Genomic DNA, 144,179 nt, shown 5'->3' with positions numbered 1-144,179 from the left:
AGGTAAATGGTGGGAACCTGAGAAGATCGTTCTGAGTGAACTACCCAGAAGCACCAAGACACACATGGTATACACTCACTCATATAGACATATAATATAAACCAACTAAAATCTGAAAACCTAAAGAAACTAATCAAGAGGGAGGAGTCTGGCTAAAATGCTCAATCTCCATGCTGAAAGCAAAGAGGATGGACATCAGAAGAAGGAGAAAACAGGGAACATGTTAGGAGCCTGCCACAGCAGGCCTCTGAAAGGCTCTGCCCTGGAGACTATCAAAACAGATGCTAAGATTTATGGCCAACTGTTGGGCAGAGTACATGTACTCTACTGAAAAATGAGGGAAATAGTAATATCTAGAGAGGCCAGGCACTCCACAAAGAGAACAACAGAACCAAAAAATCTGTGCACAGGTGTCTTTCAAGAGACTCATACTCTAATCACGTACCATGCATTGGGATAACCTAGAACCCTGAACATATGTAGCCCATGGCAATTCAGTATCCAAGTGGATTCCATAATAATGGGAACATGCACTGCCTCTGACATGATGTGATTGACCTGCTCTTGGATAACTTCACCCTTTTGAGGGAGCAGGCTTACCAGGTCAATGAGAAAGACGATGAAGCCACTACTGAATGGATCAGAAAGACTAGGATCAGAAGGAAGGAGAGGAAGACCTCCCTTATCAGTGGAGGGGGCATGGACAAGTGGGGTGGGGAAATGGTACTGGAGGGGAGAGGTGTTATGGGGGTCTCAAAAGTGAATAAAGTGTAAATGATAAAAATTAAAACAAAAAAAATAAATCTTTTTGGAGTTATATTATAGGAGGCATACTGTTTTGTTGATATGGCAATGAAAGTGATCAAAAAGATGGAGTCTCTGTATCTTGGTATCAGTCACTTTGTATCTTTGTTTTTGTTGGTCTTGGTCTCTCTATTTCTGAATGTGTCTCTCAAGCTCTCTCTCTCTGTCACTTTCAGGCTCCCTTTCTCTGACTGCCACTTGTGGTTCAGTATGAAAAGCTTTCGGTTCTGCTTAAGGACTAAAACAAGATGACTGCTTGCTAAAGTGACATCCTGGATGGTCTCTGTGAAAATATAAGCAAGGTCCCAATTGAATGCCTTATGTTCAAAGAGATTCCTTGGACAGAGAGCATTTTTCCAGTAAATATTTTCATGACAGAGGACATATCTGTGCATTTAACAAATTATAATGGAATCTGTGATAATGTAAAAGTCTCATGTCAAGGACATGTGATGTTGATAATGACCACTGGAGAGGGGAGCCAAGATGGCAGCACCGGAAAAACAGCGTATCTGAGAAGCAGGACAGCACTTTCCCTGCAGAGACCAGGAGACTGAACTCGGGGCCCTGAAACTACATCGAATGTGTTTCCCAGGTGAGGGGAGGCTCCCACAGCGTGGGAATCGGTCGGGTCCACTCATGGCTACCCAGCCAGATCCTGGAAGAAATTCCAGGTAACGCAGGCTTTGGGTCTCCTGGCTGGAACCGCAAGCGGGCATGTCTCAGCCAATTTCCCAGGCTGATCTGTGGGCACAAGGGTACCTGAGACTGGGAGTCCCAGTCACCGGGGTCCCCACAGGGAAGCAGGGTTGCAGGTCTGATCGCAGGTCACCCAGTCTTTCCCCGGAAAGTCTCTGCCACCATCTAAGCTGGGCTCCTGCTGCGCGCAGAGAGCTTTGTGCTCAGCTCAGTGGTACAAACAAGCTGTGCGCCCCAGTACAACAAGGACTGGAAACCCCTGTCCAGAGAGGACCCCGACAGAGAAGGAAGAAACCGTGCTTTTGGGGTCACCTATGGAAAGTCTAGCAGACTGAAGATTGCAAACAGACAGAACTGAGTGCCCCAAGACACCAGAGCAGTAGTCACCCACCACAGATTACCACAGCTGATCAATAAATTAGCAACAAGAAACCCAGAAGGAGGGCAGCTGTCTCCAGGACTTCTCCCGGACCACAGTTACCACCCAGGTCTCTATGCCTGAGGTGAGCTGTAGCAACTCCTGAAAAACACCAGACATCCAGGGACTATACCCAAAAAGCTTGGAAGGCTTCCTTGAGGAAAAACCATCTTCCTGCCAAAGGGATTCTGTCTACTACAAGAGTCCAGGAACAACCAGAAACTAAATTCAAACAACTAAGATAGCCCAATGGGTAGAGTACAGCGTAAAATTTCAACCAACAAAAGCCAGAGCATTATGGCATCTCCAGAACCCAGTTATCTGGGGGCAAATAGCCCTAGACACCCCAGCATAAATGAAATTCAAGGAGACGACATAACATCTATGCTCAAGACAATGGTAACAGAGGAAACACATAAAATACGAAAAGAAATAGAAGAAGCTGAAGCCAAACGGTATGTGGCCTTTAAAGAGGAAATGCTTAAATCACTGAATGAAATAAAAGAAAGAGTGGATTGTTCAAACAAACAGCTGAAGGAATTGATGGAAAAACATGACAATACAGTCAGACAGGGGAAAGAAACCAACAAAATAGCTCAAGACCTGAGGATAGAATTGGAAAAATTAAAAAGAACACAAATGGAAGAAATTGTGGAGAGAAAGAACTTAAGTAAGAAAGCAGGAACTACAGAGGTTAGCATAACCAATAGGCTACAAGAAAAGGAAGAAAGAATCTCAGGTGTGGAAGATACAATGGAAGAAATAGATGGATCTGTCAAAGAAAATGATAAATCTAAAAAATTCCTGACACAGACCATCCAAGATATTCAAGACAACATAAAAAGACAAAACCTAAGAATAATAGGAATAGAGGAAAAAGAAGATTCCCTGCACCAAGGCCCAGAAAATATTTTCAACAAAATCATTGAAAAAAATTTCCCCAACTTAAAGGAGAGGCCAATAAGAATACAAGAGGCCTATAGAACACCCAATAAATTAGACAAGAAAAGAAAATCCTCCCGCCACATAACAATCAAAACAGCAAGTATACAGAACAAAGAAAAAATACTAAAAGCTGCAAGAGAAAAAGGCCAAGTAGCATATAATGGCAAACCCATTAGAATCACACCTGACTTTTCAACAAAGACTATGAAAGCCAGAAGGGCCTGGACAGATATCATGCAGACCCTAAGAGAACACAGATTTCAGCCCAGGCCAACATCAAATTCAAAGGATCTAACAGCCACTGGTCATTAATCTCTCTCAATATCAATGGACTTAATTCTCCAATAAAAAGACACAGACTAACAGAATGGAGGCGTAAACAAAACCCAGCAATCTGTTGTATATGAGAAACACACCTAAGTCACAAAGATAGACATTACCTGAGGGTAAAGGGATGGAAGACAGCTTTTCAAGCAAATGGACGCAAGAAGCAAGCAAGAGTAGCCATTCTAATATCTGATAAAATATTCTTTTAACCAAAATTAATCAAAAGAGATGGGGAAGGACGCTTCATACTCATCAAGCTGTAGCCAAACAGTTTTATGGCCTTTAGAAAGGAAATGCTTAAAGCACTGAATGAAATAAAAGAAACAGAGTTGAAGGAACTAAAAGAAAAACAGGAAAGTACAATCAGACAGGTGAAGGAAGTAAACAAAACAACTCAAGACCTGAAGATAGAATTGAAAAAATTAAAGAAAACACAAATGGAGGAAATAATAGAGAAGAAGAACCTAGGGAAGAAAACAGGAACTACAGAGATAAGCATAACCAACAGATTACAAAAGATGGAAGAAAGAATCTCAGGTGTAGAAGATACAATGGAAGAAATCGATGTATTTGTCAAAGGAAATGTTAAATACAAAAAAATTCCTGACACAGACCGTCCAAGCAATCCAAGACAATATGAAAAGACAAAATGTAAGAATAATAGGTAAGAGGAAAAAGAAGACTCCCTTCTCCAAGGCCCAGAAAATATTCACAACAAAATCATTGAAGAAAATTTCCCCAAGTTAAAGGAGAGGCCAATTAGAATACATGAGGCCTACAGAACACCCAACAAATTTGACCAGAAAAGAATATCCTCCTGCCACATGATAATCAAAACAGCAAGTAAACAGAACAAAGAAAAAAATACTAAAAGTTGCAAGGGAAAAAGGCCAAGTGACATATAATGGCAAACCCATTAGAACCACACCTGACTTTTCAACAGAGACTATGAAAGCCAGAAGGGCCTGGAAAGATATGATGCAGACCCTAAAAGAACACAGATGTCATCACAGGCTACTATACCCCACAAAACTCTCAGTCCTCATAGACAGAGAAAACAAGATATTCAATGACAAAAACAAATTTCAACAATACCTACAAACAAATCCAGCATTACAAAAGTCACTGGAAGGAAAAATACAACCCCCCAAAATTAGCTACATTCAAGAAAACGCAGGAAATAAATAACCCCACTACAGTAAAACAAAAAGCAACCAAGCACACAACCTGATGACCACAGCCATCATCAAAATCAAGGGATCTAACAGCCACTGGTCATTAATCTCTCTCAACATCAATTGACTCAACTCTCCAATAAAAATACACATATTAAGAGAATGGATAGGTAAACAAAACCCAGCAATCTGTTGCAAACAAGAAACACACCTAAGACACAAAGATAGACATTACCTGAGGGTAAAGGGTTGGAAAATAACTTTCCAAGCAAACGGACCCAAGAAGAAAGCAGGAGTAGCCATTCTAATATCTATTAAAATAGTCTTTCAAACAAAATCAATAAAAAGAGATGAGGAAAGACACTTCATACTCATCAAATGGTAATTCCACCAGGAATACATCACAATCCTGAACATCTATGCCCTAAATACAAGAACACCCAAATTTGTTAAAAAAAGCATTGATAAAATTTAAACCACATATAGATCCCCACACATTAATAGTGGGAGACTTCAACACCCCACTCTCAACAGAGGAGAGGTCAACAAAACAGAAATTAAACAAAGAAACAATGCCTCTGACAGAGGTCATGAATCAAATGGACCTAACAGACATTTCCAGAACTTTATACCCAAACACAAAAGAATTTGCCTTCTTCTCAGCACCTCATGGAACCTTCTGCAAAATAGACTACATAGTTTGTCACAAAGCAATCCTCAACAGATACAAGAAGATTGATATAATCCCTTGTATCCTGTCTGATCACCATGGAATAAATTTGGACTTCAACAACAACAGAAATAGCAAAAAGCCTACACACACATGGAAACTGAAAAACTTGTTGCTAAATAACAGCTGGGTCAGGGAAGAAATAAAGAATTAAATTAAAGTCTTTCTAGAAATCAATAAAAATGAAGACACAACATACCCAAACTTGTGGGACACAATGAAAGCACTGCTAAGAGGAAAGTTCATAGCACTAAGTGTGTTCAAGAAGAAATTCGAGACAGCTCATTCAAGCAACTTAATGACTCACTTTAACACCCTAGAAAAAGAAGCAGACACACCAAGAATGAGTAGACAGCTGGAAATACTCAAACTCAAGGCTGAAATTAATCAATTAGAAACAAATAAAACAATTCAAAGAATCAATGAAACCAAGAGCTGTTTTTTTGAGAAACTCAACAAGATCGAGAAATCCTTAGCCAAGCTAACTAAGAGGCAGAGAGACACCACCCAAATCAACAAAATCAGAAATGAAAAGGGGGACAAAACTACAGACGCTGAGGAAATCCAAACAATCATTAGGACTTACTTCAAAAGTCTATATGCCACAAAAATTTGAAAATCTTAAACAAATTGACAATTTTCTCTATTGATTTGACTTACCAAAGCTGAATCAGGACCAGGTAAATCAACTAAATAGTCCTATATCCCCCAAAGAAATAGAAGCGGTCATCAAAAGTCTCCCATCCAAAAAAGCCCAGGACCAGATGGCTTCAGCGCAGAATTCTACCAGACCTTCAAAGAAGAGTTAACACCAATTCTCTTCAAACTATTCCACAAAATAGAAACAGAAGGAACATTACCAAACTCATTCTATGAAGCCACAATCACCTTGGTACCTAAACCTCACAAAGACTCAACAAAGAAAGAGAATTTCAGGCCAATCTCCCTTATGAACATTGATGCAAAAATACTTAACAAAATACTTGCAAATTAAAATGTGTAGATGAAACTAAGACCTTTGACCTATGTGTCATTAAAACTAAACATTTACCAACTGCTGTATTATGGCAAGATGGACCCTTATTGTGGGTTCATCCCAATGCTTCTCCTGCAAAAATTATTGAATGGTATCCAGATGCAGTTGCTCAACTTGCACTTCATGGGTTAAAAGCAGCCATTACATACATTGAAAAGGAGCCAAAGTCCTTAATAGTGCCTTATACAGATCATCAAGTTCAGGTATTGACTGCTACCTCTGATACTTGGGCGGTGCTATTTACCTCCTTTAGTGGTTTGATTGATAATCATTATCCTCGACACCCTGTTTTGCAATTTGCTTTAACTCAAGAGGTAGTCTTCCTGCATGTAACATCCCAGAAACCACTTTGGGATGGACTGGTAGTATATACAGATGGGTTAAAAACAGGAGTAGGAGCTTATGTGGTTAATAATAAAGTTGTTTCTAAACAATATCATAAAACCTCACCCCAAATTGTGGAATGTCTAGTGGTATTAAAAGTTTTGAAAAAAATTTTTGGGTCCTTTAAACATTGTTTCAGATTCCTGTTATGTGGTTAATGCAACAAATATTTTGGAGGCTGCTGGGTTAACTAAAGCATCTAGCAAGCTTGCAAAAATTTTTCAAAGGATTCAGTTTGCCTTAATTACCAGAAGATCCCCTGTTTTTATTACACATATTAGGGCTCATTCCGGTCTACCGGGGCCCATGTCCCATGGAAATGACCTGGCAGATCGAGCCACAAAGATGATTACATTTGCCCTCCTTTCAAATTTAAAATTGGCTAAGGAGTTTCATAAAAAATTTCATGTTACAGCTGAGACATTGCATCATCGATTTGGCATAACTAGAAAAGAAGCTGGAGATATTGTTACCCAATGTCAAAATTGCTGTCAGTTTTTACCTGTGCCTCATGTTGGGATTAATCCCAGAGAAATCCGTCCACTACAGATGTGGCAAATGGATGTTACTCACATTTCATCTTTTGGCAAACTTCAATATTTGCATGTTTCCATTGATACTTGCTCTGGAGTTATGTTTGCTTCTCCCCTGATTGGAGAAAAGGCAGCCCATGTTATTCAACATTGCTTGAAGGCATGGAGTGCCTGGAAAAAGCCCAAAATTCTAAAAACTGACAATGGGCCAGCCTATGCTTCTCAAAAATTTGGACAGTTTTGTCATCAAATGGGAGTGACCCGCCTAACGGGTTTCCCATATAACCCTCAGGGACAAGGCATTATTAAACGTGCTCATCGCACTCTAAAATCCTACTTAATAAAACAAAAAGGGGGAGTCGAGGAGGCTCTGCCCTCAGTGCCACGAGTGACTGTTTCCTTGGCACTCTTTACTCTCAATTTTTTAAATTTGGACAGTCAGGGCCACTTGGCGGCTGATCGCCACTGCTTAGAGCCTGATAGGCCTAAGGAAATGGTCAAATGGAAGGATGTCTTGACTGGTCAGTGGAAAGGCCCGGATCCTATTTTAATAAGATCCAGGGGAGCTGTCTGTGTTTTCCCACAGGAAGAAAACAATCCATTCTAGGTACCGGAGCGCCTCACGCGAAAGCTCGTGGCAGCTGAAGATGATCCTCCAAATATACCAGCAACTAATTCCAGTTCTTGCTTGGATCCTTCTAAATTGGGTTCCTAGTATTGTGGGGGTACAACGTTGGGCCATTTTGTCTGCATTTCCGAAGCCTATGCCAGTCAGACATAATTCATTGACTTTCCCAAAATTCTTCTCATCCAATAAAGATTTAGGCCTGCCTTATTTGCCTTATGATGAGACTGAGGCATCATTAGGGGAAAGCCATGACTTTCCAGAAGCTGGATCCCTTTGCTTTCAAATCGAGGATTCCGTAGGAGATTGTATTTGGTTTACCTAAAGGATTCTTGGGTGATTTGGTTATAAGGATTGGGATTTGGAAGTTATGTCCCAAAAGGAAAGGGGTAGTAAGGACGCCATCGATATCTATTATACCTTTTTGCATAAGGTCACCTGGATAAACGGTTCCTTTTTAGGACCAAATTTTTTAGATATAGATAGACCTCTTCAACCTAGGGTGGCCCGTTCATGTGCATAGGAGGATGATGGGTCCATCCCTCCATGGTCCTACTGCCAGTCACGCTTTACTCGATGGGCTGACAAAAATAAAACCTTTTCCTTTTCCCCAAATATGTTGATGGATCCTACACAAAGTATGGTAATGAAAAAGGGGCTCTTTATACAACATCAAGATATGGCCCCTTTTTATAAATTGATACTTTGTGGGATAAATGGTAGTTGTATGGACCTCAATCCTCTGGGATTCATTAGTGATGGTACTGTAGGGAAATCGATCGTCATGGGTGCCCTAAATGGTACTGCGTTAAAAAAAAAAAAGGTTATGGAAATGGTGAATGTGACAAGGCAGATTACCCATTGGAATAGAACCATTACAAATCAGACGACTTTTCCACCTAGTCCTGTCTGTGTTTATCCTCCTTTTTTATTTGTTTTATCAAATAATACTTTTAGAAATTGTACCAATGAGACATGCTGGATGTCGCAATGTTGGAATGCCAGGCGTTACACTCGTGCCCTGGTTGTTAGAGTCCCGCAGTGGATCCCAATCCCTGTGGAGGCTCCATTCACCCTCTCCCTGTTTAGACAGAAGAGAGATTTTGGCATCACCGCAGCCATTGTTACTGCCATCGCTGTCAGTGCAGCTGCTGCCACTGGAGCCAGCTTGGCAATGGCAAATTCAGTCCAAACAAGCACAACAGTAAATCAATTGTCAGCAGGTATGGCTGAAGCCATGAACCTTCATGTATCTGCTAGCGTACAATTAAAAGGTGGATTGATGATTCTTAACCAGCGTCTGGATCTTATGAAAGAAAGAATAGATATTTTATTTCAATTGGCTCAATTAGGATGTGAGAGAAAAATAGGAGCACTCTGTATTTCCAGTGTACAATATGAAAATCTTACCCGAGCCGCTAATTTGTCCAGAAAATTATCCTTATATCTTGCAGGAAACTGGTCAGAAAAATTTGAAAAAACGCTTAAAGAGCTAAGGGCGGCGGTGGTGACCATTAATTCTACTCGAGTGGATTTATCGCTCACAGATGGGTTATTATCCTGGGCTTCTTCCGCCTTTTCTTATTTTAAGGAATGGGTGGGCGTTGGAATGTTTGGTGCAGCCCTATGTTGTGGCTTAGTGTTCTTACTTTGGTTGGTCTGCAAGCTCAAAGCCCAACAACAACATGACAAGGTCGCGATCGCGCAAGCACTTGTGGCCTTGAAACAAGGATCATCTCCCAAAATTTGGTTATCCATGTTAAAAAATTAAAACAGACTTTGACACTCAGTCGATGCACCTCAGGGGTTTTACCCATTGCACTGAGTCGATGAGCGATCCAAGTCACAATGTTGCCTTTGCCTAAGCGGCTGCGGTACCAAGATAAGAGAATGACAGCCCTTGCACTCCCTGGAATTTTATTCCATTGCATGGGAATGGGTGTCACCTCCATTTTTATTCTTCTCCCTTATCCCCTGCACCCAGAGGACTTGTCTCCATTGCACCTGGTGGGTAAGGGCGTAATCTAAAGCTCTTGATCGCTTACTCCCCCAAGAAGGAGTTTGCTTGATCGAGCTTAGGGCTTTCTTGTGCCATGCTTACAAGGCTTTGAGGCAGTTTTCATTCATTAAAACAAAAAGGGGGAGATTTGGAGAGCTGGGAGAGTGCAATCGCCATTATGAGATGGCGCCGACATCTGGCCCTGGCCCTAATGAACAAACAATAGACCACGTCTGCAAGTTGCAAAAGCGGGCCAAGCCACTGTCCAGCCTGGGGGCATTACTGCCCAGTCCGGAGTGTTGGAAACAGGAACTATCATCTCTGTGTTGTGTGCTTTCAGCTCAACAATTCCACATTGAGGAATGTAGGGTTGCCTATCCTGTCTCTCAATTAGGCTGTACTCTGGGCCCTTTTAATAAATGGCTCCTTAAACTCTTACTTGTTTCACCTGTTGTATAACATCATTCTACATCTAAGCTAATCAGCACATGAGAGAATCTTGAGGTTTCTATGGAGATAAGCAACAAACTTTCCTCAGTGTGCACTATCTCTGTTTCTGTACACACTTCACTCATTCTTGTGTAACCCAACAAGAATTTATCTCATCCCTTTATCCAGATCCTACACCTTTACTCCTGTTTACCTCTGTAAAAATGTCAGGTAGAAAATAAATCTTTGATGTTTATTTAATTGGACAGCTTCCTAAGTAGGGAAGCTTTAAAGTGATGTGAAATTAAGGAGAATGTACCTAATGACAGGATGGTCTCCTACTGTGCTACTGGATCTAAATTTTGTAGGTTGTGAATTTGAACTGGCATACTGACTAAATGTACCTTCACCTTGCTAATATTATTGGCTGGCAGCATTTATGGTTCCCTGGGGTATTGAGTCTTTAAAAGAAGGAAAAGAGAAGGTAATCTGACAGTCCAGGCCCCTAGTCTAACATGGTCCACCTGGAAGAGGGAATATATATAGGGGACAGAAACAGGAAGACAGAGACAAGGCAGATTCTTGATCAAGTCTCAGTTTACTGAAGGTGAAAATAACACTTATAAAGCAAACAGTACAAGTAAAATTCTTTTCACAGTAACAACACGTCTGTGCCACCAGACAAGGCATCCAATAATTCACTCAAGGTTATACCCGTTTTGTTCTCTGGTTCCCAAGATTACAGAGAGCTTGCTACCTACTTCTCAGGCTCAGAACACCCCACATGCAGAGACTGCCAAGGACTGTCTCTGAGTCATGGAACTTAGGTAAGACCCTCAGCTGCCATGGTCAGGAGGCAGAATTCTAATTACCAGACTCCTTCAGTTCCCCCTTCTTTGTTTTATGGAGAGCCTATTTTAGGTTTGAGAAGTGTGCATTTTTCCTTACTTGTCATCAAAGTCTAGGATGGAAGTTTTTCCCAATCCTCTGTATTTGTTTGGAAAAAACACAATTTTACTCTTACATATCATTGACTTACTTCCATTTTAAATGGGGTTGTTTTACACCTTTAATTTAAATTCATGAAATTGCATTTGCATTCACTGAAGTTGTTGAAGAAGGCACTGTAACACACAAGGAAGGCAGGCACAGTCCAGCATACACATACCCACCATGCTCACAAGTGTCTGTCCAAACTTAAGCACAGAGTCAAAGGATGGAATGAGCTTCCTGAGGATAGTGAATATATCCCAGGCTGTATTGGCCAATGCTAACCTGGGTTTCTTGGCAGATTCTATGTCATGGATCTTATTTCTCATAACATGTCCAATGAGAAGTTTTTGCTAGACCAACACCAGCAAGATGATTCTGAACCTGAGTCCAATTAAATTCTGTTACTTCATACCAAGAATTAGAAACCTTAACAGGAATCATATCAAAAGCATTTTGTTTAACAACTAATACTGGAAGAGCATTATTATCAGCACTAACACAATTAGTAAGATTGCAATATATACATTCAATTGAATAGGTATCATTGTTCTTAAAATGTCTTATTACAATGTTTCCAATTAGCAGTCAACAAGGAGGATTAACACATACCAAAACAGGAGTATACTTGATTAATTTAGCAAAGCTACTTGCAGTCCCAGAGAGAATGCCTATATATCTCAATGCAGACCCAAATTTCCAAACATAGGTTTGCCAGTTTTTTTCTTTTTGAAGTCCTTCAAAGTCCAGCCCTAACAGCTTTTCTAAAACAAAGGAATTTTGACTGCCTTTACCAGTAACCAACTTCTTAATACTCTTAAGATAGACCAGTCAAGTCCACAACTGTAAATGTAGTGTCATTGTCCCAGTAGATGGTGGGCGTTTCCAAGATACATCTTGTCCAAGGAACCATCTGTCAAGAACAAGTGCTTTGATCCCCTTTCTCACTGGGTGGGTAACTCATTGGAGATGTAAGACTGTCATTATTAACTCTCATAGGTAGGGACAATGATATCATTCATTGTTCCACTTTGCCTGGTTACAAAGGAAGGCTTGAGCTGCCACACTAATTTTAGAGTAGTAGGCATTCCAACCTATGACCTGGACATGGGAGACTGGTAAGCTGTCCTAATGAATACTCTCTCTGGTAAAATAAAGAGGGTGACCTCTTTCTATTCCTGAAAATTAAGAGTCTGTTTACTTGTATTCCTTCAAAAGCTAGAAAACCCAGAAACCTAGGGTTGTTGACATAAACAAGGACTTCTGGATCATCCCAGGAATCTAAATGTAGTAGAGGTGGATTAGGAACATACAACGATCCAACACTCATCTTGACCAAGGGTGTCTTCATTGACATCATTATCATTGTCAGGAGAAAACTCCTCATCTACTTGTCTCACCAGACATTCCAGTAGCCATTGAGCTGCATCATTTTCCTGCGAAAAAACACATACAAATCCTCATCCCCATATGAGTACAGATTTATATTTGCAAATAAATCTTATTCTAGTGGGCATGCTCTAGCATGCCTTGTCCTTGAGGATTGTAAAGTATTTTAGTAACATGAGAAACTCGAATCTATTAACAAAACCTTTTAAAAAAGTTGCTAGTATATCCTGTTCCATTGTCATTTTACAGTTGATTAGGAACTGCTAGACCATTAAAATCCTATAGACAATGTGTAATTACATACTTTGCAGCTTTTCCTGGTTGGCAAAAAATAAATCCAGAATGGGTACATCGCATAAACATTGCATAAATGATGTACATATTTTGTTTAAAAAGACAAACACGGTATATACTCATTTATATAGACCTATAAGATATGATAAACATAATGAAAGCTGTACACCTAAAAAAGATAATCAGAGAGTGGACATGGGGTAAGATAATCAATCCTCGTTTAGAAAGACAGATGGGATGTGCATTGAATGTGTGACAGGAGTCTACTGAGAGCATCTGAAAGACTCTAACAAGCAGTGTTGTCAAAGCACAGACTCATGACCAAACCTTTGGCAGAGTACAGGGAATCATAAGAAAGAAGGGGAGTTAGTTTGATGGGGAAAGGATAGGAGCTCCACAAGGACCAAATGTACCTGGGCACAGGGTCTTTTCTGAGACTGAAATTCAACCAAGGACCATGTATGGATATAACCTAAAACCTCCGCTCAGATGTAGCCTGTGGTAGCTCAGTAACCAATTGGTTTCCCAAAGTGAGGGAAACAAGGACTATTTCTAACAGGAACTCAATGACTGGCTCTTTGGCCCCTATCCTCCAAAGGAAGAGGAGTCCTGTTAGGCCACAGAGGAGGGCTTTGCAGCCAGTCCCAAAGATACCTGATAAAACAGGGTCAGATGAATAGGGAGGAGGTCCCCCCATCAGTAGACTTGGAAAGGGGTACGGTGGAGATGAGGGAGGCAGGGAGGGACTGAGAGGGAATCAGGGAGCAGGGATACAGAGTTAATAAAATGTAACTGATAAGAAAAAAAAATAAAATTCAAAAAAAAGAAAAAGAAATAAATAATAAAAAAAATAAATTCTAGTATAGGAGTAATATCCATTCACCAAATCTAATTTGTACCCAATCCTTTAGGACTGACTCACAAATGAGGAACAGGCTGAAATTGAGGACAAGTATGACAAGCCTTGACTATACTATGGGTCTGTTCCCTAGTCAATCTATATTTAAGTCTCAAGGTTTGACTATTAAGATGATGCATATTATGGGCATCCTCGGCTCTTCTTAACTGTGAACAATTTATTTTGGTGACTTCATCTGCCAATGCATATCCTTTAGACAGGGGTCCTGGCAAATTATAGTGAGCTCTCAAATGTCCTATAAAAAGGGGATTTTTTTTGTATCAAATTTTGAATTTGTAAAACTAAAATTCAACCAGGATAAGATGTCTGAATTTGACCTGCAGTCTCATTTGACTGAGACTGAGCTACATTTGCAATATCTGTAAAAACATTCAAAGACTGATTATTAAAACATTGAAGTGGGCAATAGTTAGAGCTGGAGAGGACAGGAACCCCACTAGGAGAGTAACAAAACCAGAAAATTTGAACACAGGAAACTTCCCAGAGACTCATACTACAACTGAAGACTATTCATGGAGGTAATAGAACCCCTGCACAGATGTAGCACATTATAGTACAGTGTCCAAGTGGGTTACATAGTAATGGGAAGAGGGACTGCCTCTGACATAATCTGCTTGGCCTGCTCTTTGATCACCTCCCCCTGAGGGCAGAGCTGCCTTACCAGGCCATAGAAGATGACAATGCAGCCATTCCTGATGTGATCTGATAGACTAAGATCAGAAGGAATGAGAAGAGGACCTCCACTATCAATAGACTTGGGGTGGGACATGGGTGAAGTAGGGGAAGGGAGGTTGGGATTAGGAGGGGAGGAGAGAGGGGCTTATGCGGAGATACAAAGTGAATAAAATGTAATTAATTAAAAAAAACTTTGAAACACAGCCAATACTGCAGATAATTCTGTAATTTGTACAGATATATTAGACACTTGACAAGATATTTCTTTTATTAGCATAGGCAGCAACTCTAGATAATGAGCCATCAAAGTATTAAATACCATTAAAATATCAGCAATTGGGCTAACTTTTGTTTCAAATAAAAAATCTATAGATTACACCTATAAAAACTGAATTAATTTTTTTTCTATGCCTCCACGGGTTGGACTTTATCATAATAAGCTTATATTTGTTAAAATGCCATATTTATGAGATCTCAGACAAGTCTGAGGGCCAGCATATTTGATTTACTCTTTGTCTACTTTTATCAGCTATATAACATCCTATAAAACATAATGTTATAATCTCAATTTTAGCATATTTTTTAAATGTTTGCTGTAGAACCAAATTTTAGGTACATCCTTATAGGCAAACTTTAATGTTTACCCATTTTAAATTTAACCTAAAAAGAAAAAAAACTAAACAAAGAGACTAAGTAAAACTCAATCTTGTACTCAACTGTAATCTTTAGCATAACTTTAAATCTGCTCGTTTTAAAGTAAAATCTAATCAATAGTTGTAATTAAACATAATTTATAAAGTGGCTAGCAAATCTTATTAATCCTATCATATTTTATTAAATCTTAACAGCAAAAAATTAAAGGTGAAGTTTTATTTAGCATTAAACAGAGATCTAAACTTAGACTGTAGCCCTAATCAAAAATGCACTATTCTGGCCATACCAAATCTATAGGCCAGAAAGAAGCAACATTAAATCATTTATTTACGTACTGGCAGCCAGGCATATATTTTGTATAATGGTTAACAATGATCTGAATATAACCGTGCACAACCGTGGGCTAACATGGAACTATTCCTTCTTTTCGTGTAAAAGAGCATAAGCAAATATTTTGCATTGAAGGCTCTCCAGCTTTTTAAATGAAGAACAACATATTTTTAGTTATTTTTACATGATATATTGTAATAACTGCAATTTTTGTTTAATTGTCTTAAACAGCATGGCTTGGTTTTACTTTGTAAACTTACTGAAATAAATACCAAGAATTTTTTATTTCCAAAGGGTTGAGACACTGTTTTAAGTTTTTTGTTAGTCTGCCCAAGGGTTCCTATTTTTAAAATACCGATAACTTTTAAAATGTTTTATAACTTTTAAAATGTTATATAGCATTGATATCATAATGCCATTGGGATTTCATGACACAAATGTTATATCATAATACTATTTGATATCCTAATACCATTATGATTTTATAACAGCATTTAGATGTCATACTATTGTGATGTCTAATATTATGTGATATCATAAAACAATTGTGATGTCATAATACTATTGTGATATAATATTGTTGTGACATTATGAGTGCATTGTGATGATTTAATAGTATTTTTAGGTCATAATGCCATTGTGATGTCAAAATTCCATTTTGATGTCATACCACAATTATGTTGGAATAGCATTATGATGTCATAATAGCATTGTGAAGTCAACAAACCTTTGTGAAATCATATTACCATTGGATGTCATACCATTTTGCTGTCATAATAGCATTGTGATGTCATAGTTATATTATTATATTATGATTTTGATGTTCTTATTCCATTGTGATAGCATACCACATGATGTCATATTAGCATTGTGATGTCATAATTCCATTGTGATGTCATACTATCATTATGATGTCAAAATACCATTGTGATATTATAATAGCATTTTGAGGTCATAATGAAATTGTGATCTCAAAGTTCCATTGTGATGTTATAAGACAATCATGTTGTAAAAGCATTTTGGTGTCATAATAACATTGTGATGTCATATTATCATTGTGGTGTTATTTCACTATTGTGATGACATCATAGCCTTGTGATGTCATAATTCCTTCATGATGTCATATCTTATATTATGATTTTGATGTTCTAATTTCATTGTGATAGCATACCACATGATGTCATAATAGCATTGTGATGTCATAATTCCATTGTGATGTCATAGTATCATTTTGATGTCAAAATGCCATTTTGATATAATAGCATTGTGAGGGTATAATGTCATTGTGATGTCAAAATTCCATTGTGATGTCATGATAGCATTTTTGAAGCCATTATACCATTTTGATTTGAGCATAGCATAGTGTTAGGGTTAGGTTTACAATTAGGGTTAGAGATTTGGGTTTAGACATTTATTTGGGCTTTTGTTTCTGCCCTGTTTGACAGGGGATGGACATTTTTGCCTTTTAAATATATAAAGTATAATTTTTGAGTTTTTAGTACTTAACTAGGCTGGTGAGTATTTTACGAGCTGTAAGCATCCTGTGTCTATCTTCATTAGGCATGACCAATATTTATCCCCCCTGAAAATATCTCATGTTGAAAGGATAAGTCAGCTTCGAGGGCAGTGTGACATGTTAATTTAGTCAGCATATAAAAGTTTTTTTTTTCTATTGACACGGCAGGTGTGCATTGTGATATCATACTGTTGTGAAGTCTTTTTTTTTTCAATGCAGTTTATTCAGGAACCTTGAACAATCCTCGGACCCTGGGGAAAGCCAGCCTACAGCTGGGTAGCCACCCCAGGTGTGCCACGTGGGCAATGCAGATAGGTCCACATACATGGAAGCAAGCCAGATCCTCAGCCTTAGCCAAAACATGATCATTCAGGCCTTTACAGCCATTGAAGCAGGACATTCTCCCCAAGCCTGGTTGGATACCATAAAAAGCTAAAATGTTATGCTCAGGATTTGAGGCTAAGCACTGCACTCAGGGTCAGCCGCTTTCGACCCAGAGAAGAGCATGTCTGGTTGCATGCGGGTTGATGCCCCAGGTCCCGCCTCTGAGAAAAAGGTATCAGACGGGTCTGATGCTCTTTGGGTGGATGACACCTAAATGAACATCGGTACAAAGTCCCAATTTATTTCTAATATCAGAGATCAGACCTCTACTCTTGCCTGATGCGTCTAAAACAAAAAGGGGGAACTGTAGAGAGCTGCGGAATGCTATGCCTTAAAGATGGAGCTGGTTTCCACCTTCCACCTTCCCGATGGTGAGTGCTCTCTGTTGTGAAGTCTTAATAGCATTTTGATGTCATAATTTCATTGTGATATCATACCACAATCATGCTGTAATGTTATAATAGTATGGTGATATCATAATACAATTGTAAAATCATAATACCATAGTGATGTCATAATAGCATTGTAATGTCATAATAGTATTGTAAAGATCTAACACCATTGTGATAGCATAAAAGCATTGCAATCTCATCAAGGCATTGACATGTCTAAATATCATTTGTAAAATGACATTATTGTCAAGTCATAATAGCAGTGAAATGTCAAAATTCCCTTGTGATGTCATAACACACAATTGATCTCCTGAGAGTATTATGAGGTCATGATAAAATTGTGATGTCATAATACCATTGGGTGGTCTTGTCACAATTTTTATGTCATAGCATTGTGATGCCCTTATAACATTTTGATGAAATAATCACTTGGGGATGTCATCATAGCATTGTGATATCATCATAGCATTTTGATGTCATCATAACATTGTAATGTTCAAATATCATTGTGAAGTCATACCTTTGTCAAGCCATAATATCATTGTGATGTCATAATATCATATTCAGGTCGCAACCCTTTATCATGTCTTAATAGCACTGTGATGTCACAATAGCATTGTGATGTCATAATATCACAGTGATGTCAAAATACCATTGTTATGTCATACCATAATCATGACGTAATAGCATTTTGATGTGATAGCACCATTGGATGTCATGATGAAGTTTCATGTACTGACAAAGTTTGATGTCCTGATGAAGTTTGATGCCCTGATATCATTTTGATGTCATAATACATTTTGATGTTATTAAAGCATTACAAAGTAATTCCATTGTGATATCACAATAGCATTATGATGTCATCATAACTTTATGCAGTCATAATTCTATTGTGATATCATAGTAGCATTGCAATGTCATAATTGCATTGTGAAGTCATAACAGCATTGTGATAGCATAATAGCATTGTGATGACATCAGAGCATTATGATTTGATAATAACATTGTGAAATCATAATACCATTGGGTGGTCATAAAATTGTGATGACAAAATACCTTTGCTATGTAATAATAGTTTTATGAATTCATACCATTGTGATGTCATAATAGCATTGTGAATTCAAATAGCATTGTGATGTCATAATTGTGTATGGAAGTCATAAACCTATTGTGATGTCCTCATCACATTGTGATATCATCATAGCATTGTGATGTCCGAATACCATTCTGAAGTCATCTGGTTGTAAAGTCATAATAGCATTGTGATGTCATAATAGAATTGTAATGTCATGATATTATTATGATGTTATGATAGCTCTGTAATGTTATAATATCATTGCTGTGTCATAATATAATTGGGATGTCATTACACCCTTTTGATGTCATCATAGCATTGTGATATACTAATACAATTTTGATGTCATAATGCCATTGTGAAGTCTTAGAACTGTGAAGTCATAATAGAATTTTGATGTCAAAATTCTATTGTAATTACATACAACAGTAATGTCGCAATACCATTGTGATATCATAATAGCATGGCGATGTCATAATACCATTGTGAAGTCATCATAGCACTGTGAACTCTTAAAACAATTGTGATGTCATAGCAGAATATTGATATCATAAAACAGTCATAAGAGCATTGTGATATGTTCATAAGAGCATTGTGACATATTAATATCAATCTGATGTTCAAATTCCTTTCTTAAGTCATACCACAATCATGTCGTAATAACATTGTGATGTTTTAATAGCATTGTGACAACAAAATACCATTGTTCTGACATAGTGGCATTGTAATATCATAATAACATTGTTATGTAATAATAGCATTGAAATGTCCTAATATCATTGTAAAGTCATACCATTGTAAAATCATAATAGCATTGTAATCTCACAATTCCATTGTGAGAAAATAAAAAATTCATGTTGTGATAACATTGTGATGTCAAAATACCATTGTGATGTCATAACACAATCATGTCTTAATAGCATTATTATGTCATTATATCATTGGAATATCATGATGGATTTTGATGTCATAATGCAATTGTGATGTCATCACACCATTGTGATGACATAACACCACAGTGATTTCATAATAGCATTGCAATGTCAATATAGCATTAAGATGTCATATCATTCTGAAGTCCTAAAAGTATTGTGATGTCATAATAGCATTGTGAATTCATAACACCATTGTGTTGTCATAACAGCATTTTAATGTCATAATAGGATTCAAGAGGTTATACCATTGCCATGTCATATTAGCTTTGTGATGTCATAATAGCATCATGATATCATAATTGCATTGTGATGTTCTAATACCATTGCGATGACATAACATCATTGTGAAATCATAAAAGCATTGCAATGTAATAATATCATTGGGATATCATAATAAATTTTGATGTCTTCATTCTATTGTGATGACATAATAGCATTGTGATGTTATAATAGCATTTAAATGTCATGCCTTTGTGATGTTATAATACCTTTTTGTAGTCATAATAGCATTGCAATATCATAATAGCATGGTGATGTCATAATAATATTATGATGTTATAATAGCTTTGCAATGTCATAATAACATTTTGATGTCTTCATAGCATTTTTATGGTCATAAAAGCATTGTCATAATACCATAGTAATATCATAATAGACTTGTGATGTCATCATAGCATTTTGATGTCCTAATATCATTTTGAAGTAAAACATTTGTGAATGCATAATAGAATTTTGATGACAACATTTCATTGTAATAACATACCACAATCATGTCATAATGCCATTGTGATGTCATAATGTCATGGTGATATCATAATACCATTGTAATGTCATAATAGCATATGATGTCATAATAGCATTGTGAAGTCATAACACCATTTTGATAACATAATAATATTGTGACAATATCATAGCATTGAGATGTCCTCATATCTTTGTAAAGTCATATCATTGTGAGGTCATTATAGCATTGTAATATCATAATTCCATTGTGATGTGTTACCACAATCATGTTGTAATAGCATTGTGATATCCTAATATTACTGGGATGTCATGATGAATTTTGATTGTCATGATATCATTGTGATGTTATCATAACAATGTGATGTCATATCATTGTGATGTCATAATAACATTTCAATTTCATAACTATTATTTTACAATAGCATTGTGAAATCATAACACTACTGTGATGTAATAAGAGAATTGTGATGTCATAAAGATATCATGATGTTGTATCATTATGATATTATAGCATTGAAATGTCATACCATTGCCAAGTCTTAATAGCACTGTGATGTTATAAAAGCATTTGGATGTCATGATGAATTTTGTGTCTTGATGCCATTGAGATATCTTAATGACATTTTGATGGCATCATAGAATTGTGATTTCATAATACCACTGTGATGTTATAACAGCAATATGATGTCATATACCATTTCGATATCAAAATTACATTGTGATATCATACCAAAATCATTTATTTATACCATTGGGGTATGATTATGAATTTTGATGTCATAATGCCATTGTGATATCAAAATAGCATTTTGATGTTATCATAGCATTGTGATGTCATAACAACATTATGCTTTCATAACAGCATTGTGATGTCATATCATGGTGATGTTACAATAATATAATGATGTCATAGTAGCTTTGTGATATCATAATACCATTGTGATGTCATAATACCATTTTGATGTCTAAATATTATTTTGAGGTCATATTAGCATTGTGATGTCCAAATACGCTTTTGATATGATAACAGCTTTGTTATTTCATCATAGCACTGTGATGTCCTAAAACCATTGTGAATCTTCCAGTTGTTAAGTCATCATAACAGTGTGATGTATTAATAGCATTATGATTTCATAATATAATTGTGATGTAAAATAGCATTGTAATGTCTTAATAGCATTGTGAAGTCAAAACACCATTGTGATACATAATAGCATTGTGATGTCATCATAGGTTTCTGATGTCATAATACCATTGTGAATGAAATGATTGTATTGTGATGTCTTCTTAACATTGAGATGTCCTAATATGATTTTAAAGTCATACGTTTGTGAAGTCATAATAGCATCGTATTGTCAAAATTCCATTGTGATATCGTAACCCAAGCATGTCATAATAGCATTGCTATATCATAATAACATATTGATCTCTTAAACCCATTGTGATGTCATAATAGCCTATTGATATAATAATGTGATTGTGATGTCATATTACCCATTTGATGTCATCATAGCATTTGGATGAAAAATTTTGAAATCATGATACCATTCTGATGTCAAGAAACCATTGTAAAATCAACATAGCACAACCTACCATTGTGATGTCATAACACCACTGTGAAAACATAATAGGATTGTGATGTCATAATAGCATTGCATTGTCATAAATAGCATTGTAATGTTATCATAGCATTGTGAGGAAATAACACCATTGTGATGTCATTATCTTAGCTAAATCATACTCCTTTAGAGAAATATTCCAATTTCCTCCAAAGGAGATTGTCAGTCCTGTTATTTAGTCCTTGGAAGCTGCTGGGACTTTAATCATTGTACTGAATGACAAACTAGGTTCTTATAGCTTAGAAGTCCTTCCATCTTCCTCTACTTCCTGATAATTTGAATTGCAATGTCCCGTGAATCTCGACTATTTGTTGTTTAATCCCCAGTGAGGAAAAGTCTGGAAAGTGTTAGGAGTTATGGCTTTGTTAGATATTATAATTCCTATTAGAGTTATGTTACGGGTGCTTTGAGGTTGATATGCCAATGAAACTGACCAGACAGAATGGAGTCTCTGTCTCTCAGTCTCTGTCACTTTATATCTTTGTTTCTGTTGGTCTAGGTCTCTCTATTTCTGAATCTGTCTCTCTAGCTCTTTCTCTCTTTGTTTCCTTCTCTCAGCCTTCCACCTGTTGTTCAGTATGATAAGTTCTCAATTCTGCTGAAGGCTACAACAAGAACAATGCTAGCTGATGTGACATCAGGGATGGACTTTGTAAAAATATAAGCAAGAACCCATTTAAACAATTTTTGTTCAAAGATTTGCCTTCATAAGGCAGCATTTGTACCATAAGTAATTCACTGACTGAGGACATAACTGTGTATTAAACAAATAATAATTGAATCTGTGATACTGTGAAAGTCACATGTCAAAGACAAGTGACTTTATTAATGACCACTTGAAAGAAATTTGTGGCACTTCTCCTGAACTAAGACTTTTGGACACAGGATCTTTGAGTTGTGTGTTTTCATCTGCCCAGATTGATGCATGTAGGGCTGCTCAGCCTTTCTATCAAGTATGCTGTCCACTTGGCCCTTTTAATAACTGGCTCATGAAACCCTTACTGGATTTCACCTGTTTCATGACATAATTCTGCCTATCAGCCAATCAGCACCTGAAAGATTCTTGAGGTTTCCATGGAGATGAGTAAACAAACTTTCTTCACTGTCTAGTATCTCTGATCCTGTGCACAGCTGACTTTTTCTTGTGAATCCCAACAAACCTTTATCTCATCCCTTTATCCAGATCTCACACCCTATTCCCATTTACCTCTGTGACAATGCCAGGTAGAAAATTAAACATTCATATTTATTTAATTAGCTTCTTATGTAGGGAAGCTTCAAAGTAATGTGTGATTAAGGGGAATGGAAGAAATGACAACGTTGTCATCAACTGTGGTCTTGGTTCTGAAATTTCCTAATATGTGACTTTGAACTGAGCAGTTATTTGTATCCTCACTAAATGTACCTTCACATTCTTATTGATATAATAGGCTGGCAGGGTCTAGGGTTTCCTGGGGTATTGAGTCTTTAAGAGCACAGAAAAGAGAAGGAAATCAGACAATTTCTGGGACTTGTTTGGCTGAAAGAGTAAATGATCAGTGAGTGTTAAAGGAGAACTGAGGGACAATAAACTATTTAACAGCTGGTGCTTTTCCACACTAGTGTTGCTTACCCTCTATGGGCAGAGTTGCCTTTGCTGACTGGCTGGATAGGCAAGTGTGTCCTACTCAGTGGTCAGTGAGGAAACCTCATAGTCCTGGGGTTTTAATTTTAAAATGTTCCCTTAGAGCTTATAAATGCTTCCCTGTTAAAGGCCTAGAGTACAAGAGAAGGTGTGTTTCCTACTGTTTTCCTCCACATAAACCCTCTAAACCTAGTGGTAGGGCCAGGACTGCTAGTTCAGTGGTGTTACCTGAGCTCATGGGGTCTGAGTTAGCTGGGTAACCACTAGTTCATGACTGGGATTCTCTGCTACATAATGAGTTTTTGGAAAGCATGCCTTAGAAAGTCATACTCTGCCCTCTTTAGAGGCTCTTTTTCATGTTAAAAGTCATTTTAACATGCTGTCAAAAGACATTTTAAAATTGTCAGCATAGTATGTTTATTGATTATGTGACAATTTCATATAATATACATTTTCTTTTCCCGGTTCAAAGTCCTACTCATGTGTCACACTAAATTATTTTTTTCTTTAAAATACATCAATAGAAGTATGTGTTGTTCATCTATTCACTGGACCATGATCACAGTCTCTGTGCCTAGTCCCTTAAAGAAAACTGAGTTTGTCCTTACCACACGATTCTACCACCCCTAGAAGAAGCCATCAGTCTTGAAGTGCACTATAGTTCATCACCTTGATCACAGTTTTTGTTATGTATTTATTTATTATAATTTGTTCACTTTGTATCCTCTCTCCTGTCCCCACCCCTTCTGCTTCAGCAGGCAAAACCATCCTCCTTCTACCACTCTATCCTTTCTCTAGTTGCCTAATAAGTGAGGACCTCCTCCTCCTTCTATCTGAACCTAGATTATCAGGACCACCAAATATCTCTGCATCATCTACCTCTGTGGCCTGATTCTCAGGGCATTGTTCTCCTTGTGTCCTCAGGTCCCTCTACTTATGACACTCTTTCTGCCTCCTCTCCTGCAGTCTTCCTGAACCTTTGATGGGAGTTTTATAGGAAATCCCATGCAGAGCTGGGTATTTTAAGGTCACTCTCATCATAATATCAGACTGTGGGAGGTATGCAATCCCATTTGATGCAGAAGGAAGCATCTCTGTGGATGCAAGAACATGGCACTGATTTATCTTTTGAGAGCAGAGAGCAACATATTTTAATAACAACAGCCTGGGTTTCTTGAAAATTTCCATATATTGCCCTGGCCTTACAACTCAATTAATTGCCACCTAATCCCTCTAGTGGAAGACTGGTTTGGTCACAATAGATGGCATATTGGAAATTTATCCCCTACTATTAGAAAAAATAGTATCCTGAAATCTATGGTATACATTTCTAATAAGTGAACGTATACCATATTTGTATTTCTACATCTTAGTTACTTCACCAAGGATGATTTTTCCTGGTTCCATTTATTTGCCTGAAAGTATCATGATGTCATTTTCTTACCTGAATAATACTCCATTAGAGAAATAATCCACCTTTTTTCCAAAGGAGATTGTCAGTCCTGTTCTTTACAACTTCTAAGTTGCTGGGACTTTAATCATTGTATTGAATTACAAACTGTCAGGATAACTATGTTCTTTTAGCCTAAAAGTCTCTGAATCTTCTTCCACTTCCTGTTGATTTGAGTTGCAATGTCCCCTGGAAGCTAATGTATGTACATTAGTTCACAGTGCGGAAATGTCTGGGAAAAGTTAGATGGTATGCCCGTGTAAGATAATGTTATTCCTATTGGACTTATATATACAATGGTGTGCTTGGAGGTTGATATGCCAATGAAAGTCACCAGACACAATGGAGTCTCTGTCTCTCAGTCTCTGTCACTTCATATATTTGTTTCTGTAGGACTCGGTCTCTCTATTTCTGAATCTGTCTCTCTAGCTCTTTCTCTTTCTGCCTGCCTTTTGTGGTTCAATATAAAAAGGTCTCAGATCTGCTGAAGGACTACAGCTAGATGACTGCTTGCTGACATGACATCATGAGTGGTCTCTGTCAAAATATAAGCAAGGTCACAATTAAATGTTTTTTGTACAAAGAGTTACATGTAGGGCTTCTCAGCCTTTCTTTCAAGCAGGCTACCCACTTGGCCCTTTTAATAAATGGCTCCTGAAACTCTTACTGGCTTTCACCGGTTTCATGACATCATTCTCCTTCTCAGCCAATCAGCACCTGAGAGAATCTTGAGGTATTTATGTAGATGAGCAAACAAACTCTCCAAAGTATCCTGTGTCTTTGATCCTGTGCAAATGGGACTTTTTCTAGTAAAAATCAGCAAGCATTTATCTCATACTTTTTTCAGATCCCACATATTTATTCCTGTTTACCTCTGTGACAATGAAGATTTAATGTTTAATTGGCCAGCTTACTAAACTTCAAAGTAATGTGGGATTAAGGGAAATATACCCAATGCCAAGGTTGCCTCCTACTGTGGTTTTGGATCTGAAATTTCCTAGGTTGTGACATTGAACTGAGCAGTTACTCACTTCCTGACTAAATGTACTTTCACATTCTTAATGATATAATAGGCTGGCACTGTCTAGGGTTCCCTGGGGTACTGAGTCTTTAAGAGTAGAGAAAAGAGGGGGATGCCAGACAATTCCTGAGACTGGTTTGTTTGAAAAAGAGAAAGAATGGAGAGTATAAATGAAGAAGTGATAGGCAATAAACATTTGAACTGATGGTGCTCCTAGTAAGTGAATACATGCTATTTTCTGTCTGCATTTTAGTTACTTCACCCAGGATAATTTTTCCTGGTTCCATCCATTTGCCTGAAAATATAATGATGTCATTTTCTTCATTGAATAATATTCTATTATGGAAATATTCCACATTATTTTTCCAAGGAGATTGTCAGGTCTGTTCTTTAGAACTTGGAAGTTGCTGGGAATTTAATCATTGTATTGAATCACAACTATGAGGATATCTATAAGGCTAGAAGGATATCTTCAAGGCCAGAAGTCCCTCCAACATCTTACACTTCCTGGTGAGTTTAACTGCAATATCTCTTAGAAGCCCATCTATTTACATGTGGAGTCTCCAGTGAGGAAATGTCTGGGAAGGGTTAGGAGTTATGGCATTGTTAGATAATATAATTCCTTTTGTTTCCCTTATTTCTTTTTCAGCCCTTTTGTCTTTTCTATGAAGGAGGGCTACTGATTTTTTTCAGTTAATTTTGTATCCAGCCACTATGCTGAAGTTGTTTATCAGCTGTAGGTTTTCCCTGGTAGAGTTTTATGGGGTAAATCAGGTATACCATCATATCATATGCAACTATTGATAATTTGACTTCTTCCTTTCTGATTTCTATCCTCTTTGTCTCCTTCAATTGCCTTATTGCTCTAGCAAGGACTTCCAGAACTATGTTGAAGAGATATGGAAACAGCTGGCAGCCTTGCCTTGTCTCTGATTTCAGTGGGATTATTTTAAGTTTCTCTACATTTAGTTTGATGTTGGTTATAGGCTTTCCGTATATGGCCTTTACTATATTTAGATATGTGGCTTTTATCCCTGATTTCTCCAATGCTTTAAGCATGAATGGATGTTGGATTTTGCCAAATGCTTTTTCAACATCTAAGGAGATTATCAAGTGTTTTTTTTTTTCTTTTAGTTTGTTAATATAGTGCATCACATTTAAGGATTTCCACATATTGAACTACTTTTGCATACCTGGGATGAAGCCTACTTGGACACAGTGGATGATATCTTTGTTGTGTCCTTGTATTCAGTCAAAGACATAAAGTACCTTGGTGTGACCCTAACCAAACAAGTCAAAGACTTGTATGAAAAAAATTTCAAGTCTCTGAAGAAAGAATTAGAAGAAGATATAAGAAGATGGAAAAATCTCCCATGCTCATGTCTTGGCAGGATTAACAATGTAAAAATGACCACTTTACCAAAAGCTATCTAAAGATTCAATGCAATTCATATCACAATACCAACACAATTTTTTACAGACCTTAAAAAAATTCTCAACTTCTTATCAAAAAACAAGAAACCTAGAATTGCTAAACTAATATTCTACAATAAAAGATCTCATAGAGGTATCACCATCCCTGATCTCAAGCTGTACTATAGAGCAACATTAATGAAAACTGCATGGTACTGGCAGAAACATAATGGTGGATCATTGGAACTGAATAGAATACCCCAAAATAAACCCACACATTCATGGACACATGAGTTTTGACAAAGATGCCAAAACCATACAATGGGAAAAAAAGATAACATTTTCAACAATTGGTGCTGGTCTAACTGAATGTCTACATGTAGAGAAATGCAAGTAGATCCATACTTATTAGCCTGAAGAAAACTAAAGTCCAAGTGGATCAAAGACCTAAACATAAAACCAGACACATTAAATCAGTTAGAATAAAATGTGGGGAAGAGTCTTGAACTCATTGGCACATGAGACAACTTCCTGAACAGAACACCAACAGCACCAGCTCTAAAAGCAAATAGGACCTCAAAGCACACCCTCCTATAATAAAAATCCAAAAGGAATTACATTATCTAACTAGGCCATACCTCTTAACCCTTCTCAGACATTGCCTCACTGCCACAACTTTACTCCTGTTTACCTCCAGACAATGTCAGGTAGGAAATGAAATATTTTGTTTATGTAATTTGAAGTAGGATGGGATTCAAAATGATGTGGGATTAAGGGGACTGTATGGAATGACAAGTTTGTCTAGTTCTGAAATTTTCTGCGTTATAACTTTGAACTGAGCAGTTATTTCTGTACTCACTAAAGGTACATTATTATTGATATAATAGGCAGGCAGGGTCTAGGGTTCCCTGGGATATAGAGTCTTTAGAGCAGGAAAAAGAGAATGAACCCTCACAATTCTTGGGACTGTTTTGGCTGAAACAGAAATATTAGTGACTGTAAAAGAGAACTGAGGGGCAATACAGTATTTAACAACTGGTGCTGTTCAACACTAGTGTTGGTTAACTTCCATGACCACTGTTTCTTTGCTTGACCTGGCTGGATCGACAGGTTTGTCCTACTAAGTAGTCAGTGAGGAACCCTCCTATTCCTGGGATTTAAAGTTAAAATGTGCCTTCAGGACAGAGAAATGGATCCCTGTCATATGCCAGCGACACAAAAGAAACTGTGTTTCCTTCTCTTGTCCTCCAGACATTCTAAACATGCAAGTAGTGCCAGGGCTGCTTCTTCAGAGGTGTCACCTGAGCTCAGGGGATCTGAGGTAGCTGGGTAACCACTAGTTGATGGCTAGAATTCTCTGCTACATAATGAGTTCCTGGAAAGCATGCCTTATAAAGTCAAACTCTGCCCTCTTTTAGTGGAATCTTTTCTCCATGTTAAAAGTCATTGTAAAAATTGCCAACATATTACTTTTATTGGTTATGTGGGAATATTACATAATATAATTACACTCCTTTTCCATTGGGTAGGTTCAAATTCTTAAACATGTATGACTCTATTTTTTTTCTTTAAAATAAAACGATTGCAGTAAATGTTGTTTGTATACTCATTGGAACATGACCAGAGTCTCAGTGACAAGTCTCTTAAAAAAAAAAAAACAAAAAAAACAAAAACAGAGCTCATCCTTGCCCCACTCTTGTCACCACCCCAAGAAGAAGCCATCAATCCTGAAGAGCTCTATACATCATCCCTTGATCACAGTTTTTCTCATGTATTTATTTATTATGATTTGTTCTTTTTGTATTCCCTCTACTGCTCCCTCCCTCTTCTCCTTCTAGTCCCACCCAACCTCCTTCCTATGTGCCTATGCCTTTTCTTTAGTTCCTTTTCTTTAGATAGGTGTGTTCCTCCTCCATCTTCTATCTGACCCTAGCCTATCAGGTCTCATGAAGGCTGGCTGCATCCTTTCTCAGGGCATTGTTTTTTTTTTTTATTTATTTATTTTTTTTATCAGTTACATTTTATTAACTCTGTATCCCAGCCATGTCCCAATCCCTCATTTCCTCCCAGTCCCTCCCTCCCTCCCTCCCTCATCTCCACCGTGCCCCTTTCCAAGTCCACTGATAGGGGGGACCTCCTCCCCATTCATCTGATCCTGTTTTATCAGGTATCTTCAGGACTGGCTGCAAAGCCCTCCTCTGTGGCCTAACAGGACTGCTCCTCCCTTCGGGGGTGGGGAGACCAAAGAGCCAGTCATTGAGTTCCTGTTAGAAATAGTCCCTGTTCCCCTCACTAATTGGTTACGGAGCTACCACAGGCTACATCTGAGTGGAGGTTCTAGGTTATATCCATTCATGGTCCTTGGTTGAATGTCAGTCTCAGAAAAGACCCTGTGCCCAGATATATTTGGTCCTTGTGGAGCTCCTATCCTTTCCCCATCAGACTAACTCCCCTTCTTTCTTATGATTCCTCAGGGCATTGTTATCCTTGTGTCCTCAATTCCCTCTACATATGGCACTCTTTCTGACTCCTCTCCTGCAGGCTTCACAAAGCTGAGAGGACTGGGAATTTCATAGGGAAATTGCATTTAGAGCTGACTAAGGACAGATGTCTGCATTTAACAAAAAATAATGGATTCTGTGATAATTTGAAAGTCAAATGACTTTATAAATGACCATTTGAAAAAATATGTGACACTTTTCCTAAACTAAGAGTTTTGGACCCAGAAACTGTCATTTCTGGCTTGTGTACTTTCAGCTACCTAGATTGTGGGGCTACTCAGCCTTTCTCTGAAGCAGGCTGTCAACTTGGGCCTTTTAATAACTGGCTCCTGAAACTCTTACTGGCTTTTACCTGTTTCATGACATTATTTTCCCTCTCATCCTATCAGCACCTGAGAGAATCTTGAGGTTTCCATAGAAATGAGGAAACAAACTTTCCTCATTGTTTAGTATCTCTGATCCTGTGCATACTTCACTGTTTTTTTTTTGTGATACCTAACAAGGCTTTATCTCATTCCTTTATCCAGATCTCACACCTTTACTCCTGTTTAACTCCTTTACAAACTCAGGTAGGAAATGAAACTTTAATCCTTATTTAATTCTATAGCTTCCTAAGTAGGGAAGCTTCAAAGTTATTTGGGATTAAGGAAAATGTACAGAATGACAAAGTGGTCATGTACTGTTGTCTTGGATCTGATAATTTCTAGGTTGTATTTTGAACTGAGCAGTTACTGGCGTACTGATTAAATGTATCTTCACATTCTTATTAATATAATAGGCTGGCAGGGTCTAGGGTTCCCTGGGGTATTGATTATTTAAGAGCAGGAAAAAGAGAAGGAAACTAGATAATTCCTGGTTTGGCTGAAATAGAGAAAGATCTGTCTGTAAAAACAAAACTGAAGGGTAAGATATTATGACAGTGCTACTATTCTACACTATGTTGACAACCCTCTATGAGCAGGTTTGCCTTGGCTGACATGGCTGGATGGGCAGCTGTATCCTACTCAGTGATCAGTGAACAAGTTTCCTGGTTCTGGAGTTCACAGTTAAAACTGGGACAGAAAAATGAGTTGGTGTTATATGCCTAGGATACAAGAACAGCTGTATTACCTGCTGTGGTCCTCCAACAAACCCTGTAAATGTAGTGTTACTGCCAGGACTGCTTGTTCAGAGGTACCAACTGAGCTCGTGGCATCTGATATGGCTGTGTAACCACTTGTTCATGGCAAGGACTCTGCTACATAATGAGTTCCTGGAAAGCATTCCTTGCAAAGTCAAACTCTGCCCTCATGTAGTGGAATAATTTCTCCATGTTATAAGTCATTGTAGAAGTTGTCAACATATTATTTTTTATTGATTTGTGGGAATTTCATATTACATATATTATACCCCTTTACCATGGCTTCCAGGTTCAAATTCCTACCTATGTGTCAAACTAATTTAAAACAAAAACATTAATTGAAGTGTTGTTCATATATTCATTAGATCATGATCAGAGTCTCAGTTCCAAGTCCCTTAAAAAAAACTGAGTTCATCCATGACCTGCCCTAGCACCCCCCCCAAGAAGAGGCTATCATTCCTGAAGAGCTCTAAACACCATCACCTTGATTAGAGTTTTCTTATGTATTTATTTGTTATGATTTGGTCACTTTGCCTTCCTCTTCTTCCATTCACACCCCATCCTCCTTCTTCTATCTCTATGAACTTTTTCTAGTTCCCTGAGAGGGCAGGTCCTCATCACACTTCTATCTGACCCTAGCTTCTCAGGTCTCATCAAGGCTGTTGCATCAGCTTCCTTTGCGGCCTGATTCTCAGGACATTGTTCTTGTGTCCTCTATTCCCTCTACTTATGACTCTCTTCCTGCCTCCTCTCCTGCATGCTTAGCAGAGAACTGAGGGAAGGTAGAAATTCATAGGAAGATCCCATTTAAACCAGGGTGTTTTAAGGTCTCTCTGCATAATATTGGACTGTAGGTCTTCATATGCAATCCCATTTGATGCAGAAGAAGGCATTTTTGTAGAATCAAGAACAAGGCAGTGATCTATCAGTTGAGGGAAGAGATAAACTTATTTTAGTAATAACAGCCTGGGTTGCTTGAAAATTTTCATAGTATGCCCTGGCCCAACCACTCAATTAACTGACATCCATTTACCATACTGGAAGATTGGTTTGGACACAATAGATGGCCTAATGGAATCCTCCACTATTAGGAGACCTCCTAATAAGTGAATACATGTAATATTTATCTTTTGGCAAAGTAGTTACTTCAACCAGGGTGATTTTTCCTGGTTCCATCATTTGCCTGAAAATATCTTGTTGTCATTTTCTTAGCTGAATAATACTCCATATGGAAATACTGAACTTTTTCCCAGAAGGAAATTGTCAGGCCTGTTCTTTAGTCTTTGGAATTTGCTGGGATTTTAATCGTTGTCCCAGCAAATTGAATGACAAAATTTCAGGATAACAAAGTTCTTTTACCGTAGAATTCTCTTCATCATCTTCTGCTTCCTGGTGATTTGATTTGAAATGTCCCTTCCAAGCCTATCTATTCATATGTGAAGTCCGCAGTGAGGAAATGACTTTTTAGGGTTAGGACTTATGGCCATGTTAGATAATATAATTCCTTTTGTTTACCTATTTTTTCTCAGCCCTTTGGTCTTTTGAATACAGGGGGGTTACTGAATTTTTGAGTTACTTTTGTATCCAGCCAATTTGTTGAAAGTGTTTATCAGCTGTAGGAGTTCCCTGGTAGAATTTTTGGGGTCACTCAGGTAAACTATCATATCACCTGCAAGTAGCAATATTTTAATTTCTTACTTTCTAATTTGTGTCCACTAGATCTCCTTCAATTGTTTTATTGCTCTAGCAAGAATTTACAGAAATATGTTGAAGAGATATGGAGGAGTGGGCAGGCTTCCTTGTATCTGATTTCAGTGGGATTGCTTTAAGTTTCTCTCCTTTTAGTTTGATATTATATATAGGCTTGCTGTGTATTGCCTTTACTATATTTAGATATGTGTCTTCTATCCCTGATCTCTCCAATACTTAAACATGAACGGAAGTTGAATTTTGTCTAATGCTTTTTCAGCATCTAAGGAGATTATATGTTTTTTTTTTCTTTCATATTTTGAGTATGGTCAGTTATATTGATGGATTTCCATATATTGAACCACCCTTGCATAGCTGGGATGAATCATTCTAAGTCATAGTGGATGATATCTTTGATGTGTTCTTGTATTCAGTCAAAGGCATAAAGTACCTTGGTGTGAACATAAGCATGCAAGTCAATGATTTGTATTAAAAAAAATTTCAAGTCTCTGAAGAAAGAATTTGAAGAAGATGTCAGGAGATGGAAGGCTCTCCCATGCTCATAGCTTGGCAGGCTTAACATAGTAAAAATGGCCATCTTAGAGAATGCAGTCTACAGAGTCAATGCAATTCCCATTAAGTTACCAACGCAATTCTTTGCAGAACTTGAAAGAAAAATTCTCAAGTTACGTGGAAAAACAAGAAACACAGAATTACTAAAACCATCCTCTACAAATAAAGATCTTCTGTAAGTATCTCCATCCCTGATCTCTTGCTGTACTATAGAGTAACAGCAATAAAAACTGCATTGTACTGGCATAGAAACAGAATGGTGAATCAATCTAACCAAATGGAAGACCAGAAATAAACCTACACAATTATGGACACCTGAGTTTTGACAAAATACCAAAACCATACAATAGGAAAAAGAAAGCATCTTCAACAAATGGTGCTGGTCTAACTGGATGTTTACCTGTAGAAAAATAAAAACAGATCCAAATTTATCACCATGCACAAAACTAAAGTCCAAGTGAATCAAAGACCTCAACATAAAACCAGTTACATTAAATCGGTTAGAAGAAAAAGTGGAGGAAAGCCTTAAACTCATTGGCACAGGAGACAACTTCCTGAACAGAATACTAACAACATAAGCTCTACGAGCAACAATCAGTAAATGGAACCTTGGGAAACTTAAAAAGCTTGTGTAAAGCCAAAGATAATGTCATCCAAACAAAGTGAATGCCAACAGATTGGGCAAGTCTTCACTATGCCTCTATGTGAGGGCTTATCCAGGATATATAAAGAACTAAAGAAGATGATAGACAACAAATCATGTAATCCAATTAAAAATCAGGAACAGCACTAAACAGAGAATTCTCGATATAGGAATATTGAATGGCAGAGAAAAACTTAAAGAAATGCTGGATGTCATTAGCCATCAGGTAAATGCAAATCAAAATGACCCTGAGATTTTACCTTACACCCATCAGAGTGGCCAAAATGAAAAACTCAAGTGACAACACATGCTGGAGAGATTGTGGACAAAGGAGAACACTCCTTCACTGCTGGTGGGAATGTAAAATTTACAACCACTCTGGAAATCAATCTTGCACTTTTTCAGACAACTAGGAATAGTGCTTCCTCAGGATTAGCTATCCAGCTCTAGCCATATATCCAAAAGAGGCTCAAGTACATAATAAGGACTTTTGTTCAACCATATTTGTAGCAGCTTTATTTGTAATAGCCAGAACCTGGAAACAACCCAGATGCCCTCCCATCCTCAACTTAAAAATGGATATGGAAATTGTGGTACAATGGAACATTACTCAGCAATAAAAAAACAAGGAAATCATAAAATTTGCAGGTAAATGGTTGGAACTGGAAAATATCACCCTGTGTGAGCTATTCCAGAAGCAGAAAAACACATGGTATATACTCAACCAACAGACATATAATATAAGATAAACCTACTTAAACCTGTAAAACATAAATAAACCAATCAAGAGAGAGGACTCTTTCTAAAAGGCTCAATCCTCATCCCAAAAGGCAAAGAGGATCAGAAGGAGAAAACAGGGAACAAATTAGGAGCCTGCCACAGAGGGCCTCTGAAAGGCTCTGCCCTGTAGACTATCAAAGCAGATACTAAGACTTACAGAGAACTGTTGGGCAAAGTGCATGGGATCTAGTGAATGAATGGGGGAAATAGTAAGATCTGGAGAGGACAGGAGTGCCACAAGAAGAGCAATGGAACCAAAAATTCTGAGCACTGGGCTTTTTTCCTGAAACTCATACTCCAGCCAAGTATCATGCATGGAGATATCTTAGCACCACTGCACAGACATGGCAGGTCAGTGTCCAAGGGGCTTCCAGACTAATGGGAACAGTGACTGCCTCAGACATGAAGTGATTAACCTGTTCTTTGATTGCCTCCCCCTCATAGGTGAGCACCCTTACCATGTACAGAGGAAGACAATGCAGCCACTCCTGATTAGATCTGATAGACAGCATCAGAAGGAAGGAGAGGTACTCCCCTTTCAGTGGACTTGGGAAAGGGCATGTGTGGAGAAGAGGGAGAGAATGTCTGATTGGAAGGGGGGATACAAAGTGAATAAAGAGTAATTAATTAATAAAAATTAAAATTAAAAATATAATTCCTTTTGGAGTTATATTATAGGAGGTGTGCTTTGAGGTTGATATGCCAATGAAACTGACAAGATAGAATGGAGTCTCTGTCTCTCAGTCTCTGTCACTTTATATCTTTTTGTTTCTTTTAGTCTGTCACTCTATTTCTGAATCTGTCTCTCTAGCTCTTTCTTGCTCTGTCTCTCTCTCTCTCTCTGTGTGTCTCTCTCTCTACCTGTGGCTTATGATTCAGTATGCAAAACTCTGAGTTCTGCTGAAGGGCTACAACAAGAGGACTAATTGCTGATATGACATCCTGGATGATCTCTGTAACAATATGAGCAGGGTCCTAATTAAACATTTTTGTTCAAAAATTTGCCTTGGTCAAGATGTGTTTTCCCAGGAAGTAATTCACTGACTGAGGACATATCTGTGCATTTAACAAAAAGTGATGGAATATGTGATAATGTGATATCCAAGTACTTTATTAGTGATCACTTGAAAGAAATATGTGACATTTTTGCTGAACTAATGTCACAGGACACAGGAACTGTCATTTCTGGGTTGTGTGCTTTCAGCTGCTAAGTTTGAGTCATGTGGGGCTGCTCAGCTTTTTTATCAAGCAGGCTGTCCACTTGGCCCTTTTAATAACTGGTTCTGGAAACTCTTATTGGCTTTCACCTGTTTCATGAAATCATTCTTCCTCCCAGCCAATCAGCACCTGAGAGAATTTGAAGTTTCCATAGAGATGAGTAAACAAACTTTCCTCAGTGTCCAGTATATCTGATCCTGTGCATACTTCACTGTTTCTTGTGAAACCCAACAAGCCTTTATCTCATCCCTTTTTCCAGATCACACAGTTTTGATCCTGTTTACCTCTGTGACAATATCAGGTAGGAAATGAAACTTAACTATTTATTGAACTGGAAATTCAAAGTGATATCGGATTAAGGGGAATGTACCTAACGACAAGGTGTACTACTGTGGTCTTGGATATGAAATTTCCTAGTGTGACTTTCAACTGAGCTGTTACTTTTGTACTCACTAAATGTACATTCATATTCTTATTGATATAATAGGAGGGCAGGGCCTAGCATTCCCTGGAGTATGGAGTCTTTAAGAACAGGGAAAAGAGAAGGAAACTAGATAATTCCTGGTACTGTTTTGGTTGAAACAGAGAAAGATTGATGTACGTAAAAGGATAACTGAAGGGTAGTAAAATATTTGACAGCTGGTGCTCTTCCACACTAGTTTTGGCAACTCTGAATGAGCAGGTTTGCCTTGACTGACATGGCTGGATTGGCAACTGTCTCCTACACCATGGTCAGTGAGGAACCCTCTTGGTCCTTAGATTTACCATTAAAACTGGACCTTCAGAACAAAGAAATGGGTTGTGTTATATGACTAGGACAGGAGCAGCTGTGTTACCTGCTATGTTCTTCCAGACAAACACTCTAAATGTGGCCTTAGTGCAGGACTGCTTGTTTAGAGTCAAACTCTGTCCTCCTTTAGCAGAAATCCTTTCTCCATGATAAAATCACGGTAAAAGTTGTCAACACATTATTTTTATTGTTTATGTGAAAATTTCATATTATATACATTATCCTCTTTTGTCAATTCTCCCAGGTTTAAATTCCTACCCATGTGTTAATTTTTTTAAATACATTAGTAAAGTATGTGTTGTTCATATATTCATTGGAACATGATCAGATTCTCAATGCCAAGTCCCTGAAAGAAAACTGAAGTCATCCTTGCAGCATTGTGACACCACCACCAAGAAGAAGCCATCAGTCCTGAAGTGCTATATACATCATCACCTTGATCAATGTCTTTCTTATGTATTTATGAAGATTTGTTCACCTTGTATCCCCACTGTTGCCACCTCCCCCTCCATCTACTGCTTCAAGTCCCATTCATTCTCCTTGTTCTACTCCTATGCCCTTTCTCTAGTTCCCTGATAGGGGAGGTCCTCTTCTGCCTTCTATCCTATCCTAGCTTAATAGGTCTCATCAAGTCTAGCTGCATCATCTTCCTCCAGCCTGATTCCCAGGGCATTTTTCTACTTGTGTCCTTATTTCCTTCCAATTAAAAGACTCTTCTGCCTCCTCTCCTACAGACTTACCTAGGCTCTGAGGGGAAGCAGAATTTCATAATGAAATCACATTTAGACCTGGTTGTTTTAAGGTCTCTTTCTGTATAATATCAGACTGTGGGTATCTTTATGCATTCCCATTTAATGTAGACAGAGGCATCTTTGTGGATACAAGAATATGACACTGATCTATCAGTTGAGGGAAGGGAGCAACTAAAAATTTTCTTAGTAGGCCCTGGCCCAACAACTCAATTAACTGACACCCCCCATCCTAGTGGAACATTGGTTTCATAACAATTAATGGCCCATTAGAACTTTATCCCCCACTGTTAGAAGACCTTCTAGTGAGTGAATAAATAAAAAATTTGTCTTTCTACATTTCAGTTACTTCACATAGGATGATTTTTCCTGATTCCATTCATTTGCTTGAAAATATCATGTTGTCATTTTTTTTAGCAGAATGATGCTCCATTTTGGGAATATTCCACATTTTCCCCAAAAGAGATTGTCAGTCCTATTCTTTAGTTCTTGGAAGTTGCTGTGAGTTTAATCATTCTATTGAATAACAAATTTTCAGAATAACTACACTATTTTAGCCTAGAAAGTCCTTCATCTTCTAATACTTCCTGGTGATTTGAATTGCAATGTCCCCTTTAAGCTCATCTATTTATACATTCAGTCCCCAGTGTGAAAATGTCTGGGAAGTGTTAGGATATATGACCTTGTTAGATAATATAATTCCTATTGGAGTTATATTGTAGGAGGGTGTTCTTTGAGTTTGATATATTAATGAAAGTGAACAGACAGAATGGAGTCTCTGTCTTTTGGTCTAGGTCAATTCAAATATTTGTTTCTGTATGTCTCAGTCTCTATATTTCTGAATCTGTCTCTCTAGCCCCTTTTCTCTCTGCCTACTGTTTGTGGTTCAGTATAAAAAGCTCTCAGTTCTTCTGTAGAATTACAGCAAGATGATTGCTTGCTTACATGACATCATGGATGGTCTCTGTAAAAATATAAGCAAGGTCCCAATTAAAGGCTTTTTGTACAAAGTTTTGCCTTGTTAAGGGGGTGTTTTTCCAGTATGTAATTCACTGAGGATATAACTGTGCATTTAACAAATAATAATGGAATTTGTGATAATATGAAACTCACAAATCAAGGACAGGTGACTTATAAATGACCACTTGAAAGAAATATGTGACACTTTTCCTGAAATAAGAGTCTTAGACAAGGAACTGTCATCTCAGGCTTGTGTGCTTTAGCTGCCCAGATTGAGAAATATAGGGCTGAACAACCTTTCTCTCCAGCAGGCTGTCCTCTTGGCACTTTTAATAACTGGCTCCTGAAACTCTTACTGGCTTTCATCTATTTCATGACATCATTCTCTTTCTCAGCCAATCTGCACTTGAGAAAATCTTGATGTTTCCATGAGATGAATAAACAAACATTCCTCAGGATTTTTGATTCTGTGCATACGTGACTTTTTCTTGTGCAAACCAACAAGTCTTTATCTGATCCTTTTATCCAGATCCAGTATCTTTACTCCTGTTTATGTCTATGAAAATGTTAGGTAGAAAATGAAAATTTAATGTTTAATTGTACACCGTCCTAAGTATGGAACCTTCAAAGTGATGTGGAAATAAGGGGAAAGTACTGAATGACAATGTGGTCTCCTACTGTAGTCTTGGTTCTAAAATTTCTTAGGTTGTGACTTTGAACTGAGCAGTTATCATGAACTCACTAAATGTAACTTCACATTCTTATTGATATAATATGCCAGCAGAGTCTAGGGTTCCTGGAGTATTGAGTCTTTAGGAGCATGGAAAAGGGAAGGAGACAAGAAAATTCCTGAGACTGGTTTGACTGAAAGAAAAAAAAAAAGAAGAATGTTTAGCATAAAATGAGAACTGAGGGGGAATAAACTATTTGACAGATGGTGCTCTTAATAAGTGAATACATACCATATTTTCCATATGCAATTTAGTTTCTTCAACCAGGATGATTTTTCCTGGTTCCATCCATTTGCCTGAAAATATAATGAAGTCATTTCCGTAGCTGAATCTCCATTATGGAAATATTCCACATTTTTTTCCAAAGGAGGCTGTCAGGCCTGTTCTTCAGTCTTTGGAAGGTGTTGTACCTTTAATAATTTTATTGAATAACAAACTATCTAGATAACTATATTCTTTTAGCCTAAAAGTCTCTCCATCTTCTTCCACTTCCTGGTGATTTGAATTGCAATGTCCCCTTTCAACCCATCTATTTACATGTGGAATACAGTGAGGAAATGTCTGGGAAGGGTTAGGAATTATGGCATTGTTAGATAATATAATTCCTTTTGTCTTCATAATTTCTTTTTCAGGCTTTTTATCTTTTGTATACAGGAGGGATACTGATATTTTTGAGTTAATGTTGTATCTAGCCACTTAGCTGAAGTTGTTTATCAGCTGTATGATATCCCTGGTAGAATTTTTGATGTCATGTAGTTATACTATCATATCATCTGCAAATAGCAATAGTTTGACTTCTTTTTTTCTGATTTCTAGCCCCTTATTCTCCATCAATTTTCTGATAGCTCCAGCAAGAACTTCCAGAATTCTGTTGAAGATATATGGAGAAAGTTTGCAACCTTGCTTTGTTCCTGATTTCAGTGGGATGACTAAGTTTCTCTCCTTTAAATTTGAGGTTGCCTATAGGCTTGCTCTATGTTGCCTTTACTATGTTTTGATATATGCCTTGTATCCCTAATCTGTCCAATACTTTAAACATGAATGGAGGTTGGAGTTCATCAAATGCTTTTAAAGCATCTAAGTAGAATATCATGTTTACTTTTTCTTTCTTTCAGTTTGTTAATATGGTGGAATACATTGATAGATTTCTGTATATTGAACCACCCGTGCATACCTTGGATGAAGCTTACTTGGTCATAGAGGATGATGTCTTTGTTGTGTTCTTGTATTCAGTCAAAGACATAAAGTAACTTGGTGTGACCATATGCAAGCAAGTAAAGACCTGTATGATGAAAAATTCAAGTCTCTGAAAAAAAGAATTAGAAAAAGATGACAGAAGATGGAAAGCTATCCCATGCTCATGGCCTGGCAGGCTTAACATCATAAAAATGGCCATCTTACCAAAACGAAGCTACAGATTCAATGAAATTCCCATCAAATTACCAACACAATTCTTGACAGAAAGAAAAATTCTCATCTTAATATGGAATAACAAGAAACCCAGAATTGCTGAAACAATCCTCTACAAGAAAAGATCTTCCGGAGATATCTCCAACCCTGATCTCAAGTTATACTATCGAACAACAGGAATAAAAAATGCATGGTCCTGGCATTTAATCAGAATGGTGGATCTATGGAACCAAATAAAAGACCCAGAATTAAACCCACACACTTCTGGACAACTGAGTTTTGACATAGATGCCAAAACCATACAATGGAAAAAAAAGATAGCATCTTCAACAAATGGTTCTGGTCTAATTGGATCTGTACATATAGAAAAATGCAAAAATATCCATATTAATCACCCTGCACAAAGCTAGAGTACAAGTGGATCAAAGACCTCAACAGAAATTCAGTTACATTACATAGGATAGAAGAAAAAGTGGTGAAGAGTCTTGAACTCATTGGCACAGGAGAAAACTTCCTGAAGAGAAAACCAACAGCACAGGCTCTAAGAAAGACAATCATTGAATGGGTCCTCATGAAACTGAAAAGCTTCTTTAAGCATAGGACACTATCATCAAAATAAAATGTCTGCCTACAGATTGGGAAAGAATCTTCACCAAGCCTCTATGGGACAGAGGGCTAATATCCAGTATATATAAATAACTAAAGAAGTTGAAAATCAAGAAATCAAGTAATCCAATTTAAAAATGGGAACAGAACTAATCAGAAAATTCTCAATACAAGAACATCGAATGGCAGAGAAACACTTGAAATCTCAATGTCATTAGCCATCAGGGAAATGCAAATCAAAAGAAGCCTGATTTTACCTTACACCCATCAGAATGGGCAAAATCAAAAATCAAGTTACAGCACATGCTGGAGAGGATATGGTTAAAGAGGAACCCTCCTCCATTTCTTGTGAGAATATAAACTTGTACAACCACTCTACAAATAAATCTGGCGCTTTCTTGGACAACTAGGAATAGTGCTTCCTCAAGATTCATCTGTACCACTCCTAGGCTACATACAAAAGAGGCTCAAATACACAATAAGGACACATGCACAACCATGTTTGCAGCAGCTTTATTTGTAATAGCCAAAATCTGGAATCAACACAGATGACCCACAACTGAAAAATGGATACAGAAATTATAGTACATCTACACAATGGAATATTACTCAGCAATAAAAAAAAGGAAATCATGAAATTTGTAGGTAAATGATTGGAACTGGAAAAGATCACCCTGAGTAGGCTCTCCCAGAAGCAGAAAGACACAGGGTATATAGACATATAGTCATACAATACAGGATAAACCTACTAAAATCTGTACACTTCTAGAAACTAATCAAGAGGGATGACTGGCTAAAATGTTCAATCCCCATTCTGAAAGTCAAAGAGGATGGACATCAGAAGAAGGAGAGAACAGGGAAAAAGTTAGGAGCCTGCCACCGAGGGCATCTGAAAGGCTGACTATCAAAGCAGTTGCTGAGAACTCATGGCCAACTATTGGGCAAAGTATATGGATTCTAATGAAAGAAGTGGGAAATAATAAGGTCTGGAGAGGACAGGAGCTCCACAAGGAGAGCAACAGAACCAAAAAATCTGAGGTCAGGGGTCTTTCCTGAGACTCATACTCCAACCAAGAACCATGCATGCAGATAACATAGAACTTCTACCCTGCACAGGTGTGGCCCATGGCAGTTCAGTGCCCAAATGGGTTCCATATTAATGGGAACAGGGACAGCCTCTGACATGAAGTGATTGGCCTGCCCTTTGATCTCCGCATCATGATGTTGGAGCAGGCTTACCAGGGTAAAGATGAAGACAATGCAGCCACTTCAAATGAGATCTCATAGAGTAGGATTAGAAGTAAGGAGAAGTCCTCCCCTATTAGTGGTTTGGGGAGAAGCATGCATGGAGAAGAGGAAAGGAAGGTGGGAAGGGGAAGGAATAAATGATGGGTTAATGGGGAGAGACAAAGTGAATAAAGTGTAAATAATAAAAATTAAAGTGAAAAAATATTAAAAAAATAATTCCTTTTGGAGTTATATTATAGGAGGTTTTGCTTGTAGGTTGATATGCCAATGAAAGTGACCAGACAGAATGGAGTCTCTCTCTCTAAGTATAGGGAACTTTGTATCTTTGCTTCTGTTGGTCTTGTTCTCTCTATTTCTGAATTCATCTCTCTCTATCTCTTTCTCTTTCTGTCTCTCTCAGTCTCCATCTCTCGGCCTGCCACTTGTGGTTCAGAATGAAAAGCTCTCAGTTTTGCTGAAGGATAACAACAAGGTGACTGCTTGATGACATGACATCCTGGATGGTAATCTGTAAAAATATGAGCCAGGTCCCAATTAAAAAATTGGAGAGATCAGGGATACAAGGTATATATCTAAACATAGTAAAGGCGATATAAAGCAAGCCTATAGCCAACATCAAACTGAATGGAGAGAAACTTAAAGCAATCCCACTAAAATCAGGGACAAGAAAAGGCTGCCCAGTCTCTCCATATCTCTTCAAAATTGTTCTGGAAGTCCTTCCTAGAGCAATAAGACAGTTGAAGGAGATCAATGGGATACAAATTGGAAAGGAAGAAGTCAAATGAAATCACTGTTTGCCGATGATATGATAGTATATGTGAGTGACAACCAAAACTTTACCAGGGAATGCCTACAATGGATATAACCTTCAGCAAAGTGGCTGGATACAAAATTAACTTAAAAAAAATCAGTAGCCCTCCTGTATACAAAAGACAAAGGAGCTGAGATAGAAATTAGGGAAACAATGCTCTTCAAAATAGCTACAAATGACATAAACTATGTTGGAGTAACCCTAACAAAGGAAGTCAAAGACTTGTATGAAAAAAATTTCAGGTCTCTGAAAAAAGAATTAGAAGAAGATGTCAGAAGATGGAAAGATCTCCCATGCTCATGGCTTGGCAGGATTAACATAGTAAAAAATGGCCATCTTACCAAAAGCAATGTACAGATTCAATGAAATTCCCATCAAATTAGCAACACAATTCTTTACAGATATTAAAAAGAAAAATTCTCAACTTCGTATGGAATAACTAGAAACCCAGAATTGCTAAAACAATCCTCTACAATAAAAGATCTTCTGGAGGTATCTTCATCCCTGACCTTAAGTTCTACTGTAGAGCAACAGTTATAAAAACTGCATGGTACTGGCATAGAAACAGAATGGTGGATCAATGGAACCAAACAGAGACCCAGAAATAAACCCACACACTTATGGACACATGATCTTTGACAAAGACGCCAAAACCATACAATGGAAAAAAGATAGCATCTTCAACAAATGGCACCGGTCAAACTTGATGGGTACTTGTAGAAAAATGAAAATAGATCCATACTTGTCACCCTGCACAAAACTGAAGTCCAAGTGGATCAAAGACCTCAACATAAAACCAGACACATTAAATCAGTTAGAAAAAAAAAAAGTGGGGAATACCCTAGAACTCATAGGTACAGGAGAAAACTTCCTGAACAGAACACTAACAGCACAGGCTCTAAGAGCAACAATCAATAAATGGGACCACATGAAACTGAAAAGCTTCTGCAAATCAAAGGACACCACCTTCAAAACAAAACAACTGCCTACAGATTGGGAAAGAATCTTCACCAACCCTTTATCTGACAGAGGTCTCATATCCAGTATATATAAAGAACTAAAAAAGCTGAAAAGCAGCAAACCAAGTAATCCCCTTAAAAAATGGGGAACAGAGCTAAACAGAGGAATCTCTATAGAGGAATATCTAATGGCAGAGAAGCACTTAAAGAAATGCTCAACCTCATTAGCCATTAGGGAAATGAAAATCAAAACAACCCTGAGATTTCACCTTACACCCATCAGAATGGCCAAGATACAAAACTTAAGTGACAACACATGTTTGAGAGGTTGTGGAGAAAGGGGAACCCTCCTCCACTGCTGTTGGGAATGTAAACTTGTACAACCACTCTGTAAATCAATCTGTTGCTTTCTCAAACAACTATGAGTAGCGCTTCCTCAAGATCCAGCCATACCACTCCTAGGCATATATTAAAAAGAGGCTCAAGTACACAAAAAGGACATTTGCTCAACCATGTTTGTACCAGCTTTATTTGTAATAGCCAAAAGCTGGAAACAGCCCAGATACCCCTCAACTGAAGAATGGATGGAGAAATTTTGGTACATCTATACAATGGAGTATTACTCAGCAATGAAAAATAAGGAAATCATGAAATTTGCATGTAAATGGTGGGACCAGCAAAGGATCATCCTGAGTGAGTTGTCCCAGAAGCAAAAAGACACACACGGTATATACTCACTCATATAGACATACAACATAGGACAAACCCACTAAAACCTGTGCATCTAAAGAAACAAAGCAAGAGAGAGGACCCTAACTAAAACAGTCAATCCCCATCATGAAAGGCAAAGAGGATGGACATAAGAAGAAGAAGAAAACAGGAAACAACCTAGGAACCTTCTACAGAGGGCTTCTGAAAGCCAGGAGAAGAAAACAGGAAACAAACTAGGAACCTACCACAGAGGGCCTCTGAAAGCCCCTGCCCTACAGACTATCAAAGCAGATGCTGAGCCTGATGGGCAACTGTTGGGCAGAGTAAATGGAATTTTATGCAAAAAATGGGAAATAGTAAGAGCTGGAGAGGACTGGGTCTCCACAAGGAGAGCAACAGAACAAGAAAATTTGAACACAGGGAACATCCCAGAGACTCATACTCCAACCGAGAACTATTCATGGAGATAACCTAGAACCCCTGCAGAGATGTAGCCCATGGCAGTTCAGTGTCCAATGGGTTACATAGTAATGGGAAGAGGGACGGCCTCTGACATAATCTGCTTGGCCTGCTCTTTGATTACCTCCCCCTGAGGGAGGAGCAGCCTTACCATGTCACAGAAGATGACAATGCAGCCACTCCTGATGAGAATTGATGGACTAAGATCAGAAAGTAGGAGCGGAGTACCTCCCCTCTCTGTGGACTTGGTGAGGGGCACGCATGTAGAAAGGGGAGGGAAGGTGGGATTGGGAAAGGAGGATGGAGGGACTCTTGGGGGGATACAAAATAAATAAAGTGTAATTAATAAAAGTTAAATAAAAAAGATTCAAAATGACAAAATTTCTTTAATGTTACCATGTAAATTCTTTTGTATAAATAATAGAATTTATGTCCTTTTGATCTAAAGGTTGGATTCACATACATTTTAGGTTTATGTAAAGAGAGATAATGTCACACTGCTCTGAAAACTGCCTTATCGTTTTAAACATAAGGCATTTTCTCAGGGGAAAAATGTTGGTCATGCCTAGATAAAAGAGTTAAAGATGGCAAAGTACATGCCAACCTAGTTTCGTCCTAAAAATTCAAAATTTATGTTCCTATATTTAAAAAACAAAACTGTCCTTCCCATTTCAAAAAGGTGGTAAGCCAAAGCCAATGTAAAAATCCAGGTGCAAGATGCTTAGGATATACTTAAATACTAAGTATAAATAATTTATATACTAATGCTAAGCGAGTTTATATAAAATTTGGCTATAAATGCATAAATGTCCATCCAGTATAAAAAAATGGCAAGCCAAAAATAGCCACTATCAATATAATGTCCAGGTACAAGATGGCTAAGTTATACTTAAATGCTAAAGGAAGAGGGAGTTTATATAAAGAAGTTTGCCTATAAAGGCATAACTACCCATTCTTTCTCTCCATATATAGACAGACAGACAGACAGATAGGTAGATACATAGATACATACATACATACATACATACATAGATACATAATAGATATATAGATACATAGATATATACCTATGGTATGCTTATATTCTAAATTAAAAAGGAGTTTTTATAAAGTTAACTTAAAACATGCATTTTCTATTTCTCAATTCAACCATGTTGTTTCCCTAATGGGAGTTTTCTCTAGGGAAATAGGTAGCAACTTAGCCTAATACCACAGGCATCAAGAGTACGAAAAGATATTTTAATCCATGCAGGCTTGTTTTGATGATAATTATTGTATGTTCGATAACAATGGTAACTTATATTGCTAATCCCTTTACATGGGAACAACTCTAAAACTGACTGAGACATAAAAATGTGTCTCCAGCCAAAACTTCAACAATACTTGGGCAATAAATTCTTGACTATAATATCCTCAAAATGTATTGTGCTAACTTTTTTTTTTCAAAGCAATTTATTCAGGAACCTTGAGCAATCATCTGACCCTGGGTAAAGCCAGCCCACTTTAAATAGCCTCTGGGTAGCCAACCTCAGCAGGCCACGTGGGCAATGCAGATAGGTCCACATACATGGAAGCAAGCCAGATCCTCAGCCTTAGCCAAATGTGGAGTTGTATGTGAGAGAGAGCACTCACCATTGGGAAGGTGGAAGGCGGAAATCAACTCCATCTTTCAGGCGCGGCATTACGCAGCTCTCTACAGTTCCCCCTTTTTGTTTTGGACGCATCAGGCAAGCGTAGAGGTCTGATCTCTGATATTAGAAATAAATTGGGACTTTGTACTGATGTTCATTTAGGTGTCATCCACCCAAAGAGCATCAGACCCGTCTGATACCTTTTTCTCAGAGGCGGGACCTGGGGCATCAATCCGCATGCAATCAGACATGCTCTTCTCTGGGTCCAAAGCGGCTGACCCTGAGTGCAGTGCTTAGCCTCGCATCCTGAGCGTAACATTTTGGCTTTTTATGGTAGCCAACCATGCTTGGGGAGACTGTCCTGTTTCAATGGCTGTAAAGGCCTGAATGGTCATGGCTGCATTACGCTGTTGTGAGACTCTAATCTTGCATATATACCACAGGCAAACCAAGGTGACCAACACCAGAAGGCCTGCTAACGCTCCCATGCCCGCCCATTCCTTCAGATGATTCATGGCTACAGCAATCCATGATGATAATCCTGTGGCTAGTCCTGCGTCCACTTTGGTAGAATTTACCATGACAATGGCCACCCTCAGCTGCTCCATCGTAGTATCGAATTCTCCAGTCCAATTACCTAAAATATAGCTCGACAATTGTTTAGACAGATTTGCAGCACAGGGAAAATTCTCATGTTGTATGCTAGTGACTCAAAGTCCAGCATACTTTCATTGACAGCCAAGTTGAGCAATTTGCCATAGGGTATCAATTTGCTCCTGCACGAGGTCAGTCCTCTGATTGAACACCCTCAAACCTCCTTTTAGTTGAGCATTAATTCCTTTTTGTACATCTAAGGCATGAGCTACATTGGCTAAAAGGTTATTCAGGGTCTGAGCAGTCTGCCCAGTATGACTCATGGCTAATGCCGTGGTGGTAGCTCCAACTGCCGCCAATGAGATGGCAGTAACAATGGCAGCTGTGATTCCAAGATCCCCTTTCTGTCTGAAGAGAGTCATAGCGTGAGGGCATCAACGGGCACAGGCACCCAGCGAGGCATGCGATTAACGAGCTAGTAAATTTACTAGCATTCCAGCATTGGGCAAAATAGCAAGTATCATTACCACAATTACTTGGCTCTATCTGGCTAATAATGAATAAAAATGGGGGATATAAACAAACAGGTGTGGGCTTATAGGAAATATTACGAGAAGCCTTAACCCCTTCGTTGGAACATCCTGCATCAGTTCTAGAACTAGCAGTGGTGGTGTCTGAGGTCTGAGTAGGTTCAGGAGACCATTGCCCCCAGGGGCGAGACGTGCTCCATGTAAATTGACTAACTCCATGTTTTCCTCCACTTTTGAAAATTATTTAAGGTTCTTAAATTATTTTTTCCCTTTTTTTTTTAAATTTTTCATTAATTACACTTTATTCATTCTGCATCCCCCCATAAGCCCCTCCCTCCCCGCCCAATACCACCCTCCCTCCTCCCTCTGCATGCATGCCACTCCCCAAGTCCACTGATAGGGGAGGTTCTCCTCTCCTTTCTGATCTTAGTCCATCAGTTCACATCAAAAGTGGCTGCATTGTCCTCTACTATGGCCTGGTAAGGCTGCTCCCCCTTAGGAGGAGGTGACTAAAGAGCAGGCCAGTCAGTTCATGTCAGAGGCCGTCTCTCTTCACATTACTATGTAACTCAATTTGACTCTGAACTGCGCTGGGCTACATCTGTGCAGGGGTTCTGGGTTATCTCTATGAATAGTCCTTGGTTGGCTTATGAGTCTCTGGGAAGTTCCCTGTATTCAAATTTTCTTGTTCTGTTGCTCTCCTTGTGGAGACCCTGTCCTCTCCACCTCTTACTGTTTCCCAGTTCTTACATAAAAATCCATTCACTCTGCCCAACAGTTGCCCATCAGGCTCAGCATCTGCTTTGATAGTCTGTAGGGCAGAGGCTTTCAGAGGCCCTCTGTGGTAGGTTCCTAGGTTGTTTCCTGTTTTCTTCTTCTTCTGATGTTCATCCTCTTTGCCTTTCCGGATGGGGATTGAACATTTTAGTTAGGGTCCTTTCTCTTGCTTAGTTTCTTTAGATGCACAGGTTTTAGTGGGTTTGTCCTATGTTGTATGTCTATATGAGTGAGTATATACCGTGTGTGTCCTTAATGGCTAGTGAGGTTGAGCATTTCTTTAAGTGCTTCTCTGCAATTTGGTATTCCTCTACAGAGAATTCTCTGTTTAGCTCTGTTCCCCATTTTTTAAGTGGGTTACTTGGTTTGCTGCTTTTCAGCTTCTTTAGTTCTTTATTTATACTTGATATGAGTCCTCTGTCAGATAAAGGGTTGGTGAAGATTCTTTCCCAATTTGTAGGAGGTCGCTTTGTTTTGATGGTGGTGTCTTTGCTTTGCAGAAGCTTTTCAGTTTCATGAAGTCCCATTTATTGATTGTTGCTCTTAGAGCCTGTGCTGTTGGAGTTCTGTTCAGGAAGTTTTCCCCTGTACCAATGAGTTCTAGGGTATTCCCCACTTTTATTTCAAGCCGATTTATTGTGTCTGGTTTTATGTTGAGGTCTTTGATCCACTTTGACTTCAGTTTCGTGCAGGGTGGTAAGTGTGGATCTATTTTCATTTTTCTACATGTAGACATCCAGTTGGACCAGCACCATTTGTTGAAGATGCTATCTTTTTTCCATTGTATGGTTTTGGCGTCTTTGTCAAAGATCATGTGTCCATAAGTGTGTGGGTTTATTTCTGGGTCTCTGTTTGGTTCCATTGATCCACCATTCTGTTTCTATGCCAGTACCATGCAGTTTTTAAAACTGTTGCTCTACAGTACAACTTAAGATCAGGGATGAAGATACCTCCAGAAGATCTTTTATTGTAGAGGACTGTTTTCGCAATTCTGGGTTTCTTGGTATTCCATCTGAGGTTGAGAATTTTTCTTTCCAGGTCTGTAAAGAATTGTGTTGGTAATTTGATTGGCATTGCATTGAATCTGTAGATTGCTTTTGGTAAGATGGCCATTTTTACTATGTTAATCCTACCAAGCCATGAGCATGGGAGATCTTTCCATCTTCTCATATCTTCTTCTAGTTCTTTCTTCAGAGATTTGAAATTTTTTTCATACAAGTCTTTGACTTCCTTGGTTAGGGTTACCTTATGTCATTTCTTGCTATTGTGAAGGGTGTTGTTTCCCTAATTCCTTTCTAGGCCCTTTTGTCTTTTGTATACAGGAGTGCTACTGATTTTTTTGAGTTAATTTTGTATCCGGCCACTTTGCGAGTATTTTGTTGAGTATTTTTGCATCAATGTTCATAAGGGAGATTGGCCTGAAATTCTCTTTCTTTGTTGAGTCTTTGTGAGGTTTAGGTACCAAGGTGACTGTGGCTTCATAGAATGAGTTTGGTAATGTTCCTTCTGTTTCTATTTTGTGGAATAGTTTGAAGAGAATTGGTGTTAGCTCTTCTTTGAATGTCTGGTAGAATTCTGCGCTGAAACCACCTGGTCCTGGGCTTTTTTGGATGGGAGACTTTTGATGACTGCTTCTATTTCCTTGGGGGATATAGGACTATTTAATTGATTTACCTGGTCCTGATTTAGCTTTTGTAAGTGGAATCGATCAAGAAAATTGTCCATTTCATTAAAATTTTCAAATTTTGTTGCGTATAGACTTTTGAAGTAAGTCCTAATGATTGCTTGGATTTCCTCAGTGTCTGTAGTTATGTCCCCCTTTTCATTTCTGATTTTGTTGATTTGGATGGTGTCTCACTGCCTTTTAGTTAGCTTGGCTAAGGGTTTGTCTATATTGTTGATTTTGTCAAAGAACCAGCTCTTGGTTTCATTGATTCTTTGAATTGTTTTATTTGTTTCTAATTGATTGATTTCAGCCCTGAGTTTGATTATTTCCAGCCGTCTGCTCCTTCTTGGTGTGTCTGCTTCTTCTTTTTCTAGGGTTTTTAAGTGAGACATTAAGTTGCTTGAATGCGCTGTCTCAAATTTCTTCTTGAAGGCACTTAGTGCTATGAACTTTCTTCTTAGCACAGCTTTCATTGTGTCCCACAAGTTTGGGTATGTTGTGTCTTCATTTTCATTGAGTTCTAGGAAGATTTTAATTTCTTTCTTTATTTCTTCCCTGACCCAGCTGTCTTTTAGTAGCAAGTTGTTCAGTTTCCATATATGTGTAGGCTTTTTGTTATTTCTGTTGTTACTGAGGTCCAGCTTTATTCCATGGTGATCAGACAGGATACAAGGGATTATTTCAATCTTCCTGTATTTGTTGAGGCTTGCTTTGTGACCAACTATGTGGTCTATTTTGGAGAAGGTTCCATGAGGTGCTGAGAAGAAGGTAAATTCTTTTGTGTTTCGGTGCAAGGTTCTGTAAATGTCTGTTAGGTTCATTTGATTCATGACCTCTGTTAGAGATATTGTTTCTTTGTTTAATTTCTGTTTAGTTGACCTGTCCTTTGTTGAGAGTGGGGTGTTGAAGTCTCCCACTATTAGTGTGTGGGGATCTATATGTGGTTTAAGTTTTATCAATGTTTCTTTCACAAATGTGGGTGCCCTTGTATTTGGGGCATAGATGTTCAGGATTGTGATGTCTTCTTGGTGGAATTTTCCCTTGATGAGTATGAAGTGTCCTTCCCCATCTCTTTTGATTAATTTTGGTTGAAAGTCTATTTTATCAGATATTAGAATGGCTACTCCTGCTTGCTTCTCGGGTCCATTTCCTTGAAAAGCCCTCTTCCAACTAGGTGTGTTTCTTGTATACAACAGATTGCTGGGTTTTGTTTACGCATCCCTTCTGTTAGTCTGTGTCTTTTTATTGGAGAATTAAGTCCATTGATATTGAGAGAGCTTAATGACCAGTGGCTGTTAAATCCTTTGACTTTGATGTTGGCTGTGGTAATACGGTTGTGTGCTTGGTTGCTTTTTGTTTTACTGAAGTGAGGTTATTTATTTCCTGTGTTTTCTTGAATGTAGCTAGCTTTCTTGGGTTGTATTTTCCCTTCCAGTGTCTTCTGTAATGCTGGATTTGTTTGTAGGCATTGTTGGAATTTGTTTTTGTCAATGAATATCTTGTTTTCTCCGTCTACGAGGACTGAGAGTTTTGCAGGGTATAGTAGCCTGGGCTGACATCTGTGTTCTCTTAGGGTCTGCATGATATCAGTCCAGGCCCTTCTGACTTTCATAGTCTCTGTTGAAAAGTCAGGTCTGATTCTAATGGGTTTGCCATTATATGTTACTTGGCCTTTTTCTCTTGCAGCTTTTAGTATTTTTTCTTTGTTCTGTATACTTACAGTTTTGATTATTATGTGGCGGGAGGATTTTCTTTTCTTGTCTAATTTATTGGGTGTTCTATAGGCCTCTTGTATTCTTATTGGCCTCTCCTTTAAGTTGGGGAAATTTTCTTCAATGATTTTGTTGAAAATATTTTCTGGGCCTTGGTGCAGGGAATCTTCTTTTTCCTCTATTCCTATTATTCTTAGGTTTTGTCTTTTTATATTGTCTTGAATTTCTTGAACGGTCTGTGTCAGGAATTTTTTAGATTTATCATTTTCTTTGACAGATACACCTATTTCTTCCATTGTATCTTCCACACCTGAGATTCTTTCTTCCATATCTTGTAGCCTATTGGTTATGCTAACCTCTGTAGTTCCTGCTTTCTTCCCTAAGTTCTTTCTCTCCACAATTTCTTCCATTTGTGTTTTTTTTTTTAATTTTTCCAATTCTATCTTCAGGTCTTGAGCTATTTTGTTGGTTTCCTTCCCCTGTCTGACTGTATTTTCATGTTTTTCCGTCAATTCCTTCAGCTGTTTGTTTGAACAATCTACTCTTTCTTTTATTTCATTCAGTGATTTAAGCATTTCCTCTCTAAAGGTCACATACTTTTTGGCTTCAGCTTCTTCTATTTCTTTTCGTATTTTATTTGTTTCCTCTGTTATCATCTTCTTGAGCATAGATGTTAGGTCGTCTCCTTGAATTTCATTTATGCTGGGGTGTCTAGGGCTATTTGCCCCTGGATAACTGGGTTCTGGAGATGCCATAATGCTCTGGCTTTTGTTCGTTGAACTTTTATGCTGTCCTCTACCCATTGGGCTATCTTAGTTGTTTGAATTTAGTTTCTGGTTGTTCCTGGACTGTTGTAGTGGAGAGAATCCCTTTGGCAGGAAGATGGTTTTTCCTCAAGGAAGCCTTCCCAGCTTTTTGGGTATGGTCCCTGGATGTCTGTTGTTTTTCAGGAGTTGCTACAGCTCACCTCAGACCTAGAGAGCTGGGTGGTAACTGTGGTCCTGATTAGTCAAGAGGGCTCTCCTCTCACCGGGAGAAGTTCTGGGGGCAGCTGCCCTCCTTCTGGGTTTCTTGCTGTAAATTTAGTGATCAGCTGCGGTAATCTGTGGCGGGTGAGTACTACTCTGGTGTCTCTGGGCACTCAGTTCTGTCTGTTTGCAATCTGCAGTCTGCTAGACTTTCCCTAGGTGACCCCAGCAGCACCGTTTCTTCCTTCTCTGTGGGGTCCTCTCTGGACAGGGGTTCCCAGTCCCTGTTGTACTGGGGCGCACAGCTTGTCTGTACAGCTGAGCTGAGCACAAAGCTCTCTGTGCGTGGCTGGAGCTCGGCTGTGATGGTGGCAGAGACTTTCCGGGGAGAGACTGGGTGACCTGCAATCAGACCCGCAACCCTGCTTCCCCGTGGGGTCCCCCCGCAACTGGGACTCCCAGTTTCAGGTACCCTTGTGCCCACGGATCAGCCTGGGAAATTGGCTGGGACCCGCCTGCTTGCGGCTCCAGCCCGGAGACCTAAAGCCTGCATTACCCGGGATGTCTTCCGGGTTCTGTCTGGGTAGCCGTGAGTAGACCGGACCGATTCCCCCACTGTGGGAGCCTCCCCTCACCTGGGAAACACGATCGATGTAGTTTCAGGGCCCCGAGTTCAGTCTCCTGGTCTCTGCATGGAAAGTGCTGTCCTGCTGCTCAGACACACTGTTTTCCCGGCGCCGCCATCTTGGCTCCCCCCTTGTGCTTACTTTTAATTGATATAGATTAAATTGGCTTACAGTTTAGTTGCATCCTGCATATCTCTTACATTTATAATTTTAGAACTGCATATATTCACCAACTGACATAAAATATAAGATAAACTTACTAAAATCTGTACACCTAAAGAAACTAATCAAGACAGAGGCATCTAGCTAAAATGCTCAATCCACATCATAAAAGGCAAATGGGATGGATACAAGAAGATGGAGAGAACAGGGAACCAGTTAGGAGCCTGCCACAGAGGGCCTCTAAAAGGCTGTAGACTATCAAAGCAGATGCTTAGACTTATGGCCAACTATTGGACAGAGTGCATGCAATCTAATGAAAGATGTGGGAAATAGTAAGATCTGGAGAGGACAGGAGCTCCACAAGGGCAACAGAACTGAAAAATCTGAGCACAGGGGACTTTCCTGAGACTCATAATCTAACCAAGTACCATGCATGGAGATAGCACCCCATGCGCAGATGTAGAACAATGTAATTTAGTGAACACATGGATTCAATAGTAATGGGAACAGGGACTACCTCTGACATGAACTGATTGGCCTGCTCTTTGAAAACTACACAGTGATGGGGGAGCAGCCTTAGCAGGTTACAGAAAAAGACAATGCAGCCACTTCTAATGAGATCTGATAAACTAGGATGGTAAGGAAAGAGGGGAAGTCCTTCCCTATTAGGACTTGCGGAGGGGCATGTATTGACAAGAGGGAGGAAGGGTGGCATTGGGAAGGGAGAGGGGTTATGGGGGTATACAAAGTGAATAAAGTGTAATTGATAAAATTAAAATAAAAATATTAAAAAAATATAATTCCTTTTGGTGTTATATTATTGTAGGGCATACTTTGAGGTTGACATGCCAATGAAAGTAACTAAAGAGATGAAGCTTCTTTCTCTTGGTCTCTGTCACTTTGTATATTTGTTTTTGTCTTTCTTGGTATTTCTACTGCTAGTGAGAAAGATTGAGAAATAGAGAGAACAAGACCTACAGAAACAAAAATATAAAGTAATAGAGACTGAGAAACAGAGACTCCATTGTATCTGGTTACCCTCATTGGCATATCAACCTCGAAGCACACCATCCTATATTATCATTCCTGAAGGAATTATATTATCTAACAAGGCCAAATCTCCTAACCCTTTGAAGACATTTCTTCACTGGGGACTAAACATGTAAACAGATGAGCTTCAAGGGGACATTGCAATTCAAATCACCAGGAAGTAGAAGAAAATGGAGGAAATTCTATGTAAAATAACATAGTTACTCTGATAGTTTGTCATTAAATACAATGTTTAGAGACCCAATTTCTTCAAAGTGCCAAAGAACAGGCCTGACAACCTCTTTTGGGGAAAATGTGGGATATTTCCATTACAAAGTATTATTCAGCTAAGAATATGACATCATGGTATTTTTCAGGCAAATAGATAGAATCAAGAAAAAGTCTTCTGGATGAAGTAAATAAAATGCAGAAAGAAATATGGTATGCATTCATTTATTAGGAGGTCTCCTAATAGTGGTCAGATAGAAGGGGGAGGATAACCATACTTAAAAGGGCAGTAGAGAGAGGGCATAGGGCTAGAAGGAGGAGGCTGCTGGGTGGGACTGGCAAGAGAAGAAAGAAGGGGCAGCAGATGGGATACAAACTAAACAAATTGTAATAAATAAATACATAAGGAAAACTGTGATTAAGGCGATGAAGTATAAAGTTCTTCAGGACAGATAGCTTCTTCTTTAGGGTGGTGTCAGGGTTCAGCAAGGATGAACTCAGTTTTCTTTAAGGGACTTGGCACTGATATTCTGATCATGTTCCAATGAGTATATGAACAACTCATACTAGAAGTGATATATTTGAAAAAAAATAGTGTGACACATGGGTAGGATTTTGAACCTGGTAGCAATGGGATGAACAATGTAAAGTATATTACTATGTAACCCACTTGGATGTGCTCTGGCCAGCGGAGCCTGTTATTAACGGGGGATAGAAAAGAATCCGATCCTGTGAAAAGATGGGCTGAGAGAAAGAAATGAGTCCAAGCAAACAGGTGCTTGTCAAGGACCAACTTTACTGAGCAGAATCAGCTTTTATATAGGGTTCAGGATGAGGAAGTAGGGTGGGTGAAAAATTACAAATTCTTCTCGGCCAGGGGCCTGAAACATCTTGTGATAAGCCATGGTTCTGTGAGCACATCTCTGTTGTTTCCAAGCAGTATGTTTACTGCAGGTAAGGAAACGGGCAAGTTGAGGCAGGTTGATGAGTTTCCACAGGTGGTCTCTGACATCTCCAAGCAGTATGTTTACTGAATTAAGGGAATGGGCAGCTCCAAGCAGTATGTTTACTGCAGGCAAGGAAATGGGCAAGTTGAGGCAGGTTGATGAGTTTTCACAGGTGGTCTCTGACATCTCCAAGCAGTATGTTTACTGCAGGTAAGGGAACAGGCAAGTTGAGGCAAGTTGGTGAGCTCCTTCAAGTGGTCTCTGAAGTTGGTGAGTTCCCTCAGGTGGTCTCTGACATCTCTCCCTCTCTAGTCTAAATAAAATGAAGGAAAGGGATGATTTGCTGCAGCTCATAAGAGGGGGAACTTTGTAAATCGGGGTCAATTGTTTTTTATTTGCCAAATTAAATTTTTAATTTTATGATAGGGGATAGAAACTGTGTTAATGAGGCCAGAGGGCTGAACGTTAGAGATCTGCGGGTAAGGCAGATTGCGTCCCCCAGAAGTGATGATTTGGGGGCTAGTACCCAGGTCCTGTTTTGAGGGCCCAAGTCCACAACCACCAGTCATCAGTCCAAACATGGGGCACAAACAGGGTCTGAGCCTGCTAGAATGACAAGGCTCGGGCCTTACCTGTCATGGGAGCAGCCTCCTCCAGGCGAGGTCGTCCTGTCTTAGGTGGACCAAGGCTTACATGTTCATTCCGTCTCTGACTTACCAGACCACTCACTTTGTGGAAAGTAACACTTTTTTGATCGCCTGCCCACAAGATATAAGATAGCTCGCCCAAAAGTGGCCATGGAGAATTTGGAGAGCCAATCTTGGTAAATTTTTTATCACATTTTACCACAGTAAACGTTAGCCAATTAGGAAGTTGCAGGAACCATTAGGAAAGCTACACACTTATTTATCCCTAACTAACAGGCGAATCCAAGACCTCCCCCTGTTGTTTTGAGGGACAAGAAGTCAAGGCGTTGAGGTGTTGTGCTGCTCTTGTCCATGGTGGAGTCCATGGGGGGATCCTCGGTGGTGCTCAGGTGATGATAATGGACCACAACGAGTTTCATTGCTGAGTCTACCTGTGACTTAATAAAACTGGTTAATCTATTAAAGGTCCAAGGGCCAAAGTAGAGAAGTAAAAGAATACCAACAAAAGGTCCCAAAAGACTTGGGAGCAGGGTAGTATTCCAGGGAGAAGTAGAGAACCAGTTTTGATACCAGGATTCTTGTTGTTCTCTCTTTCTTTTTCTTTCTTCCAAACTATGTTTAACTCTATCAAGACTGTCTTGTACTAATCTGGTCTTATCAGCATAAAAGCAACATTCCTCCTTGATAGCTACACACAGTCCCCCTTCTTTGAGGAAGACCAAATCTAAGCCTCGCCAGTTCTGAAGAACCACTTCTGATAAGGAGGCTAGAGAATCCTTAAGATTTTGCATTCCTTGGCAGAGTTCTTGGATATCTTTATCAACAGCAGCAGTTAATTGTGCATAATGCTGTTGAGAAGTAACAAGAGAAGCAATGCCTGTTCTGGCCCCAGCGGCACTCAGGCCAAGGATGACAGTAAGTGTAACTGCTGTGAGAGGCTCTCTCTTGGTTCTTGATGAATAGGTTTTTCTCTCCCAAAAGTTTAGAAAATTATCCAAATTATGTATAAAAAGCCTAGGGAGAATGAAAACAACTACACAAAAATCCCTTTTTGTAAGAAAGACTGAATTAACTATATAAGTAGTTAATCCAAGAGAGCAAGCCAAATAAGTATTATCAGGAGCTTTAGTATAGGTGAAGGAATTATTTACAACAGAGGTTTGATTGCAAACTTGTAATAAAGAAGCAGGGGGAAGCATATTTGGTCCTAGTAAGCAATGTCCCAAGCCTGATACCATGCTAAGAGTAAGGCCTCCTGATGTATCAGCAGCCCATGAAAGGGAATCAGCGTCATTAGTGGGGATGGGGTTTGCAAAGGAGGCAATACCCTCATAAAAGGGAGGTGTGGGGGAAAAGCAAATCCAGCACTTTTGATATTCGGGTAGGCTGGTATTATGAATAGCTTCAAGAGAAGCATTAATCAGGAGATAATAAGATCAGCAGATTAGGGAGGGCCATCAGGGATGGTAGGTTGAAATGGAGCAATTAATGAAGGCATGGTAATAGTGGGCAGAATGGTGGGCTTATTCTTTTGGGCAGGCTTAGCAGGCTGGTGTAATATTTTATTAGGCCCAATGGCTGCAGAGCCTCTATTTGGAATATTTTTAGTTAAGCTTATGTTAAATGTCAGACCAAAATCCTTTTCCCTCCTTATATAATCTAAGTCCCCATTGATATCCTCAGCCTGTCCAGTCTTTTTGTTTTCCTGGCTTAGTAAATTAGATCAGGAGGGAATTACACCATCCTTTTAACCTGGAATCAGACCCACATTGTGAGTTTAATGGTAATTAAATCTCAACTGGAGGTGGGGTTTCAATAGGTATCTCCAGTGGTCTCACAGCCCCATGATGCACAGAATTCAGGAGTTTCCCAGCCACATTTATAATTGAGGCTCCTGTCTCTATGGGTTCCTGGACAAACATAGATTCCATCTTGAAGTAGGGCAGGAATTGCGTGCTGCGTGTCACTCCCACATCCCAGTCCTGTGCCGGACATATGGCCTTTTGGGGCTTGCTCGTGGGGGGCATAGACATCTGGGAGTCCCCAGTCAGCACCCGCTCCAAGAGCGAGGGCACAGAGATCGACTTCCAAATCGGTCCAATGTGGCTTGGTTCTGATGTGGGGGCTGGAGCCGACTACATCCCCAGCCTGATTTTGTATAACCCATGTAAAATTATAAAGTTTAAATGATGAGGGGGCACTTACCACCAGCCGGGTTGCCAACCACATAACAAGGGTGGTTTGTAGGATGTTCATGGTTCTGTAATTAAGCACAATGCGGATCTTTCTCAGGGATTTCCCTGGGAGGATCAACCAATTTAATTAGCCTTTCAGGAAGCCACCTAGCATTTTGAGCTTTGGAATCATAGATGCAAGCATGCATGGCCTTTTCCCCAAATGAGTACTGAGTCGGGTCCAGACCATTTAAAGGTTAGAGGGTCTTTCCATAAGACCTGGGCATAAGAATCAGCCATGGTAGGGTGCCAAAACCGATCAGCTGCAGACTTTCCATTATTATCATAGGTTAAAAAATTTAAAACAAATAAAGCATGATTTAACAAGGTATTAAAATTACCTTTAAGTGAGTATAATACTCCTCCAGAATGTTGTAATTTATTAAGCATGTTTTTAAGGTTTGATGTGCTCTTTCCACAATGCCCTGTCCTTGAGGGTTGTATGGGATGCCTGTAAGGTGTTAAATATTAAGCTGAGCACAAAACTGCTTAAAGCTGGAGCTAGTATAACCAGGCCCATTATCTGTTTTAATAGTCTTAGGTAAGGGCATAAAGGCAGAACAGGCAAGAATATGACTAATAACATTTTTTGTGGCCTCCCCGGTCTGTAATGAGGCACATAGGAATCCACTAAAGGTATCTACGGAAACATGGATATATCTTAACTTGCCAAAGGGTGGATAGTGGGTCACATCCATTTGCCATAGCTCTCCGGGGGTGAGACTGCGGGGATTGACCTCAAAATGTGGCTCAGGCAGAAGTGTCAGACAACCTTGACATTGTGGAAAATCTGTTGAGCTTGTTCTCGGGTGTTGGAGAACATGTGTTGAAGGGTCTGGGCATTTAAATGATGTAACTGATGAGCCTCTTGTGCCTGAGTTACTGGATCGGGCAAGGCCATGGTGGCAACTGTGCCAGTTACAACAATATTCTGTGTGGCCCGATCAACAAGTTCATTTCCTTTACTTAATGGTCGGGGAGTCCCGAATGTGCTCGAATATGTCCTATAAAAAGGGGTCATCTCTTGCTAGTATTAATTGTTGAAGTTTGTCAAAAAGAGGTGAAGCATTTGTAGAAGGGTGAATATAAGAAGGGGAACTGACGTGGCAACATAGGCACTATCAGTGTAAAGATTAAATGGCTGATCAGCAAGAACATTAAAAACCTGAATAACGGCGGCTAATTCAACAAGTTGTGCTGAGGTAAATTTAGTCTGAGCCTGAAAGATTTTGTTATTAATATTAAAGGCTGCAATCCCAGAAGAGGAGCCATCAGTAAAGGCCAATCCAGCCCCAGGGATGGGGGATGTCTTGGTCCGCTTGGGGAAAACAATGGGCTGTTTATACAAAAATTGGACCAACTTATCAGCAGGGTAGTGATTGTCTATTTTTCCTTGAAAGGAAATATAATTAATGGTCCACTCATCGGAAAGCTATAAAAGCCACTGAACTTCAGAGGCAGTATAAGGGACACAAATAATGTCAGGATCTTTTCCAAATAATTTAAAGGAATATTCTCAACCCAATCTTAAAATTTGTGCCACTAAAGACTGGTATGTAGGCAAAACTTTAGACGGGGAGGCAGATAAATGAACCCAAAATAATGGTCCTTTCTGCCACAGGAGGCCAGTAGAGGAAAAGGTTGTAGGGAAAATAAGTAGCCACAAAGGGGAAACAGGAGAGTAATATTTAATATTTTGATCTTGAATTGCTCTTTCAACAATTTGTAAAGAAAGCTTAGCCTCCGGGGTAAGATCCCTTGGAGAGGAGGGGTTGGTGTCCCCCTTTAGTATATCAAATAGAGGCTTTAATTCTCCAGTGGTTAGCTTTAAATATGGTCGCAGCCAATTAATATCTCCCAAAAGTCGTTGAAAGCCATTAAGCGTTTTTAGGGAATCTTTTCTCAGCTGAATTTTTTGTGTTAGGACTTTGTTAGGAAATAATTCAAAACCCAAAAATAAATAAGGGGGCTGCATCTGTATCTTTTTGGGGGCTATTTGAAGTCCATAATCTTAGAGTCCACTAATCAAACTTTGGCTAACATTTAGTAATTGTTCCATATTGGGCCCTGCAAGCAAAATATCATCCATGTAATGAATGATATAAAGATCTGGGTAAAGGAGCCAGAAGGGATCTATAACTTGTGCTACATATTTTTGACAAAAGGTTGGACTATTGGCCATTCCCTGTGGTAAAACTGTCCATTGAAAATGTGGTGACGGTCCTACGTAATTTATAATAAAAATTTAAATTTATAATAAAAATATAAAAGCAAAGTGCTTACAATCTTCTGGGTGTAAGGGTATAGAAAAGAAGGAGTCTTTGAGGTCTATGACCATTTTTGCATAGCCCGAAGAGACAGCTATTGGTGAGGGGGGCCAGGCTGGAGGGCCCCCATGGGCACCATAGTTTTTTTTATTTCTCTTAAGTCTTGGAGCAATCTCCATTTTCCTCCCTTTTTTTGGATAACAAAAATGGGGGTATTCCAAGGGGAAGTGGATGGTTCAGTTTGGCCTGCCATTATCTGTTCCTGCACTAACTGCATAGCAGCCGTTAATTTATTTTGTGGAAGGGGCCATTGATCTACCCAGACAGGGACGTCACTCTTCCAGGTTATTTTGTCTGTCTGGTGTGCGGGAGGAGCAATGGCCCTTAGAAAAAAAATGGGAGTCATAACCATGGCCTGTCCTTGGACATTTTAGGGGTGACTGCAATAGGATCCAGGGCACCCTGATTATTTTTTCCCAGTCCTTTTCCAGGAATAAATCCTTGATCAAGCATTTGATGAGTCACGGTTTCTGAGGGGCTAAACATAAAGACTCCCATCTGAGTTAGAATATCTCTCCCCCAGAGATTGACTGGGAGGCCCGGGACTACGAAAGGTTTAACATGTCCAGAGTTTCCCTCAGCATCTTTCCATGTTAAAAGCTGGGAACTTTGAAGGGTGTTTGTAGATTGACCTATGCCCTGTAAGTGAGTCATTGAGGGCTGGAGGGGCCAAGATGTAGGCCAGGCATTTTGTGAGATTATGGTGGAGTCAGCCCCTGAATCTAGAATACCCTCAAAAGTTTTTCCATTGAGCTTCCAGTTTGAGAATGGGATTTTTTGGGTGATCCCTTGAATCCAATAGATATCTGAGGACCCTGAAATAGAACTTCCTTGATGAGGCTTGAATAAAGGGGCGGATGAATCTAAAGGTAGGGGAAGGGCGTGGGCCAATCGCTGTCCTTGTTTAATAAAAAGGGGTCCCTGTGAACTACTAGCCAAAATTTTTATTTCTCCCGTGTAATCATTATCTACCACCAAGGGAAAAATGGTGATGCCTTTTAGGGTAGCATAGGCTCTTCCTAAAATTAAGTAATAAGTTTTAGGTGGGGGTGGTCCAAAAATTCCAGTAGAAATAATCTGAACTCCGTCGTCAGGGTTTAATATTGAATCGGCGGAGGCACACAAGCCCAGTCCTGCGCTCCCGGGAGTTGCCCTTACAGACATAATTCGCCTCCAGAAACAGATTTCTCGTCTGTTTCTGAGAGGATTGCCTGAAATGTCTGTTTTAGATTTACAGGTATTGGCCAATGTTTACCACCGCGGCAGCGAGGGCAGACAGTGGTGGGGAGTGGCCGAATATTTACTGTTTGTCCAGGGGCTTGAAGCCCAGGGGTGGCAACTCTTTGAGGAGATTGTCGTGCAAAGTGTCCGTTTTGGCCACATTTAAAACAACTTTGCCTTTGTGAATTGTTTGGCTGGACAACTGAACCAACCACCAGATTGACTGCCTGTGAGACTCTATGAAGAATAGGGTTTGCATCTTGACACATGCCAATCATGTCACGGAGGTCTTTATCTTTAATTTTTTCCACGCAGGACAGCCCTGCAGGCTGAATTGGCATTTTCATAGGCAAGTTGTTTGAGTAATTGATTCCCATCCTGTCTGGGACCCAAGGTCCTCTCAGCAGCCTCGAGGAGGCAGCCGATAAAATCACTAAATTCTTCTTGACTGCCCTGAACAATGTTACATAATGGAGATAAGACTGACCCTTTAGAGGGTATATAGATCGCCAGGCTGCCAGTGCAGCATTGGCAGTTTGAGCCAATAATCCCAAGGGAAGTTTTGGTTGGCGGGTCTCAGATGAATATTTACCCTGGCCTGTTAGTTTTTCAAGAGTCCAATTAGCAGAGGGGGACTTAAATTTTTTGGCATTGGCATTCGCTAAAGTTCGGCAGTGGTCAATCCAATCTGCCTGCCAGGAGAGAAATTGACCACGCATAAGAACCGATTGAACAACTGTAACCCATTCTCCAGGGGTTAAATATCCTTCTCTGCCCAAACTTTCTAACAAGGAAATTGTAAAGGGGGCATTAGTCCCGTAATTTTTCACTGCCGAATTGCGTTTTTCTAAGTTTTTGAAGCGAGGGCGGCGATAGACAGTGTCCTCGGTAGGGGCACCGTCATTGGCATCTTTTTCGTCCTCACTTTCGTTTTGTTTTTCGTCTGCCGAATCGTCCTCATCAGAGGAGGGGAGGGGAATTTGAAAGCAGTCTCTACGTATGCCACGGGAGGTGGAGCTAGAAGCAGAAGGTTCTTGGTGAAAAAGGCTGTCTGTGGGATTTTGCCTAGTTTGGGAACAGGTAGTCACCGGAAAGGCCTTTTGGACAGGCGGCGTAGAGGCGGAGGAGGTTTTGGAGGGGGGAGTGGCAGAGGGGAGACAGGAAGTGGCACAGGCAGTCTGGAGGTCAGTCCAGCGGGTGGACAGACGAGAAATCTGTTTCTGGAGGCGAATTATGTCTGTAAGGTCTGGGACTTGAGAGGAGAGGCGTAGTTTAGTCTCGGAGAGGGAGGATAGAGGCACGCGAGAGGTATGCGGAGGAGGGACCATAGCCAGAGGGGGCCAGTCTGGATTATGATAACCGAGCAGCCTCATCCTCCAGAGTGTCGGCGGCGTCACCAGGGTCAAGCGGCTCAGCAGGGGTGGCAAAAGGGAGTTTAAGCTTGTGTGGAGTAGGTTTTTGGAGAACAGGATTTATGAGCTGAGGAGAAGAATGGGAAGAGAGGGTGTGCTCAGAAGGCAGGGGAGGGTAGAGTTGAGGGAGGATCTGAGGAGAACAATCCTTAGAATTAGAGGAGGCTTCTAAAAGTGAAAGTGAAGCAGAGGCTTGAGACGGCGGGCGGGCGAGAAGCAGCTCGAGAGGCGGAGCAAGAGGCAGAGTGGAGGCAGAATTCAGCAACAGATAAGAGTCTGCGCTTTCCAGGGTCATCATCGGCATTTTCTACAATATCTCTAATCTCCAATAGGAGAAAACAGTAGGGGAACCAGAAGATCCTTCAGTTTCCATTCTTTGATTTAATTCTCTTCCAATTTTTGCCATTTCTTAGGATGAATAGTTGGCCCGTCTATCATAAATCAAGGACAGGCTTCATCAATAAAACAAAAGAAATTTATGAGGTCCTTTTTCTTAACGCTTACTCCTCTCTCTCTGAGGGAAGCCTTGAGATCCTGAATGAAACATGCTTCCTTTGACAATGAATGGCCCATCTTGATAGGACGGAATGATGAGGGAGAACAACACTTACCAGACCTTACCTTCTCGCGGGTCTAGAAACGGCGGCCTTCAGGGAGAATGACCGGTCACCGTTCTTGTCTCCATCTGGAGGGGATTCGTTCTTCTAGCCCCACGTCTGGGAGCCACCTGCTCCAGCCAGCGGAGCCTATTATTAACGGGGGATAGAAAAGAATCCGATCCTGTGAAAAGATGGGCTGAGAGAAAGAAATGAGTCCAAGCAAACAGGTGCTTGTCAAGGACCAACTTTACTGAGCAGAATCAGCTTTTATATAGGGTTCAGGATGAGGAAGTAGGGTGGGTGAAAAATTACAAATTCTTCTCGGCCAGGGGCCTGAAACATCTTGTGATAAGCCATGGTTCTGTGAGCACATCTCTGCTGTTACCAAGCAGTATGTTTACTGCAGGTAAGGAAACGGGCAATTTGAGGCAGGTTAATGAGTTTCCACAGGTGGTCTCTGACATCTCCAAGCAGTATGTTTACTGCAGGTAAGGGAACAGGCAAGTTGAAGCAAGTTGGTGAGCTCCTTCAGGTGGTCTCTGAAGTTGGCGAGTTCCCTCAGGTGGTCTCTGACATGGATGCAGAACTGCCATGGGCTACATCTGTGAAGTTGTTCTAGGTTATGTCCATATATGGTACTCGGATGGAGTATGAGTCTCTGGAAAGACCCCTGTATTCAAATTTTATGGTACTCTTGCTCTCCTTATGGACTTTCTATTCGCTCCAGATCTTACTATTTCCCACTATTTCATAAGATCCCATGCCCTCTGCCCAACAGTTGGACATAAATCTCAGCATCTGCTTTGATAGTTGGCAGGACACAGCCTTTCAAAGGCCCTCTGTGGCAAGTTCCTAACTTTTTTTCTGTTTTCTTCTCCTGATATCCATCCTCTTTGCCTTTCAGGATGTGGATTAAGCATTTTATTCAGGATCCTCTCTCTTGATTAGTTTCTTTATATGTACAGATTTTAGTAGGTTTATTCTGTATTATATGTCTATATGAGTGATTATGTACCATGTGTGTCTTTCTGCTACTGAAGGAGATAACTCAGGATGATCCTTTGCAGTTCCCACCATACCTGCAAATTTCATGATTTCCTTATTGCCAACATCCACGCCAGTGTCGCCATAGTAGCATAAGCTACAGGGTGGGGAATATGATTTCTCTGGAAATTCGCCCCCTGGAAGGACGCTGGCAAACTCATCCCACTTGGAAAAGAGACGTGTTCTGAGATTTCTATGCTTCTTCAATTGTGGCTCTGGGGCTGGAATAATGAATTCTTTGATCTTTCTCTGTGACACCTGAAACAGCACAACTAATTTTATAAAGAAATTTATTATTAGTAGATTGTTAAAGGCTTTAATAAAAAAAAATAAGTTTAAGAAAGGTAATGAATTAGATTTAGTATTAATAGGCAATAAAGAATAGTGAAATAATAATAGGCTCCTTATTAAGAAATATTAGCATAAGAGGTGCAGCTGGTGGGAGTTTCACCCTCCATTCAGTGCCTTATTCCTAAGGAAGATCATAAATCTTGGGCAGGATATATGGGAGGAGGGTTAACAAAGGTGTAGTTAGATTTTGATATAGAGAGGGACTTTGGCAAGCCTCTGACTTAGCTCCTGACTTTCCTCTTCACTGGCTAGCAATGATGAAACTATATTTGAGGTTTCTTTTCCTTTTTTTGCTCTGATCAAAAAGTTTTTAGGCCAAGATTACTTGTGTTGAAAAGATATGGAGAGATTGGGCAGCCTTGTCTTGTCCCTGATTTCAGTGGGATTGCTTTAAGTTTCTCTCCATTCAGTTTGATGTTGGCTATAGGCTTGTTGTATATTGCCTTAACTGTTTAGATATTTGTCTTGTACCCCTGATTTTTCCAATACTTTAAACCTGAATGGTTGTTGGATTTTGTCAAATGCTTTTTCAGCATCTAAAGAGATTATCATGTGATTTTTTTTTTCTTTCAATTCGTTAATATGAAGGATCACATTGATGGATTTCTGTATATTGAACCACCCCTATATACCTGGGATAAGGCCTGTTTGGTCATAGTGGATGATATCTTTGATGAGTTCTTGTATTCGGTTTGCAAGTATTTTGTTTAGTATTTTGCATCAATGTTCATAGGGAGATTGGCCTGAAATTCTCTTTCTTTGTGAGGTTAGGTACCCAGGTGACTGTGGCTTCTTATAATGAGTTTGGTAATGTTCCTTCTGTTTGTATTTTGTTTCAAGAGTATTTCTATTAGCTCTTCTTTGAAGGTCTGGTAGAATTCTGCCCTGAAACCATCAGGTCCTGGGCTTCATTGACCTTTATTTTTTTTTTCATTGACTTTTAATATGAAGAAAAGGGTCCACTAAAGGAGGGAAGACTTTAATTTTGTAATGCACACTTTTCAGGAGCTCATTATGTAGGGGAGAATCTTTGCCATGAACAAGTGGTTGTTTAGCTGTACAAGACTCCTGGAGCTCAGGTGGGACCTCTGAATAAGCAATGCTAAAAATACATTTATAGGTTTTGTCTTGAGGACTACAGCAGGTAACACAGCTACTTTTATATCATAGGTATATAACACTGACCAATTTCTCTGTACTGATGTCCCAGTTTTAACTGTAAACACCAGGACCAAGAAACCTGTTCACTGATCACTGAATAGGATAGATATGGCAATCCAGCCAGGTCAGCTAATAGAGGGTTTTGCCAACACTAGTGTGGAATTGCACCAGCTATCATAAATAATCTGCCCTTCAGTTCTCCTTTTATAGACACTGATCTTGGTTGTTTAAGTCAAACCAGTCCCAGGAATTAATTGGTTTCCTTATCTTTTCCCTGCTCTTTTAGAATCTATACCCCAAGAACCCCAGTCCCTGCCAGCCTAGTCTATCAATAAGATTGTGAAGGTCCATTTAGTGAGTACACCAGTAAATGCTCAGTTCAAAGTCACAACCTAGGAAATTTCAGATCCAAGGCAACAGTAGGAGACCACCTTGTCATTGGGTACATTCCCCTTAATCCCACATCACTTTGAAGCTTCCTACTTAGGAATCTGTACAATTAAATGAAGTAAAATTAAATTTTTATTTCATACCTGACATTGAAACAGAAGTAAACAGGTAGAGTAAAGGTGTGAGGTCTGGATAAAGGGTTGAGATAATGGCTTGTTGGGTTTCAGAAGAAAAAGTCACATGTGCACAGGATCAGAAATATTGGACACTGAGGCAAGTTTGTTTACTCATCTCTATGGAAACCTCAAAATTCTCTCAGGTGCTGATTAGCTGAGAGGGAGAAAGATGTCATGCAATAGGTGAAAGGCAGTAAGAGTTTCAGGAGCCAGTTATTAAAAGGGCCAAGTAGACAGTTTGCTTGAGAGAAAAGCCGAGCAGGCTACATGCCTCAATATTGGCAGGTGAAAGCATACAACCCAGACATGACAGTTCCTGTGAACAAGGCTCTTATTTTAGGAAAAGTGTCACATATTTCTTTCAAGTGGTCATTAATAAAGTTACAATTTCTTGACATGTGATATTATGCAGAGAGAGACCTTACAACACCAAACTCTAAATGAGATTTCCCTATGAAATTCTCCCTCTCCTGAGATCTCTGGGGAGCCTGCAGTAGAGAAGGCAGGAAGAGTGTCATAGGTACAGGGAATTGAGGACAGAAGGGGAACAATAACCTGAGAATCAGATTGCAGAGGAAGATGATGCAGCTAGCCTTGATGACACCTGATAAGCTAGGGTTAGAAAGAAATGGGAGGAGGACCTACCCTATCCGGGAACTAGAGAAAGGGCCTAAGTGTAGGATAAGGTCAGTGGGTGGGACTGGGAGGTGAAAAGGGAGTGGACAGCAGAGGGGAAACAAATTGAACAAATTGCAATAAATGAATACATACAAAAAACTATGATCAAGGTGCTGAAGTATAGAACTCTTCAGGACTGATGACTTCTTCTTAGGGGTGGTGCCAGGGTGCAGCAGGATGAACTCAGTTTTCTTTAAGGGATTTGGCATTGAGACTCTGATCATTTTCCAATGTGCACATACACAACAAATACTTCAATTGATATATTTAATTAGAAAAAAATTATAGTGTGTAAAATGGGTAAGTATTTGAACCTGGGAACAATCGAAAAGAAGTGTAATACATATTATATGAAATTCCCACATAAACATTAAAAATAATGTGTTGACAACTTTTTTTTTTAATTCTTTATTGACTATACTTTTTTTACTTTGTATCCCCCCTGTGATTCCCTCCTTCCTTCTATCCCAAAACTTTTCTTCTGTGGCAGGCTTCGAACTTGTTCAATTTTCTCCTTCTTCCTATATCCATCCTCTTTGTCTTTCAGGATGCAGATTGAGAATTTTAGCAGAGTATTCCCTCTTGATTAGTTTCTATAGATCTACAGATTTCAGAAGGTTTATACTATATTATATGTCTATATGAGTGTGAATATACCATATGTATCTTTCCTTCTGGGATAGCCCACTCAGGATGATCTTTTTCAGTTCCCAGCATTGACCTAATATTTCATAGTGTATATGTACCACAATTTCTGTATCCTTTCTTCAGTTGAGGGGCATCTGGGTTGTTTCCAGATTCTGGCTATTACAAATAAAGCTGCTACAAACATGCCTGAGCAAATGTCCTTAATTTGTACTTGAGCCTCTTTTGGATATATGCCTAGGAGTGGTATGGATGGATCTTGAGGGAGTGATATTCCTAGTTTTCTGAGAAAGCACCAGATTGCTTTCCAGAGTGGTTGTACTAGTTTACACTCCAACCAGCAGTGGAGGAGGGTTCCCCTTAGAAAGGAAAACCACTCCAGCATGTGTTGCCACTTTAGTGTTTGATTTTAGCCATTCTGATTGGTGCAAGGTGAAATCTTAGGGTTGTTTTGATTTGCATTTCCCTATGACTAAGAACATTGAACATTTCTTTTAGTGTTTCTCTGCCATTTGATATCCCTCTAGTGAGAATTCTCTGTTTAGCTCTGTACTCCATTTTTTTTAATTCTTAATTAATTACACTTTATTCACTTTGTATCCCCCCTGTGGTTCCTTCCCTTCTCCCATCCCAGTCCCTCTTTTTTCCCCCCTCTGCATGCATGTCCCACCCCAAGATCACTGATAGGCGAGGTCTTCTTTTTCTTCCTTCTGATCCTACTCAGTTAGGTCTCATCATGAGTGCATGCATTATCTTCTTCTATGTCCTGTTTAGGATGCTCACCCCTCAGGGGGAGGTGATTCAATAGCAGGCTAATCAGTTCATGTCAGAGAAAGTCCCTGTTCCTATTACTATGAAATCCACTGGGACACTGAACTGCCATGGGCTACATCTGTGCAAGGTTCCTAGGTTATCTCCAAATATGGTCCTTGGTTGGAGTATCCATGTCAGGAAAGACCCATTTGCTCAAATTTTTTGGTTCTGTTGCTCTCTTGTGGAGTTCCTGTATTCTCCAAATCTTACTGCTTCCCACTTCTTTCATTAGATTCCATGACTCTAACCAACAGTTGGCCAAAAGTCTTAGCATCTGCTTAGATAGTCTGGAGAGCAGAATCTTTCAGAGGGCCTCTGTGTCAGGCTCCTTCCCTGATCCCTGTTTTCTCCTTCTTCCAAGTGTCCATCCTATTTACCTTTCAGGATGAGGATTTAACCAGAGTCCTCCTTCTTGATTTGTTTCTTTAGGAGTACAAATTTTTAGTATGTTTATTATATATCATATGTCCATATGATAGAGTATATACCATGTGTGTCTTTCTGCTTCTGGGATAGCTCATTCAGGATGTTATTTTCCATTTCCCACCATTTACCTGCAAAAATCATGATTTCCTTGATTTTTATTGCTGAGTAATATTCCATTGTGTAGATGTACCAGAATTTCTGTATCCATTTTTCAGTTGGAGGCAATCAGTAAATGACCAACACATACTTCAATTGAAGTATTTTACAGAAAAAGAAATATTTAGTGTGACACGTGGCTAGGAATTTGACCCTGGGCACCATGGAAAAGAAGTGTAATGTATGTTATATAAAATTCCCACATAAGCAAAAACAAATAATATGTTGACAGCTTTTACAATGACTTTTAATATGAAAAATGTTTTCTCTAAAGGAGAGGAAAGTTTGTCTTTATCAGGTATGCTTTCCAGAAACTCATTATGTAGCAGAGGACCCTAGCTGTGTACTAGTGGTTACCCAGCCAATTTAGACCCCATGAGCTCAGGTAGCATCTCTGAACACTCAGTCCTGGCACTAACACTATGTTTAGAGGATTTGTCTAGAGGACTGCAGCAGGGAATACAACTCCTTTTGTGTCCTATACATATAACACTGACCCATTTCACTGTCCTAATGGCCCAGGTTTTACTGTAAACCCCAGCACCAGGAGTATTTCTCAATTGACTTCCCAGTAGGACAAACATGGTGTTTGAGCCACATCAGCCAATGAGAGAGTTGCCAACACTATTGTGGAACAGCACCAGCTGTCAAAAAGTTTATTGCCCCACAGTTCTCCTTTTACTTACACAGATCTTTCTCATTTTCACCCAAATGGCACCCAGATAATCTAACTGTACAATAAATGGCCACCAAGTAATTAAAATGTCCACACCCTTTACATCATATTTTAACATAATTTGGTGGGGGGAATAAGCTTGTAGTAATACAACCCCAATACCCCAAACTTAAAACCTAAATTCTTCCAAATCAATTACTGTCTCTTTAAGAGAGACTCTTAAAAAAGGCTAGGGGTCAGGAGGAGGCCTGGCACATATACTCCAGTTACTAAGTGCATGCCTTGCAAACATGAGGACCTGGGTTCTTATGTAAGAAGTGGAAAATAGTAAGAGCTGGAGAGGATAGGAACTCCACAAGGAGAGCAACAGAACAAGAAAATTTGAACACAGGGAATTTCCAGAGACTCATACTCCAACCAAGGACTATTCATGGAGATAACCTAGAACCCTGACAATGCAGCCACTTCTGATGAGAACTGATAGACTGAGATCAGAAAGAAGGAGAGGAGGACCTCCCCTATCAGTGGACTTGGGGAGGGGCATGCATGCAGAAAGGAGGGGGGAGGATGGAACAAGAGGGGAGGAGGGAGGGGTTTCTGGGGGGATACTAAATGAATGAAGTGTAGTTAATAGAAGTTAAATAAAAAATTTAAAAAAAGCCCAGGGGTAAAAGACAGACTATTGTAGACAGACCTGAGTCTTGACATAACAAAATTGGCTGCTGCTACAGCCTAACAGGTGGATACACAAGCATGGCTTCCTTATAATGTGGCTGGCTCAGCTCAGCTAAACATAGCAGCCATTACTGGAAAGAAATGCAGGCACACAGACCTCAGGACAGAGCTTGGTCTAAAACTGCATCTAAAATTAAAACAATACAAAACAAAAAATACCATGGCAGAGGGTGTTTTAATCCACTTTGGCTTTGTTTTGTTTGTCATAGTCATGGATCTGGTTGCAATTTATTTCATAGTGGTAGCTCTTCTGGAGGACTTCTCCAAGAAAGTACAAGAGCAAAATGGGAAAAACAACCAAGGAATGGAATACTAAGTGACAGACAATAGAAAGGGCACTCTGCCTAATAAAAAAGTAGATTAATAATGACTAAAATTCAAGGCTCTCTGGCTGAAAGGTAGTTGTCAGTGCTTTCTGGTTAGGGTCCACCAATTCACTAAAACATCAACTGAATTCCAAAAATCAACCAACTTGACTTAGCTTGTTACAGCATAAGAACTGACCCAAAACTTAAAATTTTCTTGTCTCCCTGCTTAATTTTCATTTAAAGGCTTTGAGTTACTATTATATTTATTTGAGAAAAAATATTTGAACAAGTTGATGAAGGCACATGCCTTTAATCCCAACACAAAGTCAGAAGAAACAGGCATATCTCTCAGTCCCAGATTAGCCTAATTTACATAATAAAAGCCAGGATTGCAATTCCTGCTTTTTAGCCACTTGCTGAGATAGTGTAAGATTCAAAATGACAAAATTTTCCTTAAGGTTATCATGTAAGTTTTTTTTTTTTTTCTCATAATGATAGATGTTATGTCCGTACTGTTTTAAAGATTTAATTTAATTTTAGATTTATATGAGGAGAGATGATGTCACAATGCTGAAAAAATGCCAGCCAATCTCAGAAGGTGGGACTTCCACAAAAGAACTGGTGCCAAAGGGCATTTTGGCTTAAGAGATATGTTCTATTGGTCAATGTAAGAAAATAAAATTAGGCTGGGAAACAAACATGCAAACTGCACACCTGCCATGTCAAAAAACTTTTAAATGCTGACTATATTAACATGTCACACTGCCGTGGAAACTGACTTATCCTTTCAACATGAGATATTTTCAGTGGGGATAAATATGAGTCATGCCAAATGACAGGATGCTTACAGCTGGCAAAGTACATACCAGACTAGTTAAGTACTAAAAACTCAAAAATTATACTTCATATGTTTAAAAGATAAAACTGTCTATCCCATGTCAAAAAAGGCACAAGCAAAGGATAACCAAAATAAGTGTCAAAACCAAGGTACAAGTTGCTTAACCCTAAAGCTAACCCTAACCCCTAACCCTCACCCTAATCCTAACACTAACACTAACACTAACACTAACACTAACACTAACACTAACACTAACTCTATACTAGGCTGATATCACAATGGTATAATGGCTTAAAAATTCTATTATGACATCACAAAGGAATTTTGATATCAAAAAGCAATTTTGACATCATAATGGAATTTTGACATCACAATGGCATTATACGCTCAAAATGCTATTATGATATCATTATGAATTTTAACATCACAATGATAGTATGACTTCACAATAGTATTAGAACATCACAATGCTATGATGACATCACAAGGCTTTCAGACAAAGTTCTGTTATGACATTACAATAGAATTTTGGCATCACAATGGAATTATGACCTAAGAATACTATTATATCATCACAATGCTCTTATAACATCACAAGGATATTATGATATCACAATGACATTAAGATCTAAAAAGGCTATTATGACATCACAATGGTCTGACATATTATTGTTATTATGACATCACACTGCTATTATGATATCCACATGGCATTATGACATCAAAATTTATCAAGACATTCCAATGCTCTTATGACATCACAATGCTATTACATGATTATGGTATGACATCACAAATTTTTACTTCACAATGCTATTATGACATCAAAGTGCTATTATGACATTTTAACATGACATAACAATGCTATTATAACATGACAAGGCTATTTGAAATCACAAGGTTATGATGACTCCACAATTTCATGATGGCATCACAATATCATTATGATACAAAATGGCATTATGTTATCAGAATTCATTTTGACATCCATTGCTATTATGACAGAACAATGCAACAAATGATTGTGGTAGGACATCAGAATGAAATTTTTACATCACAATTGTATTACATCATAATCATGATATGACTTCAAAATGGTATTATAACATCACCATGCTATTATGAAATCACAATGGTATTACAACATGATTGTGGTATGACATCACAATGAAATTGTGACATCAAAATTCTGTTATGACTTCAAAATGGCATGAATTCACAATGACATGAGGACATTCCAATGCTATGATGATATTCCAATGGTATTATGGCATCATAATGGCCTCATAACTAAATTCTTCATGACATCACAATGCTATTCTGACATCACAATGCTATTATGACATTATTGTGGTATGATATCACAATGGAATTTTCTCATTACAATGATATTAAGCCATTATAATGCTATTATGACATCATAATGATATGGCATCAAAATGCGATTAAGAAATTGGAATGGTGTGATGACACCACAGAAGTATGATGACATCCAAATGCCATTATAATACCACAATGTCATTATGACATCAAAATTCATCATAACAGTCTATTGCTCTTATGACAGCACAATAATATTAAGACATAATTGAGTTATGACATCATAATTTAATTTTGACATCACAAAGCTATGTAGATATCAAAATGGTATTATGACTTCATAATTTTATTATGACATCTCCATGCTATTAATATAGTGGTATTACAACAACATTGTGCTATGACATTATAATGGAATTTAGACATCAAATACTATGATTACTTCAAAGCAGTGTGAATTCACAATGCTATGATGACCTCACAATGGTATTATGACATCTCAATGCTCTAATGACATCACAATATGATTCTGCAATCACAATGGCATTATGACATCAAAATTCATCATGATATCACAATGCTATTCTGATGTCAAAATACTATTACAATATGATTGTTTATGACATCACAAAGGAAATTTGATAATCACAATGATATTATGAGTTCACAATGTTATTATGATATCACATGGCCATTATGACATCACAATGCTCTAATAACATCACAATGCTATTATGGCACCCAAATGTTACTATATCAAAATGATATGATGTCACAATGCTATTATGACATCACAATGCTATTATGGCTTCAAAAAGCTATTATGATATCTCCATACTATTACGACATTACAATGTTATTATGACATCACAATGACATTATGACATCACAATGCCTGATGTCATCACAATCCTTTACAATAAGATTGTGTTATGACTGCTTCTATTTCCTTAGGGGATATAGCACTATTTAATTGATTTACCTGGTCTTGATTCAGTTTTGGTAAGTGGAATTGATCAAGAAAATTGTCCATTTCATTTAGATTTTCAAATTCTGTGGCATATAGATTTTGAGGTAAGTCTTAATGATGGTTTGGATTTCCTCAGTGTCTGTAGTTATGTCACACTTTTCATTTCTGATTTTGTTGATTTGGATGGTATCTCCCCGTGTTTTAGTTAGCTTGGCTAAAGGTTTGTCTATCTTTTTGATTTTCTCAAAGAACCAGCTCTTGGTTTCATTAATTCTTTGAATTGTTTTATTTGCTTCTCATTGATTGATTTCAGCCCTGAGTTTGATTATTTCCAGCCATTTACTCCTTTTTGGTGGTGTGTCTGCTTCTTCTTTTTCTAGGGTTTTTAGGTAAGCCATTAAGTCAATGGAATGAGTTGTCTCGATTTTTTCTTGAAGACACTCAGTGCTTTGAACTTTCTTCTTAGCACTGCTTTCATTGTGCCCCATGAGTTTGGGTATAATATGCCTTCATTTTCATTGAATTTTAGGAAGTCTTTCATTCATTTCTTTCTTTCTTCTCTGACCCAGCTGACAGTGAGTAGCACACAATAATTAGGACTTACTTAAAAAGCCTACATGCCACAAAATTTAAAAATCTAATTGAAATAGAAAATTTTCTTGATCGATTCCACATGCCAAAGCTGAATCAAGACCAGATAAATGAATTAAATAGTCCTATAAACCCTAAGAAAATAGAAGCTCTCATCAAAAGTCTACTGTGCAAAAAAAAAAAAAAAAAAAGCCCAGGGCCAGATGTTTTCAGCACAGAATTCTACAAGACCTTAAAAGAAGAGCTAACACCAATACCAAGAATCATTTGACAAAATCCAACATCCATTCATGCTTAAAGTCTTGGAGAGATCAGAGATTCAAGTTGGCACATAGCTAAACATGGTAAAGGCAATATACAGCAAGCCTACAGCCAACATCAGACTAAACAGAGAGAAACTTAACAAAATCCCACTGAAATCAGGGATAGGGCAAGGCCAACCACTCTCTCCATACCTCTTTAACATAGTTCTGGAAGTCCTTCCTAGAGCTATAAGACAGTTGAAGGAGATTAAGGGGATACAAATAGGAAAGTAAAAAGTCAAATTTTCACTATTTGCAGATGATATAATAATATGCCTGAGTGACCTCAAAAATTCTACAGGGAACTCGTACAGCTGATAAACACCTTCAGCAAAGTGGCCAGATACAAAATTAATTAAAAAAAATCAGTAGCCCTCCTGTATACAAAAGACAAAGGGGCTGAGAAAGAAATTAGGCAAACAAACCCTTCACTATAGCCACAAAGTACATAAAGTACTTCTTGGTGTGAACCTAAACAAGCAAGTCAAAGACTTCTATGACAAACATGTTAAATCTCTGAAGAAAGAATTAGAAGAAGATATGAGAAGATGGAATGATCTCCCAAGCTCATAGCTTCATAGGATTAACGTAGTAAAAATGGGCATCTTACCAAAAGCAACCTACAGATTCAATGTAATTCCCATCAAAATATCAACACAATTTTTAAAGACATGGAAAGAAAAATACTCAACTTCATATGGAACAACAAGAAGCCCAGAATTTCTAAAACAATCCTCTACAATAAAAGATATTCTGGAGATATCTGTATTCTTGATCTTAAGCTGTACATTAGAGCAACAGTAATAAAAACTGTATGGTTTGGGCACAGAAAAAAAATGGTGCATCACTGAAACCGAACAGAATACCCAGAAATAAACCCACAAATTTATGGACACCTTATCTTTTACAAAAATGCCAAAACCATACAATGAAAAAAAATAGCATCTTCAACAAATGGTGCTGGTCTAACCGGATATATACATGTATAAAAATTCAAATAGATCTATACTTATCAGCCTGCAAAAAACTTAAGTCTAATTGGATTGAAGACCTCAACATAAAACCAGAAGCATTAAATTGGTTAGAAGAAAAAGTGGGAAGACCTTAGAACTAATTGGTACAGGAGACAACTTCCTGAACAGAAACCAGCAGCACAGGCTCTAAGAGTAACAATCAATAAATGGGACCTCATGAAACTGAAAAGCTTCTGTAAAGCAAAGGCCACCATCATCAAAACTAAACGACTGCCTCCTTATTGGGAAAGACTCTTCAGCATCCCTTTATCTGACAGAGGACTAAAATCTACTATATATAAAGAACTAAAGAAGCTGAAAAGCAGCAAACCAAGAAATCCACTTAAAACAAATGGGGAACAGAGCTAAACAGAGAATTTTCTGTAGAAGAATAGGGAATGGCAGAGAAACAGTTAAAAAAATGCTCAACATCATTAGCCAATCAGGGAAATGCAAAACAAAACTATCCTGAGATTTCACCTTACACCCATCAGAAAGGCCAAGATGAAATCTCAAGTGACCACACATGCTGGAGAGGTTATGGAGAAAGGGGAACCCTCATCCACTGGTATTTGGAATGTAAACTTGTACAACCACTCTGGAAATCAATCTGGTGCTTTCTCAGACAACTAGGAATACTACTTCCTCAAGATCGAGCCATACTACTATTAGGCATTTATCCAAAAGAGGCACAAGTATACAATAAGGACATTTTGACAACCATGTTTGTAGCAGCTTTATTTGTAATAGCCTGAAGCAGGAAACAGCTCAGATGCTCCTCAACTGATGAATGGAGGCAGAAATTGTGGTACATCTACACAATGGAATATTACTCAGCAATGAAAATAAGGAAATCGTGAAATTTGCAGGTAAATGGTTGGAACTGCAAAGGATCATCCTGAGTGAGCTGTCTGAGAAGCAGAAAGACACACATGGTATATACTCACTTATATAGCCATGTCATATAGGATAAACCTACTCAAATCTGTACATCTAAACAAACTAAGCAAAAGAGAGGACCCTGACTAAAATGCTCAATCCCCATACTGAAAGGCAAAGAGGAAGGACATCAGAAGAAGAAGAAAATAGGAAACAAGCTAGAAACCAGGCACGAAGGGCCTCTGAAAGGCTCTGCCCTGCAGATTATCAAAGCAGACAAGGAGGTCTATGGTCAAATGTTTGACATAGTGCCTGGAATCTCATGAAAGAAGTGGGAAATAGTAAGATCTGGACAGGACAGGAAATCCACACAGAGAGCAAAAAGAACCAGATTTTGAACACAGGGGTCTTCCCAGAGACTGATGCTCCAACCAAGTACCATGCATGGAGATAACCTAAAACCTTTGCAAAGATGTAGCCCATGGCACTTTAGTTTCCAAGTGGGCTACATAGTGATGGGAAAAGGACTGATTCTTCTTGAGGATGGTGCCAGAGCAGGGCAAGGATGAACTCAGTTTTCTTTAAGGGACTTGGCACTGAAATTCTGATCATGTTCCAATGAGTATATGAGCAACACATATTAGAATTGATGTATTTTAAAGAAAAAAAATAGTGTGTATCATGGATAGGAATTTGAATCTGGGAGCAATAGAAAAGCAGTATAAGGTATATTATATGAAATTCCCACATAATCAATAAAAATAATATGTTGACAACTTTTACAATGACTTTTAACAAGGAGAAAAGATTCCACTAAATGAGGGCAGAGTCTGAACATGCAAGGCATGCTTTCCAAGAACTCATCATGTAGCCAAGAATTCTAGGCCTGAACTAGTTTTTACCTGTGAGCTCAGGTGGCACTACTGAACAAGCAGTTCTAGGACTAACATTGTGTTTGGATGGTTTGTCTGGAGGACAACATCAAGAAAAACTTCTACTCTTGTGTCCTAGGCATATAACATGGACACATTTCTATGTCCTAAATGATTAGTTTTAATTGTAAAAACCCCAGGACCTTGAAGATTTCTCAATGATCACTGAGTAGGAAACAGCTGCCGATGTAGCCAGTCAGCCAAGACAACACTGCTCATAGAGGGTTGCCAAAACTAGTGTAGACAAGCACCAGCTCTCAAAGTGTTTATTTTCCCTCAGTTCTCCTTTTACATACACAGATCTTTCTCTGTTTCACCCAAACCAGTCCCATAAATTGTCTGGTTTCCTTCTCTTTTCCCTGCTTGAAAAGTCTCAATAATCCAGGGAACGTAGAACCTGAAAACCTATTATATCAATAAGAATGTGAAGGTCTATTTAGTCAGTACACCAGTTACTGCTAAGGTCAAAGTCGCAACCTAGGAAATTTCATCTAAGACCACAGTAAAAGAACACCTTGTCTTTTGGTACATTCCCCATAATCTCACATCACTTTGAATCTTCCCTACTTAGGAAGCTGTCCAATTAAGTAAACATTAAAGTTTCATTTCCTACCTGACATTGTCACAGAGGTAAACAGAAATAAAGGTGTGGGATCTGGATAAATGGATGAGAAAAAGGCTTGCTGGGTTTCACAAGAAAATGTCAAGTGTGCACAGGATCAGAGATAATAGACACTGAGGAAAGTTTTATTTTTTATTTATTTATTTATTTATTTTTACTTATGTCCATGGAAACTTCCAGATTCTCTTAGGCACTGATTGGCTGAGAAGGAGAATGATGATATAAAACAGGTTAAAGTCAGTAAGTGTTTCAAGATCCAGTTATTAAAAGGGCCAAGTGGACAGTGTGCTTGAGAGAAAGGCTGAGCAGCCCTACATGTCTCAATCTGGGCAGCTGAAAGCATACAACTCAGAGATGACAGTTAAGATTCTTAGTTCAGGAACACTGTCAAATATTTATTTCAGTGGCCATTTTTAAAATCATGTGACCTTGACATGTGTGTTTTACATCATCACAGATTTTGTTATTATTTGTTAAAAGCACAGATATGCCCTAAGTCGAGTGAATTAGTGGGAGAATGCTCCCTGACAAAGACAATTTTTTTTATTGTTTTAAGTGTTTAATTGGGACCTTTCACATATTTTTAAAGAGAACATCTAGGTACATGTCTCCAAGCAGTCATCTTGTTGTAGTACTTCATGAGAACAGAAAGCTTTCCAGACTGTACCACAATCAGCAGACAGAGAGAGGTAGACAGACAGAGAAAGACAGAGAGAGAAAGAAAGAGTATGAAGACAGATTAAGAAAGACTGAGACCAACATAAACAAATAACATGAATGAGACTCAGAGACAGAGATTCTAATCTGTCTGGTCACTTACATTGACATATCAACCTCAAAGCACACCCTCCTATATTATAACTCCAAGAGGAATTTTATTATCTAACAAGGCCATACCTCTGAACACTTTTCAGATATTTCCTTCTTGGGGACTTGGCATCTAAATAGATGAGCTTCAAGGGGACATTGCAATTCAAATCACAAAAATAGTGGAAGAAGATCGAAGAACTTCTAGGCTAAAAAAAACATATTTTTCCTCATAGTTTGTCATTCAATACAATGATTAAAGTCCCAGCAACTTCCAAGGAGTAAAGAACAGAACTGACAATCTCCTTTGGGGAAAATGTGGAGTATTTCCATAACAGAGTATTATTCACCTAAGAAAATCACATCATGATATTTTCAGGCAGATGGATGGAACCAGGAAAAAATCATCCTTGTTGAAGTAACTGTAATGCAGAAAGACAAATATGATATGTATTCACTTATTAGGAGGTCTCTAAAGAGTGGGTGATAGAGTTCCAATAGGCCATCAATTGTGATCAAACCAGTGTTCCACTATGGCAGTTAATTGGGTGGCAGTTAATTGATTTGTTGGGCCAAGCCATCCTACAGAAATTTTCAAGCCACCCAGGCTGTTGTTATTAAAATATGTTGCTCTCTACCCTCAAATGATAGAACAGCATCATATCTTGGATCTACAAAGATGCATCCTTCTGCATCAAATGAAATTGCATACAGAGACCCACAGTCCGATATTATGCAGAGAGACAGACCTTAACACATCCAGCTCTAAATGGGATTTCCCTATGAAATTGTCCCTCCCCTTAGAGCTCTGGGAAGTCTGCAGGAGGGGAGGCAGGAAGAGTGTCATAAACAGAAGAAACTGCAGACAGTTTGAGAAAAATGCCATGAGATTCAGGCCACACAGGAAGATCATGCAGCCAGCCTTGATGAGACCTGATAAGTTAGGGTCAGATATAAGGGGTAGGGGGACCTACACTCACAGAGATCTATTAAAAGTGAAAAGGGTACAAGAAGGAAGGTGGGTAGGACATGGAGAATAAAGGGAGGGAGCAGCTCATGAGAAAGAAAGTGAACAAAACATAATAAATAAATACATAAGAAAAACTGTCATCAAAGCAATGAAATATAGAGCTCTTCAGGACTAATGGCTTCTTCTTAGGGTTGGTGCCAGGGTGTGACAAGGATGAACTCAGGTTTCTTCGAGGACTTGGCACTTAGATTCTGATCATGTTCTAATGAGTACATGAACAACACATAGTTCAATTGATGTATTTTAAAGAAAAAAAATGTCTATTTTGACAAATGAGTAGGAATTTGACCATGGGATCAATGGAAGAACATTGTCATGTATATTATATGAAATTCCCAAATACTCAATAAATATAATATGTTGACAACTTTTACAATGATTTTTAACATGGAAAAAAGATTCCCCAAAGGAGGGCAGAGTTTTACTTTGTAAGGCATGCTTTCCAGGATCTCATTATGTAGCAAAGAATCCTAGCCATGAACTAGTGGTTGCCCAGCTACTTCAGACCCCATGAGCTCATGTGGCATCTCTGAACAAGCACTCCTAGCACTAACACTACATGCAGAGAGTTTTTCTGGAGCACCACTAAATGAAACACAACTGCCCTTTTATCCTAGGCATATAGCATGGATCCATTTCTCTGTCCTGAAGGCCCCAGAACCAGGTGGGTTCCTCACTGATTACTGAGTAGAACACAGCTCCTGATCCAGCCAGATGAACCAAGCCAATCCTGCTCAAAGAGGGTTAGCAACAGTAGTGTAGAAGAGCACCAGCTGTCAAATAATTAATTGCCTCCCAGTTCTCTTTTTACATACACTCATTCTTTTACTGTTTCAGCCAAACAAGCCCCATGAATTGTCTGGTTTCATTCTCTTTTCCCTGTTCTTACAGACTCAATACCCCAGAAAACCCTAGACCATGCCAGCCTACTATATCAATAAGAATGTGAAGGTACATTTAGTGATTACACAAGTAAATGCTCAGTTCAAAGTCACAATATAGGCAATTTCAGATCCAAGATCACAGTAGGAAACCACTTTGTCATTTGGTACATCCCCCTTAAATGCATATCACATTTAAGCATCCCTACTTAGTAAGCTCTCCAGTTAAATAAACATTAAAGTTTCATTTCCTACCTGACATTGTCACAGAGGTAAACAGGAGTAAGGATGTGGGATCTGGATTAAGGGATGAGAAAAAGGCTGGTTGGGTTTCACAAGAAAAAATTTACTTGTTCACAGGATCAGAGATACTGGACACTGAGGAAAGTTTGTTTACTCATCTCCAATCTGGAAACCTCAAGAGTCTCTCAGGTACTGAGAGGCTGAGAGGCAGAATGATGTCATGAAACAGGTGAAAGCCAGTAAAATTTTCAGGAGCCAGTTATTAAAAGGGCCAAATGGACAGCCTGTATGAGAGAAAGGCTGAGCTGACATACATGCCTCCATATGGCTAGCTGAAAGCACACAGCTTAGAAAGGACCATTCCTGGATCCAAGAATCTTAGTTCAGAAAAACTGTCATATATTTCTTTAAAGTTGTCATATCAACCTCAAAGCACATAGTCCCATAATATAACTCCAATAGGAATTATATTACCTAACAAGGCCATAACTCCTAACCCTTCCCTGATTTTCCTCACCAGGAATTAAACATGTAAATATATAAGCCTCAAGAGGACATTGCAATTCAAGCCACTAGGATGTGGAAGAAAATGGAGGGACTTCTAGGCTAAATGAACATAGTTTGTCATTCAAAACAATGAATAAAGTCCCAGCAACTTCCAAGGAGTAAAGAACAGCACTGACAATCTCAGGTTAAATTCAGTGTTTCAAGATCCAGTTATTAAAAGGGCCAAGTGGACACTGTGCTTGAGAGAAAAGCCTGAGCAGCCCTACATGCCTCAATCTGGGCAGCTGAAAGCACCCAACTCAGATATGACAGTTAACATTCTTAGCTCAGGAATGCTGTCAGATATTTCTTTCAATGGCCATTTTTAAAGTCACGTGACCTTGACATATGTGTTTTACATCATCACAGATTCTGTTATTATTTGTTAAATGCACAGATATGTGTCAGTGAATCAGTGGGAGAATGCTCCCTGACAAAGGCAAATCTTTTTATTGTTTTAAGTTTTTAATTGGGACCTTGCACATATTTTTAAAGAGAACATCTAGGTACACATCTGCAAGCAGTCATCTTGTTGTAGTACTTCAGGAGAATGGAAAGCTTTCCATACTGTATCACAAGCAGCAGACAGAGAGAGGTAGACAGACAGAGAAAGACAGAGAGAGAAAGAAAGAGTGTGAAGACAGATTAAGATAAGCTGAGACCAACAGAACAACTATATAAAGTGAATGAGACTGAGAGACAGAGATTCTAATCTATATGGTCACTTACATAGGCATATCAACCTCAGAGCACACCCTCCTATATTATAACTCTAACAGAAATTTTATTATCTAACAAGGCTATACCTCTGAACACTTCCCAGACATTTCCTCCCTGGGGACTCAACATGTAAATAGATGATCTTCAAGGGGACATTGCAATTCAAATCACCAACAAGTGGAAGAAGATGGAAGAACTTAGTCTAAAAGAACATATGTTTCCTGATAGTTTGTCATTCAATACAATGATTAACATCCCAGCAACTTCCAAGGAGTAAAGAACAGCACTGACAATCTACTTTTAGGAAAATGTGGAATATTTCCATAACAGAGTATTTTTCAGCTAAGAAAATGACATCATGTTACTTTCAGGCAAATTGATGGTACCAGGAAAAATCATCCAGGATGAAGTAACTAAAATGCAGAAAGACAAATATAGTATGTCTTCATTTATTGGGAGGTCTCCTAATAGTGGAGAATAAAGTTCCAATAGGCTATCTATTGTGAACAAACAAGTCTTAAACTAGGGGCATTGGTTGGCAGTTAATTGAGTTAAGGGGCCAGGGCATCTTACAGAAATTTTCAAGCAAACCCATCTTTTGTTATTAAGATATGTTGCTCTCTGCCCTTATCTCATAGATCAGTGTCATGTTCTTGTATACACAGAGATGCTTACTTCTGCATCAAATGGGATTGCATATAGAGACACACAATCCAATATTATAGACAGAGGGACCTTAAAACACCCAGCTCAAAACAGGATTTCCCTATAAAATTCTCCCTCCCCTCAGAGCTTTGAAAAGCCTGCAGGAGAGGAGGCAGGAAGAGTGTCATATGTTGAGGAATTTGAAAAGCCAAGGAGAACAATGCTCTGAGAATCAGGTGCTGATTGGCTGAGAGGGAGGATGATGTCATGAAATAGGTTAAAGCCAGAAAGAGGTTCAGGAACCAGTTATTAAAAGGCCAAGTGGACAGCCTGCTTGAGAGAAAGGCAGAGCAGCCCTACATGCCTTGATGTGGGGAGCTGAAAGCACACAACTTAGAAATGACAAGTCCTGGGTCCAAGACTCTCAGTTCAGGAAGAGTATCACATATTGCTTTCAAAAGGTCATTAATAAACCACCTGGTATGACAGCAAAATGAAATTTTGATGTCATAGTTGTATTATCATAATACTACAATGATATCACACTTCTATTATGACATCACAGTGAGGTTATGAATTTAATATGCTATTATGACATCACAATGCTATTATGATATTACAATGTTCCTATGATCTCTTAAGGTATGATATCATAATGGAATTATAACATCACAATGATAATATAACATAACAATGCAATTTTGATATCAAAATGCTATCATGACTTCATATTATTGTTATCATATCACAATCATATTATGATATCACAATGCTATTACAACATCATTGTTGTTGGACATCACAATGGAATTTTTAATTCATAGTGGCATTATGACCACAAAGTACTGTTATATCATTTCAATGTTTTTATGCTATCACAATGATATGATATCACAATGGTTTTATGACATCACAATAGTATGACATCATAATGCTATGATGACCTCCCAATGTTATTATGACATCACCATGGTATGATGACATAACAGTTTTGCCATGATACCCGAATGGTATTATGACATCCCAATGTTATTATAATATTCCAATGCTGTTATGACATCATAATGCTAGTATGACATCACAATGCTATTATATATGTTCACAATGATATGACAACACAATGGTGTAATGACACCACAATTGTATAATGGCTTCACAATGGTATGTTGTAGGTAATGATTAATATTTACTATTGGTTCATCTTTTATTATTGTTTGCTGTTAATCCTAAACAGCTGTATAACCATTTCACCACACAGAGACTATGTTTATTTGGTTAACTTAGAACACAATGCTAGTCAATAGTTACTGCCTCCTCAACCTTCAAGTCCTCATAGTTTCCTAACATTTAGATTTTACCCATTTTTTTGTGTGTGTGTGTGAAGTGTTAGGTCTGGTTTATTCTCTCCACTCTGTTCCAAGATCTCTCCTCTGGCTCTGCTCTCCAAGCTCTGCTCCCTCACCCTCTTTCCTCGGATTCATTTCCTGCACTCTGGCTCTTCCCACTCTTTTCCTGCCCCCTGGCTCCTCCAGTTGCAGGGTACGATGCATTTTAAAAGAACATTATGCCAACAATGGTATGAGAACATCACAATGCTATGATGATATCACAATGTTATTATGAAATTACAATGGGATAGTCACCTCAAAATGCTATTATGACATAAAATTGGTATTATGACATCATAATGCTACCATGATATCTCAATGAAATTATGATATCATAATTGTATTATGACATTACAACTTTATTATTACATCTCAGTTGTATCATGTCATTAATATCATGTCATGACATCTCAGTGCTATTATGACAGCACAATGGTATTATGACATAACAATGGTGTCATGATATCCCAGTGCTATTATGAGATCACACTTCTATTATGACCTCCTATTCTCATTATGACATCACAGGGGAATTTTGACATCACCATTTCATTACAACCTCAAAATGCTATTATATCACAATAGTATTTTGACATCACAATGATAGTATGACATCACAATTGTATTATGAGATCACAATGCCATTATGATATGATTGTGCAGTGACATCACAATGGAACTTTGACATCACAATGGCATTATGACCTGAAAATGCTATCATGACATCACAAAGGTATAATGACATCACAATGGTATTACATAAGAAAGGTATTATTATTTCATAATGGTATTATGACATAATGCTCATGTGACATCTTAAAGTGAGAATGACATCAAAATGATATAATGACAGGACAATGGTATGACATCACCAAGGTATAATTTCTCAGTGTTATTATGACATCACAATGGCATTATGACTTCACAATTCTATAATGGCATCACATGTTATTATGACATGACAATGCTTTTAGACATCACAATAGAATTACATCAAAATGCTATTATGACATGATTGTGGTATGACATCACAATGGCATTAAACTCAAAATGCTATTATGATGTCACAATGGTATTATAACATCCCAATGCTATTACAACATGATTGTGGTATGACATCACAATTGTCTTATGTCTTCACAATGGTATGACATTCCAATGGTATCATGATTTGACAATGTAATTATGATATCACAATGATATCCTGACAGCACATGAGTATTATCATATCACAATGGTGTTGTGACATTACAATCCTGTTTTGACATCACAATAATATTATAATATCACAGTGGTATCATGACATTAAAATCCTATAAAGACATCATATTGGTATGTCACCTCAGTGCTATTATGACATCACAATGTTATGATATCACAATGGTTTTATGACTTCACAATAATAGGAAATCCCAATGCTATTATAACATCACAATGCTATTATGAATTCAAAACCGGATGACTTCACAATGGTATTATGACATCACAATGGGAGTATGACATCACAATACATTCATGTCTTAATGATTTGACATCACAATGATATTATGACATCACAATGCTAGTATATCACAGTTATATCTCATCCCAATGGTTCAATCTCCACATAGTTTCTTGTTCCACTCCCAGCTCGACTCTCTTAGCTCTGCCCTCACCTTTTTTCCTCTGACTCATTTCTTGCAGTCTGGCTCCTCCCTTCTTTCCTGTCCCCTGGCTCCTCCCCTCTCCTTGCTCAATATTGTGGCTACTTGCTTTATTTCAGCCTGTTTATACAAAGTTGAAACAGGATGATTAGAATAAGCAACAAAATACAATATCCATATTGAAACCAGGGAATAGGGGATAGAAATCTGCATTTGAATGAATAAGGGTAAGGTATAATCATTTCAAAAGAACATTTTACCAACATTTCCCCCTTTAAGTCCAATAAAAGGCTTCTTTTCTTTCAATACAATAATAATTATGAAAACTATTAGGCAAATTCTTCAGGTGTAATTAGCAACTTAGGAGAAAGTATCCGATTATCCTATCTATCTTGACACATTTAAAGTTCTGTACCTAAACTAACTTACCTTATTGGTATTACCTATATGAAAACAATTCTTAAATTCTAAATAACTTAAGCTTAATTGTGGCAGAATAAATATTTTGTCCTCAACCCCAACAGAGACTTGAGAAAGAATAAAATAGTTACTAGAAGAAAAAGGAAATGCATGTTAGCAGCTTCCAGAAAAATAAGAAAATGATAGAAACAATTTGTTACCTGAGTCACCTATAACTCTCTGTCACATTGGAGCATAATCCTCAGCCTTCTGGCTCAGAATAATTGACAGACATATATGTGAAGAAAGAACTATTTAGGACTTTCTTACTGTGTCTTGGTGGATTCTGCAAAGGTATGACATGTCAATGCTATGATGAAACCAATGTTATGACATCCCAAAACTATTATGACATCACAATGTTATGATGACATCACAATGTTAATATGTTATCACAATGGTGTTATGACTTCACAAAGCTACTATGACATCACAATGTTAGTATGACTTCACAATAGTATTACGACATTACAATTCTATTAAGACATTACAATACTATTATGACATCACAGTGCAATTATGACTCACAACCAGAGACTTCACAATGGTATCATGACATCACAATGGTATTACTATACCACAATGCTGTGATGATATCACAAACCTATGAGGACATCACAATGCTATTATGACATCACAATGGTATTATGACACGATTGTGGTATGACATCACAAAGGAATTTTGTAATTAAAATGCTATTATGACTTCACAATAGTAAGATTTTAAAATCATATAGGACATCACAATGCTATGATGACATCACAATGCTATGATGATATCACAATGGCATCATTATATCAAAATTCATCAATATGTCCCAATGATATTATGACATCACAAAGACAACAGAATGCTTTTATGACATCATAATGCTATTATGACATCACAATATTATGATGACATCATGATGCTCTTACAACATGATTGTGTTATGACAAAACAATGGAATTTTGACATTACAATGCTATTATGACTTTAAAATCATATAGGATATCTTAATGCTATGATGACATCACAATGCTATTATGCTATCACAAAGGTTTTATATCTCACAATTGTATTATGACATCACAATGCTTTTAACTTCACAATGGCATCATGACATCAAAATTCATCATGACATCCACATGCTATTATGCCAGCAGAATTCTATGAAGACATGATTGTGATATGACATCACAATGAAATTTTGATATCACAATGGTATTATGCTATCACAATGGTAGTAGACTTCACAGTACTATTTTGACATCACAATGCTATTATGACATCATAATGATATTTCATCACAATTCTATTATGATATCACAATGCTATTATGACATCAAAATGCTATGATAAGGTCACAAAACTATAATAATATCACAATGGCATTATGAAATCAAAATTCATCATGACATCCCAAAGTTATTATGACAGCACAATGCTATTAAGACATGATTGTGGTATGATATCACAATGGTAATATGACATCACAATGGTATAATAAATTCACAATGTTATTATGCCATCAAAGTGCAATCATTACATCACAATAGTTAGGTGTTTTTGGGCTGTGTGGGAGAATAATGTCATGAAACAGGTGATAGCCAGGAAGAGTTTCAGGAGCGAGTTATTATAAGGGCCTAGTGGACAGTTTGAGAGAAAGGCTGGGCAGCCCTACATGCCTTAATCTGGGCAGCTGAAAGCACACAAACCAGAGATGACTCTTAGTTAAGGAAAAGAAACACATATTTCTTTCAACTGGTCATTAATTAAGTCACTAGTCCTTGACATGTGTGTTTCACACTAACACAGATTCCATTATTATTTGTTAAATGAACAGATATATCTTCAGTCAGTGAATTACTTACTGTGAAAATGCTCACTGACCAAGGCCACTCTTTGAACAAAAAGCATTTAATTGGCACCTTGCTTACATTTTTTTGGCACCTTGCTTACATTTTTTTGGCACCTTGCTTACATTTTTTACAGAGATTATCCACGATATCACATTATAGCAGACAACTTGTTGTGGTCCTTCAGCAGAACTGAGAACTTTTCATACTGAAACACAAGTAGAAAGGATAGAAAGGGAGACTGGGACTGGAAGAGAGAAAGCTAGAGTGACAGATTCAGCAATAGAGAGACTGAGACCTACTGAAAAGAAGACATAAAGGGACAATGATAGATAAACAGACTCCATTTAGTCTGGTCACTTTCATTGGCATATCAACCTGAAAGAACACCAGTCTATAATACATATCCAATAGGAATTAAATTATCTAACAAGGCCATACCTTCTAACCCATCCCGGAAATTTTCTTACTGGGGACTCACCATATAAATAAAAGTGGTTCAGGGGACATTGAAATTCAAATCATTAGGAAGTGGATAAAGATGGAGGGACTTCTAGGTTAAAAGAACATAGTTATCCTGATAGTCTCTCATTCAATAGAGTGAATAAATTCCCAGCAACTTCCAAGGTCTAAAGGAAAGGACTGACAATCTCCTTTGGAGAAAATGTGGACTATTTTCATAATGGATTATTATTCAGCTAAGAAAATGACAGTATGATATTTTCAGGCAAATATGTGGAACCAGGGAAAATCATTCTGGTGAAGTAACTAAAATGCAGAAAGAAAAATACGGCTATGTCCTCACTTATTATAATGTCTCCTAATATTGGATATAAAGTTCCAATAGGCCATCTAATTATAACCAAACCAGTCTTCTTCTAGGGATATTGGATGGTAGTTAACTGTGCTCTTGGGCCAGAGCATCCTATAGAAGTTTTCATATTGCTCAGGCTGTTTTTATTAAAATAGGCTTCTCTCTGCCCTCAACTGACATATCATCAACATGTTCTTTTGTCCATAGAGATGCTTCTTTCTGCATCAAATGGAATTGCATACAGAGACCTACAGCTGATATTGTGCAAAGAGAGACCTTAAAACACCCAGCTCTAAATGGGATTGCCCTATGAAATTCTCCCACCAATCAGAGCTCTCAGAACCCTTCAGATGTGAGTCAGAAGGAGTGTCAAAAGTAGAGGGAATTCAGGTCACAAGGAGAACAATACCCTGAGAATCAAGCTGCAGTGTAAGATTGTGCAGTCAACCTTGATGAGACCTGATAAGCTAGGGTCAGATAGAAGGGGGAGGAGGACCTCCATTATCAGGGAACTAGAGAAAGGGCATAGGGGTATAAGAAAGAAGCTGGGTGGGACATGAAATAGAAGAGAATGAGGCAGCATTGGAGATGCAAAGTGAACAAATATTGTTATAAGTAAATACATAAGAAAAACTGAGATCAAGGTGATTAATTATAGAGCTCTAACAAACTGATGGCTTCTTCTTGGGGGTTGTACCAGTGTGCAGGAAAGATGAACTCAGTTTTCTTTACAGGACTTCCACTGAGACTCTGATCATGTTTTGATGAGCATTTGAACAACTTATACTTCAATTAAGTGTTCTAAAGAAAAAAAATAGTGTGACACGTGGGTAAAATTTGAACAAGGGAACAATGGAAAAGCTGTGTATTGCATATTATAGGAAATTCCCACATAATCAATAAACATAATAAGTTGACAACTTTTACAATGTGTTTATCATGGAGAATAGATTCTGCTAAAGGAGGGCAGAGTTTGAATTTGTAAAACATGCTTCCTAGGAACTCATTATGTAGCAGAGAATCCTAGCCATGAACTAGTGATTACCCACCTACCTCAGACACCATGAGCTCAGGTGGCACCTCTGAACAAGCATTCCTGGCACTAACACTATGTTTAGAGTGTTTGTCTGGAGAAACACAGCAAGAAACTCAGCTGCTCTGTGTTCTACGCATATAAGATGGACCCATTTCTTTGTCCTGAAGGCCCAGTTTTAACTGTAAACCACAGGACCTGGATGGTTCCTCACTGACCACTGAGTGGGACACATCTGCCAGTCCAACCAGATTGGTCAAGGCAACCTTGCTCATAGAGGGTTGGCAACACTAGTGTGGAACAGCACCAGCTGTCAAAGAATTTATTGCCCTTATGTTCTCCTTTTACATACACTGATATTTCTGTGTCAGCCAAACCAGTCCTGGGAATTGTCTCATTTCCATCTCATTTCCCTGCTCTCAAAGACTCAGTACCCCAGGGAATCCTAAACCGTACCATCTTATTATATCAATAAGAATGTGAAGGTACATTTAGGGAGTACAGGAGTAACTGCTCAGTTCAAAGTCACAGGTAACTTTCAGTTCCTAGGAAATTTCAGTTCCAAGAGCACTGTAGGAGACCACCTTTTCATTTGGTACATTCCCCTTAAACCCACATCACTTTGAAGCTTTCCTACTTAGGAATCTGTCTAGTTAAATAAATATTAAATTTTAATTTCCTACCTGACATTGTCATAGATGTAAAAAGGAATAAAAGTGTGGGATATGTTTAAAGTAATGAGATAAAGGCTGGTTGGGTTTCACAAGAAAAAGTCAGGTGTATATAGGATCAGAGATACTGAACAGTGAGGAAAGTTTGTTTACACATCTCCATAGAAATCTCAAGATTTTCACAGGTGCTTTTGCCTGAGAGGGAGAATGATGCCATGAACAGGTTAGAGCCTGTAAGTATTTTAGGAGCCAGTTATTAAAAGGGCCAAGTGGACAGCCTGCTTGAGAAAAAGGCCAAGCAGCCTTACATGCCTCAATCTTGGCAGGTGAAAGCTCACAAACCAGAGATGTCAGTGCCTGTGTGCAATAACTGTTTAGTAAAAGGGTCACATATTTCTTTCAAATGATCATTAATAATGTCACGTGTCCTTGACGTGTGACTATCACATTATCACAGATTCCATTAGTATTCGTTAAATGCATGGATATGTCCTCAGTCAGCCAGTTACTTAGTAAGAAAATGCTCTCTGATCAAGGCAAATCTCTGAACAAAAAGTGATTAATTGGGACCTTGCTTATATTTTTACAGAGACAGTCCATAATGTCAGCTCAGCAAGTAGTCATTTTGTTAAAGTCCTTCAGAAAAACTGAAGGCATTTCATAATGAACCACAAACTGCAGGTAGAGAAGAGGAGGCAGAGAGAGACAGAGTGAGAAAGAGCTAGAGAGACAGGTTCAGAAATAGAGAGGCTGAGACTGGTAGAAACAAAGAAATAAAGTGACAGAGACCAATAGACAAAGACTCCATTCAGTCCAGTCACTTTCATTGGCATATCAACCATAAAGAACGACCTCCCAAAATATAACTCCAAAAGGAATAGTTTTATCTAACAAGTCTATGCCTCCTAACACTTCCCAGAATGTTCCTCTTTGGGGACTCAGTATGTAAATAGATTCAAGGGGATATTGCAAATCAAATCACCAGGAAAAAGAAAATGGAGGGACTTCTAGGCTAAAAGAAAATAGTTATTTAATAGAATGATTAAAGTCCTGCAACTTCTAAGTTCTACAGAGCAGGAATGACAATCTCCTTTGGGGAAAATGTGATATACTTCCATAACTGAGTATTATTCAGCTAAGAAATTATATTGATATTCAGGCATATTTACAGAACCAGGAAAAATCATCATGGTAAAGTAAATAAAATTCAGAAAGATAAATATGGTACGTATTCACTTATTAAGAGGTCTCCTACTTGTGGTGGTTAAAGTGACAATAGGACATCTTTTGTGACCAAACCTGTCTTCCACTAGGGAGATGGAGTGGCAGTTAATTGAGTTGTGGCCCAGGGAATCCTAAGAAAATTTTCAGGCAACCCAAGCTATTGTTATTAAAATATATTGCTCTCATCCCTTAACTTATAGATCAGTACCATGTTCTTGTACATACAGAGATGCTTCCTTCTGCATCAAATGGGAATGCATAGAGACCCACAGTCTGATTTACTGCAGAGAGAGGCCTTGAAACATCCAGCTCTAAATGGCATTTCAATATGAACTTCTCCCTCCTGTCAGACATCTGGGAACAGGGTAGGAGAAAAGGCAGGAAGAGTGTGATAAGCAGAGAACAGAAGGACAATGCCCTGAGAATTCGATTGTGGAACAAGATGATGCAGCCAACCTTGATGAGACCTTATAAGCTAAAGTCAGATAGAAGGGGGAGGAGCTCATTCTGAATCAGGGAACTAGATAAAGGACATAGCGGTTTAAAAGGGGTCTATGGGACTTGAGGGAGAAGAGGGAGGGGGAAGCATATGGGATACAAATTGTGATAAATACATAAAAAAATGATCAAGCTGATGAAATATAGAGCTCATCATGAGTGATGGCTTCTTCTTAAGAGTGGTGCCAAGGCATGACAAGGATGAACCTGGTTTATTTAAGGGACTTGGCACTGAGACTCTGATCATGTTCCAATGAGTATATGAACAACACGTACTTAAACTGATGTATTTTAAAGAGACACATGGGTAAGAATTTGTACCTCAGATCTTTGGAAAAAGACTGTAATGTATATTATATGAAATTCCAACATAATCAGTAAAAAATAATATGTTGACCACTTTTACAATGATTTTTAGCAAGGAGAAAAGATTCCTCAAAAGGAAGACAAATTTTGACTTTGTAAGATAGGCTTGGGAACTCATTATCTAACAGATAATCCTAGCCATGTACTAGTAGTTTCCCAGCCTACCTCAGACACCATGAGCTCAAGTGACACCTTTGAACAAGCAGTCCTGCAAGTAAACTACATTTAGAGTTTTTTTTTTTCCTGGAGGAAAACAGCAGGAAACACAATGTCAATGAGTTTATTGCCCCTTAGTTCTCCTTTTACATACACTGATCTTTCTCTGTTTCAGTTAAATGCCCAGGAATTTTGTGATTTGCTTCTCTTAAAGATGCAATAACTCAGGGAACTCTAGGCCCAGCCAGCCTATTATGTCAATAAGAATGTGAAGGTACATTTAGTGAGTACACAAGTAAATGCTCAGGTGAAAGTCACAACCTACAAAATTTCAGATCCAAGACCACAGTATGAGATTAGCTTGTCATTTGGTACATTCCCCTTAATCCCACATCACATTGAAGCTTTCCTACTTAGGAAGCTGTCCATTTCAATAAACATTAAAGTTTTATTTCCTACCTGACAATGTCACAGAAGAAAAGAGGAAGTAAGGTGTGGTTTCTGGATAAAGGGATGAAATAAGGGCTTGTTGGGTTTCACAAGAAAAAGTCATATGTGCACAGAATTGGACAAACAGGACACTGAGGAAAGATTGTTTACTCATCTTCATGGAAACGTCAATATTTTCTCAGGTGCTGATTGGGTAAAGGGGAGAATGATATCCTGAAATAGTTGAAAGCCAGTAAGACTTTCAGTAGCCATTTATTAAAAGGGCCAAGTGGACAGCCTGCTTGAGAGAAAGCCTGAGCAGGCCTACATGCAAGCTGAAAATACAGAAACTAGAGATGACAATTCCTGTGTCCAAGACACTTAGTTCAGGAAAAGTGTCACATATTTCTTTCAAGTGTTCACTAATAAGGTCAGGTATCCCTGACATGTGATTTTCACATTATCACAGATTCCATTATTATTTGTTAAATGCACAGATATGTCTTCAGTAAGTGAATTACTTACTGTAAAAATGCTCCCTGACCAAGGCAACTCTAAGAACAAAAAGTTTTTATTGGGACCTTGCTTATATTTTTACAGAGACCATACATGATGTTACTTCAGCAAAGAGTCATCATTTTGTAGCCCTTCAGCAGAACTGAGAAACCACAAGAGTCAATGAAGAAAGAGGGAAACTGAAAGAAACAGAGAGAGAACGAGCTAGAGAGACAGGTTCAGAAATAGAGAGACCGAGACCAAGAGAAACAGAAACCTTCTCCAAAATAGACCATCTGGTTGGCCACAAAGCTAGCCTCAACAGATATAAGAATATTGATATAATCTGTTCTATACTATTAAATCACAATGGAATAAAGCTGGACCTCAAAAACAACAGAAGAAGCAAAAAGCCTACATTTTTTCATTTTAATTTTTAATAATTATAATACATTCACTTCCTATCGCCACATAAACCCCCTACTTTCCCAATCCCACCTTCCATCCCCCTTCTCCATGCATACCCTTCCCCAAGTAGGGTAGATTTTCCTCTTATTCCTTCTGATCATAGCCTATCAGAACTCATCAGGAGTGGCTGCATTGTCTTTCTCTGTGGCCTGTTAAGGCTGCTCCCACATCAGGATGTGGTTTTCAAAGAGCAGGCCAATCAGTTCATGTCAGAGGTCTCTGTTCCCATTACTATGAAACCCACTTGTACACTGAAATGCCATGGGCTACAACTGTGCAGGGTTTCTAGGTGATCTCCATGCATGGTACCTGGTGGGAGAATGAGTCTCAAGAAAGATCCCTGTGCTCAGATATTTTGGTTCTGCTGCTCTCCTTGTGGAGCTCCTGTCCTCTCCTGATCTTAATCTTTCCCACTTCTTTCAATAGATTCCATGCACTCTGCCCAACAGTTGGCCAGAAGAATCAGCAGCTGCTTTCATAATCAGCAGGGCAGAGCCTTTCAAAGGCCCTCTGTGGCAGACTCCTAACTTGTTCCATTTTCTCCTTCTTCTGATGTCCATCTTTTTTGCCTTTCGGGATGAGATTTGAGCATTTTAGCCAGAGTTCTCCCTCTTGATTAGTTTCTTTAAGCGTACAGATTTTAGTAGGTTAATATAATATTATATATCTATTAGTGAGTATATACCATGTGTCTTTCTGCTCTGGAATAGCTCACTCAGGATGATGTTTTCCATTTCCTACCATTGCCCTGCAAATTTCTTGATTTCCTTGTTTTTTATTGAGTAATATTCCATTGTGTAGATATATCACGATTTCTGTTACCAAAATTCGGTTGGGAGGCATTGGGTTGTTTCCAAATTCTGACTATTACAAATAAAGCTGCTACAAACATGGTTGAGCAAATGTGCTTATTGTGTACTTGAACCTCTTTTCAATATTTACCTAGGGGTGGATAGCTAAATCTTGAGGAAGCACTGTTCCTAGTTGTCTGAAAAAGCATCAGAATATTTTCAGGAGTGCTTGTACAAATTTACATTCCCACCAACAGTAGAGGAGGGTTTCCCTTCATCCACAATCTTTCCAGCATGTGTTGTCACTTGAGTGTTTGATCTTGTCCTTTCTGATGCGTGTAAGATGAAATCTCTGGGTCTTTTTGATTTGTTTTTCCCTGATGGCTAACGACGTTAAGCATTTCTTTAAGTATTTTTCTGCCATTCGATATTCCTCTATTGAGAATTCTGATTAGCTCTGTTCCCCATTTTTAATTGGATTATTTGATTTGTTGCTTTTCAAGTTCTTTAGTTCTTTATATATACTGGATATTATCCCTCTGTCACATAGAGGCTTGGTGAAGGTTCTTTCCCAATCTGTTGGCAGTCGTTTTGTGTTGATGACTGTGTCCTTTGCTTTAGAGGTTTCCAGTTTCATGAGGTCCCATTTATTGATTGTTGCTCTTAGAGCCTGTGCTGTTGGTTTTCTGTTCAGGAAGTTGTCTCCTGTGCCAATAAGTTCGGGGATCTTCCCCAATTTTTATTCTAAGTGATTTAATATGTCTGGTTTCATATTGATGTCTTTTATCCACTTGGAATTTAGTTTTGTGCAGGGTTATAAGTATGGATCTATTTTTATTATTTTTATTTTTTTACATGTGGACATCCTGTTAGGCCAGCACCATTTGTTGAAGATGCTATCTTTTTTTTCCAATAAATGGTTTTGATATCTTTGTCAAAACTCAGGTGTCATAAGTGTGTGGGTTTATTTCGGGGACTTCTTTTTGGTTCCATTGCTTCACCATTCTGTTTCTATGCCAGTACCAAACAGTTTTTACCTGTTTCTCTATAGTACAACTTGAGATCAAGGATAGAGATACTTTCAGAAGATCTTTTACTTTAGAGCATTGTTTTAGCAATTTTGGGTGTCTTGTTTGTCCATATGAAGTTGAGAATTTTTTGTTAGGGTCTTACCGAGGTACTTTGTCTTTGTCCAAATACAAGAACACAGCAAAGATATCATACACTATGATCATATAGGCTTCATCCCAGGTATGTAGAGGTAGTTCAATATACAGATATCCATCAATGTGATCCACCATATTAAAAAAAATGAAAAAAAAAACATATGATAATCTCCTTAGATGCTGAAAAAGCATTTGAAAAAAATGCAACATCCACTCATGTTTAAATTGGAGAGATCAGGGATACAAGCACATATGTGCTTAGTGATGACCGCCCATACCAGGAAGGAAGACAAAGTAGGCAGGCAGCAAAATCATGGGGCAGAGAAATACAAGGAGATGTTAATGAGGACTTTAAAGTAAATGCTAATAAAATTGAGGAATTGGGAGAAAGTCCCTTATCCCCTTTAGTTTGTAAATGAAGTGTGTCCCTGGTTCCCAGTTGAAGGTACCATCAATTTGGAAACTTGGGAAAAGGAATCTTACAAGCTAAAGAGTTACTTGGGGAAATTAGAGCAGTCAAACAGGCAGAAAAAACATACACCTAAAGTCATTTCAAATGTTCATAAAGGAGCTCAAACAGGTTTGTGTAATTTGAGAGCAGAAAACAATTTAGGAGCTAGATAGTGAGGAAGAAACTGCTTAGTCTCATTATTCAGACTGTCCCCTGCACCCTCTGGCCCCATGGCTTTACTTGCCATATGTGCAGGAGATATGGGACCACTGCCGGAGGAAATTACTGTCCTCTGGGAGAAAGTCCAATTAGAAAAGGAACAAGTTCAGGTATTAAGGAAATTAGAGTAATTAAAATTACATAATAATATTGGATTCTTTGCACTGGTTAAATATTTTTTCCTGTTTCCTCATTTTTATTGTATTAGGGTATCAGATAATATAACAAAAAAGTTGAGATATAGAATGAAATATTGAATGATTATGAAATGTTATTACAAACAGCCATAACTTATAGTTTCTGAAAGATGGTTTGTAGCTATTCAAAAATATTTCTGTTGAAGGCGTATTGAGAAACTACCAGATATGTAGTTCTTAAGGAGTCAGTAATTACATATATTTCTTTTTTTAATATTAGTTTTATTAGTTACATTTTGTTAACTCTGTATCCCAGCTGTATCCCACTCCCTCTTTCCCTCCCCAATCCTACCCTACCTCCCTCATCTCCTACCTGCCCATTTCCAAGTCCAATGATAGGCAAGGACCTCCTCCCCTTTCATCTGACCCTGTTTTATCAGGTATCTTAAGGACTGGCTGCAATGTCCTCCTCTGTGGCCTATCAGTACTGCTCCTCCCTTGGGGCGTGGGGAGGTCAAAGAGCCTGCCATTGAGTTCCTGTTAGAAATAGTCCTTGTTCCCCTTACTATGGGAAACCAATTGAGCTACCACAGTCCGCAACCAAGCAGAGGTTCTATGTTACAGCCATTCATGGTCTTTGGTTGAGTGTTAGTCTAAGAAAAGACCCTGTTCCCAGATATATTTGGTCATTTTGGAGCCCCTATCCTTTCCATATCATACTAACTCCCCTTCTTTCCTATGATTCCCTATACTCTGCTGAAGGTTTGGTTATGAGTCTTAGTATCTGATTTGAAACACCACAAGGTAGAGTCTTTCAGATGCCTTCTGCAGTATACTCCTCTCATACATTCAATGCTCTTCCCATTTTTCTTTCTAAATGATCATTGATCATCTTATCCCCATATCCCCTTTCTTGATTATCTTCTTTAGGTGTATAGATTTCATTATGTTTATCATATGGTTTAGGTCTGTATACCATGTTTGTCTTTCTCCTTCTGGGATACTTCACTCAAAATGATCTTTCATGATTTCCTCTTTTTTTGATTGCTGAGTAGTATTCCATTGTGTAAAAATACCACAAATTGTCTATCCATTCCTCTGTTGATGGACATCTGGGTTGTTTCCAGGTTCTGGCTATTACAAATAAAGCTGCTACAAACATGGTTGAGAAAATGTCCTTGTTGTGTACTTGAGCAAATTTTGGGTATATACCTAGCAGTGGTATAGCTGGGTCTTGAGGCAGCACTATTCCTAATTGTCTGAGAAAGCGCCAGATTGACTTTCAAAGTGGTTGTACCAATTTATATTCCCACCAGCAAAGGAGGAGGGTTCCCCTTTCTCCACAATCTCTCCAGCATGTGATGTCACTTGAGTTTTTCATCTTGGCCATTCTGATGGGTTAAGGTTATATCTCAGGGTCGTTTTGATTTGCATTTCCCTAATGGCTAATTAGGCTGAGCATTTCTTTAAGTGTTTCTCTGCCATTTGATATTCCTCTATTGAGAATTCTCTGATTAGCTCTGTTCCCCATTTTTTAATTGGATTACTTGGTTTGTTGCTTTTCAGCTTCTTTAGTTCTTTATATATACTGGATATTAGCCCTCTGTCAGATAAAGGGTTGGTGAAGATTCTTTTCCACTCTGTAAGCAGTTGTTTTGTTCTAAATACTGTGTCCTTTGATTTACAGAAGGTTTTCAGTTTCATGAGGTCCCATTTACTGATTGTTGATTTTAGAGCCTGTGCTGTTGGTGTTCTGTTCAGGAAGTTGTTTCATGTGCCATGAGTTCTAGGCTGTTACCCACTTTTTCTTCTCACAGATTTAGCATATCTGCTTTTATATTGAGGTCCTTGATCCACTTGGACTTTAGTTTTGTGCAGGGGAATAAATATGGATCTATTTTCATTTTTCTGCATGTAGACATCCAGTTAGATCAGCACCATTTGTTGAAGATGTTGTCTTTTTTCCACTGAATGGTTTTGGCTTCTTTGTCAAAAAATGAGTATTCATAGGTGTGGGGTTATTTCTGGGTCTTCTATGCGGTTCCATTGATCCTCCTTTCTGTTTTTATGCCAATACCATGGAGTTTTTATTACTATTGCTCTGTAGTACAGCTTGAGATCGGGGATGGATATACATCCAGATGATCTGTTGTTATGCAGGATTGTTTTGGAGATTCTGGGTTTTTAAGTCTGGTTTTGACTTTTAAAATTATAAATGTGCTTTGTGATTTCACTCTTTTCTAAAAGGTATGTTTTGTTTTAATATTTAAGAAAATCAGGTTTAAAAAATATTTACATGTTTAAAAAGTAGGTATCAAGGTAGTTTTTTGTCTTTGTCTTTATGCTGTTTTGTTGTTTTGTTGTTGTTGTCATTGTTGTTGTTTTTGTCTGCTGGCTTCTGTTTTGGTTTCTGTTTTTGGTTTGATAGCGAGGTTTGGGACACTTAAGAGTTTCCAATCTGTTTGAGGGACTCTGGAGGACTCTTCTTCAATTCCTGAAGAAGAGACCCATAAAAATGTTCATCTCCATTTGGAATGAGGAGAGAGGGTCACTGGGACCCTAGTCTGTGTGATAAGAGGGCTATTGGAGCCCACTCTCCATCTGGAAGCTGTGGAAAGGGCTGTGGGTGTTCTGCTCCTTCTGGGACCTATGTGTGTTGGGGCGACTCATGAAGGGGTCCTCTTTTTCTAGAATCTGTGGGACTTGTGTCTGGTAGGGGCTGGTCAAGTCCTTGTAGTTGGGTATTCTTGTTAATCCAAGGTGACAATGTCACATTTCTATGTTCCTTATGTATCTCTCTCTGTGTATGTTTATCTGAAGACCTGGATATTTTTAGACATGAAACAATTTGAATCAATATCTCTGAGTTTTTTTTCCTGGATCATCAGAGTTAAATTGTGAAAAACATTTTAAAGTATATGAGGTATTTTAAAATAGTAACCCTTGGGCAGTCTAAAAAGAACTTAAAACAGCTCCTCAATTCTTTGGGGGAAACAAAACCTTTGGTATTTATTTTATTAACTTTGCAAAGTAAAATCAAGCCACGTTGTTTAAGCCAATTAAACCAAAACTACAGTTATTACAATATATTCATGTAAAAAAAAACTATAAAACATGCTGTTCTACATTTACAAAGGCTGGAGATTCTTCAGTACAAAATATTTGCTTATGCTCTTTTACAGAAAAAAAAAAAAAAAACTACAGTTCCATGCTAGTCCAAGGGTATGCAGGATTCAGATCATTGTTAAAGATTATATAAAATATATTCCAGTACCTAAATAAATGATTTAATGCTGCTTCATTCTGACCTATATTTGGTAAGGCCAGAATAGATTGTTTTTGCTGAGGGCTACAGTCTGTTTTCTATTTAATGTTAAATAAAGCTTTTGTCCTTTAATTTTTTGATGTTAAGTTTTAATACAATATGATAAGATTAGTAAGATTTGCTAGCCCCTTTATAACTTATGCTTAATTAAAAGTTTTGCTTTGATTTTAGTTTAAAAAGATCAGATTTAAAATTATGCTAAAGATTATAGCTGAGTACAAGACTGAGTTTTACCTAGTGTCTAAGTATTTTTTTTTAATTTTTTATTTAACTTTTATTACTTACACTTTATTCATTTTGTATCCCCCCATATGCCCCTCCCTCCTCCCCTCTTGGTCCCACCCTCCCTCCCCTTTCTGCATGCATGCCCTTCCCCAAGTCCACTGATAGGGGAGGTTTTCCTCTCCTTCTTTCTGATCTTAGTCTATCAGTTCTCATCAAAAGTGGCTGCATTGTTATCTTCTGTGGCCTGGTAAGGCTGCTCCCCCCTCAGGGGGAGGTGATCAAAGAGCAGGCCAATCAGATTATGTCAGAGGCAGTGCCTCTTCCCATTACTATGGAACCCACTTGGACACTGAACTGCCATGGGCTACATCTGTGCAGGAGTTTAAAGGTTAAATCTAAAATGTGTAAACATAAAGTTTGCCTACGTAGATCTACCTAAATTTTGGCCTTAAACTTACATTTGAAAAATATGCCAGAATTGAGATTATAATATCCTGTTTTATAGGATGAAGTTTAAAGCAGATGTTAAAAGTAGACAAAGAGAAACTCAAATATTTTGGTCCTCAGACTTGTCAGATATCTGATAAATATGGCATTTTAACATATGTAAGCTTTTATGACAGAGTCCAACCTGTTGACACACACACACACACACACACACACACACACACACACAAATTAATTTAGTTTTTATAGGTGCGGCCTATAGTTTTTCCATTTAAAACAAAGTTTAGTCCATTTGTTGATACTTTAATGGTATTTTCTGAAGGTTCATTATCTGGTGTTGCGGCCTATGCAAAAGAAAAAATATTTTTCAGGTGTCTAACATATCTGTACAAATAGCAGAGGTTTCTGCAGTATTGGCTGTGTTTCAAAGTTTTAATAAGCAGTCTTTGAACATTTTTACAGATAGTACATATGTAGCTCAGTCTTTGCCTAGCTTAGAGACTGCAGCTCAAATTCAGACATCTTCTCCTGCTGAAATTTTATATTTACAAACTCTAAATTTGATACATAAAAGAACTTTCTCTTTTTTTAATAGGACATTTGAGTGTTCAATCTAATTTGCCAGGACACCTGTCTAAAGGAAATGCATTGGCATTTTATAGTTCACTGTTAAAAAGAGCCCAATATGCCCATAATATGAATAATCTTAATAGTCAAACCATAAGATTGACTAAGGAACAGGACCGTGGTATAGTCAAGGCTTCCACTACTTCTCCTAAATTTCATCCTATTCCACATTTGGGAGCCAATTCTAAAGGATTGGCTCCAAAGCAGATTTTTATATACCTGAATTTAAACAATTACATTATGTACATATTTGCATAGAAAATCTTCTGGTTTTATTTTTGCCACTCCTCAACCAGGAAAAGCTGCAAAAAAAATGTTATTGCTCCTTTTCTATAGGCTTTTAATGTTCTAGGAGTTCCTAAGCAAGCTAAAACTGAAAATAAAACAGGATAAATTGGAAAATCTTTTAAAAAATATTGTCAACAGTTTCAAATTACTCATATAACTAAAATACATTGCAATCCTCAAGAACAAGGCATGGTAGAGCATGCCCAATAAACAATTAAGATTCATTTGAAAAAAAACAAAGATGGGGCAGATGCTCTCCTGGACACCTAAGAATCCACTTAATCATGTTCTTTTCATTTTGAAAATTTGAAATTTGGATGAGCATGGTAAATCTGCAGGAGACAGATCTTGGCATACAGATACCAAGAAAACTTTTGCTAAAGTAAAATGGAGGGATCCTTTAACAAATCAATATATGAACCTGACCCTGTATACATATGGGGATGAGGATCTGTCTGTGTTTTTCCATAAGAAAATGATGCAGCTTGATGGCTATTGGAATATCTGGTGTAACAAATTAATGAGATTTCTCCTGACAATGATAAAGATGTCAATGAAGACCCCTCCAGTCAAGATGACATTTTATTGGGCATATGTTCCTAATACACCTTTACTACATCCAGTTTCCATTGATGATTCAGAAGTCCTTGTTTATGTCAATAACACTGGGTTGCTAGGTTTTCCTGCTTTTGAAGGAACACAAGTAAAACAGACTCTTAACTTTTCAGAAATAGGTAGAGGTCATCTTCTATGCTTTAGCTGAGTGATTATTCATCAGGACTGCTGACCAGTCTCCTCTGTCCAAGTCATAGGTCAGAATGCATACTATTCTAAAGTTGGGGTGGCAGCTCAAACTTTCCTTTGCAACCAGGCAAAGTGGAACATTGGAGGGATATTATTGTCCATTCCTATGGGAGTTAAGAATGAGAGTCTTACATCTCCAATGAGTTACCCACCCTGTGAGAAAGGGGATCAATGCACTTGTCTTTGTCTGATAGTTCCTTGGACAAGATACATCACAGAAACACCCACCATCTATTCCTGGGATGATTATGTTGCATTTACAGACATAGACTCTACTGGACTATCCTTAAGGGTATTAAGAACTTGGCTTCTGGTAAAGGCAGTTAGATTTCCTTTGTTTTAGAAAAGCTATTGTAAGGGCTGGACTTCAGAGGACTTCAAATAAAAAATGGCAAAAGTATGTATGAAAATTGGAGGCTGCATTGGGATATATAGGCATTCTCTCTGGGAATGCAAGTAGCTTTGCTAAATTCATCAAGTATATTTCTCTTTGGGCATGTGTTAAAGCACTTTATTGACTGTTAATTGGAAATATTGTAGTAAGACATTTTAAGAACAATGATACCTATTCAATTGAATGTGTATAATACAATCTTACTAAATGTGTTAATTCTAATAATAATGCTCTTTCACTAGTTGCTAAGCAACCTATTCTTGTTATGATTCCTGTTAAGGTTTCTGATTCTTGTTATAATGAAACAGAATTACCTTACTGGTATTTGGTCTAGCAAAAGCTTCTCATTGGACATGTTAATGATGAGAAATAAAATCCATGACAGAGAATCTGTTCACAGGGGTTTGACAACACTATTGTGGAACAGCACCAGCTGTCAAAGAGTTTATTGCCCCTCAATTCTCCTTTTACATACACAGATCTTTCTCTGTTTCACCCAAACTGTTCCAGGAATTGTCTGGTTTGCTTGACTTTTCACTCCTTTTAAAGACTCAATATCTCAGGGAATCCTAGTCCCTGCCTGCCTAATATATCAATAAGAATGTAAAGTTACATTTAGTGAGTACATGAATAATTGCTCAGATCAAAGTTACAAAATAGGAAATTTCAGATCTAAGACCACAGTAGGAGACCACCTTGATATTTGATATATTCCCCTTAATCCCACATCACTTTGAAGCTTCTCTACTAAAGAAGCTGTCTAATTAAATAAACACAAAAGTTTGATTTCCTACCTGACATTGTCTGGAGGTCAACATGAGTAAAGGTGTGACTCCTGGATAAAGGGATGAGATAAAGGCTTGCTGGGTTTCACAAGGAAAACTCACCTGTGCACAGCATAAGAGATACTGGAATCTGAGGAAAGTTTGTTTACCCATCTCCATTGAAACCTCAAGATTCTCTCAGGTGCTGATTGGCTGGGAAGGAGAATGATGTCATGAAAATGATAAAAGAGAGTAAGTGATTTCAGAGCCATTTATTAAAAGGGCCACATGGACAGTGTGCTTGAAAGAAAGGTTGAGCAGACCTACATTTCTTAATCTGGGCATCTGAAAGCACAAAACCCAGATATGACAGTTTCTGTGTCCAAGACTCTTAGTTCATTTAATCTGTCACATATTTCTTGCAAGTGGACATTAATAAAGTCTCATGTCTTTAACATGTTACTTTCATATTACCACAGATTCTAATATTATTAATTGAATGCACAGATATGTCCTCAGTCAGTGAATTACTCACTGGAAAAATGCTCACTGACCAAGGCAACTCTTTGAACAAAAAGCGTTTAATTGGGACCTTGCTTATATTTTTACAGAGACCATCCAGGATATCATGTCGCCAAGCAGAAAAACTTTTTGTAGTCCTTCAGCAGAACAGAGAGCTTTTTATACTGAACCAAAGCAGCAGGAAGAGAGAGGGAGACTGAAAGAGACAGAGAGAGAAAGAAATAGAGAGACAGATTCAAAACCAGATAGACTGAGACCTACAGAAACATAGATATAAAGTGAGAGTCTGAGAGACAGAGATTTATTTTGTCTGGTTACCTTTCATTGGCATATCAAACTCAAAGCACAACCTCCTACAATATAACTCCAATAGGAATTATATTATCTCACAAGTCCATATCTCCTAAAATATTCCTAGACATTTCTTGAATGGGGACTCATATAAAGACATGAGCTTCAAGTGGACATTGCATTTCAATCACCAGGAAGTAGTAGAAGATGGAGGGGTTTCTAGGCTAAAAGAACTTAGTTACTCTGATAGTTTTTAATTCAGTACAATACTTAAAGTCCCAGCAACTTCCAAGTTCAAAGAACATGACTGACCATCTCCTTGGGAGAAAATGTGGAACAATCCCATAATGGAGTATTCTTCACGTAAGAAAATTATATCATGATGTTTTCAGGCAAATGGATGGAACCAGGAAAAATCATCCTGGATAAAGTAACTAAAATGCAGAAAGACAAAAATGATATGTATTCACTTATTAGGAGGTCTCCTAATGGTGGGGGATAAAGTTCCAATAGGCCATCTATTGTGACGGAACCAGTCTTCCACTAGGAGAACTGGATAACAGTTAATTGAGTTTTGGAGCCAAGGTGTCCTACAGAAATTTTAAAGTAACCCGGGCTATTGTTATTAAAATATGTTGCTCTCTGCCCTCAACTGACAGATCAGTACTATGTTCTTTTATCCATAGTGATGCTTCCTTCTGCATCAAATGTGATTGCATGCAGAGACCCACAGTGTGATACTATGCACAGAGACCTTAAAACACCCAGCTCTAAATGGGAATTCCCTATGAAATTCTCCCTCCCCCTAGAGCTCTGAGAAGTCTGCAGGAAAAGAGGGAGGAAGAATGTAATAAGAAGAAGGAATTGAGGACACAAGCAGAACAATGCCTGAAAATCAGGCTGCAGAGAAGTTGCTGGAGCCAGCCTTGGTGAGACATGATGTGGTAGTGTCAGATAGAAGAGGGTGAAGGACCTCCCCTATCAGGAAACTTGATGAAGGCCAAAGGGAAGAAGGAGGTGGGTGGGACTGGAAGGAGAAGAGGGAGGGGTAGCAGAGGGGATTCAAAGTGAATAAATCATAGTAAATACATACATAAGAAAAACTGTGATCAAGGTAATGAAATATAGAGCTCTTCAGGACTGATGCCTTCTTCTTGTGGGTGGTGCCATGGTGCAGCAATGATGAACTAATTTTTCTTTAAAGGACTTGGCAATGGGACTGTTATCATTTTCCAATGAGTACATGAACATACTAAAATTGATGTATTTTAAAGATAAAGAATTTTTATTGTGACACGTGTGGAAGAATTAGATCCTGGGAGCAATGGGAAAGGAGTGTAATGTATATTTTATAATATTCCCACATAATATCAATAGTATGTTGATAACTGTTGAAATGACTTTTAACATGGAGAAAATATTCTGGTAAAGGAGGGAAGAGTTTTACTTTGTAAGGATGCTTTCCATTAATTCATTATGAAGCAGAGAATCCTAGTCATGAACAAGTCAATACCCAGCTACCTCACACTCCAAGAGCTAAGACGGCACCTGTAAACAAGCAGTCCTGTCTCTAACACTGCTTTTAGAGGGTTTTTCTTGAGGACCACAGAAGGAAACACAGCTGGTCTTATATTCAAGGCATATAACAGGGACCAATTTCTCTGTCGTGAAGGCCCAGTTTTAACTGTAAACCCCAGAAATAGCAGGATTTCTCAGTGACCATTGGGTAAGACACAGCTGCAAAACCAGTTAGGTAAGGCAAGGCAACCTTGATCATACAGGGTTGGCAACACTAGTGTGGAACAACACCATCTGTCAAATACTTTAATGCCCCTCAGTTTGTCTTTTACAAACACCAATCTTTCTCTGTTTCAACCGTTATGCCCTCTTTCTATTTCCCTGATTGGCGAGGTCCTCCTCCCCCTTATAACTTACCCTACCTCATCACATCTCAACAAGACTGGATGTATCTTCTTTTCTGAGGTCTGATTCTCAGGGCATTTTTCTCCTTGTGTTCTCAACTCCCTCTACTTATGACACTCTTCCTGCCTCTCTTCCTGCAGCATTCCCAAAGCTCTGAAAGGCTGGGATTGTCATAGGTAAATCCCATTTAGAGCTGGATGTTTTAAGATATCTCTCTGTATAATACTGGACTGTATGTTTCTCTATGCAATTAATTCCATTTGATGCATAAGGATGCATCTCAGTGGATCCAACATATGACACTGATCTATCAGTTGAGGACAGAGAGCAACATATATTAATGATAATATCCTGGGTTGCTTTAAAATTTCTGGAGGAATTCCTGGCCAGAAAAATCAATTAATTGCCGCTTAATACCCCTAGTGAAAGACTAGTGTGGTCATAACGATGGCCAAATGGAACTTTATTCCCTAATATTAGGATACCTCCTAATAATCGAATACATACCAAATTTCTTTCTGCATTTTAGTTACTTCACACAGAATGTTTTTTTTTTCGGGTTCCATCCATTTACCTGAAAATATAATGATGTCATTTTCTTAGCTGAATACTGCTTTGTTATGGAAATATTCCACATTTTCCCCAAAGGAGGTTGTCAGTACTATTCTTTAGAACTTGGAAGTAATTGGATCTTTAAACATTGTATTGAATGCAAACTATCAGGATAACTATGTCCTAAATTTTAGCCTAGAATTCCCTCCATCTTCTACTTCCTGGTGATTTGAATTGCAATGTCCCCTGTAAACTGATCTACTCACATGTTTAGTTCCCAGGGAAGAAATGTCTGGGAAGGATTAGATGGTATGGCCTTGTTAGATAGTATAATTCCTTTAGGAGTGATAATATATGATGGTGTGCTTTGATGTTGATATACCAATGAAAGTGACCAGACAGAATGCAGTCTCTGTCTCTGTCACTTTATATCTTTCATATAGGGTTGGCAACGCTAGCGTGGAAGAACACCAGCTATCAAGTAGTTAATTGAGCCTCAGTTCTTCTTTTATACTCAACCTTCTTTCTTGTTTCAGCCAAATGAATCCCAGGAATTGTCTGGTTTCCTTCACTTTTTCCTGCTCTAAAGAATCAATACACCAAGAAACCTAGACTCTGCCAGCCTATTATATCAATAAGAACGTGAAGGTACATTTAATGAGTAAGCAAGTAAATACTCATTTCAAAGTTAAAACCTAGAAAATTTCAGATCCGAGACCACATTATGAGATTACCTTGTCATTAGGAACTTTTCCTTTAATCCCACATCACATTGAAGCCTCCCTACATAGAAAGGTTTCCAGTTCAATAAACATTAAAGTTTCATTTTCTAGTGGACATATTCAGAGGGAAACTGGATAAAGGGATGAGAAAAAGGCTTGTTGGGTTTCACAAGAAAGAACCAACTGTGCATAGGATCAGAGATACGGACACTGAGGAGAGTTTGTTTACTCATCTCCATGGACACCTCAAGATTCACTCAGGTGCTGGTTTGCTTAGATGTAGAATGACATCATGCAACAGTTGAAAGCCATTCAGAGTTTCAGGAGCCACTTATTAAAAGTGCCAAGTCGACAGCTTGCTTGACAGAAAGGCTGAGCAGCCATAAATGCCTTAATATGGGCAGCTGAAAGCACACAACCAGGAGATGATTGTTCCTTTGTCTAATACTCTTAGTCCAGTAAAACTGTCACATATTTTTTTATTTTTATTTTTTATTTAAATTTTTATTAATTACACTTTATTCATTTCTTATTGGGATAGCCCAATAAACACGTCCTTCCTCCCCTCCTAATTCCACCTCCACTCCCCCATCTCCACCTATATCCCTCCTAAAGTCCACTGATAGGGGAGGTCTTTCTCTCCTTTCTTCTAATGCTAGTCTAGCAGATCTCAACAGGAGTGGCTGTTAAGGCTGCTACCCCCCTCAAGGTGAGCTGATCAGGCTAATCAGTTCAAGTCAGAGGCAATCCCTGTTCCTGCTACTATGGACCAAAATTTGACACTGAACTGCCATGTGGTACATATGTGCAGGAGTTCTGGGTTATCTCCATGTATGGTACTTGGTTGGAATATGGGCCTCAGGAATGAACTCTGTGCTCAGATTATTTGGTACTGTTGCTCTTCTTTTGGAGTTCCTGTCATCTCCAGATCTTACTATTTCCCACATGTCTGCTAATAGTGCAGGATTAAGTTCCAGTAGGCCAACTATTGTGACCAGCCAGCCTTCCAGTATGGGAAATGGGAGGCAGTTAATTGAGTTTTTGTGCCAGGACATCCTATGGAAATTGTCAAGCAACCCATGCTGCTGTTATTAAAATATGTTGCTCTCTGCCTCAACAGATATATCAGTGAATGTTCTTGGATCCACAAAGATGCTACCTTCTGCATCAAATGGGATTGCATATGGAGAACCACAGTCCACTATTCTGCAGAGAGGGACCCTAAAACACCCAGCTCTGAGTGGCATTTCCCTATGAAATTCTCCCTTCCCTAAAAGCTCTGGGAAGCCTGCAAGAGAAGAGGTAGGAAGAGTGTCACAAATAGACAATTTGAGGAGACAAGAAGAACAATGCCCTGAGAATCAGGCCAGTAGGACATTGATGAAGAGAACCTTGGTGAGACCTCATAAGCTAGGGTCAGATAGAAGGGGGAGGAAGACCTCACCTATCAGGTAACTAGAGAATAGGGGTAGGGGTAGAAGTAGGATAGTGGGTTGGATGGAATGAAAAGAGAAAGTAGGCTGCAAGGAGATATAAATGAATAATTTTTTAAAAATAAATACCTAAGAAAAACTGTGATCAAGGTCATAATGAAGTATAGAGCTCTTCAGGACTGATGGCTTCTTTTTGGAATTGTTGCCAGGGAGCCTCAAGGTTGAACTCAGTTTTCTTTACAGGACTGGGCACTGAGAATCTGAACATGTTCCAATGAATATATGAACAACACATACTTCAACTGATGTATTTTAAGTAAAAAATATTTTAGTGTGACACATGGGTAGGAATTTGAATCTGGGATCCATCGAAAAGAAGTGCAATGTATAATATATAAAATTCCACATAAAACATAAAAATAATATGTTGACAAGTTTTACAATAACTGTTAACATGGAGAAAATTAATTTCTGCTAATGGAGGGCAGAATACGACTTTGTAAGGCATGCTTCCAGGAACTCATTATGTAGCAGAGAATCCTAGCCATGAACTAGTAGTTACCAAGCTACCTCAGTCCCCATGAGCTTCAGTGGCACTCTTAAAAAATAAGTCCTTGCACTAACACTATGTTCACAGTGTTTATCTGGAGGACCTCAGCAGAAAATACTGCTGTTCTTATGGTCTAAACATATAACATGGACACATTTCTCTATCCTGAATGCCCAGTTTTAATTGTAAATCCCAGGACCAGGAGTATTGCTTACTAACCACTGACTAGGACACAGCTTCTGATTAAGCCAGATCAACAAAGGTAGCCCTACTCATATGGGGTTGGCAACCCTAGTGTGGAAGAGCACCAGCTGTCAAATAGTTAATTGAGCCTCAGGTCTCCTTTTATACTCACCCATCTTTCTTGTTTCAGCCAAACGAATCCCAGGAATTATCTAGTTTCCTTTTCTTTTTCCCTGCTCCTATAGACTCAATATCCCAGGGAACCCTAGACCCTTCTAGCCTATTATATCAAAAAGAATGTGAAGGTACATTTAGTGAGTAGAAAAGTAACAAAAAAAAGTCACAACTAGGAAATTTCAGATTCAAGACTACACATTGACAATTCTCTACTTTGGATGCTGTCCAATTAAATAAAGATTAAATTTTCATTTCCTACCTGACATTGTCACAGGGGTAAACAGGAGTAAAAGTGTGGGATCTGGATAAAGGGATGAGATAAAGGCTTGTTGGTTTCACAAGAAAAAAGTCACATATGCACAGGATGAGAGATACTGGACAGTGAGGAAATTTTGTTTACTCATCTCCATAAAAACCTCAAGATTCTCTCAAGTGCTGATTGGCTGAGAGAGAAAATGATGTCATGAAACTGATGAAATCCAGTAAGAGTTTCAAGAGCCAGTTATTAAAAGGCCAAATGGACAGCATGCTTGAGAGAAAGGCTGAGGAGTCCTACTTGCCTCAATCTAGGCAGCTGAAAGCCCACAACTCAGAGATGACACTTCCAGTGTCCAAACTCTTAGTTCATGAAAGCTGTCACATATTTCTTTTAAGTGGTCATTAATAAAGTCATGTGTCATTGACATGTGAGTTTCACATTATCAAAGATTCCAATATTATTTGTTAAATGCACAGATATGTCTTTGTTAAGTGAATTACTTAATGGTGAAATACTCCCTGACAAAGGAAAATTTTGAACACAATGTGTTTAATTGGGCACCTTGAGTATATTTTTATTGAGACCATCTAGGGACATGTCTGCCATCATCCTGTTTTAGTACTTCAGGAGAACTGAGAACATTTCATGCTGTTCCACAAGCATCAGGCAGAGAGAGGTAGGGAAAGAGAGAAAGAGAGAGTGAGAAAGAGGAAAGAGTTAGAAAATCAGATTCATATAGATTGAAACCTACATATATATGAGAGAGAGACAGAGACACAGAGAGATTGAGAGACAGAGACTTCATTCTGTCCGGTCATTTTCATTGACATATCAACCTCAAAACACACCCTCCTGTATTATGACTTCAACAGGAAGTATATTATCTAACAAAGGCAAACCTCTGAACACTTCCCAGACATTGCCTATCTGGAAACTCAACATGTAAATAGATGAGCTTCAAGTGCACATTGCAATACAAATCACAAGGAAGTGGAAGATTATGGAGGTACTTCTAGGCGAAGGAACATAGTTTTCCTCATAGTTTGTCATTCAATACAATATTAAAATCCAAGCAAATTCCAAGGACTGAAGAAGAGGACTGACAATATCCTTTGGGGAAAATGGAAAATATTTCCATAAAGAATTATTCAGCTAAGAAATTGACATCAATATATTTTCAGGCAAATGGAAGGAACCAGGAAAAATCATGCTGTGTGAACTAACTAAAATGCAGAAAGACAAATATAGTACATATTCACTTATTAGGAGGATTCCTAATAGTGAGGGATGAAGTTCCAATAGTCTATCTATTGTGATCATACCAGTCTTCCACTAGGGGGATTGGATGACAGTTAATTGGGTTTTTGTGCCAGAGCACCCTATGGAAATTTTCAAGCAATCCAGGCTGTTGTTATTAAAATATGTTTCTTTCTGCCTTCCACTGGTAGATCACTGCAATGATCTTGTATCTACAGTTATGCTTCCTTCTGCATCAATTGGGATTGTATACTGAGACCCACAGTCCAATATTATGCAGAGAGAGACCTTAAAACACAAAGCTCTAAATGGGATTTCCCTATGAAATTATCACTCCTCTCAGAATTCTGGGAAGCCTGCAGGAGAGGAGACAGGAAGAGATTCAGTAGTAGAGATAATTGAGGACACAAGGAAAACAATGCCCTGAGAATCAGGCCACAGAGGAAAATGTTGCAGCCAGCCAGATGAGACCTGATAACCTTGGTTCAGATAGAAGGGGGATGAGAGCTTCCCTATCATGAAACTAGAGAAAGGGCATAGCATAGATCAAGGAGGCTTGGTGGGACTGGAAGGAGAAGGAGAGTGGAATGCAGAGGGGACACAAAATGAATAAATCATAATAAATAAGTGTATAAGAAAAACCATGATCAAGGTGATGAAGTATAGAGCTCTTCAGGAGTGATACCTTCTTCTTGGGGGTGGTACCAGGTTGAGGCAAAGATGAACTCAGTTTTCATTAAGGGTCATAGCACTGAGATTCTGAACATGTTTCAATGAATAATTGAATAACACATAGTAGAACTGATGGATTTTAAAGAAAAAAAATAGTGTGACACATGGGTAGAAATTTGAATCTGGGATCAATGGAAAAGGAATGTAATGTATATTATATGAAATTCCCACATAATCAATAAAAATAATATGTTGACAAGTTTTACAATGACTTTTAACATGGAGAAAAGATTCCACTAATTGAGGGCAGAATTTGACTTTGTAAGGCAGGAACTCATTATGTAGCAGAGAATTCTAGTCATGAACTAGTACTTACCCAGCTACCTCACACTGCATGAGCTCAGGTGGCACTTCTGAACAAGTAGTCCTGGCACTAATTCTACCTTTAGAGATTTTTGTCTGGAAATCCACAGCAAGAAACACAGCTGCTCATTTGTTCCAGGCATATAACACTGATTCATTTCTAAGTCCTGAAGGACCAGTTTGAACTGTAAAAACCAGGACCATAATGGTTCTCCACTGACCACTGAATAGGACATAGTTTCTGATCCAGCCAGGTCACCCAAAGTAGCCCTACTCCTATAGAGTTGGCAACTCTAGTGTGGAACAGCACCAGCTGTCAAAGAGTATATTGAACCTCAGTTCTCCTTTTACACTCATCAATCTTTCTCTGTTTTATTCAAATGAATACAGGAATTGTATGGTTTTATTCTCTTTCCCTGCTCTTAGAGAGTCAATATCCTATGGAACCCTAGAAAATGCCAGCCTATTATATCAATAAGAATGTGAAGGTGCATTTATTGAGTATAGGAGTTCACAGCTCAGTTCACAGCCACAACCTAGGAAATTTCAGATTAAGAGATCACATTATGAGACTTTCTTGTCATTTGGTACATCCCCTTTAATTCCATATCACTTTGAAGCTTCCCAAGTTAGGAAATTATCCAGCTAAATAATATTAAAGTGTATTTCCTACCTCATATTGTCACAGATGTAAACAGGAGTAAAGGTGTGGGATCTGGATAAAGGGCTGAGATAAAGGCTTGTTAGGTTTCACAAGAAAAAGTCACCTGTGCAAAGGATCAGAGATAGTAGACACTGAGGATGTTCGTTTACTTATTGTTCCTCCTTTCATCTCATCCTTTCCCTGGCATATCAGCCTCCTTTTATTTCCTCACTTTCATTGGCATATCAACCTCAAAGCACACCCTCCTATATTATTAATCCAGCAGGAAGTATATTATCTAACAAAGCCAAACCTCTTTGGTTCTCCACCTTTCCTCCCACTTCTCTATGCATGCACCTCCCCAAGTCCACTGATAGGGGAAGGCTTCCTCTCCTTTCTTCTGATTCTAGGTTATCAGATCTCATCAGGAGTGGCTGCATTGTCTTACTTCTCTGGCCTGGTAAGGCTGCTACCCGAACAGGGTGAAGTGTTCAAAGAGCTGGCCAATCAGTTCATGTCAGAGGCAGTCCCTTTTCCTACTACTATGGAAGCCGCTTGAACACTGAAATGGCATGGGCTACATCTGTTCATAGGTTCTAGGTTATCTCCATGCATGGTACTTTGTTAGAGTATGAATATCAGGAAGGATGCCTGTGCTCAGGTTTTTGGGTTCTGTTGATCTCCTTCTGGAGCTCCTGTCCTCTCCAGGTCTTACTATTTCCCACTTCTTTTATTAGATTCCATGCACTCTGCCCAACAGTTGGTTATAAGTCTCAGTATCTTCTCTGATAGTCTGCATGGCAGAGACTTTCAGAGACCCTCTGTGGCAGACTCCTAACTTGTTCCTTGTTTTCTCCTTCTTCTGATGTCCATGCTATTTGCCTTTTGGGATGAGAATTGAGCATTTTAGCCACAGTCCTCTGGCTGGATTAGTTTCTTTAGGTGTACAGATTTTAGAAGGTTTATCCTATATTATATGTCTATATAAGTGAGTATATACCTTTTGTGTCTTTCTGTTTTCTGACTCAGGATGATGTTTTCCAGTTGCCACCATTTATCTGCAAATTTCTTAATTTCCTTGTTTTTTATTGTTGAGTAATATTCCATTGTATAGATGTACCACAATTTCTGTATCAATTTTTCAGTTGAGGAGGGTCGTCTTGTTTGTTTCTAGGTTCTGGCTATTACAAATAAAGCTGCTACAAACATGGATGAGCAAGTGTCTTTATTGTGTACTTGAGCCACTTTTGGATATATGCCTAGCAGTGGTATACCTAGATCTTGAGGAAGCACTATTCTTAGTTGTCTGAGAAAGCACCAGATTGTTTTACAGAGTGGTTGCACAATTTTACATTCCCACCAGCAGTGGAAAAGGGTTCCCCTTTCTTCACAACATTTCCAGCATGTTTTGTCACTTGAGTTTTTGATCTTGGCCATTCTGATTTGCATTTCCCTGATGGCTAATGACCTTGAGCATTTCTTTAAGTGTTTCTGTGCCATTAGATATTCCTCTATTGAGAATTCTGTTTAGCTCTGTTTCCCGTTTTTTAATTGATTACTTGATTGGTTGCTTTTCAATTTCTTTAGTTCTTTATATACACTGGATATAAAGTGTATTTTATATTTATATCTTTCATGTACAGGGTTGGTGAAGCTCCTTTTCCAATCTGTAAGACATTTTAAGAACAATGATACCTATTCAATTGAATGTGTATATTACAATCTTACTAATTGTGTTAGTGCTGACAATAATGTTCTTTCAGTATTAGTTGTTAAGCAAACTGCTTTTGTTATAATTCCTGTTAGTTTTTCTGATTCTTGGTATGATGAAGAGAATTTAATTGGACTCTCGTTCAGAATCACCTTGCTGGTATTTGGTCTAGCAAAACGTTGTCATTGGACATGTTAAGGATGAGAAATAAGATACATGAGATAGAATATGTCAAGAAACCTTGGTTAGAATTTGCCAATACAGCCTAATATATATTACTGATCCTCAGAAGGCATTTTCCATCCTTTGACCCTGTACTTAAGTGGGGACTGACACTTGCGGGCATGGCTGGTATGGGTTTGTTGCAATGGGCCTGCCTTCTTTGTGTGTTACAGTTCCTTCTTCAACAATTTCAATGTATGCAAGTACAGTTGCATGAATTTAAATTAAAGATCTCTAACAACCCCATTTGGTATGGAGGTAAGCTAATGATATGTAAGAGTAAAATTGTGGTTTTTCCAACCTAAAATAGTTGCTTGTAAAAATCACATCTAAGACCTTGATTACTAGTAAGAAAACATGGAAATTTCTTCATCATAAGACGAGCTCTTCATTTAAAAAAAAAAAGAAAAAGAAAAGAAGGGGAAACTGAAGGAGTCTGTTAATTGGAATTCTGACTCCTGGCCTTGCCAGATGAGGGTCTTAACTAAGCTGCACTTCTCAGAGACTGTCCTTGGCAGTTCTGAGCTGGAGAAATAGATAGGGAGCTCCATGTAACATTGGGAACAAGACAGCAAACTTTGTGTAACTTTGAGCGAATTCCTGGATGCCTTGCCAGTTGTCAGAGATGTGTTGCTACTGTGAAAAAAATTTTGCTTGTACCCTTTGCTTTATAAGTGTTGTTTTCACATTTAGTAAGCTGAGAGTTGAACAGGAATCTGTCTTGTCTCTATTCTTGGTGTCTCTGTCCCCCTATTTACACTCTCTTTCAGTTGGACCTTGATAGATAAGCCCACAGTACTGTCAGTTTACTTTCTCTTTTCCCTGCTCTTAAAAATTCAAAACCCCAGGGAACCATAGACTCTGCGAGCCTTTACATTGATGAGAATGTGAAGATACATTTAGTCAGTATGCCAGAAACTGATCAATTCAAAGTCACAACCTAGGAAATTTCAGAACCAAGACAACAGGAGGCAACCACTTTGTCATTCCATACATTGCCCTTAATCCCACATTACTTTGAAGCTTCCCTACTTAGGAAGCTGTCCAAATAAATAAACATTAAAGATTCATTTACTACCTAACACTGTCATAGAGTTAAACAGGAGTAAAAGTGTGGGTCTGGAAAAGGGATGAGATAAAAGCTTGTTGGGTTTCACAAGAAAAAGTCAACTGTGCACACAATCAGAGATACTGGACAATAAGGAAAGTTTGTTTACCCATCTCCATTGAATCCTCATGATTCTCTCACATGATGGTTGGCTGATAGGCAGAATAATGTTGTGAAACAGGTGAAAGCCAATAAGAGTTTCTGGAGCCAGTTATTAAAAGGACCAAGGGGACCGCCTGCTTGAAAGAAAGTCTGAGCAGCCCTACATGCCTCAATCTGTGCAGCTGAAAGCACACAACCCAGAAGTGTCACTTCCTGTTTCCAAGACTGTTAGTTCAGGAAAAGTATCACATATTTCTTTCAAAATAATGTCATGTGTCCTTGAGCAGCTGAAAGCACACAACAGAGAGATGAAAGATCCTTTGTCCAAACTCTTAATTCAGGAAAAGTGTCATTTATTTCTTTCAAGAGATCATTAAAAATCATGTGTCTTTGACCTGTGAATTTCACCTTATCACAAATTCAAATAATATTTGATGCTGCACATATATGTCCTCTGTCAGTGAATTACTTACTGTGAAAATGTTCCCTGGCCAAGGCAACTCTTTGAACAAAAAACATTTAATTGGGACTTTTCTTATATTTTTACAGAGACCATCCAGAATGTCAACTCATCAAGGAGTCATCTTGTTGCAATCCTTCAGCAGAACTGAGAGTTTTTCATCCTGAACCACAATCAGCAGGCTGAGAGAGGGAGACTGAGAGAGACAGAGAGAGAAAGTGATAGAGGGACTGATTCAGAAATAGAGAGCTTCAAGAGGACATTGCAATTCAAATCCCAAGCAAGTAGAAGAAGATGGAAGGACATCTAGCCTAAAAGAACATAGTTATCCAGATAGTTTGTCATTCAATGCAATGATTAAAGTCCCAGCAAATTCCAAGTTCTAAAGATTGGGACTGACAATCTTCTTTGGGGAAAATGTGTATTAATGGAATAGTTTTCAGGTAAGAAAATGACATCATGATATTTTTAAGCAAATGGATGTAACAAGGGAAAGTCATCCTAGTTGAAGTGAATAAATGTAGAAATACAAATATAATTTGTATTCATTTATTAGGATGTCTCCTTATAGTGGGGGATAAAGTTCCAATAGGCCATGTATTGTAAAGAAATCATTCTTACAATATGGGGATTGATGGCAGTTAATTGAGTAGTTGGGCCAGGCCATGCTACAGAAATTTTCAAAAACCCCAGGTTCTTGTTAAAATATATGTTGCTCTTGCCCTCAACTAATAGATCAGTGCCATGTTCTTGCTTCCATGGAAATGCTTCTTTCTGAATCAAATGGAAATGCCTACAGAGAACTACAGTATGATATAAGGAAGAGAGAGACCTTAAAACACCCAGCTCTAAATTGGATTTCCCTATGAAATTCTCCCTCCCTTTACAGCTGTGTGAAGCCTGCAGGAGAGGAGGCAGGAAGAGTTTTATAAGTAGTAGGAATTAAGGACACAAGGAGAACTATGCCCTGAGAATCAAGACACAGAGGAAGATGATGCAGCCAGCCTTGATGAGACCTGGTAAGGTAAGGTCAGATAGAAGGGGGGAGGACCTACTCTAATGGGAAACTCAAGAAAGATCATAGGAGTAGAAGAAGGAGGGTAGTTGGGAATAGAAGGAGAAAAGGAGGGCACAGCAGAGAGGAAACAAAGTGAACAAATCGTAAAAATAAATACATTTTTTAAAAAGTGACCAAGGTGATGAAGTATAGATCTCTTAAGGACTAATACTTGGTGATGATACCAGATGACAGCATGTATGAACTCAGTTTTCTTCAAGGGACTTGGCACTAAGACTCTGATCATCTTCCAATGAGTGTATGAACAACACATATATTATTTGATGAATTTTAAAGAAAACAAATTCCTTTGACACATAGGTGGGAATTTAAAACTTGGAGAAATGGAAAACTAGTGTAATGTATATTATATGAAAGTCTCAATAAGTTAAAATAATATGTTGACAAATCTGCAATGGCTTTCAACATGGAGAAAAGATTCAGCTGAAGGAGGGCAGAATTTGATTTTCTAAAGCATTCTTACCAGGAGCTCATTATATAGCAGAGAATCCTAGCCATGAACTAGGTTTCCCAGCTTTAATACAACCTATGAGCTCACATGGCAACTCTGAACAAGCAGTCCTGGCACTAACACTATGTTTAGAAGGTTTTTCTGGAGGACCACAGCAGGAAACACAGCTGCTTTTGTGTCATAGTCAAACAAAACAGACCAATTTATCTGTCAAGAATTACTAGTTTTAACTGTGAGCCCCAAGACCAGAAGGGTTATTACCTGACCCAAGACTAGGACACAGTTGCCTATCCAGGAAGATCAATCAAAGCAAAACTGCTCCTAGAGGGGTGGCAACACTAGTGTGGAACAAAACCAGCTGTCAAATTGTTTATTGCCCCTCAGTTCTCCTTTTACATATAGCAATCTTTCTCTATTTCAGTCAAACCAGACCCAGGAATTGTCTGGTTTCTTTCTCTTTTCCCTGCTCTTAAAGGCTCAATACCCAGGGAACCCTTGACCTTGCTAGCCCATTATATCCATAAGAATGTAACTGTATGTTTACTAAGTATGTGAGTAACTTCTCATTTTAATGTCACAAAATAGGAAATTTCAGATCCAAGACCATAATAAAAGACACCTTATCATTGGGTACATTCCCCTTAATCCCACATCACTTTGAAGCTTCCCTACTTTGAATGCTGTCCAAATAAGTAAACATTAAATTTTCATTTCCTACCTAACATTGTCACAGTGGTAATCAGGAGAGTAAAGGTGTAGGATCTGGATAAAGGAATGAGATAAAGGATTATTGGGTTTCACAAGAAAATGTCACATGTGCACAAGATCAGAGGTACTGGACACTGAGTAAAGATTGTTTAATCATCTCCATGGAAATTTCAAGATTCTCTCAGGTGCTGATTAGCTGAGAGGGAGAATGATGGCATGCAAAAGGTGAAAGCTGGTTAGAGTTTCAGGAGCCGGTTATTAAAAGGGCCAAGTGGACAGTGTACTTGAGATAGTCTGAGCAGCCCTACATACCTCATTCTGGGCAGTTGATAGAACACAACCCAAAGATGACAGTTCCTGTGTTCAATACTCTTAGATCATGAAAAGTGTCACATATATCTATCAAGTGGTCACTAATAAAGTCACGTGTCCTTGACAGGTGACTTTCACATTATCAGAGATTCCATTATTATTTATTAAATGCACAGATATGTTCCCAGTCAGTGAATTACTTACTTGGAAAATGATACCTGATCAAGATAAATATTTAAACAAAAAATATTTAATCAGGACCTTGCTTATATTTTTACAGAGACCATCCCTGATGTCACGTCAGCAAGCAGTCAACTTGTAGAAGTCTTTCAGCTAAACTGAGTGCTTTTTTTACTGAGACACAAGTGGCAGGCAGAGAGAGGGAGACATAGAGAACAATAGAGTCAAAGAGCTAGAGAGACAGATTCAGAAATATTGAGACTGAGTCTGACAGAAAGAGAGATATAAATTGACAGAGACAGAGACTCACTTCTGCCTGGTCATTTTTATTAGCATATCAACCTCCAAGCACAAATTCCTATAACTCCAAAGGAATTATATTTTTAAATATTTTTTTTTAATTTTTATTAATTACACTTCATTCACTTTGTATCTCTCCATAAACCCCTACTTTCTCCCCTCTCCATTCCACTTTCCCTCCCCCTTCTCCATGCATGCCCCTTCCCAACTCTCATCAGGAGTTACTGTGTTATCTTCCTCTGTGGCCTGGTAAGGGTGCTCCCACATCAGGGTGAGGTAATCAAAGTGCAGGCCAAATAGTTCATGTTGAGGCTGTCCCTGTTCAAACTACTGTGGAACACACTTGGACACTGAACTGCCATGGGCTACATCAGCACATGGGTTCTAGGTTATCTTCATGTGTGGTACTTGGTTGGAGTATCAAGTCAGGAAAGACCCCTGTGCTCAGATTTTTTGGATTTGTTGCTCTCCTTGTGGAGCTTCTGCACTCTCCAGGTCTTACTATTTTCCACTTCTTTCATTTGATTCATGCACTCTGCTCAACAGTTGGCCATAAGTATCAGCATCTGCTTTGATAGTGTGCAGGGCAGAACCTCTCAGAGTTCCTCTGTCGAAGACTCCTAACTTGTTCCCTGTTTTCTCCTTCTTCTGATGTCCATCCTCTTTGTCTCTCGGGATGGGATTGAGCATTTTAGCCAGAGTCCTCCCTCTTGATTAGTTTCTTTAGGTATACAGATTTCAATAGGTTTATCCTATAAGTCTGTATGAGTGTTTATATACCATGTGTGTATTTCTGTTTCTGTGATAGCTCAATCAGGATGATCCTTTCCAGTTCCCACAATTTATCTGCAAATTTCATAATTTCCTTGTATTTTTAATGCTGAATATTCAGGACTAGGCAAGCAGTCATCTTGTTGAAGTCCTTCAGCAGAACTGAGAGCTTTTCATGCTGAACTACAACCAGTAGGCAGAGAGAGGGATACAGAGAAATATTTAGAGAGAATGAGCTAGAGAGACAGAATCAGAAATAGAGAGACCAAGACTGACAGAAACAAAGATATAAAGTGACAGAGACCAAGAGACAGAGTCTCCATTATATCTGGTCACTTTTCATTGGCATATCAACCTCAAAGCACAACTTTACATAATATAACTAACAAGGCCTAATATCATCTAATGCTTCCCAGACATTTCTTTCGGGACTCCACATGTAAATAGATGAGCTTCAAGAGGACATTGCAATTCAAGTCACCAGTGGAAGAAAATCGAGGGACTTCTATGCTAAAGGAATATAATTATCCTGATAGTTTGTCATTCGATACAATGATTAAATTCCCAGAAATTTTTAGTACTAAAGAGCAGGACTGACAATCTTCTTTGGTGAAAATGTGGAATATTTCCATATAGAGAAATATTCAGCTAAGAAAATGACATCATGATATCTTCAGGCAAATAGATGAATCCAGAAAAATCATCCTGGGTTAAGAAACTAAAATGCAGAAAGTCAAATATGGCATATATTCACTCATTAGGAAGTCTCCTAATAGTGGGAGACAAAGGTCCACTAGACATCTATTGTGACCAAACCATTCTTCCACTAGGGGATTGAGTGGCAGTTTATTGAATTCAAGCAAAGAAGCCTGTTGTTATTAAAATATGTTGCCCCTGACCTGAAATGATTGATTAGTGCCATGTTCTTCCATCCATGGAGATACTTACTTCTTCATCAAATGGGATTGCAAACAGAGATCCATAGTCCGATATTATGCAGAGAGAGAACTTTAAAAACCCAGTTCTAAATGGAATTTCCCTATGAAATTTCCTCCCCTCAGCTCTGGGAAGCCTGTCGGAGCGTAGGCTTGGTGAGTGTCATAAATGGAGGGAATTGAGGATACAAGGAGAACAATGCCCTGAGAATAAGGCTGCAGAGGAAGTTGATGCAGCCAGCCTTAATGAGACCTGATAAGCTAGGATCTGATAGAAGGGGGAGGAGGACCTCTCTTATCAGTGAACTAGTGAAAGGGCCTAAGGGTAGGAGAAGGAAGGTGGATGGGACAAGGAGGAGAAGAGGGAGGGAACAGCAGAGGGGATACAAAGTGAACAAATTGCAATGAATAAATTAGTAAAACTGTGATCCAGGACTGATGGCTTCTTCTTGGCGGTGGTGCCATGGTACCGGAATGATGAACTCAGTTTTCTTTAAAGGACTTGTCACTGAGCCTCTGATCATGTTCCAAGGAGTATATGAACTGGAGAAAAGATTCTGCTGAACAAGCAGTACTGGTACTAACACTGTTTAGAGGGTTTGTCTGAAGCACCACTGAAGGAAACAAAGCTGCTCTTCTGTCCTAGGCATATAGCATGGATCCATATTTCAGTTTGGGAGGCCCAAGTCTATCTGAAAACCCCATGAGCAGGAGAGTTCCTCACTGACTACTATGTAGAACACAGCTTGCTTTAGAGAAAGGGTGAGAAGTCCGACCTGCCTCAATCTGGGCACTGATAGCACACAACCCAGAGATGACAATTCCTTTCCAAGACTCTTAGTTCGGGAAGAGTGTCACATATTTCTTTCAAGAAGTCATTAATAAAATCACCTTGTATGACAGCAGATTGGAATTTTGACATCACAACGGTATTATTTTATCATAATGCTATGATGACAGCACAATGATATTATGACATCACAATAGGGTTTTGACCTCAATATGCTATCATGACATTGTATTTATATTATAAGATCACAATGGAATTATGACATCACAATGCTATTATGATATCACAATGCTATTATGACCTCATATGGTATAATATCACAATGGAATTATGACTTAATAATAATATGACATAACAATGCAATTTTGACATCACAATACTATCATGACTTCACATTATTGTTATCATATGTCAAACATATTATGACATCACAATGCTATTATAACATGGCCAGGCTATTATATCATCAATAGTGCTATTGTATCTTCACATGCTATGGCATTGTAAGGATATTATGACATCACAATGCTATAATGGCTTCACAATGGTATGTTTTAGGTGATGACTTATATTTATTATTAGTTCAGCTTTTATTAATGCTTGCTCTTAATCCTAAACAATTATATAACCAATATACCACTCAGAGACTGGTTTCATTTACTTAACTTTAGGACACAATGCTGGTCAATAGTTACTCCCTCCTAAAACTTCAAACTAACATTTAGATTTTACCCAGTATGCTTGCTTTTTGTGAAATCTTAGGTCTGGTTGATTCTCACCACACTGTTCCATGAACTCTCCTCCAGTTATGCTCTCCAAGTTCTACTCCCTCAACCTCTCTTCTCCCACACATTTCCTGGACTCTGGCTCCTCCCACTAATTTCAAGTCCTCTGGCTCCTCCCACTCATTTCCTGCCCTCTGGCTCCTCCCGTTGCTCAACATTGTGGTTAGTTGCATTATTTGGCTTATTTACACAAAATCGAGACAGGATGTTTAGAAAAGCACCACAGTGCAATATCGGGATAGATACCAGAGAGTAGGGGTTAGAAATACACATTTGAATGAACAAAGGTAAGGCATATATATTTCAAACAAACATTATACTTAAAAAGTTACGACAACATCACAATGCTATGAAATCATCATAATGTAATTATGACATCAGAATGGGATTATAACCTCAGTATGCTATTATGACATCACAATGGAATTATGATCCAATATGCTATTATCACATCGCATAGATATTATGACATCACAAACTTGTCATGACATTACAGTGCTATTATGTCATCATGGTATTATGACATCTAAAATTTATTATGCCATCACAATTGTATTATGCCATCACAACTTTATTATGATATCACAATGGTATTGCAAAACCTGCACTCCCGGTGCAGGGTCCGTACTGCTCCCTCCCCAAAAGAGACTCACAGACTGCGGTTCGATGCAAAAGCAAGAGGCAGTTTATTCTGATCGCGATGGGGGTCATCCCTTCAAAGCAGGAGACGAATATCCCTAGCTGACTGATCTATGAAAGATACAGCTTTCAGAGCATACAAAGCACAGAGTTTTTATTCCTAAAAAATCAGGCCTTTACATTTATTCTGATCACGATGGGGGTCGTCCCTTCAAAGCAGGAGACGACCCCGAGCATACTAAGCACAGAGTTTTTATTCCTAAAAAAATCAGGCCTTTACATTGATTAGTCAGCAGAAAAGATAGCAGTAATGCGGACTGGCAGCTGTAGCGGGGAGCTCACAGCTCCAAGGACAGTCCTCCCCTCTTCTCCCATCTCTCGGTTCTGTAGCGGGCAGCTTACAGCTTCAAGGACAGTCCTCCCCTAAATCGCCTGACTTGTTCTTCTTTCTTCTTAGCTGGCCCTTATTCAAGGTCCATTTGTTTTTCTTTCTAATTTAGGATGGTCCCATTTCTCAGTATTATGACATCACAATTCTATTATGACATCACATTGTCATTTTGACATCACAGTGGAATTTTTAATCACAATTTCATATGACCACAAAATGCTATTATGATATCAAAATGGCATTTGACATCACAATGATAAAATGGCATCACAATGGTATTATGACATCACAATACTATTATGATATGATTGTGGAGAGACATCACAATGGAACTTTGACATCACTAAGGCATTAGGACGTGAAAAATGTTGTTATTGTATCACATTGCTCATACGGCATCACAATGCTATTATGACATGACAATGCTATTATTACATCACAATGATATAATGACATCACAATGGTATGACATCACAAAGGTGTTATTATTTCGCAATGATATTATGACCTCACAATGCTCATGTGACATCTCAATGCAATTATGACTTCACAGTATCACAATATTTTCACATAACAATGCTATTATGACATTGCAATAGTATGACATTGAAACACTATTACAACATGATTTTGGTAGATACAATAGCATTATGACCTCAAAATGCTATTACGATTTCAAAATGTTATTATGACATCACAATGGTATCACATATCAATGGTATGTGAAAACACAATTGTATGACATCACAATACTTTTATGACATCTCAATTACATTATGATATTACAATTGTATTATGACATCAAATATTTTTAATTCTTTATTAAATAAACTTTATTCTCTTTGTATCCCCCTTGTGGTTCCTTCCCTCCTCCTGTCCCAATCTCTTCCTTCTTCCAACTTTTGCATGCATGCGCCTCCCCATGTCCACTGATAGGGGAAGGTCTTCTTTTCCTTCTTTCTGATCCTAGTCAATTCAGTCTCATCAGGACTGGCTGCATTGTCTTCTTCTGGGAGGTAATTAAAGAGCAGGCCAATCAGTTCATCTCATAGACAGTCCCTGTTCATATTACAATGGAACCCACTTGGATATTGAACTGCCATGAGCTATATCTGTGCAGGGGTCTTAGGTTATCTCCATGCATAAGTCCTTGGTTGGAGTATCAGTCTCAGGAATACCCCTGTGCTTAAATTTTTGTATTCTGTTGCTCTCCTTGTGACGCTCCTGTCCTCTCCAGATCTTACTGTTTCCCACTTCTTTCATAAGATTCCCTCCACTCTACCCAAAAGTTGCCCATAAGTCCCAGTATCTGCATTGATAGTCTGCAGGGAAGAGTCTTTCATAGGTCCTTTGTGTCAGACTACTAACTCATTCCCTCTTTTCTCCTTCTTCTGATGTCCATCCTTTTTGCCTTTCTGGGTAGAAATTGATGGGAATTGCATTGAATCTGTAGATTGCATTTGGTAAAATGACCATTGTTGCGATATTAATCCTGCCAAGCCATGAACATGGGAGATCTTTGCATTATTTTCTGATAGCTTGTTCTAATTCTCTCTTCAGAGATTTGAAATGTTTTTCATATAAGTCTTTGACTTGCTTGGTTAGGTTCACACCAAGGAGTACTTTATGTCCTTTGTGGCTATTGTGAAGGGTGTATCCCACAAGAGGGATACAAAGAGAATAAATTGTATTCAATAAAGAATTAAAATATTTGATGTCATAATTTCTGACATCTAAACACTATAAATCAAATGTTGCATGGAGCTCGCTATCTATTTCCCTTGTGCTGATTTCCCCACCCCCAACTCTCTGGGTTCAATCCAGATATTGCATTGTGATACTCATTCTAAGCATCCTGTCTCAACTCTTGTATAAACAGGACAAAATAAAGCAACTATATACAATGTTGTGCAATGGGAGGAGCCAGAGGACAGGAAAGAGGGGAACAGCTAGAGAGCAGGACGTGAGTGGTAGGAGAAGGGGCAAGAGGAGAGCTAGGAGAGCAGAGCTGGAGGAGAGATCTTGGAGGATGTAGAGCATGAACCAGACCTAACATTTCACAAAAAGCAAGTATTGTAAGACCTGGGATCTCCTGCCCTTCCCAGAAACTCCTTCAGACCACCACTCATTGCAAAAACAAGAGGTGTAACTTAACCATTGTGCAATGGGGTCTCTCCTGCCAGTCAGCAAAGAGTGTCCCTGGGAGACAAAGGCTTTAGGTTTTTAAAAGAATAATCATGGGAAATTTGAAGTTACAGTTTCGGTAATTTAGAATTGGATGAGGAAGCTATAAAGTACGATAACTGCTTAGTCTTACATGCTCAAGCTTGACCAGTCCTGCCAAGTGTAGATGCAGCTGCAATTGAAGGTGGGGTGGTTAGCTCATCCTTGAAGATTTGGCTAGAGGTCAGGAGCTACTCAGAAGAAGGATTGAGGCCATCTGGGTTTGTTGCTAAGAAACACTATCTTGAAGACAAGGTCTGGTCATTCTTTTTCCTGAGTGTAGGTCATTGCTTGCTTGCTTTTTTTTTTTTATCTGTCCTCACAGATAGGGTCACATTCCTGCATTCTCTGGAAAGGTACTAAGAGGCTTTAGCTTAACCTGGACCTAAAACTCAAAACTATAGGTTTTAGAAGACATATAGGTTACAAAGTTAGTCTAACCCTTTCAGTATAATGTGGGAAATCTAAATGTTATGAAACTGAGGGCTTGGTGATGTAGGAGGAAGTAAATATTGCCCAGCATTGTGTTCTAGGTTAACTAAAAACCCAGTCTCTGTGTGGTGATTTGGTTATATAGCTGCTGAGGATTATCAGCAGCATTATTAGAAGATAAACCAATAGTAAATATTAATAATCACCTACAACACACATCAAGGTGAGACTTTTCTTTCCAGGTTTGTAACGAATTGTGTTGGTAATTTAATGGGAATTGCATTGAATCTATGGACTGCTTTTGGTAAAATGACCATTGTTGCGATATTAATCCTGCCAAGCCATGAGCATGGGAGATCTTTCATTATTTTCTGATAGCTTGTTCTAATTCTTTCTTCAGAGATTTGAAATGTTTTTCATATAAGTCTTTGACTTGCTTCGTTAGGTTCACACCAAGGAGTACTTTATGTCCTTTGTGGCTATTGTGAAGGGTGTTGTTTCCCTAATTTCTTTCTCAGCCCTTTGTCTTTTGTATACAGGAGGGTTACTGATTTTTTTTAGTTAATTTTGTATCCAGCCACTTTGCTGAAGGTTTTATTCAGCTGTAGGAGTCCATTGGTAGAATTTTTGGGGTCACTCAGGTACACTATCATATCATCTGCAAATAGTGATATTTTGACTTATTCCTTTCAGTTTTCTATCCACTTGATGTCTTTCAAACTCTCTTATGGCTCTACCAAGGACTTCAAAAACAGTGTTGAAGAGATATGGAGAGAGTAGGGAGCCTTGCATTGTCCCTAATTTCTGTGGGAATGATTTAAGTTTATCTCCATTGAATTTGATATTGGCTATAGGCTTGCTCTATATTGCCTTTACTATGTTCAGGTATGTGTCTTGTTTCCTTATCTCTCCAAGACTTTAAACATGAATGGAGGTTGGATTTTGTCAACTGCCTTTTCAGCATCTAAGAAGATTATCATGTGGTTTTCTCATTCAGTTTGTTTATGTGGTGGATCACATTGATGGATTTCTGTATATTGAACCACCCCTGCCTTCCTGGGATAAAGCTTACTTGGTCATAGTGGATGATATGTTTGATGTGTTCTTTTATTCAGGTTGCAAGTATTTAGAACTGGGTGTTTTAAGGTCTCTCTCTTCATATTATAGTACTGTAGGTCTCTGTATGTAATCACATTTGATGCATGTACCCACCTGAGGGACTGGTAATTCGTGGATCTTCAAAGAGGGCCAAGCCTGACAGAAAAACGGGAGAGAGAAGAACAGGACCAAGCAGTTTTCCTTGTCAAAGTCCTGTTTATTGTAGGGCAAAGCTTTACTTTTATGTTCAAAGAATAAGGAAGTAAAATAGGAGGGAGGGTTCAGGAGGCTATCCCATGATTCATTGAGCCATTCCAAGGTTTTAACATTAACTGTTAAAAATGGTCAGGTGGGGGAATCAGGTCGGAGGAGCAAGTGGGGGGATCAGGTGGGAGATCAGGTGGGGGGATCAGGTGGGGGAATCAGGTGGGGGGTGGTTCCCGGTCTCAGGAAGCAATCTATCCAGGTGGTCAAAGCTAATTGCAGCCTCCAGCGCCAGCATCCATCGTGACTACATGTCTGGGATTCTTGGTCTCCAGCAGATGCAGAGTAAGCATCTCTGTGGATACAATGATATGGCACCGAACTATCATGTGAGTGCAGAGAGCAACATATTTTAATAACACATTTTAATTTCTGTAGGGTGGCCTAGCTGAACAACTCAATTAGCTGCCATTCAATCCCCCTAGTGGAAGCCTGATTTGTTCACAATCGATGGACTTTTGGAACTTTTCCCCAAATGTTAGGAAACCACCTAATAAGTGAATACATAAGATATTTGTCTTTTGGCATTTTAGTAACTTCACCCAGGATGACTTTTCCTAGTTCCAAACATTTGCCTGAAATATCATGATGTCATTTTCTTAGCTGAATAGTACAGGTTTATGGAAATACTCCACATTTTCCCCAAAGGAGATTTTTAGTCTTGTTGTTTAGTCTTTTTGGAAGTGGTTAGGATTTTAATAATTGTATTGAACGACACACTATCAGGATAACTATGTTTCTTTAGCCTAGAAGTCCCTCTGTCTTCTTCCACTTCTTGGTGATTTGAAGTACAATGTCCCTTCAAAGCCCATCTATTTACATGGTGAGTCTCCATTGAGGAAATGTGTAGGAAGGGTTCAGAGGTATGGCCTTCTTAGGTAGTATAATTTCTTTTGTTTCCCTAATTTCTTTTTCAGCCATTTTGTCTTTTGTATACAGGAGGACTACTGATTTTTTTGAATTGATTTTGTATCCAGTCACTTTGCCAAAGGATTTTATCAGCTGTAGGTATTCCCATGTAGAATTTTGGGGGTCACTGAGGCATACTATCATATCATTTGCAAATACTGATACTTTGATTTCTTCATTTTGCATTTCTTGAACAGAGTGGCATGGAGACAACTTTCTGAACATAACACCAACAGCTCAGGCTCTAAGAGCAACAATAAGTAAAAAGGACCTCATGAAAATGAAAGATTTTGTAAAGCAAAGGACACTGCCAACAAAACAAAATGAATGCCTAAGATTGGGAAAGAATCTTCACCAAGCCTTTATGTGACAGAGGGCTAACATCCAGTATATATGATGAACTAAAGAAGTTGAAAAACAACCAATCATGTGATCCAATTAAAAAATGAGGAACAGAGCTAAACAGAGAAATCTCAATAGAGGAATACTGAATGGCAGAGAAACAGTTAAAAAAAATGCTCGAGGTCATTAGCCATCAGGGAAATGCAAATCAAAAGGACTCTGAGATTTCACCTTACACCCATCAGAATGGCCAAGATGAAAAACTCAAGTGACAAAACATTATGGAAACGTTGTGGCAAAAGGCGGACCATTCTCCACTGCTGGTGGGAATATAAACTTGTGCAACCACTTTGGATACCAATCTGGTGCTTTCTCAGACAACCAGGAATAGTGCTTCCTCAAGATCTAGGTATACCACTGCTAGGCATATATCCAAAAGTGGCTCAAGTACACAATAAGGACATTTGCTCATCCACGTTTGTAGCAGCTTTATTTGTAATAGCAAGAACCATGAAACAGCCAAGAATGCCCCTTAAATGGAGAATGGATACAGAAATTGTGGTATATCTACACAATTGAATATTACTCAGCAATAGAAAAAAGGGAAACAAGAAATTTGCAGGATAGTGGGGAGAACCGAAATAGATCATTCTGAGTGAGCTATCCCAGAAGTAGAAAGACACACAAGATATATACTCACATATAGACATATTATGTAGGACAAACCTACTAAAATCTATACACACAAACAAACTAAACAAGAGGGAGTATGACTCTGACTAAAATGCTCAATTCCCATCTTGAAAGGCAAAGAGGATGGACATCAGAAGAAGGAGAAATCAGAGAACAAGTTAGAAGCCTGCCACAGAGGGACTCTGAAAAGCTCCGCCCTGCAGACTATCAAAGCAGATGCTGAGACTTATGGCCAACTGTTGAGCAGAGTGCATGGAAACTAATGAAAGAAGTGAACATACATTCTGGAGACAACAGGAGCTCCAAAAGAAGAGCAACATAACCAAAAGATTTGAGCACAGGTTTCGTTTCTGAGACCCATGCTCCAACTAAGTACCAAGCGTGGAGATAACCTAGATCTCTGTATGGATGTTGCCCGTGGCAGTTCAGTCTTCAAGTGGGTTCCAGGGTAATGGGAACAAGGACTGCCTTTGAACTGAACTAATTATTCTGCTCTTTGACTACCTCCCCTTGAGGTGGGAACAGACATACCTGGCCACAGAAGCATCACTACTGTTGAGATCTGATAGATTAGGAATAGAAGGAAGGAGAGGAAGTCCTCCCCTATCAGTGGACTTGAGGAGAGGCATGCATGGGGATGGGGAGGGAAAGTGGGATTGAGAGGGAAAGAAGGAAGAATTTATGGGGAGAGACCTTGCTTTATTTTGACAGAGATCACCCCTGATGTCAGCTTACCAAGCAGCCTACTTGTTGTTGTCTTTCAGCAGAACTGAGAGATTTTAATACTGAATCACAAGCGGAAGGCAGAGAGGGAGAGACATGGAGAGACAAAGCAAGAATGAGATAGAGGGACATACTTAGAAACAGAGAGAGTTGTTGTGTGAGGGCATCCTATGGAAATTGTCAAACACCCCAGGCTGTGTTTAATAAAATATGTTGTTTTCTGTTCTCAACTGATAGATCAGTGCCATGTTCTTGAACCCACAGAGATGCTTCCTTCCGCATCAAATGGGATTGCCTACAGAGAATCACAGTTCGACATTATGCACAGAGAGACCTTAAAACACCCAGCTCTAAATGAGATTTCCCTATGAAATTCTACCTTACTTCATTTCTCTAGGGAACCTATATGAGTGGAAGCAGGAAGAGTGTTGTAAGTAAAGGGAATTGAGAACACATGGAAAATATTTCCCTGAGAATCAGGCCATAGAAGAAGATGACACACTCAGCCTTGTTAAGAGCTGAGAAGCAAGGGTCAGATAGAATGGTGATGAGGCCATCCCCTATCAGGGAACTAGAAAAAGGGCATAGGGATAGAAGAAAGATGGTGGGTTGGACTGGAAGGAGATTAGGGAGGGGATAGCAGTGGGCATACAAAGGGAACAATTCATAATAAATAAATACATAACATAATCTTTCAATAAGGTGATGAAGTATAGTGCTCTTCAGGATAGATGATTTCTTCTTGGAGGTGGTGTCAGTGTCTGGCAATAATGACCAGAGTTTTTTTGTTTGTTTTTTGTTTTTGTTTTTGTTTTTTTTTAAGGGAATTGGCACTGAGCCTCTGATCATGATCCAATGAGTATATGAATAACCCTTACTTTAATTGTTGTATTTTAAAGGGAAAAAAATAGTGTGACACATAGGTAGGAATTTGAACCTGGGAGAAATTTGAAATGAGTGTAATATATGTAATATGAAATTCCACATAATCAAAAAAATAATATGTTAACAACTTTTACAATGACTTTTAACATGGAGAAAAGATTCCAATAAAGGAGAGCAAAGTTTGACTTTTTTTTTTTGTAAGGTATTCTTTCCAGGAACTCATCATGTAGCAGAGAATCCTTACCATGAACTAGTTGGTTACCCAGCTATGTCAGACCCCGTAAGCTCAGGTGGCACCTCTGAACAAGCAGTCCTGGCACTAACACTATGTTTAGAGCTCTGGAGGACCTCAGCAGGTAACACTGCTGCTCTTGTATGCCAGGCATATAACTCTGACCCATTTCTCTGTCCTGATGGTTCAGTTTTAACTGTAAACCCCGAACCAGGAGGCTTGTTCATGGATTGCTGAGTAGGATACAGTTGCCCATCCAACCAGATCAACCCTGCTTAAAGAGTGTTGCCAACACTAGTGGAAGAGCACCAGTTGTCATATAATATTTTGCCCTTTAATTCTACTTTTCAAGACACTGATCATTGTCTGTTTCAGCCAAACCAGTCCCAGGAATTGTCTGGTTTCCTTCTCTTTTCCCTGCTCTTAAAGAATCAATAGGGCAGGGATCCCTAGACCCTGCAAGCCTATTATGTCAATAAGAATGTGAAGGTACATTTAGTGAATACACAAGCAACTGCTCAGTTCAAAGTCACAACCTAGCAAATTTCAGATCCAATACCACAGTAAGAGAATACCTTGTCATTTGGTATGTTCTCCTTTAATCCCATGTCACTTTGAAGCTTCCCTACTTAGGAAGCTGTTTAATTAAATAAACATTAAACTTTCATTTCCTACCTGACATTGTCACAGAGGTAAAAAGGAATAAATGTGTGGGATCTGGAAAAAGGGATGAGCTAAAAGCTTGTTGGGTTTCTCAAGAAAAAGTCACATATGCACAGGATCAGAGATACTGGACACTGAGAATCATTTGTTTACTCATCTCCATGGAAACCTCAAGATTCTCTCAGGTGCTGATTGGCTGAGAGGCAGAATGATGTAAGAGTATCAGGACCAGTTATTAAAAGGTTGTTGACAGTGGACAGCCAACTTGAAAGAAAGGCTGAGCAGCCCTAACATGCCTCATTCTGGGCAGTTGAAAGTATGGAACCCATATATGTCTGTTCCTGTGTCCACTTCTTTTATATCAGGAAAAGTGTCACATATTTCTTTCAAGCTGTCATTAATGAAGTCATGTGACTTTCATATTATCACAGATTCTGTAACCATTTGTTAAGTGTATAGATATGTCCTCAGTCAGTGAATTACTGTGAAAACCCTCCCTGACCAATGCAAGCCTTTGAACAAAATGCGTTTAATTAGGACCTTGCTCAAATTTTTACAGAGACCATCCAGGATGCCATGTCAGCAAGCTGTTGTCTTGTTGTAGTCCTTCAGCACACCTGAGAGCTTTTCATACTGAGTCACAAGTGGCAGGCAGAAAGAGGGAGACAGAGAGAGACAGCGAAAGAGATAATGATAGATTCAGAAATAGAAAGACCAATACTGACAGAAACAAAGATTGACAAAGAGGGAGAGACAGAGACTCCATTCTGTGCAGTCACTTTTATTGGTATATCAGCCTCAAAACAGACCTCCTCTAATATATGTCCAAAGGAAATTATATATTTTTATAAATATTTTTATTTTAATTTTTATTAATTACTTTTTTTTTCAATGCAGTTTATTCAGGAACATTGAACAATCCTCGGACCCCGGGGAAAGCCAGCCCACAGCTTAAATAGCCTCTGGGTAGCCAACCCAGGTGTGCCACGGGGGCAATGCAGATAGGTCCACATACATGGAAGCAAGCCAGATCCTCGGCCTTAGCCAAATGTGGAGTTGTTCGTGACAGAGAGCACTCACCATCGGGAAGGTGGAAGGCGGAAACCAGCTCCATCTTTAAGGCATAGCATTCCGCAGCTCTCTACAGTTCTCCCTTTTTGTTTTAGACACATCAGGCAAGAGTAGAGGTCTGATCTCTGATATTAGAAATAAATTGGGACTTTGTACAGATGTTCATTTAGGTGTCATCCACCCAAAGAGCATCAGACCCATCCGATACCTTTTTCTCAGAGGCAGGACCTGGGGCATCAACCCGCATGCAATCAGACATGCTCTTCTCTGGGTCCAAAGAGGCTGACCCTGAGTGCAGTGCTTAGCCTCGCATCCTGAACATATCATTTTAGCTTTTTATGGTATCCAACCATGCTTGGGGAGAATGTCCTGCTTCAATGGCTGTAAAGGCCTGAATGATCATGGCTGCATCACACTGTTGTGAGACTCTAATCTTGCATATATACCACAGGCAAACCAAGGAGACCAACACCAGAAGGCCTGCTAACACTCCCATGCCCACCCATTCCTTCAGATGATTCATGGCTGCAGCAATCCATGTTGATAATCCTGTGGCTAGTCCTGCGTCCACTCCGGTAGAATTTACTGTGACAATGGCCACTCTCAGCTGCTCCATCGTAGTATCGAATTCTCCAGTCCAATTACCTAAAATATAGCTCGACAATTGTTTAGACAGATTTGCAGCACAGGAAAAATTCTCATGTTGTATGCTAGTGACACAAAGTCCAGCATACTTTCATTGACAGTCAGGTTGAGCGATTTGACATAGGGTATCAATTTGCTCCTGCAAGAGGTCAATCCTCTGATTGAACACCATCAAGCTTCCTTTTAGTTGAGCATTAATTCCTTTATGTACAACTAAGGCATGAGCTACATTGGCTAAATAATTATTCAGGGTCTGAGCAGTCTGCCCAGTATGACTCATGGCTAATGCCCTGGTGGTAGCTCCAACAGCCGTCAATGAGATGGTAGTAACAATGGTGGCTGTAGTTTCAAGATCCCTTTTCTGTCTGAAGAGAGTCATAGCATGAGGGGCATCAATGGGCACAGGCACCCAGCGAGGCATGCGAGTAACCAGGGCATACCTAAATTTACTAGCATTCCAGCATTGGGCAAAAAAGCAAGTATCATTACCACAATTACTTGGCTCTATCTGGCTAATAATGAATAAAAATGGGGGATATAGACAAACAGGTGTGGGCTTATAGGAAATATTATGAGAAGCCTTAACCCCTCGTTGGAACATCCTGCGTCAGTTCTAGAACTAGCAGTGGTGGTTTCCGAGGTCTGAGTAGGTTCAGGAGACCATTGCCCCCAGGGGCGAGACGTGCTCCACGCCAATTGACTAACTCCATGTTTTCCTCCAATTTTGAAAGTCATTTAAGGTTCTTAAATTATTTTTTCCCTTTTTTCTTAAATTTTTCATCAATTACACTTTATTCATTCTGCATCCCCCCATAAGCCCCTCCCTCCTCCCATCCCAATCCCACCCTCCCTCCTCCCTCTGCTTGCATGCCACTCCCCAAGTCCACTAATAGGGGAGGTTCTCCTCTCCTTTCTGATCTTAGTCTGTCAGTTCACATCAAAAGTGGCTGTATTGTCCTCTAGTGTGGCCTGGTAAGGCTGCTCCCCCCCCCAGAGGGAGGTGATCAAAGAGCAGGCCAATCAGATTATGTCAGAGGCAGTCCCTCTTCACATTACTATGTAACCCAATTGGACTCTGAATTGCCCTGGGCTACATCTGTGCAGGGGTTCTAGGTTATCTCCATGAATAGTCCTTGGTTGGAGTATGAGTCTCTGGGAAGTTCCCTATGTTCAAATTTTCTTGTTCTGTTGCTCTCCTTGTGGAGACCCTGTCCTCTCCAGCTCTTACTATTTCCCAGTTCTTACCTAAAATTCCGTTCTCCTGCCCAACAGTTGCCCATCCGGCTCAGCATCTGCTTTGATAGTCTGAAGGGCAGAGGCTTTCAGAGGCCCTCTGTGGTAGGTTCCTAGGTTGTTTCCTGTTTTCTTATTCTTCTGATGTCCATCCTCTTTGCCTTTCTGGATGGGGATTGGACGTTTTAGTTAGGGTCCTCTCTGTTGCTTAGTTTCTTTAGATGCACAGGTTTTAGTGGGTTTGTCCTATGTTGTATGTCTATATGAGTGAGTATATACCATGTGTGTCTTTTTGCTTCTGGGACAACTCACTCAGGATGATCCTTTCCAGATCCCACCATTTACCTGCAAATTTCAGGATTTCCTTATTTTTCATTGCTTAGTAATATTCCATTGTGTAGATGTACCACAATTTCTGCATCCATTCTTCAGTTGAGGGGCATCTGGGTTGTTTCCAGCTTCTGGCTATTACAAATAAAGCTGCTACAAACATGGTTGAACAAATGTCCTTTTTGTATACTTGAGCCTCTTTTGGATATATGCCCAGTAGTGGTATGGCTGGATCTTGAGGAAGTGCTATTCCTAGTTGTCTGAGAAAGCGCCAGATTGATTTCCAGAGTGGTTGTACAAGTTTACATTCCCACCAGCAGTGGAGAAGGGTTCCCCTTTCTCCACAACCTCTCCAGCATGTGTTGTCACTTGAGTTTTTTATCTTGGCCATTCTGATGGGTGTAAGGTGAAATCTCAGGGTTGTTTTGATTTGCATTTCCCTAATGGCTAGTGAGGTTGAGCATTTCTTTAAGTGCTTCTCTGCCATTCGGTATTCCTCTACAGAGAATTCTCTGTTTAGCTCTGTTCCCCATTTTTTAAGTTTACTTGGTTTGCTGCTTTTCAGCTTCTTTAGTTCTTTATATATACTGGATATGAGTCCTCTGTCAGATAAAGGGTTGGTGAAGATTCTTTCCCAATCTGTAGGTGGTCGCTTTGTTTTGATGACGGTGTCCTTTGCTTTACAGAAGCTTTTCAGTTTCATGAGGTCCCATTTATTGGTTGTTGCTCTTAGAGCCTGTGCTGTTAGTGTTCTATTCAGGAAGTTTCCCCCTGTACCAATGAGTTCTAGGGTATTTCCCACTTTTTTTTCAAGCCGATTTAATGTGTCTGGTTTTATGTTGAGGTCTTTGATCTACTTGGACTTCAGTTTTGTGCAGGGTGACAAGTATGGATCTATTTTCATTTTTCTACATGTAGACATCCAGTTAGACCAGCACCATTTGTTGAAGATGCTATCTTTTTTCCATTGTATGGTTTTGGCATCTTTTTTAAAGATCAGATGTCCATAAGTGTGTGGGTTTATTTCTGGGTCCTCTGTTCAGTTCCATTGATCCACCATTCTGTTTCTATGCCAGTACCATGCAGTTTTTAAAACTGTTGCTCTATAGTACAACTTAAGATCAGGAATGGAGATACCTCCAGAAGATCTTTTATTGTAGCGGATTGTTTTAGCAATTCTGGATTTCTTGTTATTCCATATGAAGTTGAGAATTTCTCTTTCAATGTCTGTAAAGAATTGTGTTGGTAATTTGATGGGAGTTGCATTGAATCTGTAGAATGCTATTGGTAAGATTGCAATTTTTACAATGTTAAGCCCACCAAGCCATGAGCATGGAAGATTGTTCCATCTTCTGATATCTTCTAATAATTCTTTCTTCAGAGACTTGAATTTTTTATAGAAGTCTTTGACTTGCTTGGATAGGGTCATATGAACGTACTTTATGTCCTAATTAGGTACTTTGACCTAATATAAGATCACATCAAAGATATCATCCAGTATGTTGAGGTAGGCTTCATCCCACATATGCTGGGGTGTTTCAATATATAGAAATCCATCAATGTGATCCACCATATTAAAAAAAATGAAAGAAAGAAAACACATTATAATCTCCTTAGATGCAGGAAAGCATTTGTCTAAATCCACCATCCGTTCATGTTCAAAGCACTGGAGACATCACAGATACAAGGCAGATTTCTAAATATATTAAAGGCAATATACAGCAAACCTATAGCCAATATCAAACTAAATAGAGATAAACTTAAAGCAATCCCACTGAAATCAGGGATAAGGCAAGGCTGCCCACTCTCTCCATATCTCTGCAACATAGTTCTAGAAGTCCTTGCTAGAGCAATAAGACAATTGAAGGCGAGCAATTGGATAGAAATCAGAAAGGAAGAATTCAACGTATCACTATTTGCAGTTTTTATGATAGGATATCTGGGTGAACTCAAAAATTCTACCAGGGAAAGCCTATATCTTATAATCTGTTTCATCAAAGTGGCTGGATACAAAATCAATTCAAAAAATCAGTGACTTCTGGTTTACAAAAACCAAAATGGCTGGGAAGGAAATTAGAGAAACCAAAGAAATTATATTATCTAACAAGGACATACCTCCTAATCCTTCCCAGGTATTTTCTCTCTAGGGACTCCATATTATATGTCTATGTGAGTGAGGATATGCCAAGTGTGTCTTTCTGCTTCTTGGATAATTCACTCAGGATGATCTTTTCCAGATCCCATCATTTGCCTGCAAATTTCATGATTTCCTTGTTTTTTATAGATGAGTAATATCCAATTGTGTAGATGTACTACAATTTCTGTATTCACTCTTCAGTTGGGGGACATCTGGGTTGTTTCAAGGTTCTGGCTATTACAAATAATGCCACTAAAATGTTTGAGCAACTTTCCTTATTGTGTGCTCAAGCCACTTTTCGATATATTTCTAGGAGTGGTATAGCTAGATTTTGAGGAATCTTATTCCTACTTGTCTGAGAAAGCACAAGATTGATTTTCAGAGTGGTTGTACAAGTTTACATTCCCACCAGCAGTGGTACAAGTTTACATTCCACCAGCAGTGGAGGAGTTTCCCCTTTCTCCACAACATCTCCAGCATGTGTTATCATTTGAGTTTTTGATCTTGGCCACTGTCACGGATGTAAGGTGAAATCTCTGGGTCGTTTTGGTTTGCATTTCCCTGATGGCTAGCATGTTCAGCATTTCTTTAAGTGTTTCTCTGCCTTTCGTTTGATATTCCTTTATCAAGAATTCTCTGTTTAGCTCTGTTCCCCATTTTTAAATTGGATTACTTGATTTTTTTGCTTTTCAACTTCTTTAGTTCTTTATATATACTGAATAATAGCCCTCTGTCACATAGAGGCTTGGTGAAGATTCTTTCCCAATCTGTAGGCATTTATTTTGTTTTGATGTATCAGAAATTTCATAGGTTGTGACTAGGCACTGAGCAGTTACTCACGTACTCACTAAATGTTCTTTCACATTCTTATTGATATAATAGGCCTGCAGGGTCTTGGGTTTCTTGGGCTATTGAGTCTTTAAGAGCAGGGAAAATATAAAGAAAGCAGGCAAATCCTGGGACTGTTTTGGTTGAAACAGAGAAAGAACAGTGAGTGTAAAAGGAGAACTGTGGGAACTAAACTATTTGACACCTGATGATGTTTCATACTACTTTTGCCAACCCTCTATGAGCAGAGTTTCCTTGGCACACCTCCCTGGATCTACAGCTGTGTCTTCTTCAGTGGTTAGTGTGTATCCCTCTTCATCCTTGAGATTACAGTTAAAACTGGGCCTTCAGGACAGTGGAACAAGTCACAAGAGCAGCTGTGTTCTCCAGCAAACCCTCTAAATGTAGTGTTAGTGCAAGAAATGCTTGTTCAGAGGTACCATCTGAGCTCAAGATGTCTGAAGTAACTTGGTAACCACTAATTCATGGATAGGATTCTCTGCTACATAATGAGTTCCTGGAAAGTGTGCTTTATAAAGATAAACTCTGCCCTCCTTTAGTAGAATCTTTTCTCCATACTAAAAGTCATTGTAAAAATTTTCAACATATTATTTTTTAACTTGGATATTTGATATAAAATACATTACACTACTTTTCTATTGCTCCCACCTTCAAATTCCTACCCATTTTTCATATTAAAATTCTCTTTATTTAAAAGACATCAATTGAAGTATGCGGTTTTTCATCTACCCATTGGAACATGATCAGAGTCTCAGTGCCAAGTTACTTAAAGAAAACTGAGTTCATCCATGAGACACCCTAGCATTACCCCCAAGAAGATACCATAAGTCCTCAAGACATCTATACTTCATCACCTTGATCCCAGATATCCCAGATTTTCTTGTGTATTTACTTATTATGATTTGTTCCGTTTGTATTGCCTCTGCTACCAATTCCCTCTTCTCCTTCCAGTTTCACTCTTCTAATGCTATGACCTTTCTCTAGTTCCCTGATAGGGGAGGTCTTCCTCCCCTTTCTTTCTGTGCCTACCTCATCAGGTATAAACAAGGCTGGCCTCATCATCTTTCTCTGTAGCCATTAATTCTACTTATGATACTCTTCCTACCTTCTCTCCTGCAGGCTTCCAAGAGCTGTGAATCGATGGAGAATTTAATAGAAAAATCCCATTTAGGCTTGGGTGTTTTAAGGTCTCTCTCTGCATAATATCAAACTGAGGGTCTCTGAATGCAATCCCATTTGATGCAGAAGGAAGCATCCCTGTGGATCCCAGAACATGACACTGATCTATCAGTTGAGGGCAGAGAACAACATATGTTAGTAACAAGAGCCCGAGTTACTTGAAAATTTCCATAGGATTCCCAGGTCCAACAAGTGAATTAACTGCCAGCCATCCCCCCTCTGAAAGATTAGCTTGGTCACAATAGATGGCCTATTGGAACTTTATCCCCCACTATTAGGAGACCTCCTAATAAGTGAATTCTTAACATATTTGTCTTTCTGCATTTATTTACTTAACCCAGGATGATTTTTCTTGGTTCCATCGATTTGCCTGAAAGTATCAGGATGTCCTTTTCTTACCAGAATAATACTCCATTATGGAAATAATCCACATTGTTCACAAAAGACATTGTCAGTCCTGTCTTTAGAACTTCAAAGTTTCTGGGACTCTAATCATTGTATTGAATGACAAACTATTAGGATAACTATGTTCTTTTAGCCTAAAAGTCCCTCCACTTCTTCCACTACTTGGTGATTTGAATTGCAATATCCCCTTGAAGCTCATCTATTTATAAGATTAGTCCACATTGATGAAATGTCTGGGAAATGTTACATGCTATAGCCTTGTTAGATAATGTAATTCCTATTGGAGTTATACTATATGATAATGTGCTTTGAGGTTGATATGGCAACGAAAGTGACCAGACAGAAGGGAGTCTCTGTCTCTCAGTCTCTGTCACTTTATATCTTTGTTTCTGTCTGTTTCAGTCTCTCTAATTCTGAATATGTCTGTCTAACTCTTCCTCTCTCTGTCTCCCTCTCTCTGCTTGCCACTTCTGGTTCAATATGAAAAGCTCTCAGTTCTGCTGAAGGACTACAAAAAGATGACTGCATGCTAACATGCTAACATCATCCTGGATGATGTATATAAAAATGTAAGTAAAGTCACAATTTATTGCATTTTGTTCAAAGAGTTGCCTTGGTCAGAGAGCATTTTCATTTTCACAGTAAGTAATTCACCGACTGAGGATATATCTGTGCATTTAACAAATAATAATGGAATCTGTCATAATGTTAAAGTCACATGTCAAGGATACGTGACTTTTTAAACGACCACTTGAAAGAAATAAGTGACATTTTTCCTGAACTTAGAGTTTTGGACACAGGAACTGTCATCCCTGGGTTGGGGCTTTCAGTTGCAGATTGGGGCATGTAGGGCTGCTCCCCTTTACTCTCAAGCAGGTGATCCATGTGACCCTTTTAATTACTGGTTCCTGAATCTCTCACAGGCTTTCACCTGTTTCATGACATCACTTTGCCTCTCAACTAAGCAGCATCTGAGAGAATCTTGAGTTTTCCATGGAATTGAGTAAACCAACTTACCTCAGTGTCCTTTCTAGTATCTCTGATCCTGTGCACAAGAGGCTTTTTCTTGTGAAACCCAAGAAGCCTTTATCTCATCCCTTTGTTTGAATCTCACACCTTTACTCCTGTTTACCTCTGTGACAATATCAGGTAGGAAATGAAACTTTAATGTTTATTTAATTGGACAACCTTCTAAGTAGAGAAGCTCAAAGTCATGTAGGATTAAGGGGAAAGTACTAAATGACAAGGGGATCTCCTACTGTTGTCTTGGATCTGAAATTTCCTAGGTTGTGACTTTAAACTGAACATTTACTGGCATACTCACTAAATGTACCTTCACATTCTTATTGATATAATAGGCTTGCAGGGTGTTGGGTTTCCTGGACTGTTGAGTCTTTAAGAGCAGGGAAAGGCAAAGGAAACCAGTTAATTCCTGGGACTGTTTTGGCTGAAACAGAGAAAGATCTGTTAGTGTAAAAGGAGAACTGAGGGGAAATAAACTATTTGACCTCTATTTTTACTCCACACTATTTTTATCAACCCTCTATGAGCAGAGTTTTTT

Source organism: Meriones unguiculatus, assembly GCF_030254825.1.
Source record: "Meriones unguiculatus strain TT.TT164.6M chromosome Y unlocalized genomic scaffold, Bangor_MerUng_6.1 ChrY_unordered_Scaffold_32, whole genome shotgun sequence".
In the NCBI taxonomy this organism is placed as follows: domain Eukaryota; kingdom Metazoa; phylum Chordata; class Mammalia; order Rodentia; family Muridae; genus Meriones; species Meriones unguiculatus.
The sequence above is the reverse complement of the archived record's forward strand: the minus strand, read 5'-3'. Positions refer to the sequence as shown.